Source organism: Leuciscus leuciscus (assembly GCF_965113295.1).
Source record: "Leuciscus leuciscus genome assembly, chromosome: 2".
NCBI lineage: Eukaryota > Metazoa > Chordata > Actinopteri > Cypriniformes > Leuciscidae > Leuciscus > Leuciscus leuciscus.
This window is the reverse complement of record NC_138726.1, coordinates 59,414,411-59,555,065: the sequence shown is the minus strand read 5'-3', so window position 1 is coordinate 59,555,065 and position 140,655 is coordinate 59,414,411. Positions and strand designations below refer to the sequence as shown.

The window sequence follows — 140,655 nt, the reverse complement described above, 5'->3', positions numbered from 1 at the left end:
GACAGAAGATGAGACAGTTCTTATTAAACTATTCATTAACTATTCTTTATTAACGATATATATGTAAACCTACTAACATTCGTCACCATGATTTTTGGAATGACTTATTGTTTTAGTCACATAACATCGGTTAATAGAAACGGTCATTTCACAATAGTTTTTATCAACATTTAGAAAATATATCAAAAGTTTTGCGTAAATCTGTAATGGAAACACAGCTTATGCCTAAAGCATGCTTTTCTAAGTCGAGCCTTAACATATCATATGGAATCCTATCATAAAAGCGTGTTTAGTTTGTTCCTGAACAGATGACCATGAATATAGCAATGTTTTATTACGATGAGTTTGTACGTATCACAGCAGTTCTGAATTGAAATCTCCGGTGAGTAGCGCTAAATTCTTAATGCTCCATTTTAAAATAACATGGGCTACACCTGTACTAAACTCTAAACTAAACCTGAACAATCGTAACCATGCAATTTTAGCTTGTTTTTTGAACTCTTGTCTTTGGGCTCTTTTATCATGACTCTTTCACAGGGTTCATACCCGAGATCTCCGTATCATAAGTACTATATAATCCATAAGTAATTCTGTACCAGCTGAGCTACTGAGAAAGCTTAGTGTCGTAGTAAAACCTGTGTAGTTGCTAACACTGTAATGTGCATTAGAAGTTTTGAGGCACTACTACCAGCAACACTTGTGAATTGGAGAAAACAAAATAATAATAAAAATGGAGCTGAAAACATTTCACTACAAAACATTGTATAACTTAGTTCATACATGTGTGCTATTGCTAGCTAATGATTAACTCCAAGACATTAACATTTTACCATTTTGTCCGCATATTGGATTTGGCACAAGTTTTACAGCAGGTGTTCTTCCTGACGCAACGCAACACTGAGAATGCACTAACTCAAGCAACACCAGGGCTTGGACACACGCAATCACTTCTGCGGGCAATTTTGCATTTATACCCAATCCACCTGACCTGCATGTATGTGGATTGTCGGGGAAATTGAGATCAAAACTAACGTGTATCATAAATTCATAGTGTGATTTACTGACTCACTGTTGAATGAAGGAGGAGGGTCAACACTCTGATCAGAAGCACAGGTGTCGTCACTGGAGTCAGAGTCTCTGCGATGGTGATCCATTTAAATTACTTGCCTCCATTTATAGTCAACAGTTCCTTAACAATGAATTACAAAATTGAATATTAAAATTATTAATAATTTTTGACACATTGTTAATGGATTTTCAATGGAAATTGTATGATTTTTTTAGGCCAAAAATCACACTCACTTAGTTTATTTTATCAGTTGATATTCTCCATTTTGAGTTATTGATTACATGATTATATTTACTGTAAACGTTTGTAATGTAAACACACTTTAAAATGATTAAAAACAACATTAACTGAAAAAAAGAAGTAATTTCATCATCTGAATGTAGTCAGAACTACTGAATCCCTCAGAACTCATGCATTATTTTTTTCTTATAATTATACTATTCAGGGGTGAGTTTCCCGAAAGCATTGTTAGCAACTACAAGTCCTGCTGTTATCAGCAGTTCAACAAGTCTGTGTTTCCCTAAACCAACGTTCCAACAGACATGCGCAAACAGCATCGCAGAGTTGTGTGTTTGGACATATCTTTTACCTGTGGCAAAAAGCAGAGTTTCTTGTTTGCCTGACATGAGGACTCAATAAATCCAAATAAGCAATCTGACATTCAGTACAATCTATATATTTTATTTAGAATACATACAAATGCCATTTATGTCTTTTAGTTTGTCAAGAGATTTAAAGCGTCGTTTTAGTGTGAGAACGAGTCTATGATTGAATCTGGAAATAAAGCAAAATAACTGAGAAAAATGAGAAATAGTCCTCAGATGTCATGACTGTAATTTATATCAAAACATCTAGCGTTAATTCAATCTCAAACAGTTTCATTAAAAGAAGTTATTACTCCACCACGGGCGTGACGTCATAAACCAACGTGGTTGAACGACCAATTTGCGACAATACGGTTTCGGGAAACTAGATAGTTGACTTCTTCAATGATGCATCGTACTATAGTTATAAAGCAGCGAGTTACGGCGTTGTACGGGAAACACACCCCTGGTCAGTTGTTTAATCTGCATCTCTCAATTATCTTATCATGCATTTCCCACTGCCTCAAAATGTTTTCTGAAATCTCATTATATCTGTGGCAAATAAAGTTTTATCTTCCCTGTCGAGTGTCAGACAAAAATCAGAGACTCGTTCAAATAGAATTACAATTCGCTTTTTTTCCTAATTAAAGTAGATATGAATTCCCTCATCCGTGATGCAGCATTTATAATTCACTTAAAAAGTTTTTGTCACACCCAGACCAAGCTTTTAGTAATGATTATGACACAAAAAGAAATACAAATGATAATGCCTTTTGTGTCTTCTCAAAACAAAATCTTCCCAAAAAGAAAATAAATCATCTTACCTTGAGAATAAAAACAGATGATATGATGACCTTTTCTAATAGGCTACATTTCCATCCGTTTTCTAACAGTATATAGAGTGCCGAAGTAATGACGTCACTTTGTAGGCCAACCCGGAAGTTAGCGGCGCATGGGTTCCCTCGATCAAAAAGCAATGCATTTTCCCTATAGACTTTTGGAAAATCGCAAAAAATAAGATCTGTGTTCAACAAAGAGTTGTGACCCTTACACGTTTTGTCTATCAAGATAATCTTTACAAGTTAATCCAAAATGTATACATTTTGAAGCCTAAATAAAGCCGTCGGATATAAAATGCTAACGGTAGGCTATCAACGGACTACAGCACACCATGGTCGCGGATCAACGTCATCATCAAGCTTCCTCAAACTCACTCACTCGCTCGCTCATTATGATCTGCACTGTGTATGAACCTATGTTTTACAGTCTATGGTATGAACCTATTTTTACAGTCTATGGTATGAACACTTATCCACTTTTTCATGAGAAATACTGCCCCTTCTGTTTTTCAAAAAATGTTAGAAACTAATTTTGTTTATGCGTGCCTCTCTGAGATTTTTTAAATCTTTTGTTAATGTTTTATTTATTCGTTTATTATTTTGTTAGTTTATATAAACCTTAATATTATTTTCTTTGTGATTAAGATTATTATGCCTGATCATTGTGCCCCAAATAAACTTTAAAGATTATCTTTCACTGTATTATGTTTGATTGTATGTTTGCATACCATTTGCTAATTCGCCAGGAAAAAAAACGCGCTTTAACCATCTCAGAAGCACTAACGTTAGCTATGGCCGTATCAATTTCCATGTCCTTTTTCTTAGACGATAGAAAAACCATAGATCGAAGAGAGAACAACTATAAATCTGGACATGAACAGTGCAGCTTAGATGCTGGTTTACTTGCCGGTATTGTAAGGGCCAGCATCAGGTACAAGGTTAATCGAGTGAGTAAAACTAGGGAGAGATAGAGGAGTTATAATATGTATTTAAGATAACTATGTATTTAAGCTAACTATACAAATAATCTCTGAACAAGCATAACGTTGTTGAATTTAAAGAGAATTGTCAATAGCAAATGCTTATTATAATATATTATAATTAAACCATATATGTTCCCTAAATAAACCTCATTTTGTTAACATTTTCTATTTTTACCTGGTAATCCACAAGCCCCAATGTGAGAGCCTGTGTAGTAAATTTTATCTCACATTCACATTACTGTGAGCTGACTGGAGTGTAGTTACAATAGTATACAAGTAGTATGCAATAGTTTAACATTTAATTTGTGTATTTGTCAGACAGTCAACTTACAGTGCATTAAGGCTATACATATCAGCGTGTTCTCTGGGAATTGTCCACGTTTATATAGCACATTAAATATAGTTAACATTTACTACTAAAATAACAAAGATTAATATCATTGCCTGCTTTAACTACGGCAATGCTGTTTACAAATACAATCATATTATTATAGGTGGGTAAAAGCCAAGTTCACAAGGTGCAGGACCCACCCTATCTATAATTATATCCAAACAAGTTACAATAAAAGTCAATAAACCAGGTATTATTTTGAATATTTTAATTAAACACATTTCTCAACGTAACGTTAGCCTTTAATAAAACTGCAGCGGATCTAATCTATTAAACAGTGGCAAAGTAAACAAGCTTTTAGATATTTTAAGAGAAAGACAAAAGGTATTTTAGCTGTTGATTTGGTTATGAAAAACGTTTATTCTTGCTACTGCTAGCCTTTTTTACTACATCTGGCACAAACCCAGAGTCTCCGCTGGATAACATCGGACGGAAAACAAACGAGATTTCATTCGATGACTTGTGGTTGCATCTCGGGACAAAACAAAAATAACGTTATGTAGGCTATATTAACTGAAAGGTAAACTTCTAAGAACGTGAAGCTGAAACGCGGGCTAGTGAGAGATTTCATGTTTGTCATGATGACGTCTAAAGTCCCCGCCAAAGGATGTAGTCCCTTTTAGCAACTTGTTAGCAACCACCGTTTTTAAGACACAATAAAGTTTTAAAAAATCACAAGCAGGTTATAACTGGTGTGTTTTATGTCATAGATCAAAACGTGAAAATATTTAGAGGCTTTGTTAACCACAGACCTTATTTCAGGCGATTTAGCAAAAACCCATTCAAAAAACCCATAGACTTTAGGGCGAGGGAACCCGTAGTGCTAAAATGCTAACTCACTTCCGCGTTTTGGCCTACAAAGTGACGTCATAACTTCGGCACTCTATATTGTCAGTAATTTAAACTTATGTCCAGTAATATCTGCGTGTGTCTGAGCAATCGCTAAGGAAATAGTTACTGCTCTCTCCTTTCCTGTGAGTCAATGCTGCTGTTGGTTAATGAATTACAGCAATCAAACAAATAGCACACTCACTATCATGAGTCTACATCAGGACAGTTGTGATTGGGTCCAAAGGGAAAATTCAGATCAACACACACACACACACACACACACACACACACACACACACACACACACACACACACACACACACACACACACACATACATACATACATACCAGACAGTTTCTGGTCTCATTGACTTCCATATATATTTTTTTTCCTACTATGGAAGTCAATGAGACCAGAAACTGTCTGGTTACTGACATTCTTCTAAATATCTTCCTTTGTGTTCAGCAGAAGAAAGGGTAACACTTTATAATAACTGCATGCTATTAATCATTAGTTAAGCATTACTAAACAGTTAATTAATCATTTACAAAGCATTAATATACATTAATAAGCAGTTTATAAATACAGCTATAAATGCTTTATTCTTGATTTATAAGCATATCTATAATGTGTTTAATAATTGTATTTTGATACTTTATTAATGATCAATTTATCATTTCTAAATGAAGTATTGCATTATTTACAAACCAGGTGTTGTCATTGATTAATAAGATAACTTAGAAAGTGTAAGTAAATGTAGTAAATTCAGGTAGTTATAAAGCATTTAGTAGTGGTCAGTTAACTATTATTGTGAGCTCATCTAAAGTGAGGACTAGTTATGCTTTGTAAAGCATTTATAAAGGAGATTTAAGACTTTTAACTCATGCACTTAGAGGCTTTTGCATCTGAACTCTTCATATATATATATATATATATATATATATATATATATATATATATATATTTATTTATTTATTTATATATATATATATATATATATATATATATATATATATATATATATATATATTTATTTATTTATATTTATATATATATATATATATATATATATATATATAATAGTCGTGCTCAGAATTAATCATACCCCTGGTAAATATGATCAAAAATGGCTGTAAAAAATAAATCTGCATCGTTTATCCTTTTGATCTTACATTCAAAAAATTGCCAAAATCCTAACCTTTCATTTAAGCAAAAGAATTGAAAGTGGGGGGAAATCACATTATAAAATAAATGTTTTTCTCCAAAACACGTTGGCCACAATTATTCATACCCTTTTATTAAATACCTTTTTGCAATCTCCTTTTGCCAAGATAACAGCTCTGAGATTTCTTCTATAATGCCTGATGAGTTTGGAGAACACCTGACCAGAGATCAGAGATCATTCCTCCATACAAAATCTCTCCAGATCCTTCAGATTCCCAGATCCATGTTGGTGCTTCTTCTCTTCAGTTCACTCCACTCATCAGGTCAGGGAACTGGGACGGTCATGGCAAAAGCTTCATTTTGTGCTCCCTAACACATTTTTGTGTTGATTTCGATGTTTGTTTTGGATCGTTGTCCTGATGGAAGATCCAACCACGGCCCATTATAAGATTTCTAGCAGAAGGCGTCAGGTTTTGATTTTTTATCTGTTGATATTTGATAGAATCCACGATGCCATGTATCTGAACAAGAAGCCCAGGACCTCCAGCAGAAAAATATGCCCACAACATTAAAGATCCAACAGTGTATTAAATTGTACACATGGGGTACTTTTTATCCTAGTGTTCACCAAACCCATCTAGCGTGTTTGCTGCCAAAAAGCTATTTTTTTAGTCTCATCTGACCACAGAACCCTGTGTCATTTGAGGTTCCAGTCCTGTCTGACAATTGTTTCTGGAGGAGCGAGGAGGATTTTTCTTGAAAACCTCCCAAACAACATGTGGGGATGTAGGTTTTTTTTTTTGTTTTGTTTGTTTTTTAGGCTTTCTGACCCCAAGACTCCAGTAATCTCTGCAATTCTCCATCTGTGATCCTTGAAGAGTCTTTGGCCACTCAAACCATCCTCCTCACCGTCCATTAAGACAATATAGACACACGTCCTCTTCCTGGCAGATTCGTAACATCTTTAGGTGATTGGAACTTCTTAATTATTGCCCTGATGGTCAAAATGGAGAATTTTCAATTCTTTAGCAATTGTCTTACAGTCACTTTCTATTTTGTGAAGCTCAACAATCTTTTGCTGCACATCAGAACTATATTCTTTGGTTTTACTCATTGTGATGGATGATTCAGGGAATTCGGCCTTTATGTATCCTCATATTTAAACTCCTGTGAAACAAGAAGTCATAGCTGGACAATTTCATGTTCCTAGTCACCCTGGTGTGCTAAAAAAGGTAAAAATTAACGGGAATATACTTCAGAGATATTTTACTTATAAAAAATTCTAGGGGTATGAATAATTGTGGCCAACGTGTTTTGGAGAAAAACATTTATTTCATAATATGATTCCCCCCCATAAATTAATTCTGAGCACGACTGTATGTATATATATATATATATATATATATATATATATATATATATATATATAATACTGCAATGTGTATATTATATAATGTACTGACTGCTGCTTTGTAAACTTAAATAAGGAACAGGCAACTCTGGCTCTTTTGCATTCTCCTTTTTGAGGTGGAGAGTTAACCTCCAACCCTAATTGAGCACACCTGATAACACCTCAGGGTTTGTGGTCTGAGGTAAATCTGCAGGACAGTGGACGCTGAGGGCCAGAGCAGCCCATCACTGCTTTAAATAATGCAGAACATAAGCTGACCCGACTGTCCATTAAACAACTTCATTTGAATTGTTTGTGTTTTTGTTCACATCAGTGATCACATCCACAATTGAACAAACTGTCTAGACAAGGAAGAAGAACATGAAAATGATAGAGACATGTACAGGGAAGAGCAAGAAACCAGTTTAGCTGTGATAATGAATCATTATCTTCCAACACAATGTCAGCTTATGATATGTTCTCTCAAAATTTTCAGTATTGACAATTGAACATTCAATATGACTTTGGGAAATCAGTGAATAACTGCAGAAGTAGAGAACATGATGAGTGATAAGTCTACTAGTCTTTTCACCGTGGAACAAGCCATCGCAGCGGACAGAGCAGATTCAGAAGCGGACCGCGACCAGCTGATTCGGAAAGGGTTACCGCTTGGCTGAGCTTGAGCGCTGTCGAGGCTCAGGCTTTGGCTTGGGCTGAGCAGTCGAGGACACGGCTGGCCAGCCCAGCTGATGACTCGGCGCTGTGCAGGCAAGAGGCTCGCTGCATGCCAGCTGATCCAGCCATCTCCCCCAAGGCTATCCAGTGAACATGAAAGAACAAATTTCTGAGGTGGCGTTGTTGCAAGTGCCATGCCAGCAGTGTGGCTCGTGCAGGGCACCTCTGCATGTCGCAGATGAGCACACTGAGTGCCAGTGGTGAAAAGACTACTGAAAAATCATACTCAAGTAAAAGTACTATTACTTTCCAAAAAATGTAGAGCTAGTAGAGTAAAAGTACCTGTCCTAAATACGACTCAAAGTTTGATTAAAAAGTAGCCCTTTTAAAAGTACTCAAGAGTGGTGAGTAGTAAGTATTATGCTGTGAATGTTATTCCACCTTCTACCCTTCAAATAAAAAATGCTATCATGGCACTCAGCCATGTAATTTTGAGAAAGCAACCAATAATCAGGTAACATTTATGACAACCATTCTGTAGAGGTTTTCTTGCAGGTTAATTAAAAAAAGTTAGTGATTCATAGTTTGGCGAGGCTGACCTGGTTGATGGTTAGAAAAACTATTCTACTTTATTCTACTTTTGTATAGTTTTTTATGTGTATTTTGCATATTATATGCAAAGGATATATTTTTATGAATATTTGCATTCAGAACTAATATTTCATCAGAATGTTTATATTACAAGCTGCATTCCGTATGGTTTTAAAATGGCACTCTACTTTGTGAGGTGGGGGGAGCTGATTGCACTGCCTCGGGGTGTGTTTTAAGGACTGCCTGTCCCCTTCAGAGCTCTATTTAAGCACCAGACTGACCAAACACATCACACTTCTCCAGCTTTGACCAGACGAGCTGCTCTTGAGAAGAATTTCAGACTGCAGTCATTCATGTAAGTATACTTTCACTCAAGGGCACTTGACTTAAGATGTAGCTAGGTAACAGTTTCTAATACTTTGCAAGAGATTATCCAACCCAATTTTCTCCCACTGCGTATCTATAGCACGAGTTCATGTTTTCAATTGCCATGCTTTTTACACAAAATTTACCCATTGACTTTAAAGGATTAGTTCACCTCCAAAATTTTTTTTGCTGAAAAAATGACTTCAATGGCAACCAAGTATTCCAATGCCCAAAGAAGGTTCAAATGTCCGTCTCAATGCAGCTTCAAAGTCTCGACTGGGATCGTAATAAAATAAGGGTCTTATCTAGCGAAACGATCGGTCATTTTCTAAAAAAATTAAATGGGTATATACTTTTTAACCACAAACGCCCGCCTTGTACCATCTCTGTGTTGCGCCACGTATTACGTCATCAATTTGGAAAGGTAAAAAAAAAAAAAAAAAGTCAAAATATGTTATGTTATCGGGAGGTTTAGGGAAAGGTTTTGGGGTTATATTTACGAAAATAATTATCAATCTGGATCTGGGCATTTCCCCTGATGAGGCAAGGGAGGTGATGCCACCTCAAACAACTGGATGAGAAAAAATCCATATTATAAAAATAAATCAAAGCAAATATTACCAAATGTGACATTAAAAAGTGTATAAATCACTATTTTTTCTAAAGTAACACTGTCCAACAGTGACACCAGTGTTACATTCCGGCTCAATGAAGTAACAAAATAAAGGGATCAGAATCCAAAAATGTATTAGACAAAATATTTATTTACGTCTAGGGGTTACATAATAAAGAAAATAGATGTTCAACAAAAAATAAGTAAACAATAAAGGGAAAAACAATATGAAGGTCCAGCTCCTAAGCACAACGGCAGGATAGGGGTCAGAACTCCCTCCCACAAAGGACAGCCATCTTAAATACTGCTTTCCAAATTCAACACAGGTGTGGATCCTTATCTGGCAACCTATAAAATAAAAGAGAAAAGCAACAGAACAAACCCAAAACAAAACTGAGCCGTAACACCTCCCCCCTTAAAAGGGAGAGATTCTCATTAGAAACTCTACCTTATACAAGTTCCAACCCCAAAACATACATACAAAAAGAACAACCTTACCGGAGTTAGGGTGACGTTAATATCGATCATTAACCATTACAACTTCCCCAAACTCTAACCATCTCTTAGTTTCAAAACCAGCAATCTCCCGGCGCCTGGAAAAAGCAAAATTAAGGAGTTGAAGACCAATAAAAGGGAAGAGAAGAGGAGTATTAATAGTCAAGAAACTTTATTCTCCACCACATGGGGCACGGGACAAGGCGTCAGCTAAAATATTATCTACGCCTTTCACATGACGAATCTCCAAAGCATAAGGCTGTAAGAAAAGAGACCACCTAATAAGACGCTGATTCGGATTCTGCAGAGAGTGAAGAAACGTAAGGGGGTTATGGTCTGTGTACACCACGGTTGGCATAGTCCCACAAGACAAATACACCTCAAAATGCTGCAGGGACCAAATCAACGCTAACGCCTCCTTCTCAATGGTAGAATAATTGGTCTGATACGAATTGAATTTTTTTGAAAAATAGCTGACAGGGCGATTTATACCACTCTCATCAGCCTGCAGCAGAACAGCTCCCGCTCCAACCTGACTAGCATCCACCTGGAGTTTGAATGGTTTATCAAGTCGAGGAGCCGTCAGGACAGGGGACGATGTGAGCAATCGTTTAACATTCTCAAAGGCGCTTTCACATTTTGGAGTCCACACAAATTTAGCCTTTGCTTGCAACAAATCTGTAAGCGGGGCAACAACAGAAGAAAAGTTTGGACAAAAACTTCTGTAATACCCAGCCATTCCTAAAAATCTCATCAATTCACGTTTAGTCTGAGGGCTAGGAAATTTGTCAATCGCTATGACTTTAGCACGTACAGGCCGCACTTTACCCATTCCGACAACCTTGCCCAGATAAGTCACAGTCGCCCTAGCAAACTCACACTTTGCCAGGTTGACTGTGAGTTTGGCATCAGACAAACGCTCAAACAGTGCACGAATTCGGATAAGGTGTTGATCCCATGTGTCACTATAGACAACAATGTCATCCAGGTATACGGCACAACCCTCTAAACCAGCTGTCACTCTGTTCATTAAACGCTGAAATGTAGCTGGGGCATTTCTGAGACCAAAGCTCATTACGGTGTAAGAATATAATCCAAATGGTGTAATAAACGAGGAAATTTCCTGTGCTCGGGCGGTCAAAGGCACTTGCCAGTACCCTTTGAGCAAATCAAATTTACTGACATAGTTAGCTGATCCAACTTGGTCAACGCAGTCTTCCATCCTAGGCAATGGATATGAGTCAGGTCTAGTTAGGATATTTACTCGTCTATAATCTGTGCAAAAACGCTAAGTGCCATCTGATTTTCCCACTAACAAACAAGGCGAAGCCCAATCTGAAAAGGAAGGCTTTGCTATGTTGTTTTCAAGCATGTAATTGACTTCAGCCTCCAATTTCTGACGTTTGTCAAATGATACACGATAAAATCGTTGTCGAACAGGTTTAACATCGCCTACATCAATATCGTGTTCAATCAAGTGTGTACGAGAAGGAGTATCTGAAAAGAGAACAGAAAATTCAGTCAGCATAGAATTTAACTCAAAGCGTTGTTTGCAAGTCAAATGTTTTACCCATCCTTCTAAATTAGCCAAGGTCTCAGAGTTTTTTAGGCGAGGTTGTAAAATGACATCATCAGGTGATTTCACATCCTGTTGCACGTCACCTACTTGACTCAAACTAGCTAGGGCAACTGGGGAAGGAATGACAGCATTCAGGAGCAGCATTACGAGAATAAAAAGGTTTTAACAAATTCACGTGACACAACTGGGTATGTTTCCTGCGCTCAGGGGTAGAAAGAATATAATTTTGATCAGACACTTTTCGAAGCACAGTGTAAGGTCCTAAAAACTTCGCAGCAAAAGGAGAATCTGGTAACGGAAATAAGGCTAACACCTGATCTCCTGGACTAAACATGCGAATCTCAGACTTACGATCAAACCAGCCTTTCATCTTTTCCTGAGTTTTTTCCAACTTTTCTTTTGCCAATTCCCCAGCCAAAACTAAACGTCGACGAAAACCCTGTATATACTGAATCAGACTCTGTGGTGGCTCCTCTGGTAAAGCAGCATTACTCAGTACCGCCAAGGGTCCCCGTACACAATGTCCAAAGACTAACTGATTGGGACTAAATCCCAAACTCTCCTGAATAACCTCACGTGTGGCCAACAACAACCAAGGTAGACCTTCCTCCCAATCACCTTTTAACTCAGTGCAATATGCCCTCAACAAAGATTTTAACGTCTGGTGAAAACGTTCTAGGGCACCCTGACTTTCCGCATGGTAGGCACTGGATTTGTTGTGCCTAATGCCTAGCTGCCGCAGAACCTCTTGAAACATGTTAGAGGTAAAGTTTGTCCCCTGATCACTCTGAACAACTTTTGGAATTCCAAAAATAGAAATGAACTGGGACAAGGCTTTTACTACTGATCGTGTGGTGATTGAACGCAAAGGAAATGCAGCAGGATATCGAGTGCTCTGACACATCACTGTCAATAAGTAAACGCTACCAGACTTTGAAGGTGGTAAAGGCCCGACACAATCCACCAGAAGATGCTGAAAAGGCTGTTCCATAACAGGTATGGGATACAAAGGCACAGGTTTTATGGTCTGGTTTGGTTTTCCAGTCAACTGACAGACCGAACAAGTCTTAATATACTGCCTTACATCACTCTTAATACGAGGCCAGTAAAAATACTGCAGCAAATGTTGGTAGGTCTTATTTATGCCCAAATGACCAGACACCCCACCATGAGCAGAATCCAACACAGCATTTCGCAAAGAAACAGGCACAACTACCTGTATAATTGGTTCAGTCAAACCTCCCTCTGTGTTAGAAGTCCACTTCCGCAATAGTACCCCATTTTCAATGAAGTACCCATTAACGGAACTCTCTGCTACATCAGGAGATAAAGCAGCATCAAACAGCGAGTTCAGAGATGAATCCTCTTTCTGAGCAGACACCCAGACCTGATGGGGAATAGAAGGCAAAGCAAGGAGACCAGGTACTACCCTCTTAGAGGTAAACAAATCCTTCACATCACTTAGTTTTGCATCGGCTGATTGTTTACGCATTGCATGCGTAAGTGCACAAGACACAAATACCTCTGGATACTGCTGGGAGATATCAGTGTCTCCCAATGGAGCAGAACAAGTAGCAACCACAGGTGGAGGTGGAACATCACGCCATACACGGTCACCCGCCAGATTATTCCCCAAAATCACTGAAACTCCTTCCATTGGTAATGAAGGACGGACTCCCATCACCACTGCTCCATTTACTAAATCAGATTGGAGAAACATGTTATGTCGGGGTACAGACAATGTTTGCAAGCCAATGCCGCGAATCAGCACACTGTTTCCTGTATTGGACTCCTGAGTAAAAGGAAGGACAGTTTGCAAAATGAATGATTCCGATGCCCCGTGTCTCTGAGAATCTTAATAGGAACCTTCTCAGTACTTCCAAGCAATGACACATAGCCTTCTGTAATGAAGGGAGCATATCCAACATCTCCAACACTGAAAGGTACCACTGGTTTCTCCAGATTCTGTAAAATATCAAAACAGTCAGAATTATTATCTGTCTGAACAGATGAAATAGCAAGAGTAGGCTTAGGTTCAGGTTTAACACGCATCAGTTTTCCTTTAAGTGCTAAACAATCCTTTTTCCAGTGTCCCTTTAAATGACAATAAGCACACCGGTCACTTTTATCAGCGTAACTTTTAAAATTCCTCTCACTCTTATCAGACAAGGCATGACGGGCAGTTACACTCTCTGTTGGACTATCACTGAACCCGAACCTACTTCTCTTGACTTCACATTTATGAGTGAGTACATACTCATCAGTAAGAATGGCAGCCTCTTCCGTAGATGTAACATTTCGATCAGTCAAAAAGATGGAAACGTGCTCAGACAAAGTGCTTTTAAACTGTTCTAACAGGAACAACTCATGAAGATCTTCACGACTAGTTACACCTGAAGCAGCACACCAGCGATCTAACTGGATTTTTAAGTCTCTCACAAATTCACAATACGTCTGTTCTGCAGGACTTCGCATGTTTCAAAATTTCTGCCGATAGGCCTCTGGTACCAGCTCATAAGCTTTCAGTACAGCCTCTTTAACCCTATGATAATTTTGACTATCACGAGCACTTAAAGAAGAATAAGCTTTTTGTGCCTTACCAGTTAGCACACACTGCAACATCAAAGTCTGTTCAGTATCTGGCCATTTCATAACATCTGCCAAACGCTCAAACAAACTGAAGAATGTGTCTACATCAGTTTCACTAAATTTGGGTATCAGCTTAATATTATTGGCTACATCCAACCCTTTTCTGACAGAACTGGTTAGACCACTTGCACTGTCCCCCATTTTACCCTCACCAATTAACTGAAACCGCAAAGCCTCAACCTCCAATTTGCGAATTTCAATTTCACGATTCAATTTCGCCTTTTCTATCTCTAAAAGCATTAGTTCTTTTCGTTGCTCAAAAGAGAATGTGGAAGCAATAACTGAAGATTGTGCAGTGCTATCATCATCATCATCAAAACCAACAGGCTTATCAGGATCAAAGACCTCTAACTTAACTAGAGCGGCTTTAACAATTAGTGCCAGAGACTCTTTTAACTTTTTTTCTTTGGTGGTTACACAGATCTCATACCTAGCGGCCACCTCCAACAACTGTTCTTTCGTTAATTGATCAAACAATCCCTCACAAGGAGACTCAAAAAATACATCTAAAACAGTAGCCATTATCTATTTTCTATTCAGCAGAACTCGTAATCGATTGCTTTAATTTACAAGCACCAACAAGTGATTATTCCCCCTACTCTCTCTCCTCCCCCCTAAAATAACTCAACCCTAGTCTTCATGCCTCCACCAAGAGTCGAGTATTTTTAAGCACTCAAATACCGTCAGATGTATAAACTCACGGACAAACCAGTGAGACATACATAAGCGTCAGCGCTCTCAACTCAGCGTCAGCACAAAAACAACAAACTAAAATAAAAAAAGATCAACGCAGTGCGTTGCTAAACCTAACGGGGAACATCACCATAAGTGTAACTAAATAGTTCGCTGACAAATGACCTTTCAGCAATATTAGCTTACCGAGTAGAGTACACATACACAACAAAATCCTGCCAAAGCTAACGTTACACTGTATAGCCTAGAGAGAGAGAAAAAAAACGTTTTTACAAAGGGAACTCTTAAGAGAAATCAATACACTTACCATACGGTCTATTTCGGTTACCACTTATTTTCTCTCCAGTTGAGAACAACAATGAAGAAAATCCAACGTTTTAAAGACACCGAAAACTCTCGCGCACATTTCCCAGTAACAAACAAAACACCCACTGTTTGTTAGCGCTAGCACGCCAAGCAACAAGCAGGTGAATCAAATACCCGTCAAATACGCTCCGCCTACATACACACAGGCGCTAGCGAAAATGTTACAAGTAGCCTAATACGTTTTTTATTTTTATTTTCAATAGAAGCTGGACCTTCCAAATTCTATCAAACATTTGAGGACGAGCCCCCAATTGTTACATTCCGGCTCAATGAAGTAACAAAATAAAGGGATCAGAATCCAATAATGTATTAGACAAAATATTTATTTACGTCTAGGGGTTACATAATAAAGAAAATAGATGTTCAACAAAAAAATAAGTAAACAATAAAGGGAAAAACAATATGAAGGTCCAGCTCCTAAGCACAACGGCAGGATAGGGGTCAGAACTCCCTCCCACAAAGGACAGCCATCTTAAATACTGCTTTCCAAATTCAACACAGGTGTGGATCCTTATCTGGCAACCTATAAAATAAAAGAGAAAAGCAACAGAACAAACCCAAAACAAAACTGAGCCGTAACACCAGCAAGAAAAGTTACAGAGGGTGTGTGTTCGATGTGTTCGAGAAATATATCGACGCCTACAGCCATGCGCTGTCGGGTGTTTCAGCCTCACACCTGTTGACTTTATATTGTAACGCAATAAAATATTATATTATATTATATTATATTATATTATATTATATAATCTCGCGTTTGCAGAGGTAGTGTGCAGTTTACAAGACATTTACATTTACATTTAGTCATTTAGCAGACGCTTTTATCCAAAGCGACTTACAAATTAGGACTAAATTAAGCGAGTCATCATGAAGAGGCAAAAAACAACAACAACGCAAGAAGTGCTCAAAATACGAAGGTCCAAAAATAAGACTAAAAAATAATGACTTGTCGTTAAGTTAATTTGCTTCTGTACTACCAATGTGTAAAAAATCCTAAATTAACTTGTCAGATCTTAACTTAAGACTTAAGATAGGATGTTTCTGTAAAATTGTTTCCGAATCTGCTCCGAAGCAGATTCGGAGCAGATCTTCTGTCGGATAACATCTCCAAAATGTTAAATACCGTTTGACTAGTAACCAAAAGTCCAAATCATAGTCTCTGCTGCACCAATTTAACTGATATAAATACTAGTGTAGAACATTGCATAGAAACTGTGTCTATTCCTCGTTTAGTGAGATCAAATAATAAATCTACTGCAGGATCTAGGAAAAATCTAATTGTTATTAAAACAGAAAATGTTGCTATTAGTAAACAAAAACAATTTCTAAAGCTAGGTCTTCTAAACATTAGATCACTCACACCTAAGGCAGTTATTGTAAATGAAATAGTCACAGATAATAGCTTCGATGTACTTTGCCTTACTGAAACCTGGCTTAAACCAAATGATTATTTCGGTCTAAATAAGTCTACTCCATCAGGATACTGTTATAAGCATGAGCCCCGTCTGATTGGTCGTGGCGGCGGTGTTGCAACAATCTATAGAGATATTCTCAATGTTACTCAGAAAACGGGTTATAAGTTTATTTCGTTTGAAGTACTTGTACTAAATGTTACGCTCTTAGATGTTAGAAAAACATCCCTATTATCTCTAGCCTTGGCTACCGTATATAGACCACCTGGGCCTTACGCTGATTTCCTAAAAGAGTTTGCAGATTTTCTCTCAGACCTATTAGTCAATGTCGATAAAGCATTAATCGTTGGAGATTTTAACATACACGTAGATAATCCAAATGATGCGTTAGGGGCTGCGTTTACAGATTTATTAAATTCATTTGGGGTCAAACAAAACGTCACCGGACCAACACATCGTCTTAATCATACACTCGATTTAATTATATCACACGGAACCGATCCAACCGATATAGATATCATTCCACAAAGTGATGATGTCACTGACCATTACATGGTAACTTGCATATTATGTACTGCTGTAATATGTCATACGGCGCCGCGTTATCGATTAGGCAGAACAATCCTTCCATCCACCATAGATAATTTCTCAAATTGCTTATCTAATCTGTCTCAGCTGCTGCCTGAACCCAAACAAACAGATGAACTAGAAGAACTAACTAGCACTATGAGCACCATTCTCTCTAGAACATTGGATGTTGTTGCACCCATTAAATTAAAAAAGGTCAGAGAGAAAAGTAAAGCACCATGGTACAACAATACTACGCATGTTCTAAAGAGAGAAACCCGTAATTTAGAGCGTAAATGGAAACAAACTAATTTAGAGGTCTTTAGAATCGCATGGAAAGACAGTATGTCACGTTATAAAAAGGCCCTAAAAGCGGCCAGGGCTGAGCACCTCCGCAAACTAATAGAAAATAACCAAAATAATCCAAGGTTTTTATTTAACACCGTGGCTAGACTAACTAATAAACAGACGTCACCCGAACAAAATATCCCGTTACAGTTTAGTAGTAATGATTTCATGAACTTCTTCACTGAGAAAATAGAAAGCATCAGAACCACAATTGTAAACGTTCAATCTTCAATTGCGCCTTATAATTCAGCCTCAATTATCACCCCGCAAGAACAATTACAGTGCTTTACAACTATAGAACAAAAAGAGTTAAATAAACTTATCACTTCATCTAAAACAACAACATGTTTATTAGATCCTATACCAACTAAGCTACTGAAAGAAGTGTTACCTGTAGTGGAAGAGCCTCTCCTCAATATTATTAACTCGTCTTTATCTTTAGGTCATGTTCCAAGAACATTTAAACTGGCAGTTATAAAACCTCTCATTAAGAAACCACAATTAGATAATAATAACCTAGCAAATTATAGACCCATTTCAAATCTTCCATTTATGTCTAAAATATTAGAAAAAGTGGTGTCCGCTCAACTGGGCTCTTTCTTGCAAGAAAATGATGTCTATGAAAAGTTTCAGTCTGGATTCAGATTGCATCATAGCACTGAAACTGCGCTCGTTAAAATCACAAATGATTTACTTTTAGCTTCTGACCAAGGCTGTATCTCAATACTAGTTTTACTTGATCTTAGTGCTGCGTTCGACACTATAGATCACACAATACTCTTAGATCGACTACAAAATTATACTGGTGTTCAAGGTCAAGCATTAAGCTGGTTCAGACCATACTTATCTAAACGCTACCATTTTGTCTATTTAAATGGAGAAAAATCGATCATAACTCCAGTTAACTATGGAGTGCCGCAGGGATCTGTGTTAGGCCCTCTATTATTCTCAATATATATGATGCCACTTGGAAATATTATAAGGAAACATGGAATTAGTTTCCATTGTTATGCTGATGACACTCAAATATATATTTCATCACGGCCAGATGAAAACGCTAAATTATCCAAATTGACAGAGTGTGTTAAAGATATAAAAGATTGGATGACACGTAATTTTCTTTTATTAAATCCAGACAAAACAGAGGTACTAATCATCGGTTCAAAAAACCGCCCACAAAACCTCTCGCAATACAACTTTAACATCGTAGGATGTCCTGTTACTTTATCCTCTACAGTAAAAGACCTGCGGGTTATACTCGATTGCAACCTGTCTTTCGAAAATCATATTTCATATGTTACAAAAACTGCCTTTTTCCACCTTAGAAACATTGCTAAGCTACATAATATGCTATCAGTTTCTGATGCAGAAAAGTTAGTTCATGCATTCATGCACTGAGACTAGATTACTGTAATGCTTTATTAGCCGGTTGTCCTGCATCCTCGATAAACAAGCTACAGTTAGTCCAAAATGCCGCCACTAGAGTTCTTACTAGATCAAGAAAATATGATCATATAACACCGATTTTATCATCACTGCATTGGTTACCTATAAAGTTCCGTATTAATTACAAGGTATTGCTACTGACTTATAAAGCCCTAAACGGCTTAGCTCCAGTCTATTTGACGGATCTACTATCGCCCTATAATCCATCGCGCTCTTTAAGATCACTAAATTCAAGGCTTTTGGTCATACCTAGGATATCCAGAACCACCAAAGGAGGGAGAGCATTTTCACATTTAGCTCCAAAACTCTGGAATAGACTTCCTGATAGTGTTCGTTGCTCAGACTCGCTCTCCCAGTTTAAAACTAGATTAAAGTCGCATCTCTTCAGCCAGGCATTCATATAATATTTTTAATCTTACAGTTCAAATTACAATCCGGCCTCTAGTTAATAAACGCCAGAGGAGAACTGGCCCCGGACTGAGCCTGGGTTCTCCCAAGGTTTTTTTTTTTTTCTCCATTAGGTCACCTGATGGAGTTTTAGGACACCATTAGGTCACTTGATGGAGTTTTTCGGTTCCTTGCCACTGTTGCCTTTGGCTTGCTCAGTTGGGGATATTCTGTGGATATTTAATTTGATTTTATCAATCAATAAATTCCACTAGAAACAAACCTTGTATTATTTTAATTTAATACTGTGAAGCTGCTTTGATACAATCTGTATTGTGAAAAGCGCTATACAAATATACTTGACTTGACTTTGGTTCTGTGCCTCTGTGATCTCCCGAACATTGTTTGCTTTGAGATCTTGCACCATCCTTACAATGTTCCTCTGCTGCTCCATAAGGATTTCTTGTTTAGATATTATGTCATGGAGAAGTGCTAAAACATTAAACACAGGTATTGAAAGGGTTTAACTTTACCACACCACATCTGCTATGACATGAGCCTTACGCTAACAGTGAATATACCGGTATGATAGAAAAAAAAAAAACAAGAAGAAATCTTACATCTTATTAATCGGTCATCGATTGAGAGGCTTTTTTCTCTGTGGTCTGGGTGTTTCATGATGCCACGGTGATTGTATTGCCTGTTCGGGAGACTGTAAAGTTGCATCCTGAATTAATTTCTTTTTCCAAAGATTCAAACATCTTGTTGGCTCTTTTAATAGCCATTTTTCTCATGTTACCTCGCTCACTGTAAGCCCACATATGTTCATATAATAAGCACGGTAAATGGGGGCTAATTCTAGAACCTCTAACATAAAAGCAAATAAAATCCAACCACAGAAAACAACCAAAAAAGCCTATCTAGTAACGTTACTGCACTATAGATTAAAATCTACGTGTTAGTTTAGATATTTAAAATAGTATCAACTTACCTCATTGATCATGTATTAAAACTCCAAAAGATAAAACCAAGATAGCGTGATTGTCGAAGTTAGAACGACAATTTGAATTTCACCGCGAGCCTGCGTTGGAAAATATGAGTTGCTGAATAACTGCTACGTAACTTCCGGATCCTCTGGTAGGCGGGATGATGTCACGGGGTGCATTCTGGGAAAAGTAGTCCTTTTTTGTAAAGCGGATTTAACACAGTATATGTAAATCAACTACTATTTCCATGATGCATTGCAAACTGCGTCATCGTATCAGCAACAACAGACGCGCATTGACCCGTCTGCCGAGCAAGAAGACTGCTCTAAAAACCAGTTTAACCCTTAACCATGGGTTTTTGTAGTAAAAGTATACTGTACAAATGGTAATCAATTTGGCAAAACTTTTTTACCCACAAGTGATAACCACAAAGTACTCATTCAGTCCCATTCAATTTTTTGTCTTATATGATGCTGCAGACTGATCCATTTGTCTTTGTCTTCAAACTTTTTTTTTTTTCATTCTGCACATTGTCACCTCCTTAACTGCCCATTAAAATAATTTTTCCAACAGAATAATCAAGTCTTCTTTCCTTTAAAAAAAGGAAAGGTCTTCTTGCCTCCTTATGTGTAAAAGTACTATTTGAATAAATATCTATAGGTATTTTTAACTAGGCCTATAATAAACAGATTTTATTTTATTCTTTTTGACAAAATTAACCTTATAATTATGTATAAAATATGAACCAATTAACAACACATCTTACACAGCTATTTTACAGTAGAGCACATTCATGCCAGAGATCTTACTCTTCTACCAAAATCCAACCAGATCTCAGACAAATATTTTCTTATTCTGGTAGACCGAGCTCAAGCCAGGGCTCAGCCAAAAAGATACAATTTGATTTTTGTTTCTTTTGGTTAGCCAGACTCCAGCCAGAGCTTAGCCTAGTACTGTTTGACACAAGAGTGTGAAAAAAACAGTGCCAGAATTAAGCCAGAAGTGCCTAATGTAAGCCAGACTCGGCCCAGACTTTGTTGCTATCTGGGATCAGACTGATTATTGAAAGCAACAGGACCAAAATAATAACAAGAAGTTGAATGCATTTCTTATTTTGGTTTTATTTAAGTAAAAATAATAATAATAATAATAATAATAATAACAAAAAGTCCGATACACACACAAAAAAAAAAAGAAGAAGAAGAAAAGCAAATCAATAAAATTCACACTTGACTTTCAGCAGGTCAAAAAATACACAGTTTGCTTAGCTATCTTAAAATGAGATTGATTGTGCTAACATTAATCATTGTAGAATAATGTTATTCAACTCAATGAGAGTCTGGTCATTATAAAGGCTGATGTTCTTGTGCAGCTCTCTCAGACATGTCTATTATTTCAGGTTAACATGATTCTAATTGCATTTAGGATTTTCTGTAACTGGATAATTTTGTCCCTCAAGTCACTGAACTCGTTGGTAGATTCGCCCTGCGCAACAATTCCTTTAATTTCTCCAGTCAAATTTATAGTGGCAGAGATCTTCGCAGCCAATCCACCAACGTCATATATCCGTATGAAATGTGATAATTCATAGGCGGAGGCAAAATATTTACCTAAATAACTGACCTTGTGATTTGGGTTGTTAATGTCGCTCAGTATTTCCATAATAAGCCGATCAATGCCTTTCATCTCCCTATACATATGGAAGAGTTTATTCTGAAATTGCTTCAGTTCAGCTTCAAAGTCTTCTCTAAATGTTGCCTCCATGCTTGATTTCTTTGATTTCCAGACTGCACCTCCAGCTACACCACCTGCGCCCACTGCCACTCCTGCTGCGCCGAGAGCGGCAGAAGCCCCAAAAGTAAACGGAGATAAAACGAGTCCCACACCCATCATGACACCTCCAACTATTCCTGAGTTTTTCCCATGCTTAGAGCCTGTCTCTGCACGTTTGTAATTTTCTTCATATGTTGTCAGGATATCACACAGTCTGTCCATGCTCTGCTGGATTTCAGGGCAATCATTCTTAACGAGTTCAATCAATTCCTTTTCGAGACATTTAAAAGAATTTCTAGAGAGAAAAAAAAAATATTATATTAGAATTTACAGTATTTTTATACAGTATTATTATCTAGAATTTGTGTATTAATGTTAGCTGGGAAACCAATTTTTTTTAAATGATAATAATTTATGCTACATAAATGTACTCAACTTCAAATCTTATTTTTATTAATACTGCTTCATAATACAATAATAATTTTTTTTAAAACACTCAATTATTCTTTGAATCAAGTGAGTAATGCACAAGAACATTCTCTTACGCCAATCTGGGAAGATCATCGTCATCCATGTTGCGCCGGCGGGGGTTATTTGGAAATGCCATTGTTGCTACGATTAATAAAACACAAGTTCAAACATATTTGTTAGAGCAGATTATCCCATATTATAGATATAAACAAAACAGAATTCCAAGGGTTTTATTCAAACAACAATATTTGTCTTCTTTCTTATTTCACTTTTCTTTCCCAAAATTGTTTACTTAAAGGGGTGGTATAATGCCCTTTCACAAGATGTAAAATAAGTCTCTGATGTCCCCAGAGTGTGTGTGTGAAGTTTTGTTGTCTCTACCAGCCATTTGTTGTAGTCCTTAAAAATGATTTCTTTAAAAGCAAATATCTCCCTTTGCTTTGAACTTTGAGTGTTTGCGTTTGCTCAGACAGCAACATTACACACTAACTAAAGTTAGAAAAGTGAAATCATAATCCCCCCCCCCCAATTAGTTAAAGTCTAATGCAAATTAATAAAAATTGAACATTTTGGCAGATATTTTATTCAGTTATTGCCAAAATTCAAGTGTATCAAGGAAGTAAATCAGTCACACTATAAAAACACTGGTATTGTTGCTGCTTTTGTCTGTCAGCTTCTGCATATGAAACATATACATTCCTATGCATGTCATTTAAATGGTTCAACCTCAACATATCCACATGTAGGCCTAAGCAATGTAATGAAGAATATGTAACCCAGTAGAATACAATTCTTCAGGTATTGGGTTATCTCATTTTATTTGTTTTTGTTTGTTTCTTATTGTTTCTAATTCAGAGCTAAAAATGTGATTGAAATGTACATTTCAAAATAGTGATGTATAAAGGTGGCGGTTCCTTTAAGAACATCGTTCCTATTTCAAGTTTGATTGATGTGTACATGTGGAAAACGTGGCATTAACCATCATGTTAAGTGTTTCTTATTGTATTGGTTTATGTGAGTTAAGTCCCGCCCTCGCTGGTGTTTTGTGTAACTTGAGTGGTTGTTCGGAAGAGACGATATAGTTGAGATTGACAAGTGCGGGAGTTGAGATAGAGATGTGAATGTGAGAGATGCGTTTGCGGTAAGAGAGTGAGTTGATTGACGATTTACAAGTTTAAAAATCTTTAACTGTAATGTAGATCAGAGGTGAAGCACTGACACAGAGATGAATCGCTTGTGTGTGCTTCTTTGAGATTGCCGCGAGTGTTTTACGACGGTTTCCAGTGTTGTTATCTGCCGCAAATACAGACTGTTTAGGTTAAATATCAATGCGCATATCCGCGCATATGAACGCGTAAGCTAAAACAACAGTTGCCAGACTAAAGACGGTTATCGCCGTTGTTTTCCTTTTCAACGAGGGAGACTTTGAGGACCAGATAGCGCCCCAAATACAAAAATAGGGATTTTGCGCTATTTCCTTATCACTTCTCGCGTGTGTTTGATTACGAAACGTAGTTTGCGGACCACAGAAGCTGTCGGCGATAATTCCTCCTCCTGAAAGTCATGCAGTGTGAAACCTCCTGTCGCCGATGCATCGTGCAGTGTGAACACACCAGCAACATGTTACCCCAGATACAGGGTGTCCGCGCGGTAGTAAAAGGTAGTAAAAGTAGTAAAAATAATCTACCAAAATTAAGGCCCTTGAAAGGTAGTAAAAGGTAACAAACGCAATTTGACTTGGTAGTACATTTTTCATCACCACCTCAATATATGAGTTTCCATTTTTTTGCTTAATATTTGTGTCTCCATATATTTTAACTTCATCTAGCATAATTAAAAAATATATATACGGTGCTAACAGGACCTGACGGGCTCGACATTAACGCTTGTCCGGGACAAGAGAATTTTACTTGCCCGACCGGACAAGTAGCCTGATTAAACGTCAATAACAAAAAATGTATAAATAACTAGGGAATCACTAAAATGAGAGAATGATTCTGATTGTATTTATATTTATTGTAAGTTGCGATCGATAGTGGATGTATTACTGACGGTAACAAGGTTGCGCTGTTGAGGCTCGCGCAGCCTCTCGAGGAGAAATCCAAACAAATGTAAACTCAGTTTAAACTCAGTTAACAACATAACGTTACTGCCAGTGCCAAAATTCTAAATGTGTTTTAATATTTTTAACATATGATACAGTTTAGCAACCTCACACGACGAGTGCTGTTTTCTTGAGTAGCCTACCATCACGACTGAAAATGTGACATTGCTTTTGATACAACAGTTCAATAAACAGTTCAAATTAAGTTACTTACATTTTAGACACAATATTGACTGTTTTTGTTCTGTTTCAGCAGCAAAAATAGTTCCAAACGCATCTCACAGCAACACTTAACCGTGTTTCATTACTGAATGATTCAGCGTTTTGAACGAATTGGCTGAGTCAAAGATTCAATGTCCCATTCATAAACATGTCTCATTCTTGAATGAATCAGTTGTTTGAACGAATCGTTTGAATGAATGACTCAATGACTCGCTCATTAAGACGGTCGCCTGACGCCTCCTACTGGCGGTTTACTTTCATGTTTAAAAGTATCATTCTTTCCAACGTTTCTTATTTGTATATTCAAAAATATTTTAAACGATCTCATATTCATAACATTATTTAATGCAGTTGTACATTTTCAGTGTAAATGATTCAATTTGATCAGCCCTTCCTAGGGTAACAACAGCCCTATATTATCTTAATAGGCTATTCCAATTTAATCTATTGATAAAATTTTAAACTAAAGATTAAGCATACATTGAATAAGATTTGGGGGGTGGGGGGTGGCCCTTTAAAGGTGCAGATATGACAATATGCAGATTTAAATATATCAGAGCTGATTTATCACAGATGAGGATATTTCTTCAGAATAAATTATATTTACAGCACACACACACCAAAAACATTCCGGACAAGCAACTTTTTTACTCGGACAAGTGAATGACAGATTTACTTGTCCAGAGGACAAGCACATGAAAAGGCTTAATGTCGAGCCCTGTGAGTCGGAGTTGATAGCAATGACAAAGTGCCAAGGTTATTATTCACCTTATTAGGGCTAAGGGCTATGGTTAGGATAACTCAAGGGCTAGGGTAACTGGCAAAAAACAACAAAACAATAAAGACAACTGAGACTCAACTCGACACTACAAAAAAAACATAATTGACAATGACAATAGGCCTACTTAATGATAACAATTAAACATTAGTGTACCTAATATGTATGATGGGTGTGACAGTGTCACACTTATACCTTATAGTAAGTAGTAAGTGGTGCTTTACATACCCCGCCCACCCCACCACACCCCCAAAAAAAGGGCTGCTGCTTGATGTCGTGATGGTAGTAAAAAATATTGTGGAGGTGGTAAAAAAGGTAGTAAAAGGTAGTAAATTCATCTCTATGATTCCTGCATATACCCTGAGATAGTCACGCAGTGTGAAGAGAACAGTGACCCGACTACTGTGAAAATCGTGCACGTCTGAACTCCGCTTTAAACTCACGCTCTATTAAAGGGAAAGCACACTTTTGATGGACAAAATAAAAATGATTTCCTACAAAAAGAGCACAAAATGCACAGCTTAAGCATGTCTGGTGTGTTTTAACAAGAACTGGATTATGTCAGAAAAGAAAATGAAAAAAGTAAAAATATGTAAAGAAGATTTACCCATTTAACCATTTAAACGTGTTTTTAATTATTCATTTTGGGTGAAAGAAGCCTATGGTGTAATATATATATATATATATATATATAGTGCCTTGCGAAAGTATTCGGCCCCCTTGAACTTTTCGACCTTTTGCCACATTTCAGGCTTCAAACATAAAGATATACAGTAAAACTGTAATTTTTTGTGAAGAATCAACAACAAGTGGGACACAATCATGAAGTGGAACGAAATTTATTGGATATTTCAAACTTTTTTAACAAATAAAAAACTGAAAAATTGGGCGTGCAAAATTATTTAGCCCCTTTACTTTCAGTGCAGCAAACTCTCTCCAGAAGTTCATTGAGGATCTCTGAATGATCCAGTGTTGACCTAAATGACTAATGATGATAAATAGAATCCACCTGTGTGTAATCAAGTCTCCGTGTAAATGCACCTGCTCTGTGATAGTCTCAGAGGTCTGTTTAAAGCACAGAGAGCATCATGAAGAACAAGGAACACACCAGGCAGGTCCGAGATACTGTTGTGGAGAAGTTTAAAGCCGGATTTGGATACAGAAAGATTTCCCAAGCTTTAAACATCCCAAGGAGCACTGTGCAAGTGATAATATTGAAATGGAGTATCAGACCACTGCAAATCTACCAAGACCCGGCCGCCCCTCTAAACTTTCAGCTCATACAAGGAGAAGACTGATCAGAGATGCAGCCAAGAGGCCCATGATCACTCTGGATGAACTGCAGAGATCTACAGCTGAGGTGGGAGACTCTGTCCATAGGACAACAATCAATCGTATACTGCACAAATCTGGCCTTTATGGAAGAGTGGCAAGAAGAAAGCCATTTCTTAAAAGATATCCATAAAAAGTGTCGTTTAAAGTTTGCCACAAGCCACCTGGGAGACATACCAAACATGTGGAAGAAGGTGCTCTGGTCAGATGAAACCAAAATCAAACTTTTTGGCAACAATGCAAAACGTTATGTTTGGCGTAAAAGCAACACAGCTCATCACCCTGAACACACCATCCCCACTGTCAAACATGGTGGTGGCAGCATCATGGTTTGGGCCTGCTTTTCTTCAGCAGGGACAGGGAAGATGGTTAAAATTGATGGGAAGATGGATGGAGCCAAATACAGGACCATTCTGGAAGAAAACCTGATGGAGTCTGCAAAAGACCTGAGACTGGTACGGAGATTTGTCTTCCAACAAGACAATGATCCAAAACATAAAGCAACATCTACAATGGAATGGTTCACAAATAAACATATCCAGGTGTTAGAATGGCCAAGTCAAAGTCCAGACCTGAATCCAATCGAGAATCTGTGGAAAGAACTGAAAACTGCTGTTCACAAACGCTCTCCATCCAACCTCACTGAGCTCGAGCTGTTTTGCAAATTTCAGTCTCTCGATGTGCAAAACTGATAGAGACATACCCCAAGCGACTTACAGCTGTAATCGCAGCAAAAGGTGGCACTACAAAGTATTAACTTAAGGTGGCTAAATAATTTTGCACGCCCAATTTTTCAGTTTTTTATTTGTTAAAGTTTGAAATATCCAATAAATTTCGTTCCACTTCATGATTGTGTCCCACTTGTTGTTGATTCTTCACAAAAAATTAAAGTTTTATATCTTTATGTTTGAAGCCTGAAATGTGGCAAAAGGTCGAAAAGTTCAAGGGGGCCGAATACTTTCGCAAGGCACTGTATATTGTAATGGAATTTTTTTTATTTTCAGTAGGCATTACAGAGGAATGTCATATGGTTTTATCATTTGCAGTCTGATATGAGAAGGAGGAACTTCTCTGAAATGTATGTATGTTTATACACCTGAAGTGAAGGAGCGAGACACTGGGAACGGCTGGGCAGAGGTCAGAGGTCAGAGGTCATCTAGTTTGGGGGCGATAAATCGAAGCTAGCAGTAATGGGTCCTTGGTCTGTGGAAAACTACTAGGAAGAGCAACTGAAGACCTTGAAATGGGTATAAAATGTGCACAGCCCTCCCTATCTGGGTCTCACTCACTTCACAGGGTAACTTCTGTGTGGTGACGGGGAACTTCTTGCAAGTATAAATACTTTTATAAAAGACCATTTGACTCGGAGTGTCTCTTACGCAGTGATGATGTTTAAGGAGAATATTTTGCCACAACAATATATATATAAAAACTAAAGTAGCCAGAAAATATGATATATAAACTTTCTTTTAGTTATTATGTAATACACAGACAGGTAGCCTTTATATGCTCTAGCACTACACAAATCAAACCCATACTTTTTTTTCATCCACAGAGTTTGCTGTCTTGTAAATATGAAATGGCATGATCTGAGCAGTTTTCTTGGTTGTGTTTGTTGTTCACTATTTACATGTGAATGTTACACCACTCCATGTTAACAAACTTCCAAGACTATCAAGTTTATAAAAACAAATATAGTTATCTTTGAAAAAAAAAAAAAAAAAAGGTCACATTGCTGCTGTGACGCTGTACAAACGCTAGTTGTGAAACGGCCGAAATTCGCGCATGCGCAACAGAACGCTCTTGCCGTTGTTGTATCAGACAGCAGCTGTTTAAAGTTCCTATTTGCAGTCACATACACGCGCATGGCGCACTGATGAAACGCGCAAATTAGATTTTTTTAAATATTTGTTTTTATGGTTTTCATTTGATAGTTAAAAGATTAAAACATGTTTCCAACATGAGGTCTCGTGTCAGTCTTTGTACATCAGTGCAAAACTAATGTATACGCAGATTAAGGCAACTGTTCATCACCCTGCACTGATTAATAATTAAGAGACTGGATACATTTACATGCACAACTTTTGTTTCAGTCGGACTGAACTCATTCCGATTGATGAATCAATGTATTGTAGTTTACATGAACGCTAAACATCGTGATATGATACCTGATCAGGTTGATGTGCGCGTTTATAAGTCAAAAGATTCAAATCTGAATAGATTTTTTTGACTTGCACACACAGCACAAATATATAAAGTTTCCGGCTGTTGTCACTTAATAACCATTCTCCTTGGTTCTTTATTTGTTTTAAACAGCAGACTTAATCCAATTCTAGTCATAATTTGGAGACTGAACCGTTGTGCCGTGCTGTTTGTATTTTATCACGCAGTAAAAATGGCCAAGTCGTCTGTGGATGAGAATCTGAAACAAGTACTGGTGAGCCGTTGTCCTGATTCACTTCACAGATGACTGAAGGAGAATTATAGAATGACAGGACACTCATTTATATGACACTTTATTCATCGGTAGAATAGCTCGTTTAGCGCGTCATACGTCGTAGCCTACTTTCAGTTTCGGTTTTCAATCGAAGTGTTTACTTGTCTCTCTCGATAAACCACCCCTTTCAATCCGATCGAAATTATTTGTAATAGAGCTGACACTTTGAGGTTGTAATGGGTGATGTTATAGCCATACTTGTTTTTATGAAATATCTGCAGTGACTGCATGATCATATCATCTTATTTTTTACCGCCATGCGAGCCACAAATTAAAGCTTGGGAGCCGCATGAGGCGCGCAATGAGTAACAATTCCATGTTGTTGCAAAAAAAATAAAAATAATTAAAGGTGCGACCAAATCATGTGCTGGTGCGACCAAATGAGAAAGTTGTTAGCACAGTGCAACCAGTGTGAAAGTTAGTCTAGAACCCTGTGTTTATGAGGGATTGAATGCGGAAATATGTCCACCCATTTTTATGACAAACCCTAAAGTCAAATTTACGCTTGGTTCTTCATGGGGATTTGATATGACTACTTTGACAAACAATATTAATAATTAGTTTTGTGATAAAAAATCGAATTACAACAGATTATTATTATTATTATTATTTTTTATTTTTTTTTGCCCCAATATGTAATTTAGTTTCGGTTTCATTTCGGGCCACTCGTTTTAATGTCGGTGCGTAACACTTGCAACTTTCAATCCAACGTATTGCAAACTGTACAATAATGTCAAACACACATTCATTCACACTATTCCACTAGCCTTACCTCGATTCAGTTCTGACCGAAGCGTGTGCGTGAGTGTGTGTGTGTGTGTGTCCGGAGAAAAGGAGAAGATAATGTGTAAATCTTAAGATAAGATCAGAAAATGAGGTTAAAACAAAAAACAGCAAATGATATCTTCTCTTCCTGCTCTCGTCTCTTTACGTTCCGCCAAAACAGGATGAACAGATTAAGCCGTATAACCGAACATAAATAAAGTTTCAGAATGTATAAATATTGACTTCGTATTTTTATATTTGACCAAATTATTGATTGGGCTACATACTCGCATACATTTTTTTCAAACTGTTATGCGTGCGTGGTTAAGTAACTTAAAGGTCCCGTTTTATGCCCCTTTTCACAAGATGTAAAATAAGTCTCTGATGTCCCCAGAGTGTGTATGTGAAGTTTGAGCTCAAAATACCCAACAGATCATTTTTTACAGCATGTTTAAATTGACATTTTTTGGGGCTCAGAAAAACGAGCTGTTTCAGTGTGTGCCCTTTAAATGCAAATGAGCTGCTGCTGGACGACACAGGGGGCGGAGCTTCATGAGCTCGCGCTCAGTCTGTCAGGAAAAATTCATCTCACGGAATGATGATAATATCAGAAACTCTCAGTAACGGCGTTCATTTCGAGTCGGACAATAATGCCTACAGAGTCAGAGTGCTGTATAGAGATGAAACAGGTATGGTTTAGTAGTTTAATTACGGTTATTATAACGTATTTGTCATCTGCTTGTAGGCTATGTATCCATTATTTATTAATAGCCTACAAGTCTGCTGTCTGAATGATGATCAAACATGTACTGATGAGTTTAATAAAGTTTATTGTACATCACACAAAAGATGAAGCATCAGTTTTACTTCAGAAAATCACCGTAAGAGCTGAGTAAACACAGTAGCCTAAGTTATAAGAAGTGCGCAAGTAGCCAGTAGAGTTGAGGGAGCATTCCTGTGGGCGGAGGTTAGTCAAGAAACGGTTCTAGTGACATCATTAAAGAAGGAAGTAGAGGGATGTAGTCCAATCGAGCCGTTTTTTGTAGTCAACTTCTGTTAAATAAAATATCTCGCTTGGCATTGAACTTTGAGCTTTATAATTTTACAGATATTATTTATGCTCTAACAGCAACATTACACACTAACTAAAGTTTGAAACATGGGATCGCGCAGAACGGGACCTTTAATATAAGGAAACCCACTGTGTTATGGGGAACATAATTATACTGTTCAATACAAGACAAGATTGAATAGCTGTACATGTTTGAATATGTTTTTAAGACAAACAGATATCTGTATATGCCTACATACAGAGATGACAATGTAAAATGGCAGAAACGGCTAAAGACCTTTTGTTTTATATGACGTCAGCAGCTATTTAAAGGTAGGATATTTTTTCAGCATGAATTTTTGACGATATATTATCAGATCCCTTCAAAAAAAAAAAACAGATTGTGACCCAGATAGCAAAATTGATGTGGCCCAGATCCGGCCCACACTTGACACTTTTATCTGGCCCACATATCGCATGGAATGATGGCACTTGGGCGGTCCGCTCCTGTTTGCCAGATCTGGGCCACAAGCAAGCCTTAGCAGTGTCCCACCACGTAAAAACTAGAACTGACCCTAATGTGGGCCACAGCTGATTTTTATTCTAACCCTCATCTTTCCTACATTCCTCATGTGGCCGACATGCTGTTTGCCAGATTTGGTCCTCCAGCAGGCCATTGCACAAGTCATGTCATGGGGGGTTATTTAATGATTCAAACATAGTTCAATTCTGCAGTAAAGCAGCTCTAAAAGAAAATAGTGTCATTGTTCATCTGAGCAGTTCAGTGTGCAGTGATGTCATCGTCCAGCTCAGTTCAGTTCTTACCCGATAGTGACAGTGCACTAGGGGTGGGCGATATAACCAAAATCTTAATCACGATGAGTAATTTTATTTCACGATAATTGTATATATATCATGATATAGTCAATTTTGCTTTAATTGAGGTTTATATTAAAAATATATATATACCATAGACATTTCATAATTCTTGTCACCAAGTCAATATCACAAAATAAAAAAAACTTAAGCTTACTGAAGACAAAAATTAGAATATTGTGAAAAAGTTAATTTATTTCAGTAATTCAACGTAAAAGGTGAAACTAATAAATTATATACTCATTACATGCACAGTGAGATATTTCAAGCCTTTATAATTTTGATGATTATAAACAGCATATAAGGCTTATATTAGGCTTTCCTGTAGCTCCAACAGTAGAGCGCTGGCACTTGCAACGCCAAGGTCATGGGTTTGATTCCCAGGAAAGCAAGAACTGATAAGAATGTAAAAAAAAAAACAATGTGTACCTTGAAATGCAATGTAAGTCGCTTTGGATAAAAGCGTCTGCTAAATGTAAAGGTAATGATTATGGCTTACAGCTTATGAAAACCCCAAATTCAAAATTTGAATATTATGAAAAGGTTTTCATAAGCTGTAAGCCATAATCATCAAAATTATAACAAATAATATTATATTATAAACTCAAAGGCTTGAAATATCCCACTTTGCATGTAATGAGTCTATATAATATATTAGTTTCACCTTTTAAGTTGAATTACTGAAATAAATGAACTTTTGCACGATATTCGAATTTTTCGAGTTTCACCTGTAAGAGTCAGTGATAAAATAAAAATAAATAAACTAATTACAAGCAATAGGACAAAAAAAAAAAATACAATAGAACAAAGACACAACTAAAATAGGCCTACCTGAAATGCTACATAAATTGTATAAAGCAATCAAATGTATAAAAAAAAAAACAAGGCAAGGAACTCAAAATCCATCAGGTGACAGAAATGGAGAATAAAAAACCTTTGGGAGAAACCAGGCTCAGTCAGGGACCAGTTCTCCTCTGGCCAACGAACGAACGTGATTTGATTATGAGTCAGGCTGCATCACAAGTCAGATTGTGGATTGGTGTAATTCAGAATATTTTATCTGGTTCCATCAACTTGAAGATCAGGATAAAACACGCCGGCTTGGAGTTGAAGCTGGCCGTAGAGGTATGTGAAGAGGACTTGTCTGGTTCTCGTGGTCTATGCTGTGGATCTGTGCCTATGGCGGTTAACAAGGTCCTCACAGGGGATCCGTCTCTGGGGCTTGTCTAATTGACATGGTCTCAAGCTGACATTTAGTGCTGCGTTGTGGTCATGCCTAGGTGCCGGCTGACTATGGTAACCTCAGGATGAAACAGACAGATTGTTAGCAAAGAAATAAACCATTACTGTACCTTATCTGGGCATGATCAGTAATAACTGTCATGTTCAGAATTATTGGGTGAGTCGCATAAAGCCAGTAGTCCTTCCATATTCTCCCTCAGAGCATTAATGAGGTCTGGTACATCTTCACTACAGACGAGCCGATCCTCTGCCATGAGTCCTGCAGCCTTCAGCACATGTTTGATCATATTAATCACAGGTTTCCAGAGGATGAAGCTTCGGGTTTGTCTCTCCAGTACAGAGACTCTTCCTCTAAGGACGCTCAGTAGGTGTGTGGCTCTCCTGACCTTCTCCTGAACATCACCTGAGATCTCCAGCCGCTGCTTCACCTCTTTAATGTCCTTCTGAATGTTAGACAGCACATTATTGGTCTTATAAATGTCATTCTGAATATTAGAGATCCTGGATTGATAATCAGACACCTTCCTGCTGTTCTCCTTCACTTGGGAGTTGGTTCGTTTGAGTTCTTCTTCAGCTTCCCTGATAGCGTTTAAAGCCTTGTCGATTACACGAACTCCTTCATACATCATTATCGGACCTAGAGGACAGCAAGAAATCCTATCAGCCACACACTGTACTCTTTAATATGATGAAAGTAGGATTTCTTCTTACCAGCAATCCATCCAGCAAATGGTATCACGAGAACAGCGACTCCTGCTCCTGTTACCAGTGCACCCGTGCTCATCCTCTCTTTCTCTCTATTTAATTCATATTTTGTTAATTCTACTTTTTTTTCAGCTGTCTCCAAAGCCGCTCTGGAATAATTCAGGGATTCTTCCATAGAGGTCTTCTCGATGCGCAACTTATCCATGTTCATGCATTTTTCTTTGTGCTGCTGCTCAACCTTTTCTTTTTCTTTGATAAGTTGCTCCATGTGTTCATCCAAATGTTTCAGTTTTTGTACTATCATCATCTCTGATAGTTTCAGGCTCTGCTCAGCGTGTTCAATGTGTTCCCTGATTTCTTTGTAATTGGAGCACATGTCAGTATTGGGATCTACATCTGCATCCATAAGGCACTTGCTGATCTTCCGGATGGAGGCAATGCCCTCATTCAGAGGCCCAGCGACCGCCTCCATATCCATAACCCTGAGAGTATGAAGGTGTGGCGAGGGGGAAAGATGCTGACAATATGAATGGCATTTACCATGTACATACACTAGAGCTGCACGATTAATTGCAATTAAACCGAAATGGTGATTTGGCTTAGTGTGATTATGAAATCACAAAGGCTGTGATATTTTTTCAATTTAAATGAAATAAATATACACACAGTGTGTTAGTGAAGAGCAGCTCTGAGATCAGGAGTAAACGCTCCATCTCTGAAAGCACTGCGAGTTTGAGTCGCTTATATCGTACATTTGAAAAAGCAACACGCGTCAAACATCTTTCCAAACACGAGAAGCATTTATGAAGCTCTTGTCCAACAAAAGACAACATTTAGTAACATGTTTTCTCTCCAAACTCACTTCATAACGTCAGTTGAGTGTTTGAAATAACTTCCTTCTGTGAGATAATGTGAGATAATGTGAGATAATGTGGCTTCTTATCATACAATGAGGCACACAACATATTTCATAGTATTCTATAAGTGATAAAGGCTATGTCGATTAGCAATGCATTATATATTTTTTCAATTCAATTCAATTCTAAGAACTGAGAACTGAGATAAACCATATATTGTTGTAGTCGTGTGTTTATTAGTCGTGTTTAATGAATCTAAGCGTCTCTATCTTCTTGTATTCAGCTACAGTGATAGTATGATGCCCATAGGGCTTTCCTCTTATATTACTTCTGCAAGGTATAAACAAATGAAAACACTTCTGAGGTGTAAGTGGAGTTTCTGCGCGAGGGCGCCCTCTGGCTTCCAGTATGAATGAAACAGAAGTGTGTTTAGCTCACGGTAATGTTCACTCCATCCTATTTTGTGTAAAAGTAGGAAAAATGATCATTCTCTCTAAAGAAATTTGAGGTAAACATGATAATCCATATGTTTCTTTAGTGTACAGAAGTATACAAGAGGGTTTTTTCACAATATATGCATAAGAGGCTCATATTTCATATTAAAGACTCTGTTTTTGATTTTGCATTCCTTCTGACAAAAATTTAATAAATCATCATAATTTCAATATCAATTTTATCATAAAAATAGAATATTTTATAATAAACACATAATACCTTTCTAGTGATTAATAGTCATGTTAACAGGAAACCCTGCAGTTTTTCATTAAATATGAAATTATTATTATTATCTAATTATTATATTGTCATATTTATTCTTAAATATTTATTAATAATGAGAATGTTATTACAATAGCAATGTTTCTTATTTTGTTTAATATTTTTATTTAGCAATAAATAATAATAATAAATTCAAGCACAACATTTTGGTGAAATTGTGCAGTCCCCGAACAAGCACAACACACTTGTTGTTCTTTATAATTTAGTTTTGTTTATTTGTTTTAAAAATCACATTAAAAATCGTAATTTTAACCAGACAAATCACAATTAGATTTTCGTGCAGCCCTATATGTTTTAATTTACAAGACAATATCAATAACAATATCATACTTTGTGAATGGAGGCAAACACACTCACCTGGATAAGTGGAACGGTCTCATTTCATCTGTCATAGAGAAACACAATAGAACATAATTACTGATATTGTGGGCCATTCATCAGCAATGATTACTTTCATTAAAACAAAGTGTTGGAGTTAGTGTAAATATTACTCTTTTAATTGAACTTAAATTCACAATAACTCAAAGAATAAAAATGTCTTAGCTGTGGTAACATTAGTGAAAAGCCAATTAAGTAATATCACAATATAATAGCCCATAATGATGATATTCAGTATACAGCATTACACACTTTAACACACGCAGTTCAATGAACAATCAGTGCTGATATTTAAGTATTTTACATGTCAGACAAGATTAGTTTAATAAATAATATATTATTATTATTTTACCTATGTCCTCAGATTGTGATGTGTTGCTTTATGTGGACACAAACGTGTGTGGCTTAAAGGGATACTCCACTTTAAAATGAAAATTCTGTCCTCATATACTCACCCTCATGTTGTTTCAATCCTTTATTAATTTATTTCTTCTGCTGAACAGAAAGGAAGATATTTAGAAGAATATCAGTAACCAGACAGTTTCTGGTACCATTGACTTCCATAGTAGGAAAAAATATATACTATGTAAGTCAATGAGACCAGAAACTGTCTGGTTATAGCCTAGAAATCTAGACGCACCCTAGCGGCAGCAAAATGTATTTTGCAGCCAGGGCAGTCTAGCAACTCTCCATAGACTTTCAAGCTGCAAAAACCTAAATTGGGTCAGGCCAATCACGTCGCTTATAGAGTAGGCGGGGCGGGCTTAACATATGACGACAGAGTTGCGACGGTTCCCCCTGCCACTTGAAAACAAAGAATGACGGCTGCTGGAGAACAGTCTTTCGAATCGGCTTTGTCCGCGACTCTGGAGGACTTGGAGTTACGTTTTTCTTTGAGAAAAGAGCAAAGAACGGCACTTAAGTCATTCTTAAAAAAAGGAAGATGTGTTCGTCGTTTTTCCGACCAGATATGGCAAAAGTTGAATCTATCAACTAGCTCCGCTGTTGGGAAAACGCTCTGGTTGGTTGAAGCGCTGTCCTATTGTGTGCTGAGGGAATTTGAAAGACAGCCGTTTATCCCGCCCCTCTATGGAGAGTTGCCAGACCCAACATCTTGATGTAGGTCTGGCTTGCCAGGCTAGTCTGGTTACTGATATTCTTCTAAATATCTTCCTTTCTGTTCAGCAGAAGAAATAAATTCATAAAGGATTGAAACAACATGAGGGTGAGTATATGATGACAGAATTTTCATTTTAAAGTGGAGTATCCCTTTAAAAGTGCATAATGTAGGCCTATTGATGACTTACGGTTCAGTGAAGGAAGCTTTTCAACACTGCGATCATCACTGTCGTCAGGGTGAAGCTGATGGATCTCTAGGAAAGAGTTTTACCGCCTTGTATTAAGATATTCATCACATGTGCATTAATAATAGATATTGCACGAGCACCTTTAATCTGCAGCGGTTCATTCACAAAGTATTCAATTAATTATTTGATTTTGAGGACAAAACGAAAGTGTGTTTTATCAGTCAATATTCCCCACTTACAAGAAATCTTTGCTAAACTACTTTGAGAGCTTAATAAAAGCACAGATGCCTCCGATGGAAAATGTTCAACATCACAAGCATTTTAATATTTTAAGGGGAAAAAAAACTAATCTTACCAGAAAAAAATCGCCACATAGTTCACTCTAAGACCAGTTCGTTATCAGCTCTGTGTCTTTCTTTAAAAAATGTAGACGAAACCTGAAAAAGCGATTCTTCACCGCGCTGATCCGTTATAGAGAAAGTGAAACCATGTTACGGGACGCGATGAGGTACAAAAATCTCAAAACGAAACGCGGTTTCTGCGTCAACATTCAGTTTCACTCCAGCGATCCTCATTCAACAATGAACAACGACAAGGCAACACCGAAAGAAAAAATGATTACAATTAATATGACAACGCTCGAAAAACGGGAAATCCCCTGCGTTGCGATGAGTTTCATCTTATACTACACACTGGCATTCTGACACAGCGAGCTTCACTGCCAAACTTATCTGTGTTTCAGCTGTGCCTCATCCAACACTTTTAGCAGTCATCATTCTCAGTATGATTAAATGCTAAACAGTTAAAGAAACAGTTTGAGATTATTATTTATTTATTTATTTATTTTTTACAGAAGGAAAACAAAAGACTTAAAACATATTTTAAAGACTTGAAACATATTTTAAATAAAGATAATTGTTGTACCAAGTTCAAGATTAAGTTTGAGAATGATTCTTACTAAACTGTACTCTCTGCAAGCTTTTTTTTAAGGTAATTAAAATAAAGACTTTTTCTTTTTCATAATTCACAATTTGTACATACAGATCCGATCAGAATTATCAAACACAGCAACACACAAATAAAATAAAATAAAGATATGTGTGTAATGTGGTGATCTGAAGTCGGCTCAACATCATGAACAGTTCCTCTGTCAGAGCGAGTGTCTGATAAACACTGCAGACCCTCACAATCTCCTACTGTATATAAAACACTCACCAGACATGTGAACATACTTACATGTGCTCGAGCATAAAGCTATCAGTGCGCCGAGAGCACATACAGGCCTACGGTTTAATTCATAATTCATAATTATGTGTTACATTTATATAGCGCTTTTCTACTCAAAGCTCTTTACACATGCAAGAGGGAATCTCCTCAACCACCACCAATGTGCAGCTCCACCCTTATTAATTATATGCATAATTCATAGCTGTTATGAAACCAAGATTATTTAAATGTTAATAATTTATGCTATATAAATGTGTACTCAACTTCAAATCTTATTTTTTTATTAATACTGCTTCATAAAACAATAATACATTTTTAAAAACTCTCAATTATTCTCTGAATCAAGTGAGTAATGCACACCCTTGTGATTAAAGTGCACTTTAGCATACTTTTTATACTTTAAAAGAATACACGTAAGTGTGGATTAAATGTAATGTTTTGGGCGCACTTCATGCATATTTACAGTGGCCGAGAGAACTCAACGCACTGAAACTGAAGAAAACACATCATCAGTTTCACAACACACGTGTGCTCCAAATACTCACACACAACCAAGTACAGAAACACACTGCAAACAACACACACCACAACAGAAATGTGTCCAGGTGACCCCGATAAGTGATGAACCCGGCTGGGACGTGCTTATCGCTCAATGGGAATATTACTGATAATTCAGTGTGGGTTTTAGTAGGTATGATCCAGTTTTCAAAGTTGAGGATGAACTAAATAAATAAGATAAAAAAAAGTTTATAAGGTTCATTGTAAGGAATCACAATTTATTAGTCAATTACTAATTTAAAGCATTTAAGCAGAAGCATTTACATCAGAAACAAATTCTGTCAAATGTGTCCAATCACAGGTGCATCGCCATAATGGTGACTTCAAACCAAATTATTATTTTCAATAAAACATCAACATCTTAACATCTATTAATTATCAGTAAGATCTTCTGTAGACGGGAGACAGAAATAAAGTCAGTCTGGTTAGGTAATAAGTGGAGCTGGTAATGCTGTTAGTGGAGTTGTGTAATCCTCTGCTGAGATCTTCACAGATTTAATGTATTTTATCTTCAGTTGATTTCATCTAAAGCAGTGACTGAAGTCAGTTGTAGTTCTGGTTCCTCTGTCCTTCAGTGATTCTGCTTGTTATCATCAGCTGTCTTCAATAATGATCAATCATCACTTAATCATCTCATTAACTCCAACACTGATTCAGTTACATTTAACACCCTGTAGTGTGCACCCTGAGCAGTGTTCATCATTTCATCAGTTATTCTCTTCTTCAGATTCGAGACACAGGCTTCAAGTCGTCAGAACATCTAATGCCAGTTCAACACTTTCTCTGTTCTCTTCTTCCAGGAGTGTGAAGAACTCATTCATGCTTCTCTCTCCCATTCCCCAGGCTGATCTGTAGAGATGATCACACTGTTTTTCTCTTTCCTCTTTCTGTCGGTTGTTGAATAAGAAGTGAACAGGTGCTTTGTCTTCATCTCTTCTGCAGGGTATTTCTGCTTTCGGTCCCACTTTATATTAAGTGGCCCTAATGCATGTGAACTCACATGTTAACTACATGTGTACATAGTAGTTACAAGAAAGAGGAGTTCCCTCTTATATTATAAGAATTTTACTCTTTTGGTATATACATCAAACCTTAAAAGTACAATGGGGTAATTCCGTTTCGGAACCGTTCTATATGACAAATGGGGTTCGGCAGGGTGGGTTATTGTCACCCTTTCTGTTTAATCTCTACATGGATGGTCTTTCTGTGGAGCTAAATGACTGTAAGACTGGATGTCTGATAGGTGATAGCATTTTTAATCATTTGATGTATGCGGATGATGTTGTCATTATGTCTCCATATAGTGTAGGCCTACAACAATTGCTTCGAATTTGCTCAAAGTATGGTAAGCAGCATGACATAAAATTTAATATTAAAAAGAGTGTAATCATGATTGTTAAAACCCAAGAGGACCAAAAGATTAACTTTCCTTCTTTATATTTAGATGATAAAGTTTTAAATGTAGTAACTAAAGTAAAGTACCTGGGCCACATCATTAAAGATGATTTAAATGATGATGATGATGTGCAGCGCCAGTGCTGTAAATTGTATGGGCAAGCCAATATGCTGGCTCGTAAGTTTTCTATGTGTTCAGACGATGTGAAAATAACTCTATTTAGAGAATACTGTGCTTCTTTCTATACAGCCCACCTGTGGTGTAAATATTCTAAAGCAAAGATGAGAAAGTTACAGGTGGCATATAATGATGCTCTTAGAATTTTACTGAAGGTCCCAAGGTGGTCAAGTGCAAGTCAAATGTTTGTGGCTAATAATATACTCACGTTGAATGCTGTCTTGAGGAAGTATATGTATAGTTTCATATGTCGGATGAATGATTCTAAAAATAGTATCATAAGAGACTTAAACAATATTGTGTTGAGTGAAACAAGGTATTTTTCTTGTTTCTGGAAGCATTGGAGAGAAAGCTTGTATGTATTTTAAACTATGTATGTTGTCTTTTGTCTATGGATGTTGTAAGTTATTTATATGGACCCATGGGTCTGAAATAAAGAATTAATAATAATAAAAATAATAGTATTTCACTACAGTGTAAGTACACATTGGTACATAATATCTACAGCTGTAATATTTAGTATATATATGAAGAGTTCAGATGCAAAAGCCTCTGAGTGCCATCTGAAATTTTCTTCTAGAATGATCATTTTTATCAAGCTCGTATATTTAAGTTCAGTAATTTCACTTAAATGACAATTAATAGGTCATTTTGCATCTGAACTCTTCATATATATATATATATATATATATATATATATATATATATATATATATATATATAATAGAAGAACAAGAAACACTGATGATATGCATGTTGCTTTATTGAACAGCCAGTAACTGTCCTGTACTGCAGTGATGTCTGTTTGCTGCTTACTTAAATTTATGTTTTTAGTTATTTAATGAATTCAGTTAAATTTCAGACACACAAAGTATTTGAACAGCGTTTGCAGTTTAATAAATAAATGCCTTCCAAGGTCCATTGTTCTGATGACACTCTTTTGTATATATTTTTCGTATTTACATTTATGCATTTATCCAAAGCAACTTCTTGCATTTCAAGGTACACGTTTACATTCTTATCAGTTCAGTGATCTTTTCAGTGATAAGAGTTATCTTATCAGTTGTGTATTTACAACTTTGAGTAAAACACCAATTTCCACATATTTCTCTATTAACGTGAACAAGCTTGTTAAGAAAATGTTTTGTGTTGAGTTCAGGTTTAAAGAGAGAAACAAGTTTTCGAGGAGAGAAAAACACTTTAAGAAGTTTTTGAACTTCACAAAAGTTTTTTTTCTCTTTTTTTTTTTTTTTTTTTTTTTTTTTTGTAGTCAAGTAGAGAGTAAAAGTTGCTTTTGTATTTGATACTCAGTAAAACTACAAAGTAGCCAAAACTATATTTAAGTACATGTGAGGGATCTGATCATTCTCCTTCACTCTGCGATGTGGTTTACACAAACATTCCCGAGATCCGATAGACACCATCTGTATGACGGGCCACATCTCTGGACGAACCCTCCCAATGAATGCACGAACACAGATGCTGACTGTGTAAATGTGTTTACTGCGGCTGATAAATGAAATAATACACCCTTTTTAGTGGAGTTTCGCTGCAGGCATAACTGACCCACAGCGTGCAGAACACATGTAACTCTGTGTTGCGTTATCTTAACAGAGTTAACCAATATTAGCATCACAACACGTGAACACACTTGGCATGAAACATTACAATCATAATAATAAACAAACATACAAAAAGACATAGGCTACCTGTTGAATGAAATAAAACACCCTTTTTAGTGGTATTTCCACCAAATCACAAACACAACATACTCGAAAACTCTACTTATTTTGCATAATCAAATCAATATTACTGAACTGAGACGGAGCATGAATATACCCTCCACATTGGGCAGTACACATTGCAACTGCTTGCAGTCCCCAAACAAACCACATGAGGACACCACTACAACATCAAACTAGAATGCATTTCCGGAGGAACTGCGAAGTGTGCTTGCTCGGGTGCGGTTCACTAACGGTAGCAGGTAGTGGATACGGGTGCGTTGAAGTTTGCTTGATCTGAGAATTTCAACAATAGTACTTTTTTCAAGATTGTGCAAAAAGGTGAAAAGTTATGTGCATTAAGAGACATGTCTGCAATGTAGACTAGTGCCAGTGGCATTGTTTATGTGGCTTGGTTGTTGGTTTTGAAATAATTGGTTATGAATATACAGCAGAGAGTGGGAGTGTTTTGGGTGATGAAATAGTAGCCTATTGAAAAGAAGTTGACAGTCTTCATTTACTGTATCCAATTAAGCCAATACAAAACTCACCCAGCTGTTCTGTGGTTGAGTGTTCCCTTTGATTAGGAACAAATTTACTATCTCAAATTAAGGTCTACCGTAATTAGCGATGCTTTGATTGCTGCTGTCAAGATGGTTGTCATCACCTACACAGAAACGCTGATTTTTATAGCCTACCGTCAGTCCTCATATTGTAATTAAATGAAAAATGCTATCAGTTTCACTATTAGCTTACTCTAGCGATGCAATCGCAACAACATGGATAACGCTGTTTGGCCTTGCCTAACTTTATATGACATATGCGCCATATGCTAGAGTTACACATCCCGCTGCCATTTCAGGGCTTGAATTTCGGTGCGGGAATGTGGGGATTTGCGCATAATTTAAACCATTCCCGCAAGGTTAGCTTATATAGTGCGAGAAATTCCCGCACAAATATATTCGCTTCATCTCAGAACAAATTATTAAAAATAAATTCACAGATGCAAGAAAAAAGATGTCAAACTGTCTTTTATTTTCGAATTTAATTCCTCAATCAGCGCTGGACCGGCTTTCTCTGTCTTCCACTGAGCCCTGGCCGTAGACAGATCACATGTTTCACGCTGTCAGTGCAGTTGTCTGCGTTGCGCTGATCTTATTCACACTATCGAGTGTAGGTGCAGCATTCTAACATTGAGTCATAATGAGCTGTTTGTGAAGAAATTATCCACTTCCAAATGATGTCATTTTAATCACGAAATTGAAACATTAAAAAACAATTTGCTCTTTATGGTGTGCGAGTGATAGAGCGCGGCAGCAACGAACCAACTGATCAGCTTACAGTGTAACAACATTGAATGCTCGGCCGAACAGCTGATCATAGCTGTACAGGGCGCCTTATTATAGAAATCTATTAATCTTTTGCTTATACTTCCTTGTCATCATGGAGAGCGCAGTTCATGGTTGCATAGCAACGACAGACGCCACGGGAGAGCAAGCGCTTCGGTGCGCTTGCGCTTTCCACTTGTTTTTACACATCTAGAGCGACGTTGTTAATTGTTTGAGCATGTGACTGCGCGTTTCTCCTTGTTTTCTATTGTTATGCGCAGCATATTTCCCGTGCGCACAAACACAGCCACAGACAATTAATTGTTCGGTTAGCGAAGAGGAGCATGATGTATTTTGTATAAAGTTTTGTTTTGTTATTAACTGTTTTGAGAACTGGAAATGCACAATTCATGCATACAAATCTGTAGATATTACACTCTAAAAACTGCTGGGTTGAAAACAACCCAAGTTGGGTTATTTTATAACCCAGCTGCTGGGTCAAAAAGGGTCTCACCCAGCGCTGGGTTATTTTAACCCAAACCAGTTGGGTTATTGATTTAACCCAACATGTTGGGTTATGTTTTCTACCCAAAGTTGGGTAGAAATTACTAAATTGTTGGGTTGAACTGACTAAACAATGGGTTGAAGAATACAACCCAAATTATGGGTCATGGGTATCATTTGGATTAAAATGGAATTAAATTGAGCCCGGAGAATTTTGACCTCATTTGCCTCTTGTCCAGGGATTTCAAAGAGCGCTGTTTGGATAAACTCCCAAACTTTTGGGTATGCGATGTCAAAAACAAAAAAAGCCTTAAAGCAGACATCTACAGCTCCCAGAAGGGAAGGGTGCTCCAGAGCCGTCCCATTGATGACAACAAAGGTCTGGGAGCACTGATGCCCGTCCCCCAACATGAGTACAAAGGGGTACTCTGTGGTGCCTTTGTCAGGTATTCCGCCAGGTTAGTTCCAACCTGTAAGAAAAACAAAACAAAAGGAAGTTGTTTGAACAGGTCAGGTACTTGTAACAGCAACAGCAATATCACCAGAGTTGTCATGATTTACGTGCTATGCCTTAGCTTCATAATAAGGAAGAAAAATAAATTCAGGTAAAAATCATTGTAACTTAAAGGCTGAACATCAATAAAAGCCCTTCTGAGCTCAAGGCGGCTGGGGCGGCACAGTTTTCTCAGTTTTCTTAGTTTGTCTGTAAAATATATATGATAGATTCATCAGTCAAATACAACAGTAAATGTATCTTATGGTTGGAGGAAGGAAGATTTTTCACAATATAGGAAAAGTGGGTAACACTTATTGTTTTCCCTGGTAACTAAGCAGTAGTCCACTAATTAGGCTGAGTTGGGCGTTCACCAGTAAGTACTGGTTAACTACCCAATAGTTCCTGATTAGTTCCCTAGTAAGTAACCAGTAGTTCCTGATTAGTTCCTCTTTGTTTTCTCTGGTTACTAACCAGTAGTCCCCTAATAAGGCTGAGTTGGGTGTTCACCAGTAAGTACTGGTTAACTGATTAGTTCCCTAGTAAGTAACCAGTAGTTCCTGATTAGTTAATCTGGTAACACTTTACAATAAGTGACACAAAGAATGCTTAGTTACTAGGGAACTCCTTAGGGAACTAATCAGGAACTAATGGGTAGTTCCCTAGTAACTAAGCATTTTTTGTGTACCTTATTGTAAAGTGTTACCGAAAAGTGTTCATTCATTAATTGTTTGCAATACAGTAACAATAAACAATGTATAAGCAGAAGAGAAGTCCCAGTGTCCCACAAGCGTAAATCTCAAATCAACATTCTACAAATAACATTACCTGCTGAAAGAAGATCAATGTTTTTTGTGATCTCTGTTTTTCCTTTTGTGCCAGATTGATGATCCTTGGGGCGAATAGTGTGTTCCAATTTGCTGTCAATTTGTCTGGGGCCTCGGGCTGCAGCATCACAAAATCTTGGGATATCTAAGTCCAGGAAAAGTGCAGGAAAAGTCAATGATTTAGTAAGCAATGGGGCACAAATATTTAACAGGGTCACACATACGATTTGAGATGCAAGCTCACCATTCCGTGCGTGTCCACTAGACGTGGAAACTCCATCATTATGTTCACCACCGCCTTTGTTCCATTTGCCCGGATCCACTTGGCCCTGTGGATGGCCGTCTCCTCCATGTAAGCAGCCACCTGGCTTTGTGGCCACACATTACTTTTCAACCACTCGGTCAACTGGACCGCCCGGTTCCCGCTTATAATTTGTTCTGTCATCAGCAGAAAAATCAATCAATTCCAACAAGCAGTGATCGATTGACATATTCCAAATTAACTTGTACACTGGTATGTGGAGATCTAGGCACCCTTCTGAGGATTCATATCTCTACCTACTGCAACACTGAATGTCTGTTTGAAAAGCACTCAGTACTCAGATACAACCAGAAAATAAATGCTATGAAATTTTTTCAGGAGTGTAAATTATCATGAATCTTCAGGGCCCAGTATTTTAAAATCTGAAATCCACATCAAAATGATCCGGATTTCTAAATCCCACTATCCTGATCCATGGATCAGAGTTCTCTATCCCAGTATTTCAAAACTTTGCTAGATTAGATTAAAATGATCCTGATCCTCTCAGATAGAGATTTCCAAATCCATACCGCCCCCAGGATCACAGACAGGAAACAGGAAGTGAGGTGTAATTTAGAATCTAAAGGCAGTGAGTTCAATATACTTCCTTCAAAAGTACAAAATAAAAGTCATAAACTAGTTTTCTGTTGCATAAAGTCAGTGTTTGCTCAGATTCTCTCAGCTTAAGGCTGCTATCAAACAGCACACTGACTTGTTTTATATGTACGACCCAAGATGGTTGTGGAATTACTCGGCTACATGTTAGTAAAGCTTTTAATAGAATATCTTCTTTGACTAAAGCTCTTTTTAATCCCATTTTATTCTATTTTATTTAATTTTACCTGGTTCCTTAAACTTATTTTATTGCATGGTGTGCTGCTTTTATTGTTTTTACTTAATCTTAACATTTTTATTTAAACTTGCAGTGTCTTCGACTCCCCAATGCAGCTATGGGATGGAGCTTTTAGAGTAATAATCATTTTATGGAATATATGTTGGTGTGTGATTACATGTGTGCATGAGTATATGTTATATTTGTGTGTGACTCTTGGATCTGGGAGACTTGATGGGTAAAGGTGGGCTTCTTTCTTGTTTCTTCATCTGTTTATTTTGTCTTTAATATAAAGGACTTTGTGTTGCATTTCTATGTATGAAAAAGTGTTTTATAAATAAAGGTAGGTTGATTTATGTTACACCTGTCTGTCAAGGGAAATATGAAGTTATTCATGCAACATATTGACCTTTTTCAGTAGTTTGTTGCTAAATTACATTAAGACTGTTTTAAAAGAATTCTTCACTATTTTGTGTAATAATGAAAATGTGTACAAACACTAATTTTGGAAATAGTGAAACTGTTTTTCTTCCATTAGTGAGGAAATGCTCCAGTAAAACTTCCAGACTTTAAAAAAAATAATGAATATATGTGAAACAAATACATGGGATCACCTTCAAATCCACCTCTCAGGTTGGATCATTATAATGCTGCATTTTGGGATCAAAGTGATCCAGATTAGTCACAAAAGTTTTGAAATACCCAACAGAGGCTGAAATCTGGATTTAAGGCAGGATTGGATTTACAAATCTGGATTTGAATCTTCAAGGATAAATCTGGTTTGAAATACCCAAATTTGGATCAGATCTCAGTGAAATCCAATCCACCTGGATTAATCCTGGTGGATTATGTTTGAAATACTGGGCCCAGGGCCCAGTTTTTCAAAAAATTTAATCTGGATCAAATTGATCCGGATTTGGAAATCCCATGTTTTGCTATCCAGGATCACCTGATCCATTTTACTTTTATGCCAGTTTTTTAAAGGAACCTTGGATTGGATCACTGTGATCCAAATACCAAATTTCAGGATTACCAAATCCTGTTTACTAGAGCCTTAAATGAAACCAACAGTGTAGCCTACTGGCTTAGCAAAGAACAACAGTTGGCAAAATACCGGTGGCCACAAATAACCATTGTTTATTTTAATTTTAAGAAACAGAAACACTGTAATAAACAGAAACATTTTACTTTCCTTATTTTGTTATAATGTTAAATTGTAGATTTTTTTTTTTTGTTTTACCATATTTCATTAGATGTGACATGCTTCATATATGCTTCAAATCTGAAGAAATGTATATATCATCAGTAAACATTGATTTTGTGATCATTCACTTAAAAAAAAAACTCTGGTTTTATTTGGTTCGAAAAATCACAACTGAATCCACCCTTCTGATGGGATCAGGATAATCCTGTTTTTTTGGATCAAATAGATCCCAAACCGAGTTCAAAGTTCAGAAAAAACCAAAGGGCAGGTTTGATCCAGATCAAATGTAAGATCGGATTACATGCTCTGATCTTAGTTCAGAATCCCTCTTTTGCTTTTGAAAAACCCATTTCCAAAATTTGATCCAATCCGTGATCCGAAATCCCATTGGATTACTTTTGAAAACCTGGGCCCAGGAGTGCCAAAACTTTGGCATGCCACTGTAGGTCAAGTCCAAAAAGTTATTTAAAACAGCATTGAAAATTACTTCTATCTACTCTCAGTTGCATTGATATTAACTGGATTGAAATTCAAGGACAAGACATCTTACTGTACCTGGTATTTTTACATTTACATTTATTCATTTAGCTGACGCTTCTATCCAAAGCGACTTACAATTGCTATATATGTCAGAGGTCGCACGCCTCTGGAGCAACTAGGGGTTAAGTGTCTTGCTCAGGGACACATTGGTGTCTCACAGTGGATTCGAACCCGGGTCTCTCACACCAAAGGCATGTGTCTTATCCATTGCGCCACTACCACCCCTTAGTGTGGTAGTATACCACACTAAGGGGTGGTATACTACACTATAATCCTTAGTGGCTTTTGTGGCACTTGTGCTGCTGCCCCCCGCTTGCCACTTCGGATTCTTTTTCGGACATTCCGGAGGCGCTCCTCCAGGAATCCCGTGGCAGGTTTATGGTGCCTCCCAGGGGTAAACCATGCATCCTCAAGTTTAGAAGGTAGAAAAGGAATATATTTAGCTTGACAGTTATTTATAAATACCGGTAAGTATTTTTTATTTCAGACGCAAAGGTGGTCCGTAACAAACAGACAGACAAAACAGAGTAATGAATACTACAAATGTAGTTCATGTAAACAGTCTCCCCAGTGCTTTCAGACACTACTCTGATAAGGTGTAATAAAAACGCCCAGTTCATTTTTTGAGTCCATGACTGTCATTATATGCCAGCTATAATTTCTTGTATTTGGCTGTTGTCTATTTCCACCACAATAATAATAATAATAATAACTTTGACTTTTATAGCGCCTTTCAAGAAACCCAAGGCCGCTTTACAAGGGGTGGGAACTGGGGGAAGTTAGAGACCAAAGGCCTCTGTGAACAAGTATGCCTTGAGGTGCTTTTTGAAGGACAACAGTGTGGGGGCATGACGTATGTGGAGAGGTAGTTTGTTCCAGAGGGTGGGGGCAGAAACACAGAATGCTCTATCACCAAAGGTCCGTAGCCTGGTGCGAGGAGTGGCAAGCTGGTCCTTGTCAGAGGATCGCAGGGACCTTGGCTGTGAGCAACGGTGGAGGAGATCTGCGAGGTACTGGGGTGCAAGTCCATGGAGTGATTTGTAGGTTAGGAGCAGAATTTTGTATGAAATGCGGGATTTGACAGGGAGCCAGTGAAGCTTCTTGAGTGTGGGGGTGATGTGCTGCCATGGCTTCGATCGTGTCAGGACCCTGGCAGCTGAGTTTTGGACATACTGCAGTCTATCCAGGGTCTATCACAAGTGATCAGTTTAGAGTTTATACAATAGGCTTTAAAGGTCCCATGACATGCTACTTTTTGTAGGCTTTAATATAGGCCTTAGTGGTCCTTAGTACTGTATCTGAAATCCCTTTCCAAAAATTCAGCCTCGGTGCAGAATTATAGCCACTACAAGCCAGTCCCAGAATGAGCTTCCTTCAGACGGGCCGTTTCGGTGTCTGTAGCTTTAAATACTAATGAGGAGGAGAAAGGCGGCGCAAGGTGGAGGGTGGGTGTGGCCTTGACCATCTTGCGCAACGGTACCATGCATGTTTGTTTATGTTGGATATATTGCAATGGCACGAAGACACGCAGTCGTTCAAGCATTTCAGTTTGACCCAGAATCTGATCCAGATGGAGAAGCAACGGATGAAGAAGTTAACCTACTGTTGCCTTTTCATGAGAGATCTGTAACATCTGTAATTTATCTTATTACAATTACATCAAGCTCTGCGATCTTGAAATGCGGATATCGCGCGCGCCATATAACCAACAGGAAAACGGCTATCCAAATAACAAAGAAGTGTACAGCACTCGCGTTACAGTATGTGTAACTTGATGCTGTCTACCTTTACATTAGCGCAAGTAACTGCATAGCTAATGTGACAGCCACATTCTACGTGTAACAAGCTAGGTAACCATAAACAGTAAAGCAACACACTTATCATTTGTTGACTTACTTGTCCAAGGTGTGTAGCTGTGTGTACCCTTCGGTGTTCATTTGCACATCCAATTATTGAGCAATTATTATGCTTAGCTCGCTCAAAAGCCATGATATCTCTCGTGGACAAACTAAAATCGCACGCGTTCCTACTTCCTAGCTCATTTTCTCATGGGCGAGAAATATTCTCTGGGCGGGCAAAGCAGAGAAAGGGGAGGTAACATTTCTCCTTATAACGTCATAAGGAGGAGATTCAAGATCAGCCCGGTTGAGCTTCCATTTTCTCAAAGGCAGAGAAAAATAGCAAAAGCTCGATTTACACCGATTAAAATTTCTAGAAACTTGGGGACCATATACAGGCTAGGGGAACTCATATTAATGTTAAAAAAACCTCAGAAAGAGGAAATTTCATGTCATGGGACCTTTAAACAAAACTGTTTTAACAATATCACTACACATTCCAAATTCCCGTGCAACTTTTTGTGAGTGTAAATTGTAATGAGGATAATAACTTTACTTACATAGCCTGTGCCTTGGCAGTCGCGCAAGCTTGTGAACTGGTCCACTATAGCCTTTGCCAGCATTGCTTTGGCTCCTGAATTTGGACTGGACAAAAACAGGAGTTTAAAATTTTGGGTGTGGCAGTTCTGTTTTAGATACAAGATCTGTCTTGTTTATTCACTTATGTGAAACACATAACACTCTGAATCAAGATAGAGAAGAGAGCTGAGAGTTAAACCAAAGGGGTGTTGGGCGTGGGAGGAGGAAAATGGAAGCGGGGAACGGATTAATCGGGGAAGATATGGGGAAGTGCGAGAGATAAGTAAGTGGGATTGATTTCAACGATTCTTGATTGTCATGACAATCAGGATAAGCTATTTTATTACCTTGGTGTCTTTAATGCATTACCACTAATTACACCCCATTCAAGCACATGTTATCAATATCATAAGGGATGAATGATTCACCCCCTATTATAGCTATGGTAATGCTGCACCTTAGCATTGGCAACATGAGTCATTGCAGTGCTACAATGATCCCCATAGTGCCGAAGTATGCTGACATTCTGGGCCAAAATGCTTCCTTACGACCGGGAATATATGACACAGTAAGGGTGATGTCATAAACATCACATAGCCTACCGGTAATTATTCCAAATACACACTTTTTCACATACTGTAATTATTTCAAACACACACTTTAAGAATCATGTCACACGCAACAATAACCAGCATTTCCATTAGAAAGAAATACATGGGCAAAAATACGGACAGCTTAAAATAATGCATCCAAACGATCTCCCAGCATCCTTTGTGCTCATGCGTTTTTTGCCTTGCTGACGGAAGGCAAGACTGATGCGGCCTGGCAAAGCATGCTTGGAGATTGTTTAAATGTATACATTTTTTACCTGGTCTTATTTCTCCCTGCGTATTTTTCTTCAAATATGTATCTGGTTTTTGTTACGCCTAATATGAGTGTAAGATGGGTCCCTGCATCTTTTTTGCGATGCTTTTGTTGCCACCGTTAGTGTGTCACGTATGGCTGATAGTCATACTACACAGGTACTTCGAAAAAAAATGAGAAGTACCTAACCTAAGCATGATTATGGTAGATATCACGATCAGCAATGGCAATAGGGACTAGTTGAGTACAAAAAGTAGAGGGATAATAATAGGCGCTTCAAGGAACGAATGAAAATAGTTTATCAATACGAACAAAGGTAACAAGTAGCTGCTTACGGATGGGGTAGGGTATTGGAAAGGGGGATAGAAAGTAGTGATCTTACTTTTCTCCGTAACGTTCAATTAAGTGAGAGACGAGGATCCTGACCATCAATCTCCTCTCAGATATGGAAACGTGCTTGTGTTCATCTAGACTCACAACCAAGCTTTTCCCTTGAGGTGTCTTATTGAGGACTTCACGGATATTCTGCCAAAAAAATATAAATGTAAAAAAAGAAGGTGTTAACTCTGAAGTTAACCACACTTAGTCTCCCAATGGTCAATGCAGTTTTAGTCTTTTTAACAAGTGAACTTACAAATGTTGCTCCAAGCTCTTCAAAAACATGGGTAGTGGGCTCTAATGGCAATTCCAGGGCCGAAGTGGCACCAGCCGGTTCAGTTTGGGGGTTTGAATCCTTTAAAGAATGTAAAAGAAATAATGACTATTGCACCAAGGTGAAATGTAGACATGGAATAAATTGGTTAAATTGTTCTAAACAAAAAAGGTTAAGTTGTAAGGTACTTACAAGATGCATTATATGTGTTACCGATAATTCCACGGCAGTGAGATTACATATTGTATTAAACATCATCAGAAATAAATGAGGTGGCAAAAGGACAAAGCTATAGACAAAATGTAGTTAAGATCAACTAACTATATACAATATTCCTACAATGCATCTTATCTAAAATAACTTGTATCTCAAAGAAACGTAGCGATCATTGCAACTCTCCTTGTGGAACCTCATGACATGTAGTGGGTGATGGTCAGCAATAGAATCAAGGTCAACAACTTTTATTGCAGAGGTAGCACACACGGCAAAGGCAAAAAAATGCCTGTCAAAGCCTGTAGTTTCCCAGTTTTTCACAATCACTCTGATGTTTGAGTTCACCATCACAATGCTCTTAATGGTGCCAAATTGAGGCTCACCATCAGCAGAGTGAGACACCAGAAGAGTCATCCCTGGCCTGTAGCGTGTACCCTTGTACTTGATCCAAGATGGCAAGTATACCTCTGTAAAAACGGCAACATCACCAAAGCCACTTTTGACCTTGTCAAAATCGTCCATGGTTCCGAGGAGAGTTGTGGATCCTTGTCCAACTTCTAAATCGTGAGTGAACAGCTGGCCAGACAACAGGGTGTAGCACATCATTATTTGATGTCTAAAGGCTTGTGTCTTGCAAATGTTGTGAAAATTACAAGTCACATGGCTTACCCGTTTGAAAAAGCCATGTTTCCCTTCAAAACGCATGCACCAAAAGTGAATCACTGGCCCCAGTTTTCTGATGGCTCCAGGGTAGTGCAACATGAAGTGATGTTTGGGCTTCAAGTGTCTTTCTGGGTATAGCTCTAAGAAAAGACAATGGTGTTCCTGAATCAAATATGCCAAAAAGATAACTGACCCTTGTGTCAATTGAGGGGAAAACATCAGCTCCATACAGCTAAGTAATGAAAGGAGCAACTCCCAGTGTTTGTTTCCCTCTGGCACCAAATCCCCTATCATAAGGGGAAGCAGTCTCAGTAGACACCATGTCTGCGCTGCAGTTTGCCTAAGTGCCCCATCAGGATTTTTCAATTCTTGAGGCTTGATGGCAGATGGTTTGTTGCGGCAATCACTAAACCCATAATCAAAGCTGGTCAGTCTAAAGTTTAACTGCTCAAGGGTTATCAGTTTTTGCTCAATTAAAGAATTGATAACAAGCTTCATCTCATAACCACCAACTCCTTCAAGTACATCATGCATTACATCAGGAGTTACATTGTCAGTTACATGGTAGAACAGCAACTTGTTGAGGCAGCATTCTCTTTTGATGCCAGTTTCAGTTTGGTTGTTTAGTAGGGAGTCTGAGAGGTAGTTCACTTTATCACGCAATGATGAAGGATCCTCAAAAGTCTGGACCCTCAAAACCTGTTTGTGCACCCTACACCATCGACATACACTATTGGCGGCAAAGCTTTCTGTGTAACCAAGGATACTGTTGAGCCCAAGGTTGTCCCCACAGACCTGAGCCACTCCAACCTTAACAGTGCCATTGAAATGTGGGGTCTCGATGAGAATACCATTAACCTCCATGTCTCTAATGTCATCCACAATTCGCTGTAGAACAGCATTCATCCCATATGTTTTCGCATCATCAGACTTGTACACTGCCAACAAGAAATGAGACTTTCAATAAAAATGTTGATCACAAAAAAAAAAAAAAGAAATGAGACTTTAAGCTCGAGAGATACTCTGGTGGCAAGCATTTAATTGTGAAATAGATAAAACCAAGTTTGTGGACAGATGTTTTTGAGCCTAGTGGATTTACCATTTCACAATCGTCACAATAAATTAAGAGTGGAACAGAGAACTCCTCAGAAAAAAGGTGATTGGTTCTAAAGACTTCACCATCTCTAAAATCCTCAAGGGCTGTAGTTTCAAGCTTTCGCCAGTCACTGATTTTCTCCATTGTTCCAGGAGTTTCCAAGATCAGTTTTAGCATAGGCTTTAGTGGAACATACTGAAAAGTGTCCCGAACAGCCACTTGTTTCACAGTTCCTGTCACTCCATCAGTTTCTTGTGTATAGGAAAAGCCAGGGAGAGGTACTGCCTCTGGCTGTAAAAAGTATCCAGACTGAGAAAAATACTTCATGTTTACCATTTTAAAGAAATACTTCAATACACTCAATACTTCGTACTCTGATTCAAACCCACGAAAAGGTTCAGCAGCTGCTTCAAACTGCTCCAACCGATCTGTCGCGTTTTGATTCTCAAATTGTCCTATCTCTCTTAAAAAAGAGTTTTTCTTTTCAGGTTACCAACTATGTCTTTGATGAGGTGTGAGGTGTTTTCTACCACATCCTTAATTCCACTGAATGTTTGTGATGATTTCGACCTCAGCCTAGCCAGGAAGAGAGCAACTCTGTCTGTTATACTTTCATCTTCAAGCTCATCCCACTGCTCCACTGTACTCTCACTATCTTCCACCTCACACAATCCACTGCATCCCACCTCACATAATTCATTAGAGTGTGGATCTAAGGAAGTTGACTGAGCAGGCTCAACAAAGCTTTCATGCTCTGGTTCAAATTCAACAACATGCCCCAAAAGGTGTCTCCTAAAAGAACGTATGTGGTCAAAAGACCGATGGCACCCAGTCTGACCACACTGGAAATAATTTGAGGTGGAATAAATGTTATGCCTCATTTTCAGATGTGTAAAGAATGTTCTTAAGTTGTTGCCTAAACATCTTTTACATTTGAAACACGTGAAGCCCATTTTGTCTAGGTCTTATCCTTAGCGTACCTCAATGAATTTTTTAAAATGCTGCTGAAACCTCAGCCGGGGCCCAAGCTGTGGTATCAGGGTGACCAAGTCGTCTCCACCCAGGAGGAAGAAGCTTTGCTCTTCAATTTGATTGGCTGCAAAATACACAATATTCATTTATTCAACCAGTACTTACAATACTATGCAGTATTACACATGAGAGAAAGAGAAAGAAAATTGGCATGGTGTTTAATTCTAACAATGAAATGGATTGTTACATACCTTCAAACGCAGGGATTAAATTAATAAGGTTCCACAGTTTGTCCTTCACAAAATTATCCATCTATCAGAAAGACAAAGAAAAAGGACACTCAATAAATATTTGATTACTTATAGTTGATTGCTTAGAGTTTTGAACTAGTTAAAAGACAAGTTCTGTTTTTTGCAACCTGGACCTTATTTCTAGCATGAAATATGTTAATTTACTCACCCAAACAATTGTGAGTAGATCTCCTGAATGAATGCAAGTTACACCAAATTGTTTAGGTGAGTAAATTAACTTATTTCATGCTAGAAATAAGGTCCAATTTGCAAAAAAACAACAACACCTGAACACCTCCTTTAAAACTCTTCCGAGTCGCCGATCACGCCGGCGTGATCAAATCACATGACAGGTTTAAGACGTTGAAGGCGTCCACTTCTGTCGAAAGTGCTGGCTTGAAACTCTATTCTACTTTTTGTTTTGTGTTGATAGACCAAGTAAAAACGGAGATATGATCATTTAAACTTTATATAAAAAAATATTGAAAATATTGACGCGTTCGTAAAAGAACGCAAGATGGGATGCGACAGGCGTTGCATTTATTCTAATAACTTCGTCGGTTTTTGTCATAAAACAAAACGGAGAAAAATGTGTGAATCTGCTGACTCTGCTCTTCATGCTGCACATTTTAGGGAGTGGAGGAGGAGCCAACTGTGCAAAGAAGCGAAATTGAAAGGCGCCGACGGGAGATTGACGGAATAGACCACAAATTGACATTGAAGTGGCATTAAGTAAAACAGAAATTAAAGTGATAATAGCGAAACAAATACAGGAAATTTGCCAAAAGGAATGGAATGAAGGAATAAAAGGTAGACATTTTTACTGCATTCAAGGAAAAGTTGGTTCAGAGAGAAGAAGTTTCGGAAACAGGAAAGAGGATGTTTTAGTAACAAGAATGCGTATTGGACATTGTTTATTAAATCAAAGCTTACAAAGAATTGGTAAACATGAGAATGGAAATTGTGATAAATGTGGGTTAGTTGAAACTATAGAACATGTCCTTTTAGAATGCGAAGCTTATGAAAGAGAGCGGTCCCAGTTAAAACATGCTTTAAGAAATGTAGAAATCAATGAGCTGACACTTCAGGTTCTCCTAGGACAAGGTACTAAACAAGCAATAATTTTTCATGAGTTATTTATATTTTTAAAGGAAACAGGATTATTTAATAGGATGTACAACCTCATTATGTGTACATTTTATATATATATATATAGCCAATTTTTTTTTTTTTTTTGAAAGAGTAGATCTAGTTTAAACTTCCTTTCCAAATATGCGCTTCACACTCCATTTCAGTAGGTGGCGGGAATGCACCTTTTAAGTTGGTTTGCCAACCGCCATTAAATCCTAGAAGAAGAAGAAGACGGAATAGACAGAAAGACAGAGATATTATTGCTAGTTTTTGGAAGAGTTTGAGTTGATTTTGAGAGTAGTTTAGGAGTAGTGTAGATAGTTTAGGTATTTTTTGTGGAAGGAAAATGAAGCAAATGTTTTTGGTTGAACAAGCCCTCGACTTGTTCTACCAACTGGACGATGTTGTTCACAGTTCATCGACGGAATCAGAAAGTGGCGATGATGAGATTGACGACTCGGCTTTTGTGGTTCACAACGAGAGGTGAGACAAACTTTTAGCTTATTGCATATTATATTGTGTGTGTGTGTGTGTGTGTGTGTGTGTGTGTGTGTCTCTCTCTCTCTCTCTCTGTGTGTGTGTGTGTGTGTGTGTGTGTGTGTGTGTCTGTCTGTCTGTGTGTATGTTTCTGTGAGTGTCTGTCTGTGTGTGTATGTTTCTGTGAGTGTCTGTCTGTCTGTGTGTCTGTCTCTGTGTGTGTGTGTGTGTGTGTGTGTGTGTGTGTGTGTGTGTCTGTCTGTCTGTCTGTCTGTCTGTCTGTGTGTGTGTGTGTGTGTGTGTGTGTGTGTGTGTGTGTGTGTGTGTGTGTGTGTGTGTGTGTGTGTGTGTGTCTGTCTGTCTGTCTGTGTGTATGTTTCTGTGAGTGTCTGTCTGTCTGTCTGTGTGTGTATGTTTCTGTGAGTGTCTGTCTGTCTGTCTGTGTGTCTGTCTCTGTGTGTGTGTGTGTGTGTGTGTGTGTGTGTGTGTGTGTGTCTGTCTGTCTGTCTGTCTGTCTGTCTGTGTGTGTGTGTGTGTGTGTGTGTGTGTGTGGTTGTGTGAACAAGAATTTCATTGCCAATGACTGCTTCACTGTAATTGTTGTGCATATGTGCCAATGAGCATCTTGAACTTTGATGTACAATCTTTAATCTTTTTACGTGTGTCTTGACATGTACAGAGATGATGAGCAGCCTGGGTCATCTACCACTTCGACAACAAGCAGACAGAGGCCTACAAAGAGATGGGGTGGAAGGAAGAGTCAAACCAGATCAAGATCTCCAGCAAAGTCAGGACAGCCACACCACAGCTCTGAGCCCTGGAAAACCGAGAGTGATCCTGATATTGATTTTGTTCATTTTACCTTTTGTATGGTATATTTGCACTCTTACTCAAGCGCATGAAAGCCCTGTAATGTAGCTGTCTGTGTAATTGTACATTAAGTGTTTTGTAGAGTTTCTAAGCAAAAAAGAAAGGAAAAAAAAAACGCCTATTGCCACACCTGCTTTTTGCTGTATATAGTTTGATTTTATCTCAATTTTACCTTTTTTATGTTGTATTTGCACTATTTGGGAACCCTCATACTCTGGGAATGCAAGGCCTTAAATATAGCTCTATGTATAATTGTGTGCATGAACTGTTTTAAAAAGTGGCAAAGCTAAAAAGAAAAAAAAAAGCCTATGGCTACACCTGCTTTTTTTTTGTAAATCATATTTTTTTTTGTATATAGCTTGATTATATCTGAATTATACCTGTATATGTTGACATTTACAACTTGTGTTAACATTTTAAACCTTTTAAAATGCTTCATTGAGCATGTTTGTGTTTTTTGTAGTAAAAAAAACTATAATTTTTCTATTCGGATTTTGTGTTTTTTGTGTGATTTTTGGGTCAGTATGTTGATAAAGTACATCAAAGTGAAAAACTAATTGTCTGGTCATATAGGTGATGTTTTGCTGAAAACAATGATACCAAACATTGGTATGGTAAACATTTTTTTATGTCGAAAAAAAAAAAAAAAAAAAAATACTCAAAAACGGCCAAAATAGCCCAAGACTCCGAAGAGTTAACTCTCTATGGTAGGATGAGGCTGAGAGAGGAGAGAGGTAGAGGAGCAGGGGAGGGGTGTGTGGAGGGGAATAGAGCGGGGGGAGAGATGGAGGGGAGCAGGGGATGAAGGGAGGATGATGGAAGGAGGGGGAGCAGAGAGAGAAAGGGGGGGGGGGGGAGCAGAGAGAGAAGAGGGGGGGGGAGAAGAGAAGCAGAGTGAGGATGAGTTGAGGGAGGGGAGGAGAGCAAAGAGACAGGAGGAGAGGAGCAGAGGAAGAGGAGGGGAGGTTGGGGAGGGGAGAGGAGAGGGGAGGAGAACGTTTAGGTTCAACTTGTTTCTGTTATTTCAACCAAATTATTGTTTAAAACAGCCATTCTCAACCTTGGGGTCCCGACCCCAATTGGGGTCGTGAGATGATTTCTGGGGTCGCCATATCATTTTGGAAAAATATAAATGAATGTAGCTTCCGCCTGGACGTTAGAAGGACGACAAGCGGTTGGTCTCAAACAGGCATTTTATTACTCAAAACCAGTTACTGTCGGCCGTAACAAGGCAACACCAAAAATAACAACTAAACTGTCAGGGGTTTTCAACCGGTGGTCCGCGGCCCCCTGGTGGTCCGCGGCGGCATTGCATGTGGTCCGTGACATGCATTCCAGCCTACGTAATTTCACTATTAAAATCACTTTTTTTCCATAAAAAAAAAAGTTTGTCTTAAAAAAAAGGCAAGTCAGTCAGTAATAAATACATTGGCATTCAGTAAAGTGTCGAACCCATAAAAAGTAGAACCATTGTCCGCTTTACATAAAACAAATCACAACATGACCTTGTGTGACTGAGTGAGTGAGTAGCGTTCACACCAAACGCGAATAGAGCGTCTGGCGCAAGTGATTTTCATGTCAAGTCAATGTAAAGACGCGTTTACACGCATCTGGAGGTCCTGCAGCGCGAATGAGGCGTTTAGCGCGGCGCAGTCGCGCGAATGAGGCAAATTGAGCGTCTGGCGCGATACGCGCGAGTGATTTGAGGGTGAGAGAGAGAGAGAGACAATTCTGATTAGTTGAGAGGATGTATCGCGTTTAGGCTAAAAATAAGTTTGGCGCTTATCGGGATTTGGAAAGAAACTGCATCTTGCAGTACATTTTAAACAAGGAAATATAGCGATTTGGCATGAAATGTTGATGGAGCCGTGAATAGGTTCAGTACACAGCAAAATGACATGACAAACTCTTTTTTTTTTTTTTTTAAATGCCATTTCCTTAATTCGACGTCTGACTGTGCTATCTGACAAAGGAATCCACACACTACACACACAATAGTGGGCCGCAGATTACTTGTTAGTCAGAATGGTGGTCCCTGGCACAGAACCAGTTGAAAACCCCTGGTCTACTAGTCTCATAATATCTGCCCTCGTCATTCACACATCATCAGAGAGAAGACATTTTTTTTTTTTGGTCTGCTGTCAGCAGCGGGGGCTGCAGAAAGCAGACGCATTCACAGACAGTCTGAAATCGCAGAACGTAAACTTAAACATTAGGCTACTTAAACATTATAAAAGTAAGCGTCGTTACATTCATATTAAATTAAATAATTTCAAACAGAGAGTTGTTTTCTGCTTCATCGTCTGTCCAAAATTCATTGTATCAACGCGGCGTTTGTATGCGATTCTGATCCGTGCGGGTCAGATTCTGGTCAGTGAAGACTGTGACTTCCCGAATGTTGACGCCGGAAAAGTACGACTGGATACGTCAGCCTTTCACCACCTCCACCGCGCATCACCTGTCATCAGAGCTGCAGGACGCCCTGCTAGATCTTCCTCTGATCTCACATAACAGACTGCTTTCTCAGCATGCGCACTGGAAGAGTTCTGGTTGTCAGTAGCAAGAGTACGCGGCACTGTCAAAAGCGGCAACCGATGTCCTGTTTCCATTTGCATCCACATATCTGTACGAAAAGAAATTTTCTGCACTGACCCACATGAAAAACAAATACTTACCCAGATATATTCGGTCAAAGTAGTTATTTACTCGTGTAATCAAGTTTTTTCCTGTTTTACAGACGGCGTTTGAGACTTAATTAGCTTGTAAACTCGTCACATACATTTCCGAAATATAACTAAAAGAAAACTCACCATAACAATCCTAGGTTAGCTGTATAAATGACAAATGAGCGCCCGTCTCAAAGCTGCGCCGGACGGCGGACAGACCCTTAAAAAAACCGGACTGTCCTTATAGCCGGACGTATGGCCATATTAGCCTATTAGCAGCTAATAGTTAGCTATAGCTTGTTTCAAAACTACTTTTCTCGCATGGAAATTTGAAATAGTTAGGGAACATTTCATACATATCGAAGTGCCATTTACTTAAACAATGCAAATTCAATCGTAAATATGCCTTTTGACGACCTCAATATCAGCGGTTCAAAATGTGATCTGATTTCTAATTTGCGATCGGTAGGCTATTATGTAGTTTAAACGACCCAGGCTCAAAATAGCGTTCCCATCAATAATCAAGCTAACTAGGCTACCTATAACTAAGACAATTAAACAAAACTTTATGTGGTTTATATCTCACCGTTTGATGTTATATAAATCAACTTACTTGGAGCAGTGCAAAGTTGCGTGTCCTGTCCGTCGTCCTCAGCTCTTGAAAGGGCGGGCAGAAGCATCCCCAACCGTTACTTCTACAACCCAATGCGTTGGGTTGACATTTATAAACCAACGTTGGGTCAAACTGACCCAACCCTAGATCCAACTGCCTCAACCCAACATTTGGGTTAGGGAAACAACCCAGCGCTTTTTAGAGTGTAATAAATGAAGATGATTAAATTAGACCAATGCATCAAAAGTTATTCTCTCCCCCCCATAATCTTTAGATGCCCCCCCCCCATGTGACCCATGTAAGCGGGGAATCCCTCCCAAAAAAAAAACGAAATTCAGGCCCTGCATTTATTAAGACAAACCTAGTAAAAACGAATGCAGTATATACACTGACTTGGCAGCTCTGTGAAATGTAATACAACAGTGCCACCTACTGTCTAAATGCATTAACATTAAAAGTGTGAGGTGAAACTCTTTTGCATAGACAGAGGTAAATGGGTTTGTCAATTAGCCTGAAATTTAAAAAAGAAAATTTCAGATCTTGTGCATCCTCACATTGGAGTCCCGAGTTCATGTACAAAGTTTGGTTTCGATACGTGACAGAGTTCCTGAGATATGGACGACTTCCTGTTTGGCGACTATGCCGCCGATTTCATTTGGCTGTGACGGGCAAACGCTTCCGAAAATCTAAAATCCTTCTAGTAACTTTTGTGAGGCTTGGTCCAAGGATCATGTACGTCCAGTTTCGTGAAGTTCGGACCAAATTTGTGACCTGTGAGAATTTAGTTTCGCTTTCTGTTCAATCCAATATGGCGGTCGAACGACATGGACTCGTGATGTCATCTTCGCGAGCAACTTACACCGGTACTGACCGGACGTTTTAAAGTTGGAACGGTGTCTCTGTCTCAAAGGGCCTAGGCGCGGGAGCTGGCCAAAATGTATCTTCCGGGAATAATAATAAGAAGAAGAAGAAAACTTAAGAAGAACAATAAGTGTGCTGCTTTCAGCAAGCACACTTAATTAACAACCGCTGCTGAATTCAGGAGGAATTCACAATAAAAACGGCATGAAATACTAACTCTGTTACACACAGTAACTAATTACATTTACTCCAGTACTTTACAGCACTGGGAGAGCGGTGCACAACCTAACACTTTTTGACTTTCTCAGTTTGTGTAAATCCACTTGTGGTTCAGAGTATTTATTTTTTCCACATTAATTTCCAACATGTCAAGTACAATTATGTGTATACTTTATAGTAATACAGTGTATACTTTTTGAAAGTGAAATGTGACAAAAGTACTCACAATTACTCAATTAATAATTTCTGAACATTGACTCTCAGTCTTTATTCACCTTTTTCTCATGGTTTCTCAATATAATTTATAAAATTATAGAATATAATCGCATAGTTCCAATAGGGGCTCATTGTAACGCAGTGTGACAACATTGAGACACTTTTGATGGTCCTTTTAACACATTCTGTTGACTATAAGTAACATTACACTTACATGTCTACTAGCTCTCATTGCAGTATTAGTATACAGTATTAGTAGAGTATTAGTAGAGTATTAGTAGACTGGGTTTAGGGTTAGTAGAATAAGTTGACATGTAGTTGCAAAGTTACTTATATTCATAGAATGTTCAAAAGGGACCATCAAACAAAAATTTACATTTACAGTATGAATATAATATTTTGCCAATAAAATAATTACATTCTCTATATATTTTATGTTATAAAAAATACAGTTATCACACAATGTTAATGCAATCTCTGATTCAGTTTTTGAAGTTAATAATTTAGACAGATTAAACCAAAATTAATAAGGGGACATTTGAAAAAAAGATGATCAATTGCAGTTGTTATATGTGCCACCATTAGAGAACTGGTGAAACTGTGGATTGGTCACCAGAACAGAACAGACTCAAACCAGATTAACCAGTAAAGCACAAGTCAAAAAAGGTAAATTCAAGTCAGATTTATTTGTATAGTTGTTCATTACGATACACAAAGCAGATTTAGATCTGGACATTAGAGAGAAAGAGCACAGAGAACTACATCATACTGTTAAATGATTATTATCATATGCAATTTATCAAATAAGCACAACACATTACTGTAAGACAGAGATACAAGAGTACACTGGAGTAATACATGAGAACTAGAGCAGAAGTGAAATTACAGAAGAAAAAAAAAGTATTTTTAAAAGAAAATATTTATAATGTGGTGAAAGTAGGCATTGCATGATTATAAACCTGTTAAGTGATAATATCTAAAGTTAAAGAAACACTAAACATGACAGTGCCAACTTAAATTGTTATAATCATTTGTCATTTTCAATATATTCATATATTCAATAATTTCATCATTAAACTCAACAAACCCCCTTTATTTTCTGTAATGAAACAGCATCTGTTCTGCTTTTACATCTTGTATTTTCATATTTGTTGCATTATTTTTTACCTGTGAAACGATCCCATAAACTCTTCACATACTGTAAAGCCCCCTTGTTTTTCCTTTCTTCTCCAGCTTTCTTCAGATCCTCCAGGTTCTTCATCCATTCATCTTTTCCCTCCTCCTTCAGTCTGTCAATCAGGAAATCCAGATGTTGAAGAGTTGAAGCACTGTCTGCTTTTAATGCGATCTTAGACAGACTCATGATGATGGTATAAGCTTCACAGAGCAGGAGGGACTTTTCTTTTATTTTCTTCTCCAGATCGCTCTTCAGTTTTTCTTTTATTTTAATTTTTTCATAAGACTCTTTACTTTCTTTCTTAAGACTTGTAAATTTATTTTTATCAAAGTTGGTTTCATTCTGGTCACCAGTGTGTTCATACTTCTGTTTGAGCTCAGCAAATGTCATAATGACTTCTTTTGTCTTCTTCACATATTTTTTGTCCTCTTTGACATGTTTGCTGTAATGACACTTTCCTGAACACACAGTGCAGTGGCTGTTACTCATGACATAACACCATGAGGGATCTGGTGCCACTGAGCAGTCCCACTCATGACAGTTCTCCTGACAGACGGAGCAGCAGGTTGCCTTTCTGTTCCACCAACTTTCATTTACAATGGGGACTTTTTCTTTGAAGGACTTCGTCACTGTAAACTGAAAGTTCTCACATTTCTCAATCTTGTCTCTGTTCTGTCTGAGGGCTTCCTGAATCTGAGTCAATTCTTTCATTTTTGACTCCTTCAGATCTATTCGGTCTATCAGATTAGAGACACAGGCTTCAAGTCGTCTTCGCTCTTTCAGAACATCTAATGTCATCTCAACACTTTTTCTGTTCTCTTCTTCCAGGAGTTTGAAGAACTCATTCATGCTTTCGTCTCCCATTCCCCAGGCTGATCTCAAAACTTGCTCATACCGTTTTAATCTTTTTTCTTTCTGTCGGTTGTTGAATAAGAAGTGAACAGGTTCATTGTCTTCATCTCTTCTGCAGGGTATTTCTGCTTTCTTAATGGCATTGAGAGCATCTGTTGGAGGTCCTCCATCTGAGTGTGTGAGTAGAAACACTATGTTGTTCTCTATATCTCTAGCAAACAGAGACAGAACTGAGTGAAATATGTAAAGCTCTTTGTCAGAGAGACGATTCTGAGACGCCTTCATCACAAAACACACTGCATCAATATAATGAATCCCATCATCATCTGAAAATAATCTGGCCAGATACTCAGCAATCTCTCTGTCTTTCTCGTCTCCTCTAGTGTCTCCGTATCCTGGAGTGTCAATGATGGTCAGAGATGTTGGGTTTTCTTCAACAAACGCCTCATAAACAGTGATCTCAGACGTCTGGGATTGTGACTGATCGTGATGTTCTTCTTCTTCTGTGATTTGATAAAACTCTTGATCCTCAAACTTCACTCCCAGTAAGTAGTTGATCATGGTGTTGATCATGGTGGTTTTCCCAGCGCCGGTTTCTCCCACCATCAGTATGACTTTGTTCTTCTTACTTCTGTCTCTTCTTCCATATGTCCACTGTCTGACCTTTCTGTCAGTCCCACTAACGTATTTTCTTTCTGTGTTCAGTCGGTAAAGCGCTGGAGGACCTGGATTCACTTGTGTGGCATCATGATGTGATCTACATAAGATAATTGATTTAGAATTTATATGTTATGATTTCAATCAGTTATAATTATTCAGTTATTATAATAGGGTTTGATAAAGGATTGTTATTGGGTCGTGGCCAGTATAAGAGTGTTGGCCCGATTGACAGAACAGCCTTTTGGGCCAGTTCAGTGCTAAACATTTTACAATCCTTTATCTTGTATGATGTTTATTTTTATTTTGCTGATTCGACAACAAGTTTATGTTATTTATCTGGCTAACACAGATTAAGGAAGAAAATCTTACCGCTTCCCCTCTGGTCGATTCCCATCACCTGTATTTGATAGTAAACATTTTCAAAGATTTTAATAATGAATAACAGACAAAATAAATAACTTTTGACTTATTTGAATATTATTCATGACATTCGATTTCTGTAATTACAAATTAATAATGTGTGTAATTTACAGACTCACATTTAAAGTTAGTATGATGATCAATACTGTGATCTGAAGCACCGCTGTCATCACTGCCGTCAGAGTTATTGTAAAGTTGATCCATCTTAAAAAAAAAAACAAAAAAAAAAAACATTTTTACTGTCTCTTAAGCAGTGTTGGGCAGTAGCTTTGCTACAAGTAGTGACGTTACTAGTTTACATTTCTCTAGTGTGGTTGTAGCATCGCCGTTTTCTGAATCAAATAGCTTTTCAGAAGCTAAGCTCTTTTTTTATAGTGCGGTAGCGTCCACACCAGAACCAAGCATTTCTAAAGCTCAAGCTCAAATCGGAAATACACCGGCTAAGTATCACTGAAACACTGATCAGTATGTGACGTTGACTTCTTCTTGTTTTTTTTTACCACACACACACACACACACACACACACACACACACACACACACACACACACACACACACACACACACACACCCACACCCACACCCACACACACACACATTCTTGTACATCTATCTTTATGAGGACATTCATTAACACAATGCAATCTCTAGCCGCTTACCCTAACCCAGTGGTTCTCAACCTCTCCTGCAGGGACCCCCTGACAGGCCATGTTTCTGTTTTAACCCTGAAATGGCACACCTGATTCAATTAATTAAAGGCTTAATGAGTAGTTGACTAATTGATTAATTGACTAATTCCTACTCTTCCTACTCTAATAAATACTCATTAATTGAATCAGGTGTGCCATTTCAGGGTTAAAACAGAAACATGGCCTGTCAGGGGGTCCCTGCAGGAGAGGTTGAGAAACACTGCCCTAACCCTACCCATCACAACTAAGTGCCTAACCCGACCCCTGACCCTAAACCGACCCTTAACCTCATTATAACCTTATCCCTAAAACCAAGTCTTGACCCTCAAACAGGCCTTTAAAGGCTCTCAGAAAGTGAGGACCGGCCAAAATGTCTTCACTTTACTCTCTTTGTCCACTCTTTACTCTCACTCCAATGGTCTAAAACTCAAACTGGTCCTCAAAGATAGTTGTACAAGTACACACACACACACACACACACACACACACACACACACACACACACACACACACACACACACACACACACAGCCTTGTTTTCAGCCTAGGACATGAATGCATGAACTTCATCTTCAAAACTTCAAAACCGATCGAAAACTTAAAAACTTCAAAAACGATTGTCATATCATAAAAACCATAGACATAATAAATATATAGACGCCCTATTGCCGCTGGATCATACGTCAATGGCGCCGCCATATTGCGGAGGACAACTTTCCCATACCTCTCATAACGGGAATTGAGAAAATTGCTTCGTGTGCTGCTTGGGGCTGTCGGCTGTACAAATCGCCACACAATTGAAAACAGGTCTCGGGGAATTACCTTTCACAAGCAAGACTGAACATTTGTGTCTGGTTGTATTTGGTCATATAATTAGTAATAGTAACATTAGTTGGCCACCGGAGTCAGTCAGACTTAAATAGCTAGTGATGTCGCTAGTTAACTTAGCTGTGAAAGTTGAAACATGAGTTCACGTGATTTATATTATAGTTTTAGCTTACATTATATTTGATGTTATAAAGTAAATTCCCTGAAATCTAAATATTCAGCTATATAAAAAATAAAAAAAACCACTTATGACAAGTACTCGTTTCGGGTACTAGTCACTATTTCATTTACTATTTTTATTTTCACAGGAGCAAGGCCGCAAAATTTTAAAATACTACTGTTATTGTGCCACGAAATGTAGTTTTAAGAGTTTTTCAGTCGACAATGTAGTTGTTTAAAGCTCAAATCTGTGTTTTAAAATTTTTTTTTATAAAGATAGCGCCTATTTAAAAATGTGAAAAAAAAGTTGTGAGATCCAGGCGATCACCAGGCGTTCGGCGCTCATGTACCCCGCCTGGAACAGCCTTTCCTCGGCTAGTGCTTCTGACGTTTGCTGCTGGCTCTGATGGTCTAGTGGTTAAACATGATATATAGATATAATTTGTCTTGTGTATATCTTACGGGCGATCTTTGGACTTAGTAATCTATAATTTGTTCCCTGGCAAATCGTTTTGTCTGAGGGCAAAGTGAAGTTTCATAACTTTATATATTTAGGCTAACTTTAACGTTGTAACCTGCTGTATGTGTGACTAAATGTTTGACTGAATCGTTTACTTTATTTATTGACTTGTATAGCTTCTTATACCTTTTAGTCTACTTATAATGTTATAATGGCTATTACTGATCAATAAAACAGAAATTTAACAAAAAGAGACAAGGTTGTGTCATTTTATTTTATATAATGTTAGCCTATGTAAGAATATTTTAAAATATATCAATTATTTTATATATAAATTCTCTTCACTGTATGTAGGCCTACATAAAATCAAACGACACAAATCTATTTTTGTTAAATGTCAGTTTAATGATCAATATTATAATGTTTCATATTTTTTTTCATATTTTCTATATTATTCTGCTGTTATTCTGATATTACATTGTATTTGCTGTTCTTCTTCTTATTATTGTTATTATAATATTATACCACTTGTGATTATCAATCTATTATAGTTATGCTGTTAAATTATTGTACCATTCATAGTCACTATTTAACTTATTATTTTTATTGTCTATATTCTTTAATTAATATTTCATATTCTATTGCTATTATTATAGTATTATACATAAACTATATGCTATTATCAATATATTATTATTGTATTATTGTACTTATGATATTAAATAATTATACTATTCATTACTATTTTATTTGCTGTACTGTTTGTTTATTTTATTGACTATACACTAAACTATTTACTATTACTTCTCTCTTTATCTTATATTTACTATTTGCATTGCACTGTAGTTGTACCATATCATATTACCATAAAGGAGCCATCAGTTATTTTTGTTATTGCTAAAATCGGGTCAATGACAGAAAATGCTTTTCATTTAAAGGACAAGTTCGGTATTTTACACTTAAAGCCCTGTTTACAGATCGTATCTGATGAAATAGAACGGTTAAGATAAAAATTTGGACACATGCTCCTGTCCCGAGAATTTTAGGTTTATTTAGGTTTAGAAGCGGCGGAGTAATACCGTAAAGGTGCTGCGGTCTCACAGCAAGTCAATGGAGTTGGACAAAAACTACGATAAAACCTGTTGGAATGCATCTATTTCAGCGATTTTTGAGTGAACATATCAGTGAACACCCCCTGACCACTCGGTGAGTTTCACATCTTTGTAAACGAAAGTTTAATGTGTTTTTAGGACGGAATCTTCCAGTGCATATAGACAACCATTGTACTGGTGGGGGGGTGAAGCGAAATAAACCTAAAATTCTCGGGACAGCAGCATGTGTCCAAATTTTAATCTTAACCGTTCTATTTCATCAGATACGATCTGTAAACAGGGCTTTAAGTGTAAAATACCGAACTTGTCCTTTAATGTGAAAATTAAATTATATTTCAGTTTGGGGGGTCTTCACAATTATTATCCAAGAATAAAACGCCAAATACATGACAAGCCTGAGCTTTGACAATTCCAAGAGATTTAAAGGGGTCATATGATGCGATTTCATGTTTTCCTTTTTCTTTATTGTGTTATGTAACACTTCTAACATGACAGCTGTTAGTTGTAACGGTCACCAGCTGGAGTGCCCTTGAGAGCCACCAGAGGGCACTCCACACCAGACTATCATGTTTCACTCACAAACTACATCTCCCATAATTCTCTGCCTGGACTCATCAGCAGTCATTATCACATTCACCTGTGTCTCATTATCTTGTTTGTTTCAGCCTATTTATTCCATGTTCTCTCATTTACTCTCTGTGAAGTTTTGTTTGTATCACACTGCATCTCTGAGCATTCTCCCTGGTTTCCTGTCTCTTGGTTTTTGGATTTCTTGCCTGTTCCATGGATTACTCTCTTGCCTCTGACCCTTGCCTGTTTTGTTTTGTTTGTTTGGACTGCCTACCTGTGTGTAACCCAGGTCCCATGTAGTTAGAAAATAAAGCTGGAGTGGTTAATACAATGAGACTGGGACTGGGCTCGTTGTAGGGAAATACAACTTGTTTTGTTTGTTACTTAATAAATGTATATTTGTAATACTCTTGGCTATTCTTATAAAGACCACCACAACTGTATTTTAGTTGCAAAAATATTCACAAGTATTTATTTACAACATGAAATAGAAGATAAATGTATCTTAGAATAAAATAAAAAAAAACAAATCACATAGGCATGAAAAGAGATGGAAGAAAAAAATAAAACTTAAAAGGAAAAACTTCACTTTCCCAAAAGGAAAACCTTTTCTGTGGTTATATTGAAGTTAAACAATTATTTATTCCCTCTGAGAAATGTCCAAACTCGTTGCAGGCCTGTTTGACGACACTTTGTGTGCGGTGGGGCCTAAAAACTGGAATGGCCGCTTCACTCAGAACTGAGCATAAACAAAAAAAGCACGTGCATGTGAATGTTAGTACTCACGAATCCAGGTTAAGTCAGTACAGCAAAGGCAATGGTAATGGCGATGGTAATGGCAAAGGTAATGGCGATGGTAATGGCAAAGGTAGAAGCACAGCACAGAAAGTCACGGCACAGCAGCAGGGCACGCAGAACAGCAGGGTAGAAACAACAGGGCATTCGGTTGGAAACCCGTCTCTCTCTTTCTCTCTTTCACCAACGTCCGTCTCCTTAGAGCATATTATCTGAATTTAACCACATTATCAAACACTATCTCTTATTGAATTAGCGTTAGCTTTGCTTTAGCTTTAGAGATATCACAATGCTAAAACTACAACATATGAGCACATTGGCACAAATGCTACCGCTAGCTAGCATGTCGCTAACCACGTTATACATCCAGTCTCTTAACTATAACAGTTCGATATAGCACAAAATTACAGGCATACACAATCATATTCACCTCTTGCAGGTCACACCAACGTTTTTTTGTCAGGACCACGAGTAGTCGACCTTCATAAGAAAACATTAATGCTTCCCACACCACGATGCCTCCTTCATTAGCTCTCTCATTATAGCGTCTGTCCTTTTTCCTCTGCGTGCTCGCTATTCCTCACACAAACCTGTCCCACTAGTCCCGCCCCTTACACAGTGATGTTACTCTGATTGGCTCAAGTACTAACACAACCAAAAGCAAAACAGGAATTAAATGATTGACATGTGACAGGTAACAGGTTAGGTTACACAGATAAACACAGCTCTTCTTCTCTACTTTTCTCTCAGATGAAACTTAAAGACTTTTATATGAATTTAACTTTGACTGTAAATAGTCTTATTTATTAAACTCTACATATTATATTTATACTTTTAACCAGTACACCTTTTAACCAATTTTAACTAACATGAACTCTATTTATGAACTTTTCTTCTTTTGTGTGTGTGTGTTACACTGTTTATGATCTTTTATACTCTGTAACTTATAGGAATTTTGTACAGGGCTACACCCTCCCTCTTCTGAATGTGTAGATGTCCTCATCACACCTTTTGTCCCTCTTCAACTTGAAAGGGTGATTCCTTTTATCCTCCTCCATATACCTTTGGGATGTTTTGGACTTTTTCCTTGGTTTGTTGTCTTGGTCTGGAGGGTTTAACTTGAGTTGGATGACCATGCCATGGTGCATGATGGTAACTGGTTCAAAAGATGGATGACCAGGTTTCTCATAAGTAAATCTCATAGGTGGCTTTGGTTTTCTCAGGGATGTCCGGACTGTAGAAGACCTTTCACTTTTTGCACTTTCAACAGCTATATTACGTCTGTTTTTTTGTAAGGGAGGTGAGCTTGCTCCCTCTTCTGAATCTTGAGAATCTTCTTCCACAGATTCAGTATTTGTCTCTTGGATATCGGAGTGTGACAGAGGAGGTGCAGCACCTTCAAGCGGTTCCTCATTCTCTGTTTCTGTAAGTTGTTGAGTTTCTGTAACTTCACAGCTTTCCTCCTCAGCTTTTCCATCCTCCTCAGAGTTTTCACTCTCATCATTCTCCACAGAGTGATTTATGCATATCCGTCTCCGGACCTCATCCATATCAAAATCTGGAGGTTTGTGGACAGTTTCAAACTCTGAACCTGATGACTCTGTGTCACTTTCTTCAGACTTGGTTGGTTGACGTTTCTGAGTACGTTGAGTTCTTGTTACAGGCCTCCGAACAGAGCTTGCATTATCTGATGGGTTAAACATCCTGACCATGTAACCGATGGGCAACAGATGATCTCGATGGAGAGTTTTCAGCACACCTGAACCATGCTCTGGTTTGACCTTATAAACAGGCAGGTTAGGCAATTTCTCCACAACAACATATGGTATTGATTTCCATCGATCTTGGAGTTTATGTTTGCCTTTTAGACCCACATTCTGTATGAGAATTCTGTCTCCTTTCTCCAAAGGTAGGTCTCTCACACGTTGGTCATATCGGGCTTTATTTTTCAGGTGATTCTTTGTAGCAGCGTCAGATGCCAACTGATAAGCTTTTTGCAACTCTTTCCTCATCCTGGCAACGTACTGTTGGTAGGAGGTTTCACTTTCACCGTTTGGTGAGATCCCAAAACAGATGTCAATGGGTAACCTTGCTTCCCTTCCGAACATGAGATGATAAGGGGAGTATCCCGTGGAATCATTTTTTGTGCAGTTGTATGCATGTACCAGGTAGGTGATATGTTGACTCCAATGTTGTTTCTGTACAGTATCCAGGGTACCAAGCATGGCTAAAAGTGTTCGGTTGAAACGTTCTGGTTGGGCATCCCCTTGAGGGTGGTAGGGAGATGTTCTTGACTTCCGAACCCCAAGCATGGACAAGAGTTCTTTTATCAGGCGACTTTCAAAATCTCGGCCCTGATCCGAGTGTATCCTTGCAGGTAGGCCATAGTGCACAAAATACTTGTCCCACAATACTCTTGCAACTGTGATAGCCTTTTGATCTTTTGTAGCAAATGCTTGTGCGTAACGTGTATAATGGTCTGTCACTACCAACACATTAGCAACACCTTTAGAGTCAGGCTTGTAGCGAATATGCATCTGGGTAAATATGAATTAGCTCAAGAATATGGGGAATCTTGGGATATTAATATCTCTGACTCATGGTCATAATTCATAAGTCGCATGTACATTTATTTATTTTTTTTTATTATAGGAAATGCCTCGTTCTGTAACTGGTCTGACCAACCTTTAACTCGGCCAGCGAGTAGATGTAAGGTCAGTACAGTTAAGAAGGGGTATTCACAAACTCCACTAAAGTTTAGGTTCTGGCCAAGAACATTAAACTTTATTGAGTTTATTAATTAAAACTACTGAATGTAGTCTAATATTATAGAGCCTGTAGCTTTATAGATCTTTTGTTTCATTGACTTTATAAAAAGTGGGTTTTCAAACACAGAGCCAGTTAAAAGTATAAATGGGTTTATTAATAAAATGGCACACGCTAGAGATTATAAGCTACAAATATAAACGTACGTAAAATGCAAACGAGAAAACAGACACACATTTAACCGAACAAAAACATAAAACATAGCATGACGTGATCGGAATGAATGACATGAAAGAAAGAAAGAAAGAAAGAAAGATATAAGATATGGAGGGTAACTTAATTCACAGACCTAAGACCTAGACACCTGGAACAGCTTTTATAGGAATCAATATACTTGCGAGATGTGGTACTCTTTCAGTGTGATGCTGAAAAGGGGACGCGCGTGCGCGTGTCCGGCTGGTTTGCGTCTAGCTTCTTCTTCTGGGTCGTTTCGAAAAACGATGTAAAGGCTCACTTGAATTTAACGTTACCGGAAAAGTTCAGATTCGTCTCCCGGGATGGGAGAGGCTGGAAATCTTAGTTGCAACGAACGGGAGCTACGACTCGAACATGTGTTGGTCCGAGGAGAAGGCCAGGGCCTCCTTCAGATGTTCCTTGGAGAAACGCTGCGCCGAGGAAGAGGGTCCAGAGAAGTTGGATGAGTTGAGTTGGAAGAGAGGAGAGAAGAGAAGAGAGCGAGATGAGGGGGTTTCTGCCTTTTAACAAACATCTGTTTACGCCTTCTCTTGGAACGACAGCGAATCAGATTGTCTTTTCTGAAGCGGGAAAATTCTCTTTGTGTGAAGAAGAAAACGCCTACTTTCACCATATGTCTTATGAGAGAAAGAATTCATATTTCTTCTTAAGATTGTACACCTGGAACAATACATCTTACTGTAATACTATGTGTGGGACTGGTTGAATTAAAACAGGGCGGTCAGACAGATACCAAGAATTACAGGTAGATATTGGACACACATAACATTATGTTCATATGCATCATTACACACAAATAAAGCTTGCTTAAACACACAATAAAATGGTCAGTATTTCCGTTATGGCATGTGAAGACACTTGAGAAACACAGGAATACATATCAAACATTTGAAGAGTTTTCTCTGAAATGTTCCATGTGTGTTAAGGTGTTGGAATGTTGGCTTGCAAAGGAGCTAGATGAGCTGCAGCTTTGGAGCCATAAAAGTTTATGACCAGGTTCGAGTTACAAGACACTATGGAGTGATTTCCTTTCAATGAATCTTCGGAATTAAAGATTTTACTCTAGCAAACCACACCTCTATTATAAATTTGTAATGAATGGTAAAATGAAATTTTACTATGTGGAAGTCCATATATGGAAATGTGCTTCAGTTGCATCTCGTGGTGGGTTTCTGGTTGAAAGTCCACGAGTGTGTGTGTGTGTGTGTGTGTGTGTGTGTGTGTGTGTGTGTGTCTTCTGGAATGTCACGAGGCCAGCCGAACTGGCGCTGGCAAATTGCTCCTCGTGGGGCAATTATTAACCAGTACGGACACAAGACGATGTGTCTTCCCATATGATCACTTAACGCGAGAAGCAGATGTCGTTGTGGCTACATTCCCCCTTTTTGTTAAACGAAATTCGGGATGGAATTCGTTGAACAACAAATAGGCACAACGAGTGTCAGGGCGTTGTCGGTGACCGTGGAGATGCACATCACCGTGCTAGACTTCTCTGAGTGTGAGTCCTGCCTTGGCAGTCAGGAGTCGGGGGTGTTCTCTCTCCATGCGATGTCGGATGCCAGACCTGGTGAGTGTGGCTGCTTTCTCGCGAACCACTGCGGCCTGCATCCTGTTAGAGGCGATAGGGAGAGAGAGAGAGAGAAGGAGAAAAAAAAAATTTTCCAGCGATGGAGGTCCTTAGTTGGTTTAGGACAGTCTTTTTGGTTCGCTGAGGTTGGTATGCCACATGCTTTGATGTCCCATGCATGGCTTTTTGGCACATGTGGCGTCATTGTTACGCCTGGCCCCCCCCCTTGTGCTTTGTGGCTTTACGAGCTGTGGCGCTGTGATGGCAACAGGTGCACAATGCGTATTGAAGTCTTGTGAACGCAACATGTGCGTGGTGGCAGACAGCTGTCTGAGGCACTGGTTGTCAGTGAGCTCGGATGGCCTGTGAGGGTGGTGGAGGGGTAAGTGGTGGCATAGGAAAAGTCTGTTCATCAGAGGCCCGCATGACTTTCTTTGTACACAGCGGAGGTAGCGTTTTAGCGGCTCTGAGGCGTGCAGTGTAGTTGGTAAAGTTCGTTTGTGCTGTGTAATCACTGCAATGGTTAGGGTGGGTGGGTGGGTTGTCTGTATGTGGCGCAGACATTGGTTTGGTTACTCAACTGCAGGTCAGTCAGGACCTTGAAGCAGTAGGTGTCATTGTTCGTTTTCTGTGTCTGTGTCAGACGTGGCTGCACTGTCTTCATCTGTGATGTAAGAAGACTCTGCCTCACCAGTGTTCTGGAGAGAGTGGTTACAGGTTCGACGGTCTGGGCTTGGAGTTCTGGACGGCGGGTGATGCTGTTTCCAGAATCTTTCTGAGCGGTCGGTCCGACGCTTTGGACGGGCACCGTCACAGTCATGCCGCCACCTGCTGTCTGGTTCTGAGCGGTGCTCAGAGACGGAGTGAATTGTGTGTGTCTTTACCGTCTTTTCATCCATGGCCCTTTGCTTGGTGTAAGCCTTGTGGGCTAAGTCTCTGAGTTCTCGAGTAGACATGGTTCGTGGGCAGACGAGCACGCCGAGATGTTTACTCACGGTGCTATGCAGGTTCCGCAGAAACAAAGTTCTAAAGGTTATATCTTCTTCCATATCTGGTGTGTTGGTTGCTCCGAAGAACGTTTGTCGGAGTCGGTCATAATAGGAGTGTGGGTGTTCAAGTCGGGCCTGTTTCACGTCGAGGGCCGTGATAAACCCTGATTCTGGGTCAGAGAATTCGCGGATCAACGCTTGTCGCAGTTGCTTGTAATCTGCTTTGACAGGCTGTGGTTGGCGATCCAGAAAACTACGCACCTCTCTGCTTGAGGTGATTCTTACCAGGTACAATTTGTCCCAAGCTGTCGCGTTGGCGACAGTTTGCAGGTGAAAGTCAATGTCTTGAAGGTACGCATGAACACTGCAGTCTCCGGCAAACGTAGGAATGTTTCTGGCCATCTTGTTGAGGTTTGTTGGACGAGAGCTGTTGCTGGGGGCCCAATCCGTCTGGAGAGGATTCTGACCCTTTACAGCTCTTGGTGTTTGGCTGACAGGCGTGGTGTTGTGCAGTGGGCTTTCGCCCCCCTTTTCAGCTCTGGGTGTGTGGCTGAAAGGCGCAGACTCGCTGGAAGGGGGAAATGGTGTGAGATGTTCTTCCCCTTCCCGGTCGCGGTTGAAACTGTAAGCATGTCTCAGTTCTCTGCGAACCATGTCTAGTTCGTCTTCGAGATCGTGTCTCTGCTGAATGAGCTGATGGATTTTAGTCTCTGCTCTCTCAAGGAGAGCTTCAGCCCGTTGGAGCCTTTCGTTGAGTTCCTTCCGGGTGTTTTCCTCCGACTGCTGTCTTTGATCTGTGTGCAGACGAAGATCGTCCAGGGCTCTTTGAAGTCTTTCAACTTCCTGTTGTAGCGTTGTGTCCGTCTCGTCCTCTTCCTCGGTCAGGAAGATTAGCTGGTCTAGCCGACTCTGTGTGTGGGCTCGGTCCTTCCGGGCTTCTGTGGCCTGGAGCTGTAGTGCGGCTGCCTTCTGTTCCATATCGAGGCTGAGCCTTTCGCTGGCCCAGGCCTTGGTGACGAGGTTGAGTGCGATTTTCCGAAGATTTTGGCCAGCTGTTCGTGGTCGTACTTCTGGGTTAGCTCGACATCTCTGCTTACTGTGGTGAGAGAAGCACAGCACACACAAAAAGAGACACAATGCAAGTTTGTTTTAGGGTTAATGAGCTATACTCATACGGGCTATGCCGTTTATGAGAATTTCGGGGCTAACTGATGCCGACAGTTAGCTGAGCCAATTTCGTGGGTATGGATGAAACCCACAATAGAAATTTGGACAGGCGGTAGCCTGGGGGGGTCGTCTAGCGACGCCCGCTTTGATCGTCACTCTATTATTCAGCTTTTCCTGGGGTCTCTCTTAGGTTCTGTGTCTAAGTGAAATGAAAGAAACAAATCACAACAGAGTGGAGAAATAGACAAGGTTGAAGGTAGGGAAGATCAGAGGGAAACACAACACAAGGAAGTGAATTGGTCTGCAATGAAATGTCGCAAACAATAACACGGGGAGCGTTATTTAAGGAAAATAAATCAAATAAGATAAAATAAAATAAAATAAAGAGGCCTAAGCCTTATTAACACTGCGAGAGTTCCTGATCGGGCCAGGAGATGCGTGGGTTATCGGGACAGGACCTCGAAAGAAGGTGTGTCTTAGAGAGAGAAAGGTGGGTCTAAGCACTTAAAATACCCCGAAGGAATAGCTAGTATTCTGTGGTTCATAATAAGTGGATGGGTTCTATCAAATTTTAGTTTACCTGGGGTGAATAGAGGTCATCCAGGCGGAAACCAGCGGGCGCGGTCAGACCCTCCGACGGTTCCAACACCAGACAGAGCGCAGTGTCAGTAACGCCGGACAGATGATCCCCGCCCACTGGAAACCACCAGGGATGACTTTCGGATCACCACAGTGCACTGACTGAGTCCTGCCAATAGATACACAATGAGGGATTAAAATGTTAGACTTAAAGTAAATTGAGGCTTTCTGGTTTCATCAAATTGAGTAAATATGTATGCAGGAGTCAGTGGCAAAGGCTTTACTAAAATAATGATACAACAAAAAGGAAATTACGATAATTGGTTGTAATTATCAGAATAACCCACCCCCCCCCCCCTTTGGAGAGACTGGAGAAAGAGGGAAGAGAAAAATAATTATCAATGAAATAAAATTTGAATAAACAACACAGGTTTGAGACGCAGGCAGAGGAAAAGGCCCCGGCAGTGGGTTTGTGCCACAAGGGTGAGGGCCGTGTTTCCTCTCAGTGGTCCACCTGGTTGAATAGACACAATTTGAAAAATGCAAACTTGTTTAAATTAAAATTCAAATAAGCATGCAATGAGAGGTCCAAAATAATAATAATAAGGAAGGAAAGAAAATTAGAATGATAACAGTGATGTATCAATACTAAAAATAATCAAAACTGAAATTCAGAATGACTTCCTATAATCCTTACAATAACACTGAGGTTATTCGTATGGATCATAAAAAAATAATCAAACGAAAAGGGGAGCAAGGAGACACTTCAATTGCAGACTGGGGGTTAAACAGATATTGATAAGTCGACCCAAGATCGCCACACGGTGGCGTGCTTCTTCCTAGGTGGACCTATCAATGAACTGAGTGAATCGAATCTAAGTTTTTAATTCGAAAAGTTTTCCTTTTTTTTCGAACTTAACTTAAAGTGTGACAGTCGAAAACAGAAAAAGTAATTGTCTAACTCCAAATAATATCAGCATAAGCTAAGCTTGAATGCAGTTAAGTATTTGAGAGAGAAAATGAATGCAGAGAGAAAAAGAAATTGAAAGCAGGTATTATCTTAGAACGCCACGAGATGGCGTAGTTGCGCTCGCGCAGGCTGACGTCAGTGGGAGGCGACGCTCACGCAGGATGACGTCGGTTGGGGGCGCGTAATTTGAGAACTGCCCCAGACTTAGAGGCTGCCCTCTAGTGTCGGTCAGTGGCGTAATTCAGCAGATTTTTTTTTTTGGAATCACGTGGTGTTTTGCGCTTCTGTTGCATGCGGAAGACTGACGCGAGTTTCACAACATGTGACTAACGGGAATTACACATTATGCATTACACATTGAGACGGTTTTAGAATAAGAACAGGGATTATCATCTTTTCTTAATTCATAAAACTGGTCTCCAATTTACACATTATATATTATACACATGAGACGGTTTAAAGAAGGAGAACAGGGATTATCATCCGTTTTCTTAATTCATAAAACTGGCCTCCAATTACATATTATACATGGTTTACAATAACAACAGGTATTAAAACTTCGTGTTTTAATCACTAGAAACTGTGAGCAAACAGGCGTTGAACATCTATTTACTTAAGCTGTGAGCACACCAGGCATCAGAACAGCTGTGAGCAGGACTTATCATCTGCTCATCTCCCATAAGCATTAATCAAAATAGCACTTTTATGATTTTTGCGTAGGTTTACGAAATTGGATCGCGAGGCCAATTTCTGACCAGGAGTTATATCGTTAACGTATTGTATAAGGCCTATTACGACTGAAAACTATCAGATTTACGTCTTCGTCCTAAAAGAGATCCTTCGTCTTCATTTAGTCGGTTTAAATCATGTTACATGTATCAACTGCAAAGAGTTTTGTTTCGTCTTTACAGAGACAGATGTAATGTCATGAACTGCAGTTTTAGCAGAGCTGGGCTGGCTTTGTGCCCGCCATCAGCTGGGTGAGTTCGCCTTGGCGACTTATCTCACTATTCAAAACGCGCGTATAGCCTACAATTATTAATACCAATAATACACATTCAACTGAAACTGAATTTGCCCACAAAAATGAAGTTTGAAACTGCTCGAAATATCTCCACCAAAAATGTAGCGAATATGCATCTGGGTAAATATGAATTAGCTCAAGAATATGGGGAATCTTGGGATATTAATATCTCTGACTCATGGTCATAATTCATAAGTCGCATGTACATTTATTTATTTTTTTTTATTATAGGAAATGCCTCGTTCTGTAACTGGTCTGACCAACCTTTAACTCGGCCAGCGAGTAGATGTAAGGTCAGTACAGTTAAGAAGGGGTATTCACAAACTCCACTAAAGTTTAGGTTCTGGCCAAGAACATTAAACTTTATTGAGTTTATTAATTAAAACTACTGAATGTAGTCTAATATTATAGAGCCTGTAGCTTTATAGATCTTTTGTTTCATTGACTTTATAAAAAGTGGGTTTTCAAACACAGAGCCAGTTAAAAGTATAAATGGGTTTATTAATAAAATGGCACACGCTAGAGATTATAAGCTACAAATATAAACGTACGTAAAATGCAAACGAGAAAACAGACACACATTTAACCGAACAAAAACATAAAACATAGCATGACGTGATCGGAATGAATGACATGAAAGAAAGAAAGAAAGAAAGAAAGATATAAGATATGGAGGGTAACTTAATTCACAGACCTAAGACCTAGACACCTGGAACAGCTTTTATAGGAATCAATATACTTGCGAGATGTGGTACTCTTTCAGTGTGATGCTGAAAAGGGGACGCGCGTGCGCGTGTCCGGCTGGTTTGCGTCTAGCTTCTTCTTCTGGGTCGTTTCGAAAAACGATGTAAAGGCTCACTTGAATTTAACGTTACCGGAAAAGTTCAGATTCGTCTCCCGGGATGGGAGAGGCTGGAAATCTTAGTTGCAACGAACGGGAGCTACGACTCGAACATGTGTTGGTCCGAGGAGAAGGCCAGGGCCTCCTTCAGATGTTCCTTGGAGAAACGCTGCGCCGAGGAAGAGGGTCCAGAGAAGTTGGATGAGTTGAGTTGGAAGAGAGGAGAGAAGAGAAGAGAGCGAGATGAGGGGGTTTCTGCCTTTTAACAAACATCTGTTTACGCCTTCTCTTGGAACGACAGCGAATCAGATTGTCTTTTCTGAAGCGGGAAAATTCTCTTTGTGTGAAGAAGAAAACGCCTACTTTCACCATATGTCTTATGAGAGAAAGAATTCATATTTCTTCTTAAGATTGTACACCTGGAACAATACATCTTACTGTAATACTATGTGTGGGACTGGTTGAATTAAAACAGGGCGGTCAGACAGATACCAAGAATTACAGGTAGATATTGGACACACATAACATTATGTTCATATGCATCATTACACACAAATAAAGCTTGCTTAAACACACAATAAAATGGTCAGTATTTCCGTTATGGCATGTGAAGACACTTGAGAAACACAGGAATACATATCAAACATTTGAAGAGTTTTCTCTGAAATGTTCCATGTGTGTTAAGGTGTTGGAATGTTGGCTTGCAAAGGAGCTAGATGAGCTGCAGCTTTGGAGCCATAAAAGTTTATGACCAGGTTCGAGTTACAAGACACTATGGAGTGATTTCCTTTCAATGAATCTTCGGAATTAAAGATTTTACTCTAGCAAACCACACCTCTATTATAAATTTGTAATGAATGGTAAAATGAAATTTTACTATGTGGAAGTCCATATATGGAAATGTGCTTCAGTTGCATCTCGTGGTGGGTTTCTGGTTGAAAGTCCACGAGTGTGTGTGTGTGTGTGTGTGTGTGTGTGTGTGTGTGTGTCTTCTGGAATGTCACGAGGCCAGCCGAACTGGCGCTGGCAAATTGCTCCTCGTGGGGCAATTATTAACCAGTACGGACACAAGACGATGTGTCTTCCCATATGATCACTTAACGCGAGAAGCAGATGTCGTTGTGGCTACAGGCTCTATTTGCAAAAAGTCAATACAAACTAAATCCAGGGGGCCATTACTTGTTATTTGGTTTAAGGGCGAGGCATGCTGAGGGAGTGTCTTTCTGGAGATACATCTACCACAGGTTCGAATGTACTGCTCGACCTCAGCTGTCATTCGCGGCCAATAAAATCTGTCCTTGATCAGTTCGGTGGTGCGTTCGACTCCCAAGTGTCCACACTCATCATGTAGAGACCTTAACACCATTGGGCGGTATCTTGTGGGCAAGACAAGTTGTTTGATCTGTTTTCCGCACATCTTTTCTTTTACTCTGTAGAGTAATCCATCTCTTAACTCCAACTTGCGGCTTTCACGAAGGAGCAGCACAGTTTCAGGTGAGTCGTGCTCTGAGCGTTTCAGGCCTTTATTCTTCTCCAGTGTTTTCTTTAATGGTCCAATTGTTGGGTCCATATCTTGTGATGCTTGAATGTCTTTTGAGCTCAATTGGTCAAGTGTATTCATGCTAAGGTTCACTGGAAACACAGCTTCAGGGACTGCGGTGGCAGGAGCTCCCAACTGATCAACTAATCTGTCTGGCACATCAGCCTCTTCACTGACACAGGCTCTTTTGCAGAGGGCTTTGATGCCAGCAGGTGGGACACTAGTCCACTCTTTTGTCTCCTCTGAAGAGTACTGTCTGGACAACAAGTCAGCATCAATATTGTGTCTCCCAGGTCGATACTGGATGGTGAAATCGTAGGTGGCGAGGGCGGCGAGCCAACGATGTCCGACTGCACTGAGTTTGGCGGAGGTCAACACATATGTCAATGGGTTATTGTCAGTTCTTACTATAAACTTTGCTCCATACAAGTAATCGTGAAACTTGTCCACGACAGCCCATTTTAATGCCAGAAATTCCAATTGATGGACTGGATAGTTGTGTTCTGAGTCTTTAAGCTTACGACTGGCAAAAGCTACTGGCCTGAGGCCCTCAGGATATTCCTGGTTCAGGACAGCGCCTAAACCATTCATACTGGCGTCCACATGTAAGATGTACGGTTTTGTGGGGTCAGCGAAAGCTAGCACTGGGGCATTGATCAAACAGTCACGAATACGGTCGAAAGCGTCCTGGCAGGTCTTAGTCCATCGTTCTCCGAACGGCTCTGATGGCTTGAAATAGACTTTGCTTGGGTCAACACTTTTTTTAGTCTTGGGGTCTTGCCAAGTGGGGGCGTAACCCTTGGTGAGCTCGGAGAGGGGACGGACAATGGCAGAGTAGTTTGCAATGAACCTCCGATAATAACTACAAAATCCGAGGAAGGACTTCAGCGGTTTCAGGTGAGTGGGCTCTTTCCAATGCTTTACTACCTCCACTTTGTCTGGATCCGTAGCTATTCCGTTAGCAGAAACAATGTGACCCACATACTTGACCTCGGCCTGACAGAATTGGCATTTGTCAATAGAAACCTTCAATCCGACCTCCTCTAGTCTGTCCAACACTTTGAGAAGACGTTGCTCGTGCTCCTCAAGTGTCTTGCCGAAAATGATGATATCATCCAAGTACACGAGAGCTTCCAGAAGATGCATATCGCCTACAGCCTTTTCCATTAAGCGCTGAAATGTTGCTGGCGCTCCTGTGATTCCTTGTGGCATGCGCTCAAATTGATAAAAACCGAGAGGGCAAATGAACGCTGTCTTCTCTTTGTCCTCCGGAGCCATCTCTATCTGGTAGTAACCGCTGCGCAAATCCAGAACTGAAAACCATTGGCTGCCTGATAGAGAATCCAAGGCGTCGTCAATGCGTGGCCTTGTGTACTGGTCTGGTGTGGTGCGGTTGTTCAGTGTTCTGTAATCAATACAGATTCTTATCTTCCCATTCTTTTTGCGGACTACAACGATTGGTGAGGCGTACGGGCTACGGGACTCAGTGATAATGCCAGTGGCCAGTAGTTGTTGTATGTGTCGCCTCACGTCGTCTATGTCTGCAGGGGCTAGTTTCCTTGACCTCTCCCTGAAGGGTCTGGGGTCATGCAGGCGTATGTGGTGTTCAACACCCTTGGCGCGACCAACATCCCACTCATGCAATGAGAAAACATTCCGCCTCTCAGCCAACTTCTGCTGAAACCGACTTTTCCACTCTTCGGGAATGGGAGAGTCCCCGAAATTGAAGAGACTTGGGTCTAAGGTTTCAGCTGGGAGGTCGGAAAACCGAACTGGGGTAACGGTGTCCACAGCATACATCTCAGCAACGATGGTCCCAACTGGGATGGAAGTTGTCCTTTTGGACTCATTCTGAATGAGGACAGTGAAACTGTTATTGTCTATGTTGGCGTCTGAGAGCACACCAGGCTGTACCAGCAGACCGGCGGGGAGCAACTGTTCAGTGGGTGCATCAATCAGTACAAGGTCTTTGGACGGGGCACTCTGTCTTTCCACTTTGCATGTTGCATAGTACTTCACACCTGGAGCAATGGAGAGTAAACCGGGTCCTTTCCACTTTATCTGTCCCAAGACTTCATCTTTTGCAAACTGCTCTTGTGCTTTGACAGGGGCGTAAACAGACTGAATCCTCATTGAGTGCACAATGTTCTCGTCACCTTTTGTCTTCACCAGCTCCCATAAGCGGCGAAACAGAGATGTATTGGTGCCAACCAATACAGGGGTTTGTTGCTGGTTTCTTGGCTCAGGGCAGATTAAAGCAAGCACTTCTACTCGTCCCAATACACCAGTGATCTCTTCAGTGAACTCCATCTCAACCACAACATATCCTTTGTAAGGAAACTCAGTGTCTGAAAGGCCCCAGAGTCCAAGACCAGAGAGGGGTTTTATCTGGACATCAGGTAAGTGTTTGTTATACCAGCTTTCAAAAATAATAGTCACGTTAGACCCACTGTCGATGAGAGCATCGCAGACCACATCATTAACTTTGATGGTGTGAATAAATGATGGACCTACGAGCCCTTCAGGTAAGTCAGTGTTAGGTTCTGGGACTTCAACCTTATTGGTTCTAGCTACATGCTGCTCTTCAGCTGCAGGATTTGGGTTCTCTTGGTTTGGTAAAGGGGAAACTCGCACCAAGCGTATGAGCTTTCTAATAACTTTCTGGAGATTCTCAGGAGCAGTACATCTGGTGGCTATGTGGCCATTTTCCCCACACCGATAACAGAAAAACTCATCCTTGTCTTGTCGGGGAGGAAAAACTTTGGAATGAGCGGGCTTGGGAACTGGAGCTGCTTTGTATCGGTGAGGCTGGGGTGTGTGTTCTCGTGGGGGGTCTGATGTGTATTTCACTGCCATTACACTCATTTTATTTTCTAGGGCTTTCACTTGTTTCCTTAGCGATTGCAATTCACTCTGTGACTCATTTTTCTGTTTTTGTTTCTCTTTCAGACCTGTAAAGGATTCATCAGAGGTTGGCTGAGGTTGTAGGTTGCTTCTCTGCTCTAGCTGCGCTCTCAATTCTCGAATCTGAGCTTGCAGTTCACTCCTAGAGACTGATTCAGGTTCTTTCTCCTTTTCAGCTTGGACAGTGCGTACACGCATTAGGACGCATGTGTGACACATGGCTTTGTCTGGCTGACTGGCGAACCTCCTCTTCCTTCACTTCTCTTAAAAGGTTCAAGAATGTAGGGGGATTACTACTCCGCTCCCTAATTTTCAACTGAAGCAACATGAGTTCAGAGGTGGACCCTCTAAGAAGCTGCTCTAAACGAGCGCTATTGGCAGCGCTAACAGTTAAACCACCTCCCTGTACTACTTTGACAAGGGATTTTTCTACTCTTCGTAGGAACTCAGACAGACGCTCACCAGGCTGTTGGTGGAGGGCTCTAAACGACAAGTATAGTTCTTCTGGGGACTCTACTGTACCAAAAATGCTCTCTATAGCCTTTATGTACTCACGTGGGCTAGCATCAGGTTGAGTCAGGCGCACAGCTTGAATGATTTCAAAGGCGGGCCCTTTGAGACTTTCCAGTATCCGACGCCGTTTTTCTTTGTCGGAGCACTCGCCTTCCTCTACTAAGAGTGTTGCTTGTTCCAGCCAGTTATCTAAGGTCTCTTCTCCAGTTGGGGTGGGACTGACCCCGGAGAATGTCCGCAGACGTCTGTATGGGTGACTGTCAGGTTGTTTGTTTGTTCTGCTCATAACATCACCGACCGCACGGATGATGTCTTCAGGGTTGCTGTTACCCTCTTTGGTGGGGGAACATAGACCTTGTATGTCCTCTAAGGTTCTCCCTTCGCTCTGCAAAAAGGTAAGTAGCTTCTCTTCAAAGTTATCAAGCTGAGGCTCTATGTAATAGACAGTTTTCCAACCACTTCCTTCACTTATAGGCATTATCTCAGGTGGGATTTTAGAGGGGTCAATCTCTTCACGACACTCACATAGCACCATTACTGATTGTTGTTGAGGTTGAAACATTTTGCCTCTCACTCTAACTTTTCCCAATGCTTTGATGGTCCCTGCTGTTTCTTCAATATCTTCTCTTGAAACACCTTCTGGCACTCCGTGTAAAAGGAGGGCATGCTTTAAATCTAATGATTCTCCTTTGCACCAGTTAATTAGCTCTCGTTGTAATGAACTACTTGTTTGGCTTGCCATGCTGTACTTTACTTAATTTACTTTTAGTTACTGGTAGCACGTTATTTTTATACAAATGCTCTATACTACTGCTCTAAAGTTGTGGGGTCTAGTGGCTTGTACTCTATGTTTATAAATTCCCGTTTATGTTAAATAATCCCAGCGGTGCCTCCATTTTATGTAACCCAGGTCCCATGTAGTTAGAAAATAAAGCTGGAGTGGTTAATACAATGAGACTGGGACTGGGCTCGTTGTAGGGAAATACAACTTGTTTTGTTTGTTACTTAATAAATGTATATTTGTAATACTCTTGGCTATTCTTATAAAGACCACCACAACTGTATTTTAGTTGCAAAAATATTCACAAGTATTTATTTACAACATGAAATAGAAGATAAATGTATCTTAGAATAAAATAAAAAAAACAAATCACATAGGCATGAAAAGAGATGGAAGAAAAAAATAAAACTTAAAAGGAAAAACTTCACTTTCCCAAAAGGAAAACCTTTTCTGTGGTTATATTGAAGTTAAACAATTATTTATTCCCTCTGAGAAATGTCCAAACTCGTTGCAGGCCTGTTTGACGACACTTTGTGTGCGGTGGGGCCTAAAAACTGGAATGGCCGCTTCACTCAGAACTGAGCATAAACAAAAAAAGCACGTGCATGTGAATGTTAGTACTCACGAATCCAGGTTAAGTCAGTACAGCAAAGGCAATGGTAATGGCAAAGGTAATGGCGATGGTAATGGCAAAGGTAGAAGCACAGCACAGAAAGTCACGGCACAGCAGCAGGGCACGCAGAACAGCAGGGTAGAAACAGCAGGGCATTCGGTTGGAAACCCGTCTCTCTCTTTCTCTCTTTCACCAACGTCCGTCTCCTTAGAGCATATTATCTGAATTTAACCACATTATCAAACACTATCTCTTATTGAATTAGCGTTAGCTTTGCTTTAGCTTTAGAGATATCACAATGCTAAAACCACAACATATGAGCACATTGGCACAAATGCTACCGCTAGCTAGCATGTCGCTAACCACGTTATACATCCAGTCTCTTAACTATAACAGTTCGATATAGCACAAAATTACAGGCATACACAATCATATTCACCTCTTGCAGGTCACACCAACGTTTTTTTGTCAGGACCACGAGTAGTCGACCTTCATAAGAAAACATTAATGCTTCCCACACCACGATGCCTCCTTCATTAGCTCTCTCATTATAGCGTCTGTCCTTTTTCCTCTGCGTGCTCGCTATTCCTCACACAAACCTGTCCCACTAGTCCCGCCCCTTACACAGTGATGTTACTCTGATTGGCTCAAGTACTAACACAACCAAAAGCAAAACAGGAATTAAATGATTGACATGTGACAGGTAACAGGTTAGGTTACACAGATAAACACAGCTCTTCTTCTCTACTTTTCTCTCAGATGAAACTTAAAGACTTTTATATGAATTTAACTTTGACTGTAAATAGTCTTATTTATTAAACTCTACATATTATATTTATACTTTTAACCAGTACACCTTTTAACCAATTTTAACTAACATGAACTCTATTTATGAACTTTTCTTCTTTTGTGTGTGTGTGTTACACTGTTTATGATCTTTTATACTCTGTAACTTATAGGAATTTTGTACAGGGCTACATGTGTTTTGACCCATTGCCTGTACTTTGGATTACGCCTTTGGATTGCCCATAATAAAAGCTGCATTTTGATGGGAGATGTAGTTTGTGAGTGAAACATGATAGTCTGGTGTTGGAGTGCCCTCTAGTGGCTCTCAATCTGACCGTTACTTTAGTGCAAGTATAAGATCTGCAGAGTTACAAAGCTCAAAGTGTCAAACCTAAAGAGATATTCTTTATAAAAGTTAAGGCTCAGCCACGCCTTCCTAAAACGCTTCGTTCAAACACACCCATGCACAGTGTGTGTGGGCAGAGTTTCACAACACCGCCCAAATGTTTACGCAAAGAAAGAAGGCGTAACTTTTATTCTCGCTCTATTATTGTTGCTGCCGGCGCCGCCATATCGTGGAGACGCTGTGTTTTTCGTTGTGAAAGGGAAATAGGCTAAATTGGGTGGTTAAAAGTACTATTTCAGCAACGAGAACATTTCTGAGCCAGACGAGGTTAAAGATGTGTTCTGGTGACTGGCGTGTTTATTGAACCAATCAGATAAGAGTAAATCGAGTGTCAGCGAGAAGCTCATTTGATTGGCTACATGAAGAAGGAGGACCCGCCCTCCTCTTCACGCTTGCAAAACTCATTGAGAGAATCGTGCCAAAACTGGAAGCGCAGCTAAAATAAAGACGCAACTGTACAAATAACAGTAAAACGCTGCAAATCTTTTTTTCTTACACTTGAAAGGCGATTTACACCTTTACAAATCTTCTCTTTCGCATGCAAATTTAATTTACGCTTGCAATCTTATGTACAATTTCACAAATCTTACCCTGCGCATGCAGTTCTGTGGCATCATATTACCTTCATAAAAAAAATCCTTTTAGTAATGATTATGACACAAAAATAAATACAAATAATAATGCATGGCCTTTTGTGTCTCGCAAACAAAAAAATATTCCCAAAGAGAAAATAAATCATCTTACCTGGAGAATAAAAACAGATGATATGATGACCTTTTCTAATACATTTCCATCTGTTTTCTAACAGTATATTGTCAGTAATTTAGACTTATGTCCAGTAATATCTGCGTGTGTCTGAGCAATCTCTTTTAGCTCCTGCTCTCTCCTTTCCTGTGAGTTAATGCTGCTGTTGGTTAATGATCTACAGCAGGGGTTCTCAATCTTTTGCAAACTGGGCCCCCCCAAAGCTGGCTCATTGCAGTTAGGGCCCCCCCTCCTCCGGCCCCTTGGGTATCGTTTGAGTTTTTTTCGATACCGGTGCCAAATCGATACCGTTCTAATCAGTGTGATCAATCGTACGCGTCGAATGGTTGACTAGCGATCACATGTTGTGATGATGCTTCTTACGTCCGTTTTGGAGAACCAGATGGCAAATATTTCAACCAGCTGACGAGCTGAGGCATTTAAGTGGCACCGAAATCTGCGTTTTGATTCGGTCCGGTTCGGTTACTTGGGAACCGGTTCCATATCGGTGACTGGTTTCGGTACCCAACCCTAGTTATAATAGTCCAACCACTTGCATTTCAACATGGGGGAGGGGGGACTTTCCGTTTTCTTTCTATATTTTTATTTTTTATTTTCCTCCCATCCCTGTGTTGCTGGTAGTAGTGCCTCAAAACTTCTAATGCACATTACAGTGTTAGCAACTACACAGTCACTGCCTGTTAAATAAAGCATCATGAAACATATCATCAGTGTTTCTTGTTCTTCTCCTGGACTGAAGCACAGGCTCTACTCTTCAACACAAAACTCAGACAACAGAACAACACAGGCTCTTTGGAAAAACCTGTGGCAACATGTTTTTCAAAACGCAAAATACGTACCAATACGTACATATCACTGCAGTTTCCAACAGAAATGAACACTAGAGGCAGTAGAACACCAAGCACTTTTAATCGTTTTCACACACAATTATGATCACAGGACAGATTAAGGATTAATAAAGACTTATTAGTATGTCTTCAGTATACAGGAAAGCTAAATATTATGTTATGACCTCAAAACACTTTTGACCATAGTGCATGATTGGCAAGCGTATATTTTTTGGAGTTTGTTTCATTAACCTGTAATCATTAACCTGTAATAGTTACTGCTCTCTCCTTTCCTGTGAGTCAATGCTGCTGTTGGTTAATGATCTACAGCAATCAAACATTAGCACACTCACTATCATGACTCTACATCAGGACAGTTGTGTTTGGGTCCAAAGGGAAAATCAATATATAGGCTACTTCAAATGTCTTATATTCAAATGAAAATGATTTAGGTATAGCCTATAAAAAAATCATAGCATTATTGGCTCCAAACCTGTGATATTATTTTTCTGAGTAACATGAATGAGATTTGAGAGCATGAGGGAAGATTTTCAGAGAATAACTGATTAAAAAACACAAGTACACAGTCAAACAATACAATTTCACACAGAAAAGTTCATAGTAATAAAGTACTTGCATGTGGTTCAGGTAACTTACTGTAATTCAATGTTGCCTCTGAAATGTTCAGATTATTTTAGAAATGTAATGGTTGTTCTGGGGAAACAAAAGAACAAAGCTGATTATTCACAACATAATATTTATTGGCCAGTAAATGGTTTTAAAATGGTATTTGAGAGAATGAGGTCACCTGTAGTAAGTAAACAAAAACAGACCAAACTAACATTATATTAACCACTTGTGTTATTCATAGCAAACGCCAATGACGACAGCAGGAATCAGCTAAATTAGTTATATCAGCAATTTGAAGACACAGTTGTACACAATACGTTGAATTGAATGACTAAAACAATTTAAAACAATAAGTCAATGATTTCCATTTGTTCATTAGATTAGTTAGCATCGCGGCTAAAACCTTCATACTCATACCACATAGGCTACTGTGCAATAAACGAGTGGTTAACACTGTAAAAACGTAGTAATGTATAATACATTTAGTTTATATATGTACGTGTTTGAATATATAGTGAGTAGACTCTGTATTTATATTTCTTTGGCGAGTTTACAAACCTTGTAACGGAGAGCCGAACAAACGGTAGAAGCTTTGATGAGGGGACCCGTTACTTTCAAACCCGATGACGATCAGCTGAGCTTTGTTGCGCGCGAGCAGCGCGAGGATCACTGAAGCATGACAGCAGAGGAATAGCAGCAGTTTCGTGACAGGATAAAACTTTTCTCCTCCTGCTTCTTCTTCTTCTTCTTCTTCATATTATTATTATTACTGTTGTTGTTGTCGTTTAGTAAGCCTATGTGTGTAAGCCTATTAGTAAGCCTATGTGTACTGAATCAAACTTAGAGTGCTTTCACACCTGCCTCATTTAGTTCGGTTGAATCGCACTAGAGTTTGTTTTCCCCGTTGGTGCGGTTCGTTTGGGCAGGTGAGAATGCGGCAATCGCACTCGGGTGCGCACCAAAAGCGGACCAAACAAGCGTACGCTTTCAAACAAACTCTGGAGCGGTTTGTTTGTGGTGAGAACGTGATCCGACCTCGAACAGAACCAACTGTCAAAGAACTGCGCATTTTTGGACTAAACCAGTTGCCGTAGTCAGCTGTGCTGTGCATTATGGGATGAGGAGAAATGGCAGCTCGCGGACAAACTTGGAGTTGTGAGGAGGTGCGGAGGCTGATAGAAATTATTAACGTTATTTTCGAGCTGCATATTGCTTCATTATCAAATATTATTGTTTGTCTAAAGTGGTGTAGACAAACTATATAATAAAATATGACCAGGGATACAATCAGCCCACGCAGTCGTCTCTCCATAGTAAACAGCGGTGTGTTGTCTGCCGGATTTTCCACCTCTTTGTTTACTTCCGGGAGTTCTGTTGGAATTTTCCCACACGTTAATTCTGACCAATCGAAGTGCAGTTATGGAAGTGCGCTCAAGACACATCTGGCCAACGAGTGATGTGGATGTTGTCACGTGACTGCATTTTGGTTAGTTTTATCAACTCACAAACTGATTCGGACCAGAGCGATCAGTGTGAACCAAAATGCCTGAAAATGAGTATAATTTTTCACCCTTGGTCCGGACCAAATGAACTGAACTACAGATGTGAAAGCACCCTTAGGCTAAGTATAATAATAATAATAATAATAATAGGATAATAGGTGGACGAAGATGCAATTTTCTTCTAGAAACAAACTTTGTTGCATTGTTTTCATGTTATCACTGTGAAGCTGCTTTGATACAATCTGTATTGTAAAAAGCTCTATATAAATAAAGGTGACTTCACTTGAATAATAATCTTATTCTGGCCTCACAGAACCATTGGGTTCCTCCAGATGCTGGCTTTAACATAAGAGATCTTCCAGGAACCACTTAAATGTTAAAAGATCTTACAATAACCCTTTTATAGAATTCTGGTTCCTCTAATTTCCCCCAAAGCACTTCGAGGTCTCATGGTAATGAAAAGGTGACTCCAGAACCTCTGAACTGAATACAAAGTGCTTAAAGGATCCCATAAGTTCCAGCAAGAACCTCAAAGATTGTCAATGCTCCTCCAGTAACCCTACTATAGGAGAAAGAGCTTTGAGGCACTTAAATTACATTTTTAAGTTCATTGAGTATCCGACAGGATATTTGAGGCTCCTTTAGTTTTTACAGTGTACTTATAGTTTACTATGTATATATTATTTTTTGCACTTTAAGTATACTACTACTAATTATAATAATACATTTTATTTATATAGTGCCTTTCCAGGGCTTAAGGACGCTTTACTATGAACAAGCAACAATAATGGCAATGGACAATGATAACAAACAAAACAACAGTAGGTAGATGAGAGTAAAAGTACTACTATGTTCCTATTTAGATATAGATTTTTTATACTTGAAACATCCCTTTAGCTGTACTTTAACTCTCCATTTTAAAAAATACTTTATTCTAGCTTCATGCATCCTTTTTTTATCAACACTTGAATGTGGGTAAGTGTAATAAAAAAAAGCAACATTTATATGACGCGTATTCGTCAAAGACTATTTTAAGGATCTAAGCTCATGGTCTAAAGCGCACGGCGCAAGTGCACTAAGGGCGTCTGAATCCACTTTTGTTAGTTTAACGACAGGAAAAATGGTCTGCGCTCCCGGCGCATGGTCTAAAACAGTTGTCCTTATTCTCCTAATGAGTTATGGGTGTGTTTTGACTCTATTCTCTTAATGAGTAATAGGTGTGTTTTGGGCTTTACGTGCAATAAACCAATCAGAGTCTCATCTCCCATTCCCTTTAAATGCCAGTTGCGCTCGCGCCATCGCGGATCCGTTATTTACATGGAGGAATTTGATGCTGAACTCGTCTCCAGAGCGCAAACGGATCTGCTTGTGCATGAGGTTAAAGCTGTGTGTGTGTGTGTGTGTGAGAGAGGTTAAAGCTCTGTGTCTGTGTGTGTGTGTGTGTGTGTGTGTGTGTGTGTGTGTGTGTGTGTGTGTGTGTGTGTGTGTGTGTGAGGTTAAAGCTCAAGCAGATCATCTACAGGACAAGCTGGGTTCCACCATATCTTTATGTACACAATATTAACCTTTTATATTTTAATCCTTTTTTTAAAATAAATTTGGCATGTTTGTGTGCAACTGCGCGTCCCTGTGTGTGTAATAAGCAGAGTGTGTGTAATAAGCAGGGTGTACGCACGTTGTGGACTCGCCTATAGGGACGTCCCGCGTGACGTCACGCCATTTGGAGCAGCCATCTTGACGGAATAGAAAATGCTAAACCGCTGGTGATAATACAGCTCGTCGCGAAATATTCATCTATTGACCAACCTTTGCGGTGATGATTGAAAAATCCTTCCCCGCTGGCGTCCAAATCAAAGAGTTGCTGACCCATCCGGACTCGTGATACCGATAGCCTGCAAAGCGTTTGTATGCTTTTAATGAAGCTCCGGTATAGCGTGATGGGAAGTGAGTAAGGTAGCTGTAAATGTCACCGAACTCAATGTCAGGAAGTTTTTCTACACATTTAATGCCTGTAAAAAGAACTTGTGGTGCTTCATATGGATCTATGATTCCTAATTATTTTATCTTCCTCTTGTATATTTCTTTTTATGATGACATGACGTGAAGAGTTAGCTGACGGCCGCTGCGCTAATAATAGATAGTGGCCAGTGACCGCGACGCTGAAGTGTGTGAGAACAAATGAATAACATCAGTGCGAACCACGAAAATGTATTTATTTGGATTACATTTTTAAATATTAAATTTTAATCATTCTGTGTCATTTTTCAATGTCAGTCTTTTCACTATTTACATGTTTATGCCCAAAATGCTATAATATTCAAAGTAGTTGACTATCGTTCTCCTCTACCCTGTGTACATTATTGATTAAATAAACTTTGTTTTATTATTTAAATTTAATACTGTGAAGCTGCTTTGATACAATCTGTATTGTGAAAAGCGCTATACAAATAAACTTGACTTGACTTGACTTAAATAGCCTAACGTTAGCCTATTTAAAATCGTTACAGGCACCTCGCGAGCATTCATTCATTCATTCAACTATTTTAAAAGACTGGAATGAACACCAGCACACACAAGCAATCTTTTTTATAGTCAATTTAATAAAAAAAATGTAACAACAGGTATGAAATGTCAGAAAGAGAAAAAAAACTTAATGGGAAGACGAGCATAGACTGCTGCATAAATATATTTAGCCTATTTATTATTAAGATTGCACAGTTGGAAAGAAAATATATTTATAGGAACATTTCAGCAGGCTCAAGATAATGAATACAGTGACCATTATTCATTATTTTAATCAATTCGCAGCCATAAAACGTGATAATCCGCATTCTCATGTATGTGCGCTTGTGCAATAGTATTCCGTCAAAATGGCTGACACGCGGCTAGGGGTCACGTGACTGGGAGATCCCTATTCGGTTGTTAAGTCGTGACGTAACCACTCTCCGATAATACTCTTTCTGGGTCCAAAGTCCAGGTCCTCTCTGCCTACCTACCGCTTTCGCTAGTGTTTTGGTTATTATTGAGTGTTTTTACAATGCCGCAGTGCTGTGTCCCGTGTCCCGAGCTAACTAACTTCAACCTCGTAAATCTTCTTTTTCATTGATGCCTGGACTCTACCCTTAATTATGCCACCTGAGTGATGAGCTACACTAACCACTCTGTTGGTGTTAAAGGAATTTAAACCCTTTTTGACCGCCAAGGGTGCCTCACTAAGAAGGACGTGATCGTAAATAAATTTACAGGTTCCACCGTTGTTATTTCTGGACGAGAGGAGCGCTTGGACCCAAAACGTCACGCGTGACGTCAGACTTAACAATCGGATAGGCGCATATTACTAATACACCCTTTAAATAACAAAAAAAGATATTGCGCCATTGACTTTAAACCAGAGACCTTTGTCCAGATGGGATTCAGAACGCTGATCAAAACACAGATGTTGTAGATCGAGTTCATCAACTCCCCAAAGCTTAACAGTCCTGTTTGTCCTGGATCGACATTTCATTCAGCAACCTTAGGCAGTTTTGATTTATATGCTATTTAATGTTGATGACTTCATTATTTTGATGAAGGATGCATATAGACCAATTGAATGGTGATCAAAACAAATGATTCTAGTTCAGTGAGTTGAACTAGCGCAGGTTCTGCCAGTAAAGGACACTGGTGTAACGTTAGCAATGATGTACATCTGAGACGGAGAGAAGTTATCAAGAGAAGGACATACAAACTAGAACACAGCCTCTATTAGCCAATGAATTAACTAATGTTAACAAAGGAGCCTTTATTGTGAAGTTTTATAGTGTTGTTAGTTTGTTATAGTACAAAAGTACAGCATGACAGTTAGATTTTGCATAATGGTTAATATAATGTGCCATTTGGCTGGTAAACCATAAAACAGACAAAACGCTGGAACTCACTGTCCCTTGCTGTAGAAACGGTGGTGTGCATTCAGAAAAATCAATCATAAATGTATTCAGAACGTTAAAGATAAAAATGTAAGTTGTTGGACATGTTAGCTTTTAAAAGATATTCGAATGTTTACAGTGTGTTTGTGTGTGTGTGCCCTATTATCACACAGCTAAACTACAAACTATTGTGAAAAGGGCTATAAATAAATATGAATTGAATATGAATTGATTTGAATTGAATTAAAGGGAATATAAACATGTGGGGGAAAAATCGGATATCTGTGCTTTAAGACAAGTTCAAAACTGATTCTGGTTCAGGATTCAATTTCACCCTCTAGTGCAGCGGTTTTCAATAGGTGAGGCGCGCCTCCCCTGGGGGGCGCCAAAGAGCCACAGGGGAGGCGCGACACGCAAAGAAAAAATAACTGTATGCAGCTCTATCGGTAATTGTGTGTGCGAGTATTAGCTTTAAAATGCGTCGTTTCCTTGTCCAGAGCCAACAGAAGTCAGCATTAAGGGAGGATACGGAGCCCGGGAAGTCAGGCTGTGTGAGTAAAAAAAAACGGTTTTGCAATCCGTCCACTCAGTTTATAAACAGTAGGCTACTCACAAATTCTCAAACTGTTCCCACGGGTTAGTAAACTGTACTCACGTATTTGTGGCTCGCCCTCATTTTAGAAGAACACCAGGACACCGTTGTTAACGAATCTTATTGTAGGCTATATTGTTTTATTGTGTATTAAGTGGAATACATCAAATTGTGTGACGAGTTCATAATGCGGTGAATTCCCGCTCCCATTTACTTCACAATCTCATTATAGAGAGACGCGCGTCACGATCTGTGCACTGCCGCGTCTCGCGCTCGCCATGCAGCCAGTATCAGTGCACCTTATGAACCATGGCGTTAACTTGAACTGCTTTTCTGTCAGTGCGTGACTACAGCTCGTTAATAAATGGCGTTAAAAACTAGAGCTCGTTTTTTTTATTGACCCGGCCATTTCATACAATCCGTCTTCATTTGGCAAGTCAGCGCAACAGCGTTTTTCATGTTCAACTGTTTTTTGTGTGTGTGGATGCTGCTGATAAAACAGCTTCGCCGAGACTACAAAGAGACATGCATTTGTGTGTGTGTGTGTGTGTGTGTGTGTGTGTGTGTGTGTGTGTTTGTTTGTTTGTTTATTTTGTGAAAGTTTCCCGGATATAACTTCCCTATATAATGCACAATTTTCCTTACAAATTATATTATCAGCATTAAAATGTGAGTAAATGCAGCCGTGTAAAATGTAAGGGATGATGCCACCCTTATAGAACAATGTGCATTTACGTTTAAATTGTAACATATTTAATGTCATGGAATTACAGTGTAATTAGTGTTAGCCTACTATCTTAGCCTTTTTCAGTGCATTAGGCAGAGCCGGACAGTAACGGAGTACATTTACTTGAGTACAGTACTTAAGTACAATTTTGAGGGATCTGTACTTTACTCGAGTATCATTTTTGGGGAGTACTCATGACTTTACTCAAGTACATTTGAGAGGCAAATATTGTACTCTTTACTCCACTACATTTCTATCCATAACCGTGAGTACCCATTACTTCTTCTAAAAAAAAAAAAAAAAAAGGAAAAAAGACAAATCTCGGAAACCCTCGATTTGTTGTTTCCCTCTCAAACGTGATTGGATTGTGCAGCCGCCACTGATTGGGACAGTCTATCAGCAATCACCTTCAGCTTTCCGCCAAAGTCAACTCCATGGTCAGATTTAGATAAGAGACGAAACCATGGACGAAACAATGGATGAAGGTCCATCGCGGGAAGTGATATTTTTTTTTTCCAGGATGGTAGGGGAAGACTCATGAATATTCATTAGGAAGTCATCCCTGATTGGTCTTAACCCCAGTGATGGGTAGGTTTAGGGGTGGGGTTAGGGGGTAGTTTATTAGACCAATCAGGGATGACTTCCCTAATGAATATTCATGAGTCTTCCCCTACCATCCTGGGAAAAAAAATATCGCTCCCGGGAATGTGCCAACCCGTGGCCCCACCTCACCAGACTATTTCAATTTTCTGAACAATTTAATTATAGTTTTCGCTTCAAGTGTTTGCTGTGTTTACCAATGTAAGCACTGTGGCAGTAGTAATGCAATATTTAGAAAATGTACTCTTGTACTCTTGATACTCAAGTACTTTTAAAAACAAGTACTTCAGTACTTTTACTTAAGTAGACATCTGACTGTAGTACTTTTACTTGTACTTGAGTAAAATTTAGCAAGGGGTATCTGTACTTTTACTCAAGTAATGAAGCTGTGTACTCTGTCCGCCTCTGGCATTAGGTGTGGTAATCTGATAATATTAGTGATTCTCATTTATCAAAACACTAAAACTGGTACCGTTTTGGAGAGAAATTGGGTATTTTTTAATCTCTCTATTTAACCCATCTCATGGTGTGTGATGCTGAACTATCATATGAGTTTCTAAAGGTTTTTGAATTCTTTGCACAGTTATGAATATTGATATTTTATGTGCAACAGCATGCTCAGGCTCAGTGGCCTTTCGCCTAATTTTAAGGCTTTTTCAAATAATATGATTTAAATGGTGATGAGTGTACTGATTTGATGCATTTTTAAAAGATGGATGATAGATATTCTTCAATATTTCTGACAAAGAACAAAATATAATGTGAAATACAGTAAGTGCAATTTTTTAAAATTTATAAATTGTAGTGCACAGTGTTTATTATAAGGGGGTAGAAGCTCAGTACTCACTACTCATAAGTACTTTTAAATACGCTACTTTTTTACTCTTACTCAAGTAGTTTTTTGGACAAGTACTTTTTACTCTACTCACACTACATTTTTTGGAATGTAATGGTTTTACTTGAGTATGTTTTTTCAGTACTCTTTCCACCACTTCTGATTTTGTTCGAGATGATGTGCATCTCCTTCAAATGTGTGCTTAAGCCCAGACACACCGTGCCGATTTCAGCCGTCAGGTGTCGTCGGCGGTAGCTTTGGCACCGATTGCACGTTAAGCATGTTTTGTTGACTTGTGGTTAGGCCTACTGATGTTCAGTGATTTTAAAAGTAGCCTCAATTATGCCTGCATGAAGTTGGAAATTATTTGCTGTTGCAAAGAATCATTTATGAATGCACTTTTAAGAAAGTTGTGGAAATAAAATAATATTTACATTTGATCAGTTGTTATTGAAACTCATCATTGCCTGGAACACACAAAATATGGCATTTACTGCAGAGGCGTGTGTGGGTTAGGGCAGGCGGACAGGATTTTGGGGAAGGGGGGGCTCGGCTGTCCTTACCTACTCTAAGGTGAGGCTCACATTCACCCAATTTGAAAACCCCTGCTCTAGTGGACATTGAGTCATATTACAAATATAGGGAACATAAGTTTAAGCAAATCAGGCATCTTTCAAGAGACAGAACATGACACAATATGAACATGCCACTGTTTTCATGTTAAAAGGGTTACATTTCTTCTTTATAGGGTTCTTTGACCAGGGGTTCCCAATCACACCCTAACGTGGTTGGCCAGCGGAAACAGGGATTACTAGTCAAATAGCAGGAGATTAAATAAGCTTTATTTAATAATACAAAATCAGTCAAAACACAGGAATACGTATAGGAGACAACACTTCAGACTTAACATTGACATTAACGAGAACCGACTTACTTGACCTGAAACACAAGGATATTAATACAAGGAACAAACAAAGGGAAATAGATGAACACATACAGAATCTGATAATCAATGATTAACCAGCAACAAACTAGAAAGTGAATGAGTAACCAAATTAACTAATATATGAACAAAAGTAAACAGAGTGAAAACCAAACCAAAACAGATCAGAAGAGAATATAAACGCATATACACACACACACACATACATATACATATACACACATATGCCGTCTAATTCTGTAGCCTCGCTCACCGATTCACGCATGACATGTTAATAACAGGCCTACTTGGTGCTAAACCCGATCGAGCTACCAAGCAATAAAAATGCCACTGAAGATTACAAAATATTGTGCAGTTTCTGGTTGTGGAAGAACACAGTCGCTGCATTAGCTTCCTTCTATGGAGTCAAAATAATGCTGCATATGTTTGTAAAAAAAAAAAAAAGTATTGCAAAAGAAAAATAAAGTGGTTTGATTTGCAACGCTCCTTTTATTCTGCGTTTCAGTCAAGTGTGTGCTCAAGATACTGTTTTTTCCTGTGCGCTTACTTTTCTGTGTGTTTCTCTTTATGGCTTTTTGGTTTTAATTTGGTGAGTTAAGAAACTGGGGTGTGTTCTGTGGACATGGCCACGCCCCCTCCAAGTGACGTCATCAGCTCCAGACCAGATCAGCACAGATGAAAGGCTTGTTCGACTTCATGCAGCTCTGCGCAGACCGATCGGCGGCTGACTTGAAGCAGTGCATGCCGGTTAGAAATTTTGTCCGACTTGATACAGCGCCGACGCCACGTGACTGTGACGTATGCCATCAAAGTACCGCGAGAGCGATTCGCGAATAGCCGGAGAACTCAGCCAGCGCAGCTTCTCTTTTTTGTATTTTTTTAAATTTATTTTTTATTAATGCTGAGAACGGGAACATACAAAAGAGAAAGTATACATCACATAATATCAACCTCATTCCAAGCTAATTGCAATTTCAGCTCAAAGCCAACCCAGGTTTCCTGCTTTAGTCTCATTATGTTTCAGTAAAAGGGGATAGCTTGGAACTGATTTTGTTTGGAAATATGGATCACAGAAGATAGGTTGGTGGGGAAAGAGGAGTGGTACGAGGGAGAGTGCGTGGAGGACAAAGGAGAGGAAGACCAAGAGAGGTGGTATCTGATGAAAAAAGGGCCATAATTATTTACCATGTTGTGAACCATGGTCTCACTTTGAGAGAGGCCGATCTAAGGGTGCAACCAGATCTGCCCCGCTCAACAGTTGCGTCAATAGTACGAATTTTCCGGCAAGACAACAGGAGAGATGATACATATTACAGTACAATACAATATGTCTAAATTTTGAAACCTATTACAATACAGTAATTGTTGTGTTTTTGGATCCAAAGGTTGCCTCAGAGAGGAGGGAGAGGCAGAATCTTTTCAGATGTGCAGGAAATTGCCATTGTTGACATGGTAATTGCCAACAATGCAATGAAACTGCGGGAAATTTGGGATAGAGTGCTGGCAGACAATCACTTTTGGAAATGTGAATATGGTCAGCACAACGGCAATTGCCAGAGTCATAGAGAAACATAAAATAAGGATGAAGCAATTGTACACTGTACGCTTTGAGAGAAACAGTGAACGAGTGAAAGAACTCCGGTATCAGTATGTCCAGGTAAGGTATCTGTTCAGTAACCAAACAGGGTACATACACATAGTCATAGTCAACTTTATTGTCATTCTACTGTATACATGTATACAGTTGAACGAAATTTCGTTCCGTACAGACCGAGGTGCAACCAATACAAGAATAAACAACAACAACAACAACATCTGATACACACAATACATAGCAACAGTAAACAATTACAATAAAACAATAAAATAGTGCAATTCAAGCATAGCAGAAAGTCATAAAATCATTAAAGTGACAGTGCATAATGGTACATTTTTTAATGCCTATTTCATTTAGGTGACAGTCCACTGTAATTTAAATTAGTAAATTACTGTAAAACTGTCTGTAATTTAGAGGGTAATGGAGATGAAAGCCAGCCGAACTCCACATACTTTTATCTATGTGGATGAAGTTGGATTCAACTTGGCAAAAACACGACGCAGGGGAAGAAATGTGATTGGACAGAGAGCAACCGTGGATGTCCCAGTCCAGAGAGGAGCTAACATCACGATGTGTGCAGCACTGTCCAATGATGGTTTGCTGTTACACAAACCACTCATTGGCCCCAACAATACAGAGAGGCTCATTTCTTTTCTGAATGGCCTGCATAATCAACGTGTGCCAGCAGAGGAGAGGAGGCGAGGGGCATCAAACTGCCCAACCTTCGTTGTTGTGTGGGATAATGTGGCATTCCACCTCTCTGCTGCAGTCACAGACTGGTTCGCTGCACATTCCAGGATGTCAGTATTATTCCTGCCTCCATACTCCCCCTTCTTAAACCCCATAGAGGAATTTTTCTCTGCATGGAGGTGGAAGGTTTATGACCACCATCCACATGACCAGATGACTTTACTGGAGGCAATGAATGCGGGGTGTGGAGACATTTCTCCTAAAGACTGCCAGGGTTGGATTAAACATTCCAGAAGATACTTTACAAGATGCATTGCCAAAGAAGACATCAGATGTGATGTTGATGAGAACGTGTGGCCTAATGCAAGAGAGAGGGAGGACTAGAACCTTCACAGGACTTTACAAAGAGTGATTAGACTACACGTGTTGTTGATGTGCTGACTTTTTGTTTGTTTGTTTTTTTTGCCCTGGAATTTCAGGATTTGTTTTTTCTTTTCTTTATTCACTTATTTACAGTATTTTCACAAATAAAGTTATTTCTGATTCATTCTTGTTACATGCGTATGCTTTAGTAAATTCATTCTATAATGAAATACTGTTTATGTGAAAATTCACTCAAACAGATAGATAAGAATAGATAAGAAAATGTCCTGATTGCGTATGCAGCCCACCGTTCCCTGAAGGAGGGAACGGAGGACGTAGTCGACGTCGACTGAATGGGGATCACGCTTAGGGAGCTTGTCTTCTTCGTACTACTATTTAATCAAGCCAATTCAACATTGGCATGCGTGATTACACGCTCCGCCCCGCAGCGCCGGTATAAACACGGAAGTGGACGCACGCACCAGTTGCTTTTTCGGCCCCCGGAGTCAGCGGTGGTCCAGCAGTAGTGGCAAGGGGACAACGTCCTCTGTTCCCTCCTTCAGGGAACGATGGGTTGCATATGCATACCAGTTCCCTTTCAGTCGAGAACGTCAGACATAGTCGACGACGACTGAATGGGGATACATATTGAAAACCCCAATAGTGCTGCCACCTTCCAGTGCCTAGACAGAAGCCTTCTGATCCCCCCACAATTTAAGGCGGAGAAGGGACAGGGCTTTAGGCCAGGGAAGTCACTGCTGTTCCTACAGGACCACTGGGAAAGCGTTCCCTGTACGTGGAAGGAAGGGACGCTGTGGAAGCCACATCCTGCCCACAGGGAGGTAACATGTGGAGAATACACATATGGACTGGGTGAATTTACGGGCAGTACAACATATGGATTTTCACTGGGGAGGCTCCAGCCTATAACCAGGGGGAGCTACTCACAAGACAGTGATGGCAGAAAGCTCTGCCAAGGGAAGAAACGGGCTCGCCGTAGGGAGCCGTACCGTGGCAGAATACACATATGGGATCACAGTGGGGATCCCAACATATGGACCCAGCCTAGCACAAGTTCCACCAGTGCATACGAGTGGTAGGCATGGCTTCGGACGTTCCGCCGCGTCCGTCGCCGCAGGGTGTGGAGGAACTCAACAGGGTTCGGTTTAAGATGGAACTCTATTGGACCAAGAATTGCGCACGTATCCAGTCCATAGGAGGGGATTGGTGCAGCAAGCCAACACTTCGGACTGGGCTCAAGTGAAACTGGCTTCATGAGAAGGGAGCCCACGAGAAGCAGCGGTTCGACTATAGGTGTCGCCCAGCCCCCAACTCTAGAATATCTGTCAGCGAAGCACTCTGTGTTAACACCTAGGCGGGAGCACACACTCACTTCAGAGGACCTCACCACCTAAGTGGACATGTGCATCTCGGATTTTTACCAAGATGAAGGCAACCACCATTCAGTGGGCCAACCTTGCTTGGAAACAGCCTTCCCTTTCTGCTGATTTCCTTAACAGACAAGAGCTGGTCTGAGGTCCTAAGGCTTGCATTCTGTGCATGTATAACCGTAATGAAGCGGACGGACAGAGAAGTCAGGGCTGGGTCTGCCTCCTCTAGGGCAGCGCTTGCAGGCTCACCACCTGGTCCCACCTTTAAGGAGAGGTGGGAAACTTGGGCACATATCCAGGCCGGGGTCTCAGCTGGTAAGTGTTGGCCGGCCTGAATTCCAGGCAGAACTCGTTGACTGAAAGCGAGCAAGTTCCTACCCTCTAGTGGGCTGAGGGTAATGGGCTGAGGGTTTGGCGGCAGGCCGGGGTGATCTGTTGTCACACAGACCGCCGCTCTGCCACGGTTACCTCGGGACTCGACCTTAAGCCAGTGCTGGAGCAGTCTTCATATGGAGGAAGCCATGCGGCTGCGTCTGCCATATGCCCCATGAGCCTCAGAAAATTATTTCAGTTGAACCCTTTCTCGCTTTTGTATAGCACCGGCCGGACACACTCTCTTCTTGAAGAGGCATGTTAGACCGAGTCCATCTCCAAACTGGAAAAGAGATACTCAGCCCGTGGGCGAGATTACTCTCTCCCAGTTGACCTGAGGACCCAACTGGCTATGGAAAACTCGAAGGGTAGGACTGATACTTTGAACCCTCAAACGGTTCGGATGGCCTGTGGTGCGGAAGGCTAGAGATCTGAAGTACATGTCATTCAGGTCAAACGCTGCAGACCAAGCTTGGGGGCGGGGCATTCTGAAAAATGCCACTCTGTCACAGGGCCAAGATGGACATGACCCACCACATAATAGGTACATGAAGAACGAGTTTATAAAAACTGGCTTTCATATCGGCTGGAGGGAGCGGCCATATTGCGTCCTTTGCCAGTAGGACAGCGACATGCACGCACAAGACAGGAGCACTGCTCAACACTAGGTGTGATGAATATCACTGAGCTTTCAGGAGCATTTCTGCTCAACACCTAGTGTGATGATTATCACTGAACTTGAATGGGGGCCGAGAGATAATGAATCGCATAGCTGAGTCTGATGGTCACAGACTGGTCCGAACCGGTTTGGAAGCTCTTTCCGCTTCTATGAACCAGGCCGAGGCCCAGAAGACCACAGACGTACCCGAGGTGGGGCAGCGAGGTGGAGGACAGGTACCCGGCTCGGAAGGCCCGGGGGCGGTGCGACACTTACCTGTCTCCACGGGGCAACAGGGGAAGCGTGAGAAGGCGGATGACCGGGTCCAGGAGGATGACAGGATGTGTTGGGTGGCCTCCGTCTGCGCCTGGGCGGCGGAGAGCTGTGGGCGCAGCCCAGAGAAACGAAAGGTCTGAACATGGGCTGAGGGTTTGGCGGCAGGCCGGGGTGATCTGTTGTCACACAGACCGCCGCTCTGCCACGGTTACCTCGGGACTCGACCTTAAGCCAGTGCTGGAGCGGTCTTCATATGGAGGAAGCCGTGCGGCTGCGTCTGCCATATGCCCCATGAGTCTCAGAAAATTGTGGACATCGCTAGACCGATCACTCATGCTGCGACGCTCATGCCCGTGAGGGCGAGGTCAGCAGCAGTGCGGAGCTCACTCATGAGTGCACGGTCTAGACTACCCTTGTGCATGTCCATGAGTGTCACACCATGGCATGCAAAGAGGAGGCGGCTTGCCCCCAAGCTTTGTAGGGATCCCCCCAAGGACCACTCCACTGGAGGGATAGTCTCATAACCCTTCACCGCTCCTCCCTCAAGGGTAGTGAGGGGAGAAGAACCACTCAGGCAGTTTTCGGCGGTAAAAGGTGCCGTCCACGACCTAGTAAGCTCTCCATGCACTTCGGGAAAGAAGGGCACTGGGGCGGCGGGCTGAGAACCAGCACGGCCCGCCCCGAGATACCAATCATCCAACCGAGACTGAGCGGGACACGGTGGAGGGTTCCACTCAAGCCTGACAGCCTTAGTGGCCCAATTCAACATAGTTGACAGTTCTGGATCCGGCTCGGGCAACGTTACGCTCCCAGCGGGAGATAACGCAGTCGAGTCATCATCTCCAGAGGCCAGCTCACCCTTCCAATGCTGCAAACGCTTCAGCGAACTGAAACAGTGAAGCACTCACTTCTCGCCCTCTAACCAACTGTCAAACACACAAACAAATAGAAATTTGATGCTATTAAAACAGCAGTGGAGAGCTTGAGAAGCTTGCGATCACCGCTGCACTCACGCTGTAGAAACACCAGCACTGGGAGGTCTTCCCGCAAGAACACCGACACACTCGTTTATTGTGTAAACAATAGTATTCTTCAGAGACATCCGATCAGTTCTGAAGCGAAAGGCAACTGGTGCGTGCGTCCACTTCCGTGTTTATACCCGCGCTGCGGGGTGGAGCGTGTAATCACGCACGCCAATGTTGAACTGGCTTGATTAAATAGTAGTACGAAGAAGACAGGCTCCCTAAGCGTAATCCCCATTCAGTCGACGTCGACTACGTCTGAAGTTCTCGACTGAAAGGGACCAACCGAAACACTATGAAACAACAAACTAATGAGGAGGGAGCTGGTAAAGAATGACTATAGGCAGAAGTATAGATAATAGCAGTCATGTTAAATGTAAATTAACCTGTCAAGGTCATTATTTGGGCTTTAAAGTCATAATTCTCAGTTTTAGAGAGTATAAGAAGCAAAGGTGTTGTAGTGTTGTAATTTTATAAGTGTGATATAGGGGTGTAAGGTGTAATGTAACATTTAATGGAGTATAATGTGTGAAATTTTTGTGATTGTAAATTGCATTGTGCGGATCGAGTGTATGTCGATGTTTATTGAATGTTGATTGTTGTAAACAGATACTGTCATGTGGAAAAAAAATCAGACTTGTATTATATCATATCTTATTATATTGCAGGTCTTCGCTAAGGACTCTGAAACAAATACACTGAAACAGGTAATGAACAGGACAGTGAAAAGGTGTGAACCAATAAGTAAACAGGGAAACTAGGGGCAGAAAACTAGGTTAAACTAACCTCATGAGCAAGGAGAACAAAACCAAAACAGAACAGAACATACATGTGACACTGTGGAGGGAAAGATGATTTGCAGTGACAGGATCGTGGTTGTTTGACTGTTAGTGGTGTTTCAGTCCAGAACAAATTCAAAACAATATTGAATTAGTTTTTTAAGTGAACACATACTTCTTGATAATTTCCAAACACTTTTTTTCTACCTTGAGAAGCTTTAGATTTGTCATGTAGTTTTCTCCTGTCATCGACAACTGCAAACTAGCCTGGCTCCGCCCTCCTACGTACTTCCGCTCAATTTTAATTTTCCTTCTGTACTTCATCTGGGTTTGCTGTATATTCTTGGGTTTTTCCAATTTTTTACCGGTCCAATCAGCGAACAGAGGGAGTGGCTGAGAATGATGACGTTGAGGTGCGCTAGTTTGAGTTGTAGACATACGTCACAACCAAGCATTAGCAATTGGTTATGGGAGATCCAGAGTGGCTCTAGGCAGATCCAATAGTTTTAAACTTCAACAGAGTACCCGCCTTCAAGGAAGTTAACGCTTGTCAATGGAGAGTGGCCAGACTCTCTGTACAAATGAAATGTACGATAGTCTGGTATGACCAGGCTAACTGCAAACACCCAATTGTTTTGATTACCTGAATCAAATGAGTAAATGAATAACAACAATCTCTTACACAATTCTGGGAGGATCATCCATGCTGCTTCGCCGACTGGGGTTAATAAATTATGACATTGTTGCTGTGAAGAAAACACAAGTGAATACATTATCTGTTGTACATGTATCAGATTATCACATAATACGACTATTAGCAACATATTAAATTCAGAGTTTCTTGATGTGTTTCTTATTTAACATTTCTTTTCTAAAATTATTAAAAACAAAATAAAACAAATTTAAAATGTTTTCTTTAACCTTGTTAAAAATAAAAATCCAATCCTGCATTTTGTCTGTTAAATGTATTATATAGCAAAATTAATGAGCCCCTGGTATTAGTGTGCAAACTAGATCTTGTCTGATCTAACAACATTATTTGTAATTTGTGGTTATATATATATATATATATATATATTAACTAAATTAATATCTTTTTTACAACTTAAATTAACCCTCACTGAACTCTCACTGAACTTACTTAAGCTGGACTGTGACGCTATTTTCTTCTAGAAACAAACTTTGTTGCATTATTTTCATGTTATCACTGTAAAGCTGCTTTGAAACAATCTGTATTGTAAAAAGCGCTATAAAGGTGACTTGACTTGACTTGACGTCCCTCCAGATTGAAGCACTGTGGTGACCGAGCTTTTGCTATTGCAGGACCAACTCTCTGGAACAATCTCCCTAGCCATCCGAACAGCACCTTATTTGCCTGTTTTTAAATCTATGCTTAAATCTTACTTAGTTGAACACATTTGGTGGGTTAAAAGTTTAATTCAAATTGTTTTATGATATTGTTTATTTGTTTACATTATTTTAACTTTCTGTACAGCACTTTTGTCAACCTATGGTTGCAAGGGCGTAGGTTTGGCCTCAGCTTTGGTGGGGACATCCCCCTCCCCCTCCCCCTCCCCCTGGAATGAGTTTTCTATATGTAATTAAATAATGAACAAATGAATAAAATACACACGTATCATAGTATGCATTCAACACAACAAATCCATTATTATTATCTATTATTATTATTATTATCCATGATTACAGTATTCCATTAATACTAAAATTGTATCTACTATTCTATATCAAATTCTATTGATATATTCTATTCTTAAATATTAAATTCTTAGGCTACACTCACTCACAAATACATTACATAAATAGAATGTAGAAACGAAAAATGTCTCAGATCCACTGTTTATGTTGACTGCAAGATTCTAAGTTAAGGTCAGCTAATTAACATTCAGTGACTTGCTAACGTAGCATTCTATCATGATAGCGTGACTTCTATGAGTCTATCAGTGCTGAACAGCCTAATCAATACTCTTAACCTTAGTTGAAAGATTGCTGCTGCTAGGTTTAACTGTAACAACATGGTAACACATACTATCACCAATCAATACTATTTTCCACAGTAGAATCTGCATTTGAAAGCCTGGTCAGTCACTACTACTGCTAGTTTATTTGTGTGGCTAGTTATTTTGCCTACTTACACCCAAGCAGATTCGGAGCGGATCTTCTGTCAGATAACATCTCCAAAATGTTAAATACCCTTTGACTAGTAACCAAAAGTCCAAATCATAGTCTCTGCTGCACCAATTCAACTGATATAAATACTAGTGTAGAACATTGCATAGAAACCGTGTCTATTCCTTGTTTAGTGAGATCAAATAATAAATCTAATGCAGGATCTAGGAAAAATCTAATTGTTATTAAAACAGAAAATGTTGCTATTAGTAAACAAAAACTATTTCTAAAGCTAGGTCTTCTAAACATTAGATCACTCACACCTAAGGCAGTTATTGTAAATGAAATAGTCACAGATAATAGCTTCGATATACTTTGCCTTACTGAAACCTGGCTTAAACCAAATGATTATTTCGGTATTAATGAGTCTACTCCTCCTGGATACTGTTATAAGCATGAGCCCCGTCTGATTGGTCGTGGCGGAGGTGTTGCAACCATTTATAAAGATATTCTAAATGTTACCCAGAAAACGGGTTATAAGTTTATTTCATTTGAAGTACTTGTACTAAATGTTACGCTCTTAGATGTTAGAAAAACATCCCTATTATCTCTAGCCTTGGCTACCGTATATAGACCGCCAGGGCCTTACGCTGATTTCCTAAAAGAGTTTGCAGATTTTCTCTCAGACCTATTAGTCAATGTCGATAAAGCACTAATTGTTGGAGATTTTAACATACACGTAGATAATCCAAATGATGCGTTAGGAGCTGCGTTTACAGATTTATTAAATTCATTTGGGGTCAAGCAAAACGTCACCGGACCAACACATCGTCTTAATCATACACTCGATTTAATTATATCACATGGAACCGATCCAACCGATATAGATATCATTCCACAAAGTGATGAAGTCACTGATCACTACATGGTAACTTGCATATTACGTACTGCTGTAATATGTCATGCGGCGTCGCGTTATCAACCAGGCAGAACAATCCTCCCATCCACCATAGATAATTTCTCAAATTGCTTATCTAATCTGTCTCAGCTGCTGCCTGAACCCAAACAAACAGATGAACTAGAAGAACTAACTAGCACTATGAGCACCATTCTCTCTAGAACATTGGATGTGGTTGCACCTATTAAATTAAAAAAGGTCAGAGAGAAAAATAAAGCACCATGGTATAACAATACTACGCATGTTTTAAAGAGAGAAACGCGTATTTTAGAGCGTAAATGGAAACAAACTAATTTAGAGGTCTTTAGAATCGCGTGGAAAGACAGTATGTCACGTTATAAAAAGGCCCTAAAAGCGGCCAGGGCTGAGCACCTCCGCAAACGAATAGAAAACAACCAAAACAATCCAAGGTTTTTATTTAACACCGTGGCTAGACTAACAAATAAACAGACGTCACCCGAACAAAATATCCCGTTACAGTTCAGTAGTAATGATTTCATGAACTTCTTCACTGAGAAAATAGAAAGCATCAGAACCACAATTGTAAACGTTCAATCTTCAATCGCGCCTTATAATTCAGCTTCAATTATCACCCCGCAAGAACAATTACAGTGCTTTACAACTATAGAACAAAAAGAGTTAAATAAACGTATCACTTCATCTAAAACAACAACATGTTTATTAGATCCTATACCAACTAAACTACTGAAAGAAGTGTTACCTGTAGTGGAAGATCCTCTCCTCAATATTATTAACTCGTCTTTATCTTTAGGTCATGTTCCAAGAACATTTAAACTGGCAGTTATAAAACCTCTCATTAAGAAACCACAATTAGATCATAATAATCTAGCAAATTATAGACCCATTTCAAATCTTCCATTTATGTCTAAAATATTAGAAAAAGTGGTGTCCGCTCAACTGGGCTCTTTCTTGCAACAAAATGAGATCTATGAAAAGTTTCAGTCTGGATTCAGACCGCATCATAGCACTGAAACTGCGCTCGTTAAAATCACAAATGATTTACTTTTAGCTTCTGACCAAGGCTGTATCTCAATACTAGTTTTACTTGATCTTAGTGCTGCGTTCGATACTATAGATCATACATTACTCTTAGATCGACTACAAAATTATACTGGTGTTCAAGGACAAGCACTAAGCTGGTTCAAATCATACCTATCTGACCGCTACCATTTTGTCTATTTAAATGGAGAAAAATCGATCATAACTCCAGTAAACTATGGAGTGCCGCAGGGATATTAGGCCCTCTGTTATTTTCAATATATATGATGCCACTTGGAAATATTATAAGGAAACATGGAATTAGTTTCCATTGTTATGCTGATGACACTCAAATATATATTTCATCACGGCCGGATGAAAACGCAAAATTTTCCAAATTGACAGAGTGTGTTAAAGATATAAAAGATTGGATGACCCGTAATTTTCTTTTATTAAATCCAGACAAGACAGAGGTAATACTTATCGGTTCAAAAAACCGCCCACAAAACCTCGCACAATACAACTTTAACATCATAGGATGTCCTGTTACTTTATCCTCTACAGTAAAAGACCTGGGTGTCATACTCGATTGCAACCTGTCTTTTGAAAATCATATTTCATATGTTACAAAAACAGCATTTTTCCACCTTAGAAACATTGCTAAGCTACGTAATATGCTATCAGTTTCTGATGCAGAAAAGTTAGTTCATGCATTCATGAACTCGAGACTGGATTACTGTAATGCTTTACTAGCTGGTTGTCCTGCATCCTCAATAAACAAGCTACAGTTAGTCCAAAATGCCGCCGCTAGAGTTCTTACTAGATCAAGAAAATATGATCATATAACACCGATTTTATCATCACTGCATTGGTTACCTATAAAGTTCCGTATTAATTACAAGGTATTGCTACTGACCTATAAAGCCCTAAACGGCTTAGCTCCAGTCTATTTAACGGATCTTTTATCACCCTATAATCCATCGCGCTCTTTAAGATCACTAAATTCAAGGCTTTTGGTCATACCTAGGATATCCAGAACCACCAAAGGAGGGAGAGCATTCTCACATTTGGCTCCAAAACTCTGGAATAGTCTTCCTGATACTGTTCGTTGCTCAGACTCGCTCTCCCAGTTTAAAACTAGATTAAAGTCGCATCTCTTCAGCCAGGCATTCATATAATCCTACAGTTCAAACTACAATCCGGCCTCTAGCTCATAAATGCCAGAGGAGAACTGGCCCCCGACTGAGCCTGGGTTCTCCCAAGGTTTTTTTTTTCTCCATTAGGTCACCTGATGGAGTTTTAGGACACCATTAGGTCACTTGATGAAGTTTTTCGGTTCCTTGCCACTGTTGCCTTTGGCTTGCTCAGTTGGGGATATTTTGGGGATATTTAATTTAATTTTATCAATCAATAAATTCCTCTTGAAACAAACTTTGTTGTATTATTTTAATTTAATACTGTTAAGCTGCTTTGATACAATCTGTATTGTGAAAAGCGCTATACAAATAAACTTGACTTGACTTGACTTACACTCTGCTTTATGAAAAAGCTTTGTATGTCCCCTTTCTTCTTCTTGGGTGGCATAGCTGATCTATCTACAAAGTACAAAAAGTGGCAAAAAACGGAATATTAAAATGTTTTACTCTGGCCTTTGTATGTGGCAGAGAGACAGCCCTGGTAACTTAAGGCCAATTTATACTTCTGCGTCGGGTTCGCGTAGAAGGTACGGCGTAGCATACGCATTGACGTGTACCATACGTCGTACCCTTCGCCGTACCCTGACGCGCACCTCCTCAAAAATGTAACTACGCGTCGCGGCGACGCGGACCGCAAGATCTGTGATTGGTCGGCTGGATAGCATCGCGTTTCCTCCTACGCATTTCCGGAATGATCTTCTGCACTCTGCACCGCCCGCCCGCCATTTTTAAATTCCGAAGATCAGTGAAGAGCCATGGAAACAGACCAAGTGACCGAGAGATTGCTTGAAGAAGTGCGGAAATACAGCCATCTGTATGACTCCTTCAGTCGCCATTGCTCGTAGAAACCTAAACTCAAAACAGCCGCGAGGAATGTAAACACAGTGGAACTGGAACATTAAAACCCACCCGCGCCAACTAGCGTTTCGGCGGTGTAACTGCAGAGCAACACAGACATTCGCAGAAGTATAAATGCTCACGACGGCGTCGCATACGTGCGTACCCTACGACGTACACTACGGCGTACACTCGACGCAGAAGTATAAATTGGCCTTTACCGTCGGCGTTGTCGACGCGCGCGCGCACACACACACACACACACCACCCGCTCGCTGCCAGTGCAAGCACAAAAGTAGTCCCGGCCCGCGCGTGTAGCCTGTCAGATACACCGCCGCCAATCAAATTACGGCGTTTCTTGTACTGTCGTTGTTTTGGCCGTTGGAATCGATCCAAATAGCAGCGCAAAGATCCAAATAGCAGTTCAAAGGAGCTTGCTAAATATTGGTGGGGACAAATTTGTTATCTCAAAATATTGATTGGGACTAGTACCTAGCGTCCCCCCCTAAACCTACGCCCATGTATGGTTGTGTTTAGAAGATAATTAATAAAGTGCTGGCAATCGATTAAAATTAACTAGATTAATCACACATTTTTTCTCTGATTAATCGCAATTAAAAACACTTACGTTTTTAACACACACACACACACACACACACACACACACACTCTAAATGTCTGTGCTTCACTACTTGCACTCGCAACTCCAATTAACTTACTGCAAACTGTACATTACAGAGCACACAAACAACACCTAAACACACACATTCTCACCATTAACACTGGACCAACCGTTCTGCAGTTCTGACCGGAGCTCTTGTGTTCTGCACTGAACGATTGCGATGAAACTGGAGAAGCTCAAAAACACCAGCTCTGCCTTGAGAGATACAGCTCGAAACAGAGGAACTCTGTGCTTTACAGTGAGATGGGGTCATGATATTGAGCTGGCAACTTGATGATGAACTCAGATTCCCTTTTATTTAACATTCGCATTTGTCGAACAAACTCACAGTCGTGTCTCTGTCTCCGTACTGTACTGACCGAACTATCTGTAGTATTTAAAGTAAGAGGCAACCGCTGCATTTTAATCATGATCCAACTTAATTAGTGCTACATACATTTCCACACGGATGACATTTTGGAAAATGATTGCAATGCAGTTTGTGCAAGTCCAGAACTGAGATCAGCTAAGATAAAAAACACACACACACACACACACACACACACACACACACACACACACACACACACACACACACACACACACACACACACACACACACACACACACACACACACACACACACACACACACACATGTGACTGACTGCTCACCAACCGGAGGGCTCGTGTTACTCTCCACTCAACCTGAGGCATTCCTACACTTTCCTCCTGTGACGAGAAATAAAAAACTGCAGGAACGGAATAACGAAAAACTGTAGTGGTTTTGAAACCACAAAACTTGTTCAGTATAGATATGTAGAATAGGCTACAATAGACAGCCAACAATAGGGCAGATTCTGAAACCTCATTTGCATATTTGCTCTGCCTACCAATAATAACCAACTGCAGAACCGCAGAACCATACGTCATAAAAGTGTGAGGACGACAGCTCCAGCCTGACAGTCTGATGCCGGAAGTGGGCGGGGTCAAAGTCTGATGCCGGAAGTGGGCGGGGTCAACGTCTGATGCCGGAAGTGGGCGGGGTCAAAGTCTGATGCCGAAAGTGGACGGAGTTCATGTTTAACACGGTAGAACAAGGAAAAGAAGAAGAGAAGAAGCTAAAAATAAGTTATATCTTTGTTGGATGCAACATACTTAACGTTACGCTTATACAAAACGGCTCTTAGTATTTTGTAAGTTAATATTCAACAATACTATTGATCTGTCATTGACACCATATGAGAACTGAACTGAGCTGGATGATAACATCACAGTTTCGCCAGAATGGCGAACGTAACGTTATATAGATTCATTAACTGAATGAATAACTTTTTTACAACAGAAATGAATCAACACTGAACCTACTTAAGCTGGATTATGACACTATTTTGTTCTAGATCTGCCGAGACAAAGTTTGTTGCATTATTTTCCTATGATCCGTGTAAAGCTGCTTTGAAACAATCTGTATTGTAAAAAGTGCTATATAAATAAAGGTGACTTGACTTAATAAATGTGACTAATTGAGAATTGTGATGATGGCACTTGATCATGTATTGTTATTTTACAGTTGGATTGTATCACTTTGTTAGGTTACATATTTATGGTTTGTGATTTAATTTGTTGTTAAGCGTTGTATTTTATAGCATTTGTTAAATTTTTTGACCATGAGAATTGCATTAATTGTATTTTATTTCACCTACAGAACCACATAATTCAGAGAGGTTCAGCGCTAACACCTTTGGAGCAATGCACAACATGCTGCAGAAATGTTCACTGCCCTTTTTGTGATAGCAGTATTTTTAAACGGGACAAATTGAATAATCACATTAAAATCCACTTTAAAAAGGCTGTTGTTCGTGGATGTATGAACATCTGGAGTTATTATTTAATATACAGTGGCAATAGATATTATTTTACATTTATTCATTTGGCAGACGCTTTTATCCAAAGCGACTTGCATTGCATTTCAAGGTACACATATTTAATTGTAGTCCCTTTGAGGTTGATAGTAACCTCCTTGTATATATAGTAACCCCTTGTATATATATATATAATTTTATATTATAAAATTTATACAACACTTTGGCTGATGCATTATCATCTTGCACATGATAAACGTATTTCTAAATATGTTACAATTTACAAGAAAATGCACATTGTTCTCAAGGCGGCATCTTTCCCCATCTTTTTTGTTGTTGTTTTTTTTATTTTTTTTTATTGCATAACAAGACTTTTTACTCTGTTTAAAAGAAGGATGGACAGATGTTCTGCGTACAGTCATCAAGTGCACAGTCACTGCAACTCCAATACATATTCTCGACATTCTCTGCTAGTGATCTAATCCTGCTGAGTTTATTCTTACAAACTCACAAGTTCTAAATTGGACGACCTCTGACCCCAATCTGCCTCCTCCTGACGTCTCAGCTGCTTCCCAGTGTTAAACACACACACACACACACACACACACACACACACACACACACACACACACACACACACACACACACACACACACACACACACACACACACACACATCAGTCAGTTAAAGCTGGCAGACCACGGTCAGTCCAGCAAAGGGTCATTTCAATGTCTTACTGAAAATAAATGAAAATCAACACTTTAAATCAATGAAAATCAAAATTTTCCATTACAGAGGTTATTAATGTGGCTTGTGACAGATCGCTGTATTCCTGCTGATTTTACTACTTAGTAGAAAGAATGAAGGAACATTAGTGTATGATAGGACCCATACTGTTTATCACTAAAAATAAAATAAAATAAATAGATTTTAAAAATCTACCGCATTTACAAAACATATGTAACCGGGGGAAGGAAAAAGTTATTACATGTAAATGTGTAATGGGGATCAATGTCATATAGTACTAGTAATGTGTGAATGATGTATACAGATACCTGTTCCTTTCTGTTAAATTATGACGCTGGCCCTTTAAGATTTCGGTGGGTGAGATCTCGTCTGGAAGTTAGTCTCACGAGAGTTAGAGCTGTAGTAGCGCGGTTAACAGAGTGTGTATTGCATCATCTGTGCTTTCGAATACAAGTAATAGTTGGATAAAACACCAAGAGGGTGAAATATTCACTTGTATTATCCCAATATTGAGTTGGTGAGAAGAACATCGATGTGATTGAGTTGTGATGTATGACTGATGACGATTGATCGTGATCCGTGAAGTGTTTCTCCTCGTGTCAAAAACACGGTTTATTGACTAATCATAAAGCGTAAGTTTGTTTTATTTACTTGCCTGTTCTGTAATGAGTAATATGTGTATAATTGTTTATTGTGTAACAGTTAAGTGATATATTTCTTGTTAAATACAGAGGGGAGAAATAGTGCTGAATAGGCCCTCTGTGAGATCCAAATTGTGTTCATCGATACAGAGTGAGTTGATTTCTTTGATATGGAAGTTTTTTATACATTTCATGCAAGTATTGTGAAATATGTAACTCTGACGTGCATGTTGAATTGTGTATTGTTTGTATTTTCAGAGGGTCTAAAGTCCACTACCGTTGTTTTCTTTGCTATCCTTAAAGAAAAGCCACATTTATGGGTTTTTTGCTTTGTTTTGTACTTTTGCAAAATTCATAGACTTAAGAGTGGAAACTAATTCCAGTTTTTTTGTCTTTTACATTTATTTTTGTCCTGCTCTGGTTTCTAAAACATTTTCAACCCCAAAAGGCCAAAGCTATTGTTAATGCTGTGTCCCTATGGTCACAGTCGGAAATAAAAGACCCTAAATTTAAGTTTGCCTGTGTTTTGGACCTTTCATTCCTTTGACAGAAAGCGGTCAGCCGGCAACACTTTTTGGTACCAGGAGTGGGGTCTCCTTGCTAGCATTTGGGGGTTTATTTGGGTTTTGTGGCATACTGATACAACGGTAGTGGTGAAGAGGAGTTCAGAGCCATCACCAGGAGGGTCTACAACGACTGGCGTGGCGTGTCTGGAGAGACGTTGAGGGAGCAAGGCATTGGTGTTCCGAAAGCAGGAGGGCGCTCACGCTGTCGTAGAGAGTGAAGAAGTCGACGCAAGGCGGATAACTTCAAGTAAACCTGTGCGTGCAAACTTTTACTGTTGTGTGTGACAGTGGTGTGTTCTGAGCCAGAGACTGCATCAGAACATGGACCAGGACGAGGACCCAAGTGTGCTCAACGCTCAAGCTGGACCTAGCCACAATGTGGATGGGGCAGAGGCTGTGGACTATGGTGATGCAGGTAACCCGGTGGCACAGCTCCAGTCTCAGATTTCAGAGCTGGGTCAAAAACATGACCAAGTACTGTCTGCTCTTGCCAACATGAGTAATGCTAATACCAGATCCTATGTATACATTCCACGTGAGCGTCAAATTGTTCCTTTCAGTGGTGACTGTTGTAAGGATAACCAAACCGTAGATGAGTTTATTGATGAAATTGAACGAGTCATTCGAGTACGGGGTTTAAACAGTGAGGATCAGGTAGACTTTATTCTTTCTCATTTGAGAGGTTCAGCCTTGGATGAGATTAAGCTGTGTATGGGGGGAGAGATAAAACAACCTCAGGAGCTGTTTTCTTATTTAAGGGGAGCTTTTAGAGAAAAACGCACAACACCACAGCTGTTACATGCATTTTATGCACGCAGACAATCAGATGGGGAAGATTTTCGCGACTTTTCCCATGCTTTGTCTCAGCTTTTAAATGCTGCTCTCCAACAGTCCTCTCATGTTGTGTCTGACCCACAGCTAGCTCTCAGAGACCAGTTCATTGAAGGGGTGCGAGACTCTACCCTTCGCAGAGAACTGCGCAGGTTTGTGAGGGAGCGGCCACACTGTACGTTGTTTGACATCCGTGAGGAGGCTATGATGTGGTGCATGGAAGACAAACCTCACAGTGCCAATGTTGCTCGAAGTAGGAAAATTGTGGGTGCAGGGCCGGTTGAGATATCAGAGCAGGCAAACTCGGGCGGTACAGTGCCCACCGAGCTGGCTGTAACTCTGCAGGAAGTGGTTAAAGTTATCGCTCAGCAAGGCAAAGCTATTGGTGAACTTACCAGTGCAGTACGTGAACTTACCATGCAGAAAGCCAATGTTGTCCCTGACAAGAGCACAAAACCAAAATTCAGGCCAAGGTATACCGACGATGGTCAGCCAATCTGTCTAAGATGTGAAGGAATAGGACACTTAGCTCGAAACTGCACAGCACCTCATGGCTCAAAGGCTGCGTCCAGTTCTGCCTCAATGTCTGCGGTACCGGGAAACGGTGTCCCTCCATTGCAGTGAGCCGAGTAATGCGAGGTAAGCCTGAAGGCTCAAACAGTAACTCATTGACTAAGGAAAGGTTTCTTGAGCGTGCAGTAGGCACATGTCCAGAGGTCAGTATCTGCATTGGTGGTGAGCCTGCTCGTTGTTTATTAGACACAGGAAGTAACGTGAGCACACTTACTGAGAGTTTTTTCAGAGAGCACCTCCATGGTGAGGATCAAGATATTCACTGTACAGCTAAGTGGCTAAAGATAACAGCAGCCAACAAACTACCTTTACCGTACCTTGGATATGTGGAATTAGATATCAAAGTTATGGGACTGACCATACCGGAATGTGGATTCCTAATAGTAAGGGACGAGGGTGGTCCAGAGCCCGACGCAACCCCACCAGGCATAATAGGAATGAATATAGCTCAGAGATGCAGACAGCTTGTTCTTTCTGAGTTTGATAACACTCTGGGAGGTAAATTGGACTCTGTTTGGAGGGAAGCTTTCCAGCGAGTACAGGAGGTGGAGCTCGTTGAAAAGGTGTCAATAGCCAGAGTAAGTGGCAGACGCAAAGCATATGTACCCGCCGCCTCTGTTGCCACGGTCTATGTCAGGGTCCACAAGAGACCAGCGGACAATGATGCTTGGGCATTGTTAGAGCCAGGAAACAGATCCTTGCCGGGTGAGTTGGTCCCAGTTCCGACCTTAGTGCCCCCTCATAGTCATGTTTTTCCAGTCCAGTTGGTAAATTTTTCATCGGATAATGTTTGGTTGCTTCCCAAGACTCCGGTGGGTGTACTTAGCCATTGTCAATGCGTGGAGAGTAACCCCTGTGAAGTGAGGTTTCATCGCATGTCAGCTGATCAAGAAGACATGTCCGTTGATCAAGAAGTTAGACAAGATCCTGACAGTGACATGAGACACCTGCTAGATAGACTACGGATAGGAGGTACGTCAGAGCAACAGACGGAGCTAGTTGAACTTTTGAGGAGATATGCTGATGTGTTTGCAGTCTGTGAAGAGGACCTAGGGTACACGGACAGGGTGAAGCATGAGATCCCTTTAGTAGATGATACTCCAGTTGTCCAACCATACCGACGCATACCTCCGAACCAGTTTGAAGAAGTCAGGGAACATATTTCCAAGTTGCTCAGAAAAGGTGTCATCCACGAGAGTTCCAGTTCTTACGCCTCACCAATTGTGCTGGTGCGCAAGACTGATGGGAGTCTCAGACTTTGTGTGGACTACAGGAAATTAAACGCTAAGACCAGACGTGATGCTTTCCCGTTACCACGCATAGATGAGAGTCTGGATGCCTTGGGGGGAGCAGAGATCTTTTCGACGATAGACCTGGCCAGTGGCTATCATCAAGTTGCTGTACATGAGAAAGACTGCCACAAGACTGCATTTGTAACTCCGTTCGGGCTATATGAGTATTGCCGTATGCCTTTCGGGCTTTGCAATGCCCCTGCCACTTTCCAGCGCCTCATGCAGTCTATCATGAGTGACCTGGTTTTTCACATCGCCCTTGTCTACCTAGACGACTTGCTAGTGTACTCGTCTACCTTCACAGATCATCTGGTGAGACTGGAAACGGTGTTCAAAAGGCTGAGAGATACTGGGCTAAAAGTCAAGGTGGAGAAATGTCACTTCTTGCAGCCGGAGGTCAGGTTTCTTGGACATCAAGTCTCAGCTCAGGGAGTGAGCGCAGACCCGGACAAAGTAAGTGCGGTAGCGCAGTGGCCAACACCTAGCACCCTTAAAGATCTCAGATCATTCCTGGGCTTCTGCAGTTATTACCGCAGATTTATAGAGGGTTTTTCCCAGGTTGCTGGTCCGCTGCATGACACAGTCAATGCTTGTCTTCGAGGGAATAGTCCTTGCAGGACAGATCAGCTGTTTAAGGACTCTTGGTCTCCCCTTTGTCAGTCAGCCTTTGTGCAACTCAAAGAAAAGTTGACTAGTGCACCGACGTTGGGATATGCTGATTTCACCCTCCCGTTTGTTTTGGAGACAGACGCTAGCAAGCTTGGGTTGGGTGCCGTCTTATACCAGCATCAGAAAGGGAAAAAGACTGTGATAGCATATGCGAGCAGGAGGCTACGTGGGGCGGAGCGGAATGATCGTAATTATAGCAGTATGAAGTTGGAGCTGTTGGCCCTCAAGTGGGCGGTGACAGAAAAATTCCGGAGTTACCTGTTGGGATCAAGGTTCACCATCATTACTGACAACAATCCCCTCTGTCACCTTACAACTGCCAAGCTAGGGGCCATTGAGCAGCGATGGGCAGCTCAACTTGCTGTTTTCGATTTCGATGTGACGTACCGTCCTGGGCGATGCAACACAGCAGCGGATGCACTCTCGTGAAGACCAGGATTGGATGAGGTGGAGCCTGAAAGTGAGGACATGGAGTATGACGACTGTGTTGCCATCTGTAACTCACTTAGAACTGGAACAGCCTTGGGACCTGATCTGGTGGCCGCAGGGATTGAGTGTGGCAAAGTTCGGCAGATGCAGGCGTCCACTGCAGATGAGGACAGTGTTGACTGTGAGAATATCCCTACCTTGCCGGGATACTCAAAAGCAGACCTTCGCCAGTTTCAGGAGTCCGATCCGACTCTCTGTGTCTTTAGAAAGTTCTGGAGCAGAAGAAGAAAACCAACTTACAGGGAGAGAATAGAGTTGTCCAAACCTGTGCTGTCCCTTTTGAAACAGTGGAAGAAAATCAAGGAGAAAGAAGGTCTCCTGTATCGTGTAGTTGAAGATGTTCACAATGGGGAGTGCCACCAGATACTGTTACCTACATGCTTGACTGAACAGGTTCTGAAAAGCGTCCATGACCAATTGGGGCATCAAGGAATAGAACGAACCCTGAGCTTGTTAAAACCGAGGTGTTTTTGGGGGGGTATGTACGAGGATGTGGAAAAGTGGGTGAAAAATTGTCAGCGGTGTGTGTTGGCAAAGATGCCGCAGCCTAAAATCCAAGCACCCTGGACACCATTCTTAGCTTCCCAACCACTGGAAGTTGTTGCAGTAGATTTTACCACTCTAGAGCCAGCTACAGATGGCCGTGAAAATGTCCTTGTGGTGACGGACGTATTCACCAAATTTAGTCAGGCATTCCCTACCCGTGACCAAAAGGCGGAAACTACTGCTAAGATCCTCCTAAAGGAATGGTTTTTAAAGTATGGAGTGCCACAACGCCTGCATTCCGACCAGGGTAGAAATTTTGAGAGCGCTGTCATTGCTGAGCTTTGCAAGCTCTACGGAGTAAAGAAAACTCGCACCACACCACATCACCCTCAAGGAAACCCACAGTGCGAGAGGTTCAATAGAACTCTCCATGATCTCCTACGAACGCTCCCACCAGAGAAAAAACGCAAATGGCCGGAGCACCTAGCAGAGCTTGTGTATGCCTATAATGTGACACCACATTCCTCCACAGGCTATTCCCCATGCCATTTGCTGTTTTGCATTCAACCCCATCTTCCGATCGATGCTTTGCTGGGACAAGAACCAGATGCTGTCTCGGGGCAAGACTGGCTGGACGCACACAAGGAAAGACTCCTGGATGCACATGTCCGAGCAAAAGAGTATACGGAGAGGAAAGCAGCAGAGAGAGTGGCACAGCAAGAAGAGAAAGTGTATTGCCCAGCAGTGGAGGTTGGACAGTGTGTGTACCTGCGCCATCGACCTCCTGGGAGGAACAAAATCCAAGACGCCTGGTCATCTACTGTGTATAAAGTGATAGAGGTCCAAGGATCGACGTATGCGGTAGAGCCTATAGAAGGAGGACCAATAAGAAGGGTACACCGATCCAATCTCAGACCTCACATGAATAAGGTTCCGGTGCCAGCACCAAGGATTCGGAAACCACCTGTTATTAAGGATATACCTACCCCAGTTTTGGAGATGGAGATGCCATCACTGGATGTAGAGTGTGTGTTGGTGGAAGAAGTCCGATGTCCAAGGGAAGAACCAGTGCTTAATCCAACACTGGAAGTACAAGAACCACAAGTTGTTGAACCTTGTAGTAGTACTGGAGATCAGAGGGAGGAAATTGATGAGGCTTCTGTTTCGAGGTTCAAGAGTAATGAGGCTCCTCATGAAACTCTGGAAGTAGACCCTGAGTCTGTTGAATTAGAGTCAGAAGATATTGACTTACCTGTCGAAGCGTCGGTGTTGGAGCCTGTACCTGCACCTAGAAGGAAAAAAGAAAGTAGCACTCAGCTAAAGATACCATGTCCTGAGCCGCGTAAGACACAGAGAGCAACAGCTGGGGTACACAGTAATCCAAATAGATTACCTAAATCAGCTTGTAGTTCAATGACTTTGAGCCCTGATGTGCTTTCCCAGGTGTTGGCGGGTATGGTTCTTTACACTTCAAGAAGACTCCAGGGGGGGCTTGAGGAATGAGCAGAGTTACTAGTCACCGAGGACGTTGACTATAAGCAGGGGAGAGTGTAACCGGGGGAAGGAAAAAGTTATTACATGTAAATGTGTAATGGGGATCAATGTCATATAGTACTAGTAATGTGTGAATGATGTATACAGATACCTGTTCCTTTCTGTTAAATTATGACGCTGGCCCTTTAAGATTTCGGTGGGTGAGATCTCGTCTGGAAGTTAGTCTCACGAGAGTTAGAGCTGTAGTAGCGCGGTTAACAGAGTGTGTATTGCATCATCTGTGCTTTCGAATACAAGTAATAGTTGGATAAAACACCAAGAGGGTGAAATATTCACTTGTATTATCCCAATATTGAGTTGGTGAGAAGAACATCGATGTGATTGAGTTGTGATGTATGACTGATGACGATTGATCGTGATCCGTGAAGTGTTTCTCCTCGTGTCAAAAACACGGTTTATTGACTAATCATAAAGCGTAAGTTTGTTTTATTTACTTGCCTGTTCTGTAATGAGTAATATGTGTATAATTGTTTATTGTGTAACAGTTAAGTGATATATTTCTTGTTAAATACAGAGGGGAGAAATAGTGCTGAATAGGCCCTCTGTGAGATCCAAATTGTGTTCATCGATACAGAGTGAGTTGATTTCTTTGATATGGAAGTTTTTTATACATTTCATGCAAGTATTGTGAAATATGTAACTCTGACGTGCATGTTGAATTGTGTATTGTTTGTATTTTCAGAGGGTCTAAAGTCCACTACCGTTGTTTTCTTTGCTATCCTTAAAGAAAAGCCACATTTATGGGTTTTTTGCTTTGTTTTGTACTTTTGCAAAATTCATAGACTTAAGAGTGGAAACTAATTCCAGTTTTTTTGTCTTTTACATTTATTTTTGTCCTGCTCTGGTTTCTAAAACATTTTCAACCCCAAAAGGCCAAAGCTATTGTTAATGCTGTGTCCCTATGGTCACAGTCGGAAATAAAAGACCCTAAATTTAAGTTTGCCTGTGTTTTGGACCTTTCATTCCTTTGACAGAAAGCGGTCAGCCGGCAACACATATTATCTGGAAATTAATATATCCTAATAAATTCTGAATATCCAGATTACAGATATACACAAATACTCTAATAGATGTGTTTAAATGTTTCTTATTATTATAAAAAGCTTGACCAAAAAAATAGATAGACCATTTAAAAGGTCCATTTGATTATTAAGATATTAGATAATAAGATTTCTGTTCAGTGTTGACTGTTATTCAGACAGAAACTCTCTGATAGTATAAATATATCTGTTTAATGTCAAATTTCTATTTTGACATTTTTTGCCAGGCTTTAAGAAGCTAAAACACCGATGCCAAATCTGAGCCACATCGACACTCCACTGATGAGTTCAGCTCAACTTCTACACACTATCCGGGTAAGGTCATAGTTAATTGAAAAGCTCATTAAAAATGAAACGTCACATACATGCTATTAACACAAGAGTACAGATGTTTACAGCAGCGGAAAAATGACATTATATGCTAGCTTTATTTGTTACATTTTGGCTGATTTGGCTTTATGTCTTGTTTATTTGTGTAAAATGGTGCATAAGTGAGCGTTTAATGAATATAAGATTGTCAATAAGATTGTCTACTCTCACATCAACACAACACGAGTCGTGGCTCTCTCATAAACACGTCATATATCTATGTTTAAGGAAAGATATTTCGTCAATAATTTTGTTGTTGTTTTGTGTTGTTTTATACGATTGCTTCTTAAACCAGCAGTATAGCAGCATCCAGCAATAGACGACTGGACTGACTTATGATGATCTTACTAGTCACTTAAATCTGCAGTGTGGATCTAGCTAGTCCTGACATGATACACAACTCTTGTGTTCTTTAATCACAGCAACAATGTCTTCACCCAGACGCCGGCGCCGGCGCGACAGCATTTCCAAACTCCATGAGGAAATTTCTCCAGAATTCAACAAGCATTTAGATAAAATTATTGATCTCACCAATGAGTTTGAAAATGGTCTCAGACTTGCTATTTTTGCCCTTCGAGGAGCAGTGATAGCTGGAGGGATTGGGGTGGTGTTTGCAGCATTATCTTTCATTTTAAATAATGAAGACGTTTCTGACATGTTTGCTGGATCAGGGGCAGCTGTGGCTGTAGTCGCTGCATTATGTGTTGCTTTCGGGATACACAAGAAAACACAGCAGGAGAAGAAATTAAAACGAAGCATTGGAGAGGAACGCAAGGGATTTCAGGATAAAATAAACCTTATTATTGACATGCTGGAAAAAAACTGTCAACGAACTGAGGAAATGCTCAGAGATCTTTCGCTATCAGAGCACAAAGCCCAGGTTTTGAGTGAACATCTCGCCTCCTGCTTCAGAAAAACACAGCTCTTTCAGGAACATGACAGTAAAGTGGGAGACCGGATGTCTAAAGTTGGGCTTTTGTCTGGAAACCTTTCAGAAATGATCGCCAAGGTTAGTTCTGTGCCTGACATTTTAATCATGATCCAACTTAATTAGTGCTACATACATTTCCACACGGATGACATTTTGGAAAATGATTGCAATGCAGTTTGTGCAAGTCCAGAACTGAGATCAGCTAAGATAAACACACACACACACACACACACACACACACACACACACACACACACACACACACACACACACACACACACACACATGTGACTGACTGCTCACCAACCGGAGGGCTCGTGTTACTCTCCACTCAACCTGAGGCATTCCTACACTTTCCTCCTGTGACGAGAAATAAAAAACTGCAGGAACGGAATAACGAAAAACTGTAGTGGTTTTGAAACCACAAAACTTGTTCAGTATAGATATGTAGAATAGGCTACAATAGACAGCCAACAATAGGGCAGATTCTGAAACCTCATTTGCATATTTGCTCTGCCTACCAATAATAACCAACTGCAGAACCGCAGAACCATACGTCATAAAAGTGTGAGGACGACAGCTCCAGCCTGACAGTCTGATGCCGGAAGTGGGCGGGGTCAAAGTCTGATGCCGGAAGTGGGCGGGGTCAAAGTCTGATGCCGGAAGTGGGCGGGGTCAAAGTCTGATGCCGAAAGTGGACGGAGTTCATGTTTAACACGGTAGAACAAGGAAAAGAAGAAGAGAAGAAGCTAAAAATAAGTTATATCTTTGTTGGATGCAACATACTTAACGTTACGCTTATACAAAACGGCTCTTAGTATTTTGTAAGTTAATATTCAACAATACTATTGATCTGTCATTGACACCATATGAGAACTGAACTGAGCTGGATGATAACATCACAGTTTCGCCAGAATGGCGAACGTAACGTTATATAGATTCATTAACTGAATGAATAACTTTTTTACAACAGAAATGAATCAACACTGAACCTACTTAAGCTGGATTATGACACTATTTTGTTCTAGATCTGCCGAGACAAAGTTTGTTGCATTATTTTCCTATGATCCGTGTAAAGCTGCTTTGAAACAATCTGTATTGTAAAAAGTGCTATATAAATAAAGGTGACTTGACTTAATAAATGTGACTAATTGAGAATTGTGATGATGGCACTTGATCATGTATTGTTATTTTACAGTTGGATTGTATCACTTTGTTAGGTTACATATTTATGGTTTGTGATTTAATTTGTTGTTAAGCGTTGTATTTTATAGCATTTGTTAAATTTTTTGACCATGAGAATTGCATTAATTGTATTTTATTTCACCTACAGAACCACATAATTCAGAGAGGTTCAGCGCTAACACCTTTGGAGCAATGCACAACATGCTGCAGAAATGTTCACTGCCCTTTTTGTGATAGCAGTATTTTTAAACGGGACAAATTGAATAATCACATTAAAATCCACTTTAAAAAGGCTGTTGTTCGTGGATGTATGAACATCTGGAGTTATTATTTAATATACAGTGGCAATAGATATTATTTTACATTTATTCATTTGGCAGACGCTTTTATCCAAAGCGACTTGCATTGCATTTCAAGGTACACATATTTAATTGTAGTCCCTTTGAGGTTGATAGTAACCTCCTTGTATATATAGTAACCCCTTGTATATATATATATATATATATATATATATATATATATATATAATTTTATATTATAAAATTTATACAACACTTTGGCTGATGCATTATCATCTTGCACATGATAAACGTATTTCTAAATATGTTACAATTTACAAGAAAATGCACATTGTTCTCAAGGTGGCATCTTTCCCCATCTTTTTTGTTGTTGTTTTTTTTTTTTGTTTAATTGCATAACAAGACTTTTTACTCTTACAAGACTTATTCTTACAAACTCACAAGTTCTAAATTGGACGACCTCTGACCCCAATCTGCCTCCTCCTGACGTCTCAGCTGCTTCCCAGTGTTAAACACACACACACACACACACACACACACACACACACACACACACACACACACACACACACACACACACACACATCAGTCAGTTAAAGCTGGCAGACCACGGTCAGTCCAGCAAAGGGTCATTTCAATGTCTTACTGAAAATAAATGAAAATCAACACTTTAAATCAATGAAAATCAAAATTTTCCATTACAGAGGTTATTAATGTGGCTTGTGACAGATCGCTGTATTCCTGCTGATTTTACTACTTAGTAGAAAGAATGAAGGAACATTAGTGTATGATAGGACCCATACTGTTTATCACTAAAAATAAAATAAAATAAATAGATTTTAAAAATCTACCGCATTTACAAAACATATTATCTGGAAATTAATATATCCTAATAAATTCTGAATATCCAGATTACAGATATACACAAATACTCTAATAGATGTGTTTAAATGTTTCTTATTATTATAAAAAGCTTGACCAAAAAAATAGATAGACCATTTAAAAGGTCCATTTGATTATTAAGATATTAGATAATAAGATTTATGTTCAGTGTTGACTGTTATTCAGACAGAGACTCTCTGATAGTATAAATATATCTGTTTAATGTCAAATGTCTCTTCTGACATTTTTTGCCAGGCTTTAAGAAGCTAAAACACCGATGCCAAATCTGAGCCACATCGACACTCCACTGATGAGTTCAGCTCAACTTCTACACACTATCCGGGTAAGGTCATAGTTAATTGAAAAGCTCATTAAAAATGAAACGTCACATACATGCTGTTAACACAAGAGTACAGATGTTTACAGCAGAGGAAAAATGACATTATATGCTAGCTTTATTTGTTACATTTTGGCTGATTTGGCTTTATGTCTTGTTTTATTTGTGTAAAATGGTGCATAAGTGAGCATTTAATAAATATAGGATTGTCTACTCTCACATCAACACAACACGAGTCGTGGCTCTCTCATAAACACGTCATATATCTATGTTTAAGGAAAGATATTTCGTCAATAATTGTGTTGTTGTTGTTTTGTGTTGTTTTATACGATTGCTTCTTAAACCAGCAGTATAGCAGCATCCAGCAATAGACGACTGGATTGACTGTATGATGATCTTACTAGTCGCTTAAATCTGCAGTGTGGACCTAGCTAGTCCTGACATGATACACAACTCTTGTGTTCTTTAATCACAGAAACAATGTCTTCACCCAGACGCCGGCGCCGGCGCGACAGCATGGAGTACCCGCCTAACATGCTGTGAGAGATTGCTCTTATTGTTTTAATATGTTGTTATGTTCATGATATTTATGGGTTTTCACTTGATATGAAGGACCAGAATAATTATCTGAGTGTTTAACATAATTTTGATAATGAGGCAATGTTTAAAAAAATCATAATAATGTAAGGCCCGCTATATTAGTCCAATCTCCGGTTCGCCAATACACGGGGAAGGTATCACGTGTTCTGTCCTCACTCATGCAAAGTATTGGTTGGTTAAATTTGTAATACATTGATCATATGTATTTACTCGTTACTTCATCTGACTCCATAAATGAAAGGTTTTAATAATATCTGTGCCTCACTAAAAGTGAGCGAATGTTTGACTATTCCTTTTAACCATTAAATAAACAATGTCAAAATCAGTTGGAATAGTCACATTGTAACAATTTAATATTTCAGATATCAGAGACCAATTCCACAATCAATTCAAATATCTAGAACATGGTTATACATTGGTTACACCAAAGAATCTTACCCAGCTTGTAGCCTACCTGAGATAGAGAGAGAGAGAGAGAGAGAGAGAGAGAGAGAGAGAGAGAGAGAGAGAGAGAGAGAGAGAGAGAGGGAAAGAGAGAGAGAGAGAGAGAGAGAGAGAGAGAGAGAGAGAGAGAGAGAGAGAGAGAGAGACCACCTACTCCATTCGTACCCAGCCAAGAAGAAGAGACAGAGAGAGCCAGAACACCTTCCTTTATCCTCTGACCAGGTGACAAGGGGGATGGGGTGAGACCACCCTCAAATGGCTTCTATCCCACAGAAGGGGGGTTGCCTTATCTGGCATTATCTCTAAACCAGTTTCCTATGAACTTCTATAAACCTTATTTCCTTTTATTTTATCTATCTGGATATGAGATATCTGTACCACTCACTTTGAGACATTTCAAATGACACCAAAAGCATAACAGTCAATGATAAACATTCACATTAAACCATGTTCTTGTGTGAGTTCTTTATTGTTAGTTCATGTGCTTCTGTGAGTTCAAATGTTAATTAGCCAGCCGGGCCCTTTTGTCCCATAAATCAGGCCTCAACCAGTATTTTCAGTCTTACAATAATAAAAGCCTGTGTAGTCTCAAACTAAAGAAATGTTTTCATTGATACATATAAGCCAATATACACAATAACCATAAATGCACTAACTTGTATTACGAGATCTACAGAATATACTATATACAAATCCCTGATGTTTCTGCTTTGTTTTCTTTTTAGATCTGATGTTATTCATCTCCAAGAGGAATTCAAGAAACTCCATGAGGAAATTTCTCCAGAATTCAACAAGCATTTAGATAAAATTATTGATCTCACCAATGAGTTTAAAAATGGTCTCAGACTTGCTGTTTTTGTCCTTCGAGGAGCAATGATAGCTGGAGGGATCGGGGTGGTGTTTGCAGCATTATCTTTCATTTTAGATAATGAAGAAGTTTCTGACATGTTTGCTGGATCAGGGGCAGCTGTGGCTGTAGTCGCTGCATTATGTGCAGCTTTCGGGATATACAAGAAAACACAGCAGGAGAAGAACTTAAAACGAAGCATTGAAGAGGAACGCAAGGGATTTCAGGATAAAATGAACCTTATTATTGACATGCTGGAAAAAAACTGTCAACGAACTGAGGAAATGCTCAGAGATCTTTCGCTATCAGAGCACAAAGCCCAGGTTTTGAGTGAACATCTCGCCTCCTGCTTCAGAAGAACGCAGCTCTTTCAGGAACATGACAGTAAAGTGGGAGACCGGATGTCTAAAGTTGGGCTTCTGTCTGGAAACCTTTCAGAAATGATCGCCAAGGTTAGTTCTGTGCCTGACATCCTCAAAGAGATCATAGAAGACAACAAGAGGCTGAAGGACAAACCTGCAAAACACACACATGAACAAATATATCAAATGGAGTTTAAGGAGAAAACAGAACAATTCATTAATGATATGCAGAAAGGAATTTTCCAGTTGAGAAAATCAGTGAAAGAACTCAACCAAATATTAGACAGAATATAGAATATTTTCAGTTCAACCTGACAAAATTAAACTTACTGTATCGTATTATCAATATTAGTGTAACTGGATCCACCTAGAAGAGAACAACACAACTAGCAAAAAATATCACATTTCATTGAATCATTTCATCATTTCATTGTCCTACAACGACTAATGTTAACATTGTTAAACGTTATAAATATTTAGGATATCTTTTCTAAGTAATTTTTATTTTTGATAAAGAAAACGATTGTTAAATGCGGAGAAGATTCAGGAGTAAGACTATGTTTTTGCTTGCATTATTGATCAAAATAACTGAATGTTGTCATTGTGTATATATTATGCACTTCATATGTATGACTTTAATTACAAAACATGCAATAAAATGTACACACAAAACTATTTGAATAAAAAAATGCATAAAGTATTTGTCTTTAACCTTTTAATGTCCTCACTTTTCTTCCTTTCTTACTTTTTTGAAGAACAACTAAATCACTTTATTTTTAAAGGTATAGTCTGAAAGATCACTGGTGTCCATTTGAACGGGATTGTTTTATATATGAATATATTGTAGTATCTGTCAGTATCTTAATTTGTGTACCTTTACTATAAATCTACTAGTATGTGTAGTAAGTGTTTAAATAAGACATTAATCTGAAGTAAGAAGAATATTATCATATTCCGTGTATTTGAGATTTCCCTTGGAGTTCTTTAGATACAGGTTTGACTTTAATTGATCACTAAAAACTAATATAAAACACACACTGTTAAATTCTTATTTAACTAATAGTAATCAATAAAAGCTAAACATTATAAATACTGTATATATATCGGCTGAGACTCGCAGGCAATCACAGTCATGCTGATATAGAGCCATATCGCACCGCTACTCATGTGATACTGCATTTATACAACAGTCAATGCATTTTTGCACACGTTTGTCTTATTGTTTACAACCTTGTATCAGTCCCTTTCAACATAAAAGTCTTTGCTTCTGACTCAGACATCTAATGGTGTAATAATGTAACTTTCACTGAAGTTTTAATCACAATCACTAATGGACCCTTTCTCAATACCAAATACGGCATGTTATTAATATTATTTATTGAAAAACAATAGGTAAATAAACAATATTAGCCATTATAAAAGTATAAGAAGTTTGTACAATAGGAAATAAACAAGCAAACAGTTCAGTCAAAAGTACAAAAGCAGCGCTAGTTATAGTACAGGATTACAGTTAAATAAAAATATAAAGCTATAAATCTTAACTTTTCCCTTGGCCAAATTGATTTGCTCTGGAACAAGTAATAGACATATAAGATCAAAGATTGTCCACTTGATATATGCAAAATACCTCATGTTTAAACACTTATCTACATAAGAGCCAGAGGCAAACTCCCGAAGGACTGGCGGAGATTAAAGTGTTAGTTCACCCAAAAATGAAAATTCTGTCACCCTCGTTAGTTTTGTTTGTTTTTTGCGCACAAAAAGTATTCTCGTCACTTGATAAACTTGTGGTTGAGGAACTGGAGTCACTTGGACTATATTAACAATGTCTTTAATAACTATTCTGGGCCGGCAAGTTTAAATCCCTTAGCAGCCTATGGAGGAGTGAGACAGCTCTCAGATTTAATAAAAAATATCTTAATTTGTGTTCTGAAGATGAACGAAGGTCTTACGGGGTTGAAAACAACATGAGGGCGAGTAATTACTGACAGAATTTACATTTTTGGGTGAACTAACCCTTTAAGCTGTTCTCGCAGGTACAAGCGCTGAACTACATCACCAGATCATCCGTGTTGTGTTTTCACTTTCAGCTCACATCTCTGAAAACGTCTAAACAAATTGTCAAATATTTACTATGTTTATATATGTGATATATATGGTGAAATAGTTCCAGTCCTGATACTGGTAGAATATCGCATGGCTGGAAAAGGCTTTCATTCAATCAGAATTGATTGGATTCTTGAATTACACTCTTGAATTCTGGTTGATTATGAGCAACATATTACATATAAAAAAATGTATAAAAAAAAAAAAATATATATATATATATTTTTTTTTATATATATATATATATATATATATATATATAGTTTTTTTTTTTTTTCACTCATGCTCATGGATAAATCAGTAAGATTTGCACGAATCTCTAACTGGAATCATATCTATATATTTAAACTATTTAGATCATTGTCTATTTCTCTGTCTCTTTCCAATTTATATTTTGTAAATTCCTCTCTTGTTTTTTCTATTTCCTTCTGGACATTGCAAAGCTCATTGTGTGTTTTCCTCATGTGAGCGATGGATTTGAGGACACTGAAAACGACCTTTTCTGGATCATCTACTTTTCCCTTTCTCATCTGGTGAATGTCTACAGAATCCATCACTATGAAGGCGACGTCAGCTATGACTATTAGTCCACCCAACACACCTGAGCCTGCTTCTGCTGCCACTCGTCCAACTCTTGCAGTCTGAGCAACAATTCTGCTAACATTTGCCAACAGACCTAAATTCATGAGTTCTGTGCCACAAAAAACGTATCTTTTGTCTACATTGCATGCCATTCGTACATTGTCAACCGCTGAGTTGCTGAAAAAATAACTGAACCTTGTAATTTTCCTCAGTACCTTTCTCAGTGTATTCAGTGGTGTGAAAATTGGTTCGCTTACAGATTCATACTTCTGCTGAATTTGTTCAAGGCTCTCTCTGAATGATTTTTGTTGTACTGTATCAGTATTGTTGGATGCAGCACCTGTTACACCACCTGCAACTCCAACACCAATCCCAACACCAGCTACAATCAGAGATGCTCCAAGAGTGAACGGTGCCAAAATTAAATCAGCCAATGCAGTGATTCCTCCAGCTGCCCCGTTCACTGAACCTGACAGACTCCCCGCTCTGGCTCTGTAACCTGCAGACTCCATCGAATCTGTTATTTTCCCCCACTCACTAACTAAAACCTCAATGTCTTTATTGTGCTTGTCGTAGGCCTTATTAAAGGCATTGATTGACTTCATGAAGCTTTGCTCAAGTGCTTCTGGAATTCTCTTATTTCTGTCTACTGCTACTTTCAGGAATGGTTTTGCTAGAATCTCATCAGCTGATGGTCTCTTATGAGGGTCACAGCTGAGCATTTGTCTGATCAACTCCCGCAGTTCCTTTGAGTATCTCTTTGAGATGGGAGGGGGGGTTCCTGTCATGCTGGAAGAATGTAGTGTGTGACGCTGTAGGATATTTGCCTGTGGGAGAAAAAAAAGAAAAAAGAAAAAAAGTATCTGGTTAGTGTCAGCAGGGGTTGAATAAAAAACTGAAATAATTGTTGAAATAAATTGTGACCCGATCTGGCGAAATGAGTCGGAAGTCGCAACGTTCCATTTTAAGATATGGGCCGTTTATGTGGAAAAACAATGAAATAATAGATTTTTTTAATTATTATTATTATTGCTAAATTTCAAAGAACAGACATTCACAAATAATCTCCTAAAGTTTCGTAGTCCAGATAATTGAGAAAAGGTATTTAAATGACTATTAAAGTTTACAAAGTTTTACTAAATTCGCTGGAAATGAATATTGCTTTTCTCAACTCCTCTCGTCACCTCTGAGCATTTCCCGGGAATCCCCTCAAACGTCTCTGCTTTCCAAATATGGTGTTACACGTTGTATAGAACCAATCATAAAGCTTAGAAATGTACACAAACGCTGATCATTTGTCAATGGGAAGCCCCGTTTCGACTGACCGGCACGCGATTGGTCCAGCCATCCTCCTGTCAGACTCGTAGCGCTATGTGTAAACAAGCTAGCAGATCTCCTCAGAAAGATTAATTTAATAATTAATTATTAATTTGAGAAATGTCGCTGTCAAAAGAGAGCAAAGTCGCCAAAAGCGTTGAACTCACTGGAGGCTTCTAACCTAAGCTCTGCTGCTGGTCAGCAAGAGTGGCTAAGGCTAGTCAGTGATTGTTTTGGATCTGGAGACGTGTCATCCTCTGATGACAGCTACAGCGAAAGTGACAGCCCTGTGGTATTAATCGTGTATGGATGTGAGTGAGTGCAATTATTCTGTGAGTGTATTTATCTGCAAGGAGAATCCATTACAATGTGTTTGATTTATTTTAACCCAATATTTAACTGTTGGTATCTCCGTTATGAATTTGTTCTGTTATTGTCAACTAGCCTACACAAAGATATGATTGCATAGGCTAACATTATTTGTTCTCTGTTTCCTTGTCTCTCTGCCTCTCTCACTTTCTCTCTCTCTCTCTCTCTCTCTCTCACACACACACACAGACACAGACACAGACACAGACACACACACACACACACACACACACACACACACACACACACACACACACACACACACACACACACACACACACACACACACACACACACACACACACACACACACACACACAGACACACACACACACCCCCTCTCTCAAGCAAAACTGTAGCACCTCTGTTCAATCTTTCTGATTTTAGTAAATGTTTGTAAAAGTGCCTTTTAAATTATTTATTCAAATAAAAAATTTAAAATAATTTGAGCTTCAGCCTGGCATAATAGCATATATTAATGTCTTTGGTCAAATTAAGCTGTACAATAAATAGTTCATCCCTTTAAATGCAATGGATTTTGAAAGATATCAACAAAAAACAGGCAAAAAACTTTAAAAGCGATTTTCTCAGGTTTTCAATTGGAAAAAGAGGACAGACGACCATAATTCAAATGTGTATATCTTTACAACCATTCAAGGTATGACTTTGACTAGGATATCAGTTGAAAGCTTATGGTCTCCTCTTTCCATTAATACCAAAATCTCAATTTTGAAGTTTGGGTCACTGTGACTCATTTTGCTGGATCAGGTCACAATTATTGTGTTGGTGTTCAACAGCAAGAGTCCAGCACAGTTTAATCAGAATATCTGAATGAGTTTTAAAACACAATTTACACATTTTTAATTCCTGCAAGTTTTTCTCACACATAGACATCAAGATTCAGCGTCTCAACAATGATGACATGCTTAAAGAGGCTATATGCAACTTTTTCCCCAAAATAAACGTAACAATAGCCATTTATGCCTCAAACATCTCCTGATGAGCATACTGACACCTTGTCCGCTCACAGTGGGTGCACCTATAAGCCTGTATCCTATTTTTCCTATTTTCTGTCGGGTCGGATTTTTCCCGCGCTGTCTGCGGATGTGACGTCAAGCGCGTTCATGTTAAACGTTTCAGATCACTCTGCCACCACCGCTAGTCAGCAAACAAACTTAGTTTCTAAAACAATATATGTATTTGACTGTTCTTACCTCTGTAAACATAATGTTGACTTCTTTGCAGCGGATGACTTGTGAAGTGTGCACGTACGAGAGCGAGCAGAAAGGAAGAGCAGTTCCGTTTTTTGGCCACAGGTGTCAGTCGCGAGTTTAAATTCCAGAAAATCGCATGTAGCCTCTTTAATAGCACAACGCATTCTGGGAGCCATGGGTGAGTTTTATATGATTCTCCCAGAATGCATTGCGACATGAAGCATGTCACCATTGTTGAGATTCACAGTGTTACTATAATCATTCATTCTCATGAGATCAGCAAACAAGGCTGCTTTGTGAGGAGTACAACTGTTAGTCCATAAAAAGCCAACATTATTGGATCTCGTTTTGTCTTGCTGTTCTCGTCATAAACAGATACAGCAGCCAGACAAATACTGATGTTAAAGAGTCAAGAGTCAAAATGCCTAACTAAAGCACACATTGATCACCATAATGGAGGAATCAAACCAACTATTATGGTTTGGTGTAAATGGAGCAGAACAGATTACACAGATGTGGCAGAAACATTACTTTGACATTTTCAATGCTGTTAAGAGTAATTATTTTATTGTTGACAAAATTGAGAAGAGTGAAGATGTGATTGTCACTTCACAAAAAGTCCTTGAGATAATGATGAAGCTGGATTACAATAAGGCATGTGGTGCAGACGGGGTATCTGCTGAGCATTTAAAATATGCTAGCAGTAAACTGTATCCCTTGCTCGCCATTTGTTTTACAGGCTTTCTAATACATGGAGTCTTACCTGAACAATTATTGTCTGTCATTTTGGTTCCAATTGTAAAAGATAAAACTGGTAAAATTAATAGTAGACCTATAGCTCTGGCCAGCACTTTGTCTAAGGTACTGGAAAAGTCCATTTTGAATAAGTTGGAAGAGTTTTTGCTGACCTCTGATAACCAGTTTGGCTTTAAACCCAAACATGGAACAGACATGTGCATTTTTGCTCTGAAAGAAATTTTGGATCTGTACAATAGGCATAATACAACAATGTTTATGTGTTTTATTGATGCCTCAAAGGCCTCTGACTATGTAAACCATGAAAAGCTATTTTCTAAGTTGTACAAGAAAGGTGCTCCAAAATGTCTTGTGAGAATTCTGATTTTTTTGGTATGGCCATCAGTTAATGTCTGTAAAATGGGGAAATTGTTTATCTGCATCTTTTTGTGTGTCAAATGGAGTAAGGCAGGGCAGCATTTTGTCTCAGTTTTTATTTAATGTTTATATGGACGACTTGTCAAGGTTTTTAAATGATTGTGGAACGGGCTGTAGGGTTGGCAACAGTACTATTAACCACCTAATGTACGCTGATGACCTTGTTATTTTCTGTCCATATAGCGCTGGGTTACAAGAGCTGTTGCATGTGTGCTCTCAGTATGGAACAGACTTTGATATAAGATACAACTCAAAGAAAAGTATTATCATGATAGCCCGGAGCAGAGAGGACTCCAAACTGGCATTCCCTGATTTCTTTTTGTCAGGCAATAGACTTAAGGTCACTAATGAATGTAAATATTAGGGGCACTATGTGACTGCAGACTTGTCTGATGACAGAGACATTTACAGACAGTGTGGCATGCTTTATGGACAGGCTAACATGCTGATCCGCAGGTTTGGAATGTGCTCAACACCTGTTAAAATCAGACTCTTTAAGGCGTATTGCACTACCATGTATACTGCTCACCTGTGGAGGCGCTACAAAAAGAGTAGTATGCAAAAGCTAACTGTAGCGTATAATGATGCCATGCGGATGCTACTGAGGGTCCCACGATGGAGTAGTGCAAGCCAAATGTGTGTAAATGTGGGTTTGCCAAACTGCCCTGCTGTACTGCCAAATCTTATGTACAGGTGCATGTGCAGGCTCTCAAGCTCGGTGAACAGTATCATCACTGCATTGACCAACCCTGACCTAAGCTCAGTGCGATATTCTTCTAGTATTTGGACTCACTGGCTTATGAGCCTATACAGGAGATAAATGTATTGTTTTTATGTGTGTCTCTTTTTCTTTGTAATATGGACCATCATTCACGTGTCTGAAATAAACAAGAATAATACTAATATTATTTTCAATAAAGCATCAACATCTAAACCTCTTTTGATTCTCAATAAAAACTTCTGTAGACGTGTGGCAGAAATAAAGTCAGTCTGGTTAGTAATAAGTGAAGCTGGTAATGCTGTTAGAGGAGTTGTTTAATCCTCCTCCGATAAGATCTTCGGGCTGTTTACATGACACCGTTTTCAACAAAAAATGTAAAACTATTTATGCGCGTTGGCCGTTCATTTACACGACAGCGGTGTTTTGGGAGCCTGAAAACGCTAACTTTTGAAAATGGTCTCTGTGTAAACAACAAAAACGTGAATCTCTGAAGATGATGATGTCAGCCTTTGAAATATCAGCCTTTGATTTTGACATTTCTTAATACCACACAAACATAACTACAAGCCGTGTACATTACCAGACACATACCTCCCCCCTTCCGTTCTATAAGTTTATATATTTTCTTTTTCTTTTTCTTTTCTCTTTTGCTTTTGCCCCTGCAGCTATCACTTCATATATACACACAGGCATACACTATCCACACTCATGCATAACATGTTTCCAAATCCATTTCCCCTCAAACACCTTAATCATGACCAACTAATGTAAACCTCAGATCAACAAATAGAATTTGCTCAAGATCATTCTATTCAATCAATAATAATACGTTCTTTTGTTTGTCAATTGTCTTGTCCCTCTGTTGTCTGTCTGTCACCTTGTCGTGTCTTATATGTTACGTGTTACACTCTGTACGTGGTGCTATAATCCCCCCTCCTCTTATGTACCCAGGGTCTCACTAAACTGGGTGAATGGTTACGCACTGTATATAAATCTATTGTCTGTATTGTAATATATTGTGTTTAGGGTTGAGTATTGGTTGGGTTTTATCCGATACCAGTACCTACTCGGTATTTTTCAAACGGTTCCGGTGCTTAAACGGTTCTTAAACCGGTACTTAAGAAAACGAAACCGCACACACTTTATCAAAAAAATAATACCTGTGTGTGGTTTCTGAAAAAGATTTTCTGATTAAATTAAAAATTGTGCCGTTTAAAAGGCTACTGATGTAGCCGAAAACACTTAAGTTAAGATCAAAATTTTGTCTTCTCATATTATTTATATATATTATATATATATTATATTACATATTATATATTATAGACTTTTACAAAACAGAGACATATCTGACACTGAGCAGAAATATTTAACACACATAGTATAGCCTCATATAAATATACTTGATATACTTCATACTTGATATGCAAGATTTGCAGTTGGCATTAAAATACTAGACTTACCCGAAGAGGAACACTGCAGCTGAACTTGAACTTTAGTCAAGAGTGTCAGAGGTTTTGGGTTCTAATCCGCATTCGTAGTTTTTTTTTTTTTTTTTACCGATTATGCTCATCAGTGGTTGTATATCAAGCAGGGACACTTTGTGTGCATTATATGTTGTGATTTCACCAGAACGAATAGATATGAGGCACCGTCTAGGGCAAGGGTTCCCAAACTTTTCCATGACAAGGCCCCCCAAATACTACTAGGTTCTGGCCAAGGCCCCCCTTTTGCAGGATGTGTTATTGAACCCATCTACAATACTGCAGCAAATGTAGAAATAAATAAATAAAACATCTAGGTGAACATCAGATTATGTGATGGTGTTTGATACCAGCCAATCAGAAAGATTATAGAGATGAACCGATTACAATTTTCAAGACCGATTCCGATTTTTCATTGAGTTTGACCTGCAGATACAGATTTTAGCCGATTCTGATTTCATTTTTTCTAACCACTTTACAGCACACACAAATATTTATTTTCTATAAATATATTTTTTATAAAACACCACTTTTACCCAAACTGATTAATAAAAACAAGTTTAAATGGGTACATTTTCTATAAATATTTTTGAGTCTTCGTTTTCTTTTCTGACATAGCCTACTCCAGTTCTTGTTAAAACACACTATAGCCTACATGCAAATTATGTGCATTTTTGGTACTTTTTGTGTGAAATCATATTTATTTTGTCCATCAAAAGTGTGCTTTCGCTTTAATTGAGCGTGAGCAGCGCAGCAAAAATAGACTGCGCCGAAACCCTCCGCTGCTCACGGCACGCGACGCTCCTGCTTGACGCTCACGCGCTGCTCCTGCTCGCGGTGTGAATGCACTCACTGAACATGCACGGCGGAAAAAAATTTGCGCTGCTCACGCGCCGCTTGCGGTCTGAAACGGCCGTAATTCACAAGGTTTCCTACATGTGCGTTCTGTGTGCACGTGTGATGCTGATGTTAAGCGATGTTAATCATGCGGCGCCCGAGTGCATTTGAATCGGCATATGTCAGACTGAAAATCGCCCGAAAATCGGCCAATTCTGGTCACCAGCCGATCAATCAGTTCATCTCTAAAAGATTAGCATTAAAAGTATAATGTTCAGATAGGCTATG

The 140,655-nt window shown here is 39.4% G+C and overlaps 6 protein-coding genes and 3 long non-coding RNA genes across 17 annotated transcripts in view; 5 read left to right on the top strand and 4 right to left on the bottom strand.

Moving 5' to 3' along the window:
• The window catches only part of LOC309492477 (uncharacterized protein), a 17,083-nt gene extending 12,264 nt beyond the window's left edge, over window positions 1-4,819 (bottom strand). Inside the window, exons 1-3 of the mRNA XM_082161482.1 lie at window positions 4,756-4,819; window positions 2,478-2,551; window positions 1,070-1,189 (exon numbers count right to left, since the gene is read on the bottom strand). Of these exons, the coding sequence (XP_082017608.1) occupies window positions 1,070-1,154 (85 nt within the window). The 5' untranslated portion in view covers window positions 1,155-1,189; window positions 2,478-2,551; window positions 4,756-4,819. The remainder of the gene's footprint in view (window positions 1-1,069; window positions 1,190-2,477; window positions 2,552-4,755) is intronic.
• Window positions 4,820-21,524: 16,705 nt separating this feature from the next.
• LOC309492469 (uncharacterized protein) lies at window positions 21,525-38,191 on the bottom strand. 3 transcript variants are annotated; one of them, XM_082161473.1, is made up of 7 exons: window positions 37,914-38,191; window positions 37,559-37,624; window positions 36,204-36,258; window positions 34,246-34,721; window positions 30,373-34,171; window positions 22,742-22,808; window positions 21,525-22,491 (listed from the first exon to the last, which is right to left on the bottom strand). In XM_082161473.1, the coding sequence occupies exons 4-5, from the start codon at window positions 34,715-34,717 to the stop codon at window positions 33,660-33,662; spliced, it is 984 nt and encodes a 327-aa protein (XP_082017599.1). In that variant the 5' UTR covers window positions 34,718-34,721; window positions 36,204-36,258; window positions 37,559-37,624; window positions 37,914-38,191; the 3' UTR covers window positions 21,525-22,491; window positions 22,742-22,808; window positions 30,373-33,659. The 3 variants fall into 3 exon arrangements, with proteins under 3 accessions (XP_082017599.1, XP_082017597.1, XP_082017598.1); XM_082161471.1 differs by having other exon boundaries at window positions 36,231-36,258; XM_082161472.1 differs by lacking the exon at window positions 37,914-38,191 and adding an exon at window positions 36,604-37,428 and having other exon boundaries at window positions 36,231-36,258; window positions 37,559-37,625.
• LOC309492568 lies at window positions 36,269-37,625 on the top strand. The gene is made up of 2 exons (XR_014203593.1): window positions 36,269-36,649; window positions 37,516-37,625. It is a non-coding gene; the product is annotated as an uncharacterized lncRNA (long non-coding RNA).
• Window positions 38,192-63,553: 25,362 nt separating the features above from the next.
• Window positions 63,554-89,207, bottom strand: LOC309492438 (uncharacterized protein). Of its 3 annotated transcripts, XM_082161415.1 has the most exons (5): window positions 89,054-89,188; window positions 88,900-88,931; window positions 66,115-66,199; window positions 65,945-65,972; window positions 63,554-65,672 (listed from the first exon to the last, which is right to left on the bottom strand). In XM_082161415.1, the coding sequence occupies exons 2-5, from the start codon at window positions 88,924-88,926 to the stop codon at window positions 64,043-64,045; spliced, it is 1,770 nt and encodes a 589-aa protein (XP_082017541.1). In that variant the 5' UTR covers window positions 88,927-88,931; window positions 89,054-89,188; the 3' UTR covers window positions 63,554-64,042. The 3 variants fall into 3 exon arrangements, with proteins under 3 accessions (XP_082017541.1, XP_082017542.1, XP_082017540.1); XM_082161416.1 differs by lacking the exon at window positions 88,900-88,931 and having other exon boundaries at window positions 89,054-89,207; XM_082161414.1 differs by lacking the exons at window positions 88,900-88,931; window positions 89,054-89,188 and adding an exon at window positions 71,039-71,140.
• Window positions 89,208-114,093: 24,886 nt separating this feature from the next.
• Window positions 114,094-115,096, top strand: LOC309492583. The gene is made up of 2 exons (XR_014203607.1): window positions 114,094-114,597; window positions 114,662-115,096. It is a non-coding gene; the product is annotated as an uncharacterized lncRNA (long non-coding RNA).
• A 6,058-nt stretch (window positions 115,097-121,154) lies between these two features.
• On the top strand, window positions 121,155-124,528 carry LOC309492432 (uncharacterized protein). Of its 3 annotated transcripts, XM_082161405.1 has the most exons (3): window positions 121,155-123,686; window positions 123,786-123,846; window positions 123,954-124,528. In XM_082161405.1, exon 1 carries the CDS (start codon window positions 121,211-121,213, stop codon window positions 123,218-123,220), a length of 2,010 nt encoding a protein of 669 aa, XP_082017531.1. In that variant the 5' UTR covers window positions 121,155-121,210; the 3' UTR covers window positions 123,221-123,686; window positions 123,786-123,846; window positions 123,954-124,528. The 3 variants fall into 3 exon arrangements, with proteins under 3 accessions (XP_082017531.1, XP_082017530.1, XP_082017529.1); XM_082161404.1 differs by having other exon boundaries at window positions 123,786-124,528; XM_082161403.1 differs by having other exon boundaries at window positions 121,155-123,846.
• Window positions 124,529-125,883: 1,355 nt separating this feature from the next.
• On the top strand, window positions 125,884-126,775 carry LOC309492580. The gene is made up of 2 exons (XR_014203604.1): window positions 125,884-126,276; window positions 126,341-126,775. It is a non-coding gene; the product is annotated as an uncharacterized lncRNA (long non-coding RNA).
• A 911-nt stretch (window positions 126,776-127,686) lies between these two features.
• On the top strand, window positions 127,687-131,780 carry LOC309492494 (uncharacterized protein). The gene is made up of 3 exons (XM_082161509.1): window positions 127,687-128,320; window positions 128,790-128,853; window positions 130,084-131,780. The coding sequence occupies exons 2-3, from the start codon at window positions 128,795-128,797 to the stop codon at window positions 130,859-130,861; spliced, it is 837 nt and encodes a 278-aa protein (XP_082017635.1). The 5' UTR covers window positions 127,687-128,320; window positions 128,790-128,794; the 3' UTR covers window positions 130,862-131,780.
• Window positions 131,781-131,927: 147 nt separating this feature from the next.
• The window catches only part of LOC309492437 (uncharacterized protein), a 49,295-nt gene continuing 40,567 nt past the window's right edge, over window positions 131,928-140,655 (bottom strand). For all 3 annotated transcript variants that reach the window (XM_082161411.1, XM_082161413.1, XM_082161412.1), the window contains one exon: window positions 131,928-134,082. In XM_082161411.1, the coding sequence (XP_082017537.1) occupies window positions 133,009-134,082 (1,074 nt within the window). In that variant the 3' untranslated portion in view covers window positions 131,928-133,008. The remainder of the gene's footprint in view (window positions 134,083-140,655) is intronic.

What these genes read in the sequence shown, in the direction of transcription:
- LOC309492438 (XM_082161414.1), bottom strand. Translation starts at nt 71,104, where the DNA reads ATGTTTTCTTATGAAGGTCGACTACTCGTGGTCCTGACAAAAAAACGT. An exon ending in GTTGGTGTGACCTGCAAGAG is followed by an intron (nt 66,200 to 71,038) that starts GTGAATATGATT and finishes TTTTTTTTTAAG; the next exon opens with ATGGATCAACTTTACAATAA. An exon ending in AATCGACCAGAGGGGAAGCG is followed by an intron (nt 65,673 to 65,944) that starts GTAAGATTTTCT and finishes TATCTTATGTAG; the next exon opens with ATCACATCATGATGCCACAC.
- LOC309492469 (XM_082161471.1), bottom strand. An exon ending in AAAGCTTCCTTCACTGAACC is followed by an intron (nt 36,259 to 37,558) that starts GTAAGTCATCAA and finishes TCTCTATGACAG; the next exon opens with ATGAAATGAGACCGTTCCAC. An exon ending in ATTTGCTGGATGGATTGCTG is followed by an intron (nt 34,172 to 34,245) that starts GTAAGAAGAAAT and finishes GCTGTCCTCTAG; the next exon opens with GTCCGATAATGATGTATGAA.
- LOC309492494 (XM_082161509.1), top strand. Translation starts at nt 128,795, where the DNA reads ATGTCTTCACCCAGACGCCGGCGCCGGCGCGACAGCATGGAGTACCCG. An exon ending in GAGTACCCGCCTAACATGCT is followed by an intron (nt 128,854 to 130,083) that starts GTGAGAGATTGC and finishes TTTTCTTTTTAG; the next exon opens with ATCTGATGTTATTCATCTCC.
- LOC309492432 (XM_082161405.1), top strand. Translation starts at nt 121,211, where the DNA reads ATGGAGTATGACGACTGTGTTGCCATCTGTAACTCACTTAGAACTGGA.